This window comes from Hibiscus syriacus, unplaced genomic scaffold, assembly GCF_006381635.1.
Source record: "Hibiscus syriacus cultivar Baekdansim isolate YM2019G1 unplaced genomic scaffold, ASM638163v2 tig00004072_pilon, whole genome shotgun sequence".
Classification (NCBI taxonomy): Eukaryota; Viridiplantae; Streptophyta; class Magnoliopsida; order Malvales; family Malvaceae; genus Hibiscus; species Hibiscus syriacus.
The window spans coordinates 1781720-1900757 of record NW_024061998.1 but is presented as its reverse complement, the minus strand read 5'-3'; the positions used below and the strand labels follow the sequence as shown (position 1 = coordinate 1900757).

Genomic DNA, 119038 nt, shown 5'->3' with positions numbered 1-119038 from the left:
CATCATGAGCTTACACTACAAGCTCCAATCCCTCAAGAAAGGAGGTGACATCATGAGGACTTATCTCACAAGAGTGAAAGAGTTTACTGATGCCTTGAACTCATATGGAAGTCCAGTGTCAACATCTAAGCATGTGTCAAGTTTCCTCAAAGGCATGTCGAGGGAATATCAACCCTTTATTGTTGTTATATCCGCCATACGTGACAATCTGTCTCTTGATAGTATCTGCACGATGCTTGTTGATGCTGAAACTCAGCTTTACCAACCCGATTCCCTGCCTGTCAGTGCCAATCTTGCACAATGAAAAGGTGAGGGTAACTCTTATAAGAATCAAGAAAAACAACAGCCTCGATCTAATCATTCATCCTACATGCATGAATATCTCATGGCAGAGGCAGAACTCGACCCAGGGTTGGCACAACTATGTGGCAAGATTGGTCACCTTGTAAGCCAATGTTGGCACAGATTTGATGAGGATTTTTCTGGCATGTCGATTGATGATCATGTTGGTGGCCTTGAATCCTCAAAAGCGAATGTCTCTTAGTTCATTAAGGAGGATCTGCAATATGTGTACTTATTGGTTTATGTTGATGATATCATCATCACATGTCACTCTTTTTTAGAGTTGATGAAGTGGTTCGGTTGCTGAGTGATAAGTTTTCTTTAAAGGACTTGGGGCAGCTCTTGTACTTTCTAGGGATTAAGGTTAAATGATCCAAAGATCACCTAGCATTGTCACAGAAGAAGTTTATCATAGAACTCTTTGAGAAAGCTAATATGTTGGAAGCTACTGCAACACCAACTCCCATGGTAGTTGCTACCAAGCTACGTTGTGATAATGGAGAACTTATCATTGATGCTCACTTCTATCGTAGCATTGTTGGAGGATTGTTGTACGTATGTCACACGAAGCCTGACATTGCTTTCTGCGTCAACAAGGTCGCTCAGTTCATGCATGCTCCACGGCAGTCGCATATGGCTGCAGTCAAACGAATCTTACGATATTTGGTTGGCACGATGAATTTTGGCCTGGTGTTTACTGCTACTAGAAATGGTGTGAAGGTGGTTGCCTATGCTGATTGGGGTGGCAGTCTCGATGACAGGAGGTCAGTCTCCGGACATAGCGTGTTTGTTGGCAATAACTTGGTTGCCTGGAGCTCGAAGAAGCAAAAATCCGTGTCACGATCCACCATGGAGGCCGAGTACAAGAGTGTCGCTGACACAGCTGCAGATGTGGTGTGGGTTGGCGCTTTGGTGAGCGAGCTTGGTGTATGCCAAAAAGAGGAGTCAGTCATATGGTGTGATAACACCAGTGCTGTAGCTCTCAGCGTAAATCCTGTCTATCATGCCCACACCAAGCATGTTGACCTTGACATACATTTTGTGCGCGAGAAGGTTGCAGCCAAGCTAATGAGAGTCAATTACGTTCCTGTTGCTCACCAGATTGTTGATGGATTAACCAAGCCTTTGGCTCGAAATGCCTTTGAAGAATTTCGTGCTAAGTTGTGTGTGAAATTGTGCTAAGGAACAAGAGAGGAGAGAAAACAGGGAGAATGTTGAAGTATGTTGGTGGTACATGCTGATGGCTTACGTGAATGATAGTTTGAGCCTCAAGTGTAATTAGTTGTAGCTCTTAAAGATACAGCAGTTAATGTTGTTAGGTGGTTTTGGTTTCTATTTAAGCAGTTATAGTCAGTTAGTCAGTTGAGTTCTTTTAGTCTTGTTGCTATATAAGGCGTGTAAAGGTTGATGAATGAATAAGCAAAGTATTATCTTTTCTCAAACTGTTTCTGTAAAATACGAGAGTATACAGCTCTCTCAACAGTTTCTAGCCAGGCTGAAAGACAACGAAAACATCGAAGCGAAAGTACAAGAAAGCAGTCTTTTACTTGGTAAATCCTTGAAAGAAGCAAGTATGGAATCACCGAACTAAACCAGCTAAATCCGGAGCCGGAATCATCGAATCTACAGTTCATCGACGTGAAGTGCGTTCCTTTAGACACCGTTCGCTGTCGGATTTGCTACTTTTCCCTTGTTCGTCCGAATCTGGGATTAGTAACTCGGAAAAAAGAAGCATGGTTTGTGGTTTTTGTAAAATATTTATTTAATAAAACATCAAGAGACAATCACAAGAAACATAAAAACATGTTATGAACAACGTATGTGCTCATGTAGAACTATTTTTCTTCTCTTCCAACAAGACAGTGACTTATTAATCGTGAAAATACTTATGGACATCATTTTTAAGGATCCTGTATTGATTCATGTGTTCTGGAACTTCGATCGCGGAACACATGCTCGGTAAGAACCTGCGATTGTTATTGCCTGCTCGTCATTTCTTATGTTTCCAGCCGGTGATCGAGAACCAAAAACCGGGCCTCGGATGACAATTTATGCAATCCATTTCAACTTGTACATGGGATTTCTGATGTAAGGCTCTTCTTATGCCTTAACAAATGATTGTGGATCTAGGAAGGAAGCAAAACAACCTGCGAAGTGAATGGCTCAAAACAAAATGGTTAAGGGTGGTAAACGTAAAGGTGATTAGGTGGGCTGTTTAGTTGAGAGATGGAAGCGGAAGATGGTTGATATGGCTATGGTTATGGTTTATGAAACAAAGGGATGGTTGTGAGAATAGTATCTTAAAGAAGACTCAAAGAAGAACGAATGCTATATAGAGCAAAGACCCAGACTTTATATTGCTTCTTTAAGGGGTGGTATGAAGTACTTTGACCCACTAGTTATAAAGAACTAGGAACCAGAATTATTAAGGTGAAAATAGAAGGGGTTGACGCCACAAGTATAAATTATACTTGATAAGTCGATAAAAAGTCACCAGGACTTAAGGAATAGAATAATCTCACTTTAATTAATAAAAATGGTCTGATTACAAATGATGAATGCTTTCATATTTATAGGAAATGGAGAGACATGGCCGAATAATTACAAGGAGATTCGGCCAGCCTTGTGCCTTCCTAAAATGACATAATTTAATTCATAAATAACTTGAATAAATAGGTGCTGGTTTGGTTGAAGTGTAGGGGTATGTCTCATGGCCGAATAGCACTTGAAACCACCCTTCAAGTTGGCGCCAAATTGGAGGAGTAATGGTGTTTGGCCGAATGGATAGATGACCATTCATCTTGGCGCCTAAATGGAGTCATATGCAAGGCACATGGGGCTGATCACATGAAAAACACATGGCTTGGCCGAATAGGGAGAGAACTCTTCATCTTGGCGCCTAAATGATCCATATGCAAGGCACTTGGGGGCTGGTCATATGCAAGGCACATGGGTGTTCTAGGAAGCCTTGTGGTGTAGCCTTGTGCATGAAATGATGGTTGGTCATGCTCTCTCTCTTGGGCGTGCATGTGTCTCCTTCAAGCTAGCTTGAGTTGTGGAGCTAGCTAACAAACATGGGTTGTTTGTGAACAAGCTTCCTAACTAAGTCCTTATGAACTCCTCAACATTATGTTCAGCTACATTCAGCTACCTTTGACATCACTTTTGGTAACTCAGCTCCAAATAGTCCAACTAGATAAGTTTAGCTAGCCTTAAGCTCCTCCAGCTGAATCGAGCTTCCCTTAGTGTTCCATGAGCTGCCTTGTACTTTGTAAGCTGTTTGTGAGCTGCATATGACGTCCAAATCATTCACCAAGCTACCTCAACGTGCATCATACTCCAATATACCTACATGTGCAAGGAAACAAGGTAAGTCCATGATATTGAGCTAAGACGAGCTAAATACTTTGCTGTCATGTTTGATTATGGTAATGTGAGCTAAGTTTGAAGGCCATGAGCTAATTATATCATCTCATAATATGTGTAAGATTATGAATGAGGCTTAAGAGTTAATATGAATGCATATGAACTAACGAAATGCATTATAAGTATGATGCCTTGATGTATAAATAATAATCATGCTTAATATGTTTATAAAGCTATCCTAACATGCTTAACATGTTAAAATAACAATGTGCCAGATGTATTCATACTAAGTTATTCTTTAACTACATAACTAATATTTTTAGCATGATATGTATTATAATAACATATATTATAAGACTAGTATAAAGTAAATGCGATATAAGTATTTTCAAGAGTACTCCCTTTGTAGATGAAAACGTGCTTGCATCATCCCCTTTCTTTAGGGTGATTTGTCCTCAAATCGAGTTCATTCTATCCTTGCATAGCTTTACGTCTTTTTGCTAAAAGAAAGTATCCTTTAAACGTTTGTGTTCTTCCATTAGGTTCCCTTTCGTAAGATTTCCCTTTAGGCCTTTCTTTGGAATATGATTTATCAACAGGTACCCTTTGGGAGTGATATTTTTTTAAGGTTATCCCTTTTGGAAGTGACCTTTCACGTGGTTGGTCCTGCAAAGTGAGAAAAGGAGAGGTTTCAAATGAAGGGGTACTTACCTTTTGAAGATTAAGACCATTGGTGAAGAGTTGTGACTTTAAGTCCCAAACATCACCATTTTTTGTAAGAGATCCTTCATTTTCTAGCATTAAACCATCATGTTTCTCTATGAAGAAGTTTGGGTTCTTGTTTCGTTCCTCTTTATTCTTCGTTGGGGTTTTATCTTTGCGCCATGCTTGTACACTCTTTCGCATATGCAATTGATCTTGTTGTACTTCTTTAGGCGTTAAAGGCACCAAGGTTACCTTGCATCCATCATGCTTAAAAGTGTATTGATTGTGATAACAATCATGAATGGCCCTTTTGTCATACTGCCATGGTCTTCCAAATAATATGTGGCTAGCATGCATAGGGACAATGTCACAAAGCACCTCGTCCTTATACCTACCAACTGAAAAAGGAATTAGAACCTATTTGGTAACGTTTAACTCACCTCCTTCATTGAGCCATTGGAGTTTATATGGAGTAGGATGCTTTGACGTTGCGAATCCAAGTTTTTCAACCATAAGATTGCTGGCTACGTTTGTGCAACTTCCTCCATCGATGATCATTGTGCAAACCTTGTCCTTGACATGGCATCTTGTATGGAAAATATTGTTTCTTTGAATATCCTCTTGGGATGTTTGTGATTGTAGGCACCTTTTCGAAACAAGCATCTCACCATGATCTGCATTTTCTTCAGTTTCTTCGTCTTGCATTGTTTCAGGTTCCTCATCAAAAATAGGCTCGTCAGAATCCGATACAATATCTCCATTTTCAAGTACCATCATGGTATTTCGGTTGGGACATTGACTAACAACATGTCCTTTTCCAAAACACTTGAAACATTTGATAACTCTTGATCTCTCGAAAGTGATGGTTTGCTTTTCTTTACCATTGCTAGATTCGCCCATTTGTATAATTTTGGGTACCTCTTCACGATCCTTTGTTTGGACTGGAGTTTGCTTCCGGAAAGTAATAGGTTCTTGTTTCCATTTGGTGGCCGAATTTGGACTGCTCCTAGTGTAGGATTTCCTTTTAAGTTGTCTTTCAATTTTCATGGCCACATGTACCATCTTTTCAATCTCTACATGATGCTGAAGTTCAACAAGGTTAGCAATATCAAGATTTAGGCCAGATAAGAACCTTGTCATTGTTGCTTCTCTATCTTCATCCACATTGGCTCGGATCATGGCTATCTCCATTTCTTTGAAATAATCTTCAATGCTTTTGCTTCCTTGTTTCAAATTTTGTAGTTTATGATAAAGATCTCGGTGATAGTGAGTAGGCACGAACCTTTTCCTCATAATGGCTTTCATTTCTTCCCATGTAGTGATGAGGCATTCACCATTTCGTCTTCTTGAACTTACCAATTGGTTCCACCAAACTAAGGCATAGTCCACAAATTCCATAGCAGCAAGCCTGACCTTCTTTCGTTCCGTATAATTTTGACATTCGAAAATATGTTCTATTTTGATTACCCAGTCCAGATAGGCTTCAGGATCTGTTCGTCCTTGAAATAGAGGAATGGTCACTTTGATGTTGCTGAAGTTGTCATTCTGATTTCTATGAACATCTCTTCTTGTTACTGATGTTACTTCAGCCTCCTCTTCTTCTAATTCTTCTTCCATTCTAGGGGGATTTACTCTCCGGTTGCCTAAGGATGCTTCTAATTGATCCATACGATCTTGCAAAGGCTCCAATTCTAATTTCAGCAATCTTGCCATTTCATGCATAATAGCTTGGGTTTGCAAGTTAGGGGCTTCTCTTTATGGTGATCGTCCTGAACTCTGAGACATGGTTAGTAAATAAGAAAAGAATAAGATGTGTAAAAGACCTTACCAAAATATACTCTCACAAAGCCTCACGAGTCACTCCAAGAAAACTTGATGTCACTCAATCCGCTCGTGTTTGCATTCTAGGACTTTAATGGCTTTTACTTGTCCTCTTCTGATCTCACACACTCTCCAGCCTTTTTCCTCTCGATTCTCTTGTCTCAAGTTCTAGAGAACTTTACTCAAGATTATATCAAGTAAATTTTACTTGTTTAGCGTCGGCTGCAAAAGGGTTAGTAGGAAGGAAAAATAAATATAATAAAAGAGTGGCTTAGAAATAGAAAGAAAAGAACAAAAGGGGTTACTTAAACAAGTCACTTCACAACATTCTATCACCACAATCAATTTAAACGGCTTACTTGACTTGCTTGGTGATGAGAATTGTTGATGAGTGCTTCAACTTCTTTCTTTTCTTTTCTTTGCTTTTTCTTCGTTTGAGTGCTGGATTTTTCTTTCTTTTGAGTGCTTCACTTTCTTTTCTGATTTTTCTTTTTCTTTGACTTTGCACTTCACTTTTGCACTTCTTTTTGTATTTTTCTTTTTGTTGTTGTTGCACGTTGCTTTCTTCCACCAATAGCTCTGATTACCGCTTGATGTAAGGCTCTTCTTATGCCTTAACAAATGATTGTGGATCTAGGAAGGAAGCAAAACAACCTGCGAAGTGAATGGCTCAAAACAGAATGGTTAAGGGTGGTAAACGTAAAGGTGATTAGGTGGGCTGTTTAATTGAGAGATGGAAGCGGAAGATGGTTGATATGGCTATGGTTATGGTTTATGAAACAAAGGGATGGTTGTGAGGATAGTATCTTAAAGAAGACTCAAAGAAGAACCAATGCTATATAGAGCAAAGACCCAGACTTTATATTGCTTCTTTAAGGGGTGGTATGAAGTACTTTGACCCACTAGTTATAAAGAACTAGAAACCAGAAGTATCAAGGTGAAAATAGAAGGGGTTGACGCCACAAGTATAATTATACTTGATAAGTCGATAAAAAGTCACCAGGACTTAAGGAAAAGAATAATCTCACTTTGATTAATAAAAATGGTCTGATTACAAATAATGAATGCTTTCCTATTTATAGGAAATGGAGAGACATGGCCGAATAATTACAAGGAGATTCAGTCAGCCTTGTGCCTTCCTAAAATGACATAATTTAATTCATAAATAACTTGAATAAATAGGTGCTGGTTCGGTTGAAGTGTAGGGGTATGTCTCATGGCCGAATAGCACTTGAAACCCTTCAAGTTGGCGCCAAATTGGAGGAGTAATGGTGTTCGGCCGAATGGATAGATGACCATTCATCTTGGCGCCTAAATAGAGTCATATGTAAGGCACATGGGGCTGATCACATGCAAAACACATGGCTTGGCCGAATAGGGAGAGAACTCTTCATCTTGGCGCCTAAATGATCCATATGCAAGGCACTTGGGGGCTGGTCATATGCAAGGCACATGGGTGTTCTAGGAAGCTTTGTGGTGCAGCCTTGTGCATAGAATGATGGCTGGTCATGCTCTCTCTCTTGGGCGTACATGTGTCTCCTTCAAGCTAGCTTAAGTTGTGGAGCTAACTAGCAAACATGGGCTATTTGTGAACAAGCTTCCTAGCTAAGTCCTTGTGAACTCCTCAACATTATGTTCAGCTACATTAAGCTACCTTTGACATCACTTTTGGCAACTCAGCTCCAAATAGTTCAACTAGCTAAGTTTAGCTAGCCTTAAGCTCCTCCAGCTGAATCGAGCTTCACTTAGTGTTCCATGAGCTGCCTTGTACTTTGTAAGCTGTTTGTGAGCTGCATATGACGTCCAAATCATTCACCATGCTACCTCAACGTGCATCATACTCCAATGTACCTACATGTGCAAGGAAACAAGGTAAGTCCATGATATTGAGCTAAGACGAGCTAAATATCTTGCTGCCATGTTTGATTATGGTAATGTGAGCTAAGTTTGAAGGACATGAGCTAATTATATCATCTCATAATATGTGTAAGATTATGAATGAGGCTTAAGAGTTAATATGAATGCATATGAACTAACGAAATGCATTATAAGTATGCTGCCTTGATGTATAAATAATAATCATGCTTAATATGTCTATAAAGCTATCCTAACATGCTTAACATGTTAAAATAACAATGTGCCAGATGTATTCATACTAAGTTATTCTTTAACTACATAACTAATATTTTTAGCATGATATGTATTATAATAACATATATTATAAGACTAGTATAAAGTAAATGCGATATAAGGATTTTCAAGAGTACTCCCTTTATAGATGAAAACGTGCTTGCATCAATTTCCATGACCGACCACCTTGTGCTTGTAACTGGAACTTGGTGATCCTACGGTTCCCCTTGTGGCTATTGCAACATGAGCAGCAACCATGTTCTTCTATGGGAAAAACATGGTGTGTTTGAATGGATTTATACTGCATTTTGATCATTTACTTTTTAAAAAAGTTGGTATTCGAGGGTTTTAGGTTAAGAAAATGGTGGCCCCTCTGGTTTTGTTGATGGGATTTAAGATTACTTCGATTTTAGAGCATCTCTAACTTTAATAAAGTTGATTTTTTTTAAAATTTGTAATGACTATTAACGTGGAAGGCGTCAAAATCTTTAATTTATTTATCGATGTTTAATTTATTAATCACTAAATTTAAATTATATATTATCAAATTTTATTACAGGGATAATAATCTTTCAAAATTTTCACATGTGATATATATATCATAAAAATTGAGGGACTTTAATCAAACTTAAAAGTCAATCCTCTGGTTACTAAAAATTTTAAATTATTCAAATTTTATTTTATAACTTGACTCGAATTTAATATTTTTCGAGTTAAGTCAAATTTATAAAAGTACGAGTAAAGTCAACTTAAGTCAAATTTTTTCAAATTCAGTCGAGAAAAAAAATCAGTTTTCTCAAATAGAGTTTTATTAACCCTTAGCTGAAGCATGTTTAAGGTTTATTGTGGAGGAGTTAAAATCTTTTTATACCTGTTCGATACAGTAAATTATTTTCTTCTATTCACAGAGAAAAGAAATAAAAAGAGAGCAAATTGGAAAGGTAGTAGTATTGATCATGGAAATAGGGTAGGGGTGTTGGTGCCGATGATTCCTCTCCTGTGCTTTTGCTTTTTCATGAATTGCTCATTCTCTTGCCCCGTCTTGAAAGTGAAAGGTGCAGACATTGGATAAACAACCAACAACTAAACTTTTTCAAACGCATTGTATAAATTATAAAACAGTCACGTTAAAAAAATCAAATACCTGATTACACTAAAAAAATGAGCATTGCATATTATTCAATTCAATTCAAAACGATAAGATAATTTTATTTAATAAGTTTAAATAGTAATATTTATATTTAATGCAAAATGATTTAGGATTTCAAATTCTAAAAATGCTGTGTTAATCTAGATTCAAATATTATTTAAAAAAATACAAAAATCCGATCCCAAAATAGATTAAACAAATATATTATACAAAAAACTAAGAGAGACCATAGGACATGGGCCCTCATACATAGCATGAGCCAATCCCATGAAGAAACTGAAAGATGGTTTAAGTCGAGGAGTACAAGAATTTTAAATTTCTTTATCTTCCCGTTAAAAATAATATAAATATTTTTGCTTTCTGTTTGTCTAATGAATGGTTTACTTGTATAAGCCCCAAAACCCATGCGTTTTTTTTAATTATTCATACACATGGTATATTCTTTCCCTCTCTCTATCTTCCTTCGTACTGTGATGTTTATGGGATTTATTCGACAAGCTATTTCACATTGGGAAGGTGACAGCAATACCTTAGTTTCCGATTGGAGGCGAGCACATTTTTTAGGGCGACGTCGACTCTTGCACCTTCACGGAATATCAAGTCGTATAGCTGGCAGACAAACCTTGATAGTTCCTCTTCTTCATCCCCGAAACCCGTAGAAAGGTCCTCATCCTTCTCCATGTCACTATCCCAGTCACTCGCCGGACTCATAGGTTCGATCTCAACCTCCTCATCTTCGGCATCTTCCTCACCAATCTCGAACCTCCCATTTTCCATATCGTTATATTCTCCTGTTATATTAACTGAAACGTCATGGGACTCAGCTGCAGGGCATATAACAGCTTTGGCCCCAGAATCTAGAAAGGCCTTGATCAAATTTGCATTGGGACCGTAAGTTCCCGTGCTGATTATGATTCTATCCCTCCAAGCTCCAACCTAACATTTTTCAACCACGTATCAGCCCCAAGTAAACAAATTTTCGATGAGGAATCACAGTTCATTATCAATAGAGAACACAAATGAAATAATATAAACTTGTAAATGAAGACTCCCGGTTCTATCGAAAGGGAATGAAGTGAGGTCGTTGAATAGAACACCACCAATGACCCTAAGTTGACATGGACAACATCCCAAATGAATGTCATTTGGCTGAAAACCAATGCTATTTAATGCAGCAGATTTTAAAAAAAAATAATCCTCGCGATCTTAGCAACCCATTTTAATGCAAAGATTAGAGGCATTTTCCTCAAGTTAATCTTGTGTTTGGCAAGAGTACCTAGATCTGTAGAAGGTTAAGCAACTAAAAAAGGAAAATTATACTATCCTGTGGATGCAATATTGCCCTAACACAAGCAGCACAGAAGACAGAGACAGACACACGGTAGAGAATGATGGTCAAAACTCAAAAGATTTCTCCAGATAGATCTTCACAAGAGTAAAGAAAAGGGAAATAAAAATCAGCCAGAACATTCATCAGGTATCATGCGCTTTGATGCGTAAATCAGATGAGGGAGAGAAGTATACGCACCATCCAACGAACATCATCAGGTGTCATGTGCAAAGAAGGGACTGTACGGCGGAACATGTATGCCCCGATTTCAATATCATCTTCCATGACCTGTAAAATATGTCAAGAAAATCACAATAGAAGTTCATTAGATTTGATAAACACAGAACTAACAACAAAAGACACGGAGAGCGAATGTGAAATGAATGCACACTTGGGTTTGGCGCCCAATATATCTATGGCCAATGTTTCCGACTTCAAAGTATGGTTTACGGCGGATCAAATCAGTAATAGTTGTAATATTGGCGAAAGATGATACACACTTCCGACGCTGGCTCTGCAATACTGACAAATACTCAACTTAACGCTTTGCAGAAACTTATCAGCCAGTTCTCCAGGTTCAGCCACAACAAACACGTCATTTTGCCAACTGGAGAAAGAAGCATCAAGCAGGTTAGGAAGCGGCAAAAGCTAAACCCAAAAGTAATTACACATAAGCGAGGGTCTTTTCGACCTTAATACTGAGCCAACTGAGTCATTTTGAAGGGCCAAATGTATAATGCCCACTTGTGGTAGATTCTGTAACTTCTCATGCAATGCCGTACAGGTAAAGAAAGCTTCCTGGGAGCAGAAGGAGAAGTTGGGGGTGATGTAGCTGTCTTTGAAGACTGTAAACCATCCAAGCTTAAAGGTGGGACCGTGTCAATTCGGCCAAGCCTCTGCATGCCAGCATCAGCTCCGAATAGAAGGGGACTTGAAGGAAAACTTCCGGTAATCAGAGGAGAGGTAAATGGTGATGGAAATGTTGTTGCTGGTAATGTCTTTGAAAGTCCAGATATGTCATGCAAAAGATATAATCTAATTCCAGTTCGAGCACAAAATGACTCAAGTGCACGAGCATGCTGCACAATCCTTCCTGGATCGGGACTATGCAAAGCTTCAACAAGTAGTACATTTCGCCTCCAGCCTAATGAAGGGCTATTCTCATCTAGTACAGCTCAACACAATAAATTAAAAAGATTCAGCAGAGCACCCAGAACAATAGAATATATGAAAACTATTCAAAGCAAGGCATAATACCTGCATTTGGAACCTTTGCACTGGCAAAATTTTGAGATTTCAAATTCTCTGTCCACTTCTCATCATGTGAAAAGGGCAAAAGAAGTCTTTCGCATGCATTTTTCAAGGCCTGAGAATTGTTTTCAATGTAATCATTTACACAAGCTTCTAACTTCATCCAAACTGTAGGATCAGTCTCATCCAGCTCCATATCACAACGTTCGTCAACTGCAAGGGCAACCATAAAAAACTGAGGACTTCAAAGTTATTTAACTTTGGAGAAATTGCAAGTTAATGAATTCAAAGATGATTTTTCTTTTCTTTTTTTATATAAAAAACATGGTTGGATGAAGAAAGTGAAGGCGAGTGGAGACATTAACCATGGTTGCAAACTCCAAGCCTCATCAAGTAACCGAAAGGATATAATACCTGGATTAAACCGGAAATATTGAATCTCAGGAAGCATAGGTATTCATGTACTCAAAGCTTCCTCAGTTCGGTCCACCGAGCATGCACTCTCAATCAGCACTTGCCCAGTATCTAGATAATGCCAACCACCTTTTCGTGCCTACAACAGGAGATACTCATAAATCCATGGGAAGAAGTAATGGAATGAGAAGTTAACTAAAAAAATTAAAATCTCTTGATTTTTATTCTCCAACTAGTCAAAATATAAGAACCATTTAGAAGCATATTAAACTTGGAATGTCACAAAAAGCACCCAAGCAGTTTCCTGTTATTTTGCATGAATTTACAAAATGAGGATTTGCAATTAAAATAGTCTTGGTACTAGGAATGGTTTTACATCCAGTTGAAGCCAGAAATTACTTCTGTTGCAAAAATACAAAGTAGAGCGGTTACCTTTGTAGGTACGGAACCACAGCCAATTGAAACTATACAGTCAATTTTTGTATCAGGCCATAAAAGTTGTGCTTCTCTTATGGAAAAGATTGTTGGATTGTTTGCCACTATAGCACCATCTTGCCAGCGGTATACATCTACATAACAGGTAAGAAAAAATATAAAATAATACGAAGGCTAAGTTCAGACAGCAGAAGAAGCTCGTATAGCTTGCCATATATGGTGTTTACAACTTCCTATAAAAGCACTTCGTTTGTAGCCAACTTGAGCACCTGTAGTTGGAGAATCTACATTGGTAATTCCTAAACTTTCTGATATTGCAAGAGGCACCTCTGGCGTTCCCACAGGATACTGCACATTAAGAAATATATAAATGTACAAACAAACTCTTAGATCTGCCAAAATATTACTGAAATGGATTATAAATTAAAGTACAGATATCTAAGTGAGTAATATAATATATGAACCCAATTAAAGTTCATATTACATGATAGAACAAGGAATTCCCGACCACAAACCTGATAATTGCAGAATATAAATGGTTGAGCTGGCATTGCGCTCACCAAAGTCGACACAATGAAAACTTTAGGAATGTTTTTCACAGCAGATTCAATTAGTAGGTCCCCATCCTCATCAGCACACATTTCCTTTAGCAACCTTTCAAACTGATCTGCCTTAGATCTGCCAAAATATTACTGAAATGGATTATAAATTATACAGATCTAAGTGAGTAATATAATATGACCCATTAAGTTCATATTACATGATAGAACAAGAATTCCCCCCAACAAACCTGATAATTGCAGATATAATGGTTGAGCTGCATTGGCTCACCAAAGTCGACACAATGAAACTTTAGGAATGTTTTTCACAGCAGATTCAATTAGTAGGTCCCCATCCTCATCAGCACACATTTCCTTTAGCAACCTTTCAAACTGATCTGCACTGTGCTGCAATACTCTATGTTATATCATCTTTTCACAAGAGAAGGATGCTCCAAAAGGTAGAAAAAACAGGCTCATTTAAATTATCATGTCACTATAGCAACACACCTCTGAAAATGATAATAATAACAACAATATCATAAGCAGAATCGATTGCCAAGATTTATTAATTAAAGGCAATATATGGAATGAGCAACCCTTAATGTAAATTATAATAAATCCTCTAAAAACCCTGAAAATATATTGTAGAAACACAAAAAGTTCTCATTTGTTTGAGGTATACTTTCAACTAATTTCATGTCTCTTCCTGCATTCATAGACATACATTTTCAACTATGTTGCTCCGACCCCTCGTTTTTATTCAAGTACCCATGTCCGGCACATGAGTATGAAAACAAGATCCACCAAGGATCCTCCAAGTACATGGAAAAATATTTAAAAGAAAAAAAATCCGACCATGACCTTAATCTGACACTCGCATGCGAGTCCAATTAACATAATTTTCAAGGAAAAGATGAAAGCGACTCAGCAATATCAAAACCAGAAGCACAAATTTGCATAAAAGAGAAATTTATACTTTAGATCCATGTACAACAACTCTGAAGCTCTGTGAAGAACTTTTATAGAGCAGATCCAACTTCACTCTCCAAGTTGCAGCTTCATTTATCCTTTGGCACAGGTTCAGCAAAAACAAGTTTTCCTACGAAACAATTTAGAATTTGATAAACATATTGAAATCTAAATTAAGTGTTCTTAAATAGAATATTTATGCACTTATGCAGAGCATATTACTAACCAAGATTTTTGTAAATTTCTTCACATTGGTCCAAGGTCATCAACTTAATACCAAGGGACACAGCAAGCATGCCTCCAGTTGATGTCCCACAGATAAGGTCAAATAGCTCATGTATTCTCTTTCCAGTTCCCTTCTCAATTTCTTTAAGGATCTGTACAGTTGCAAGACCTTTCATGCCACCTCCATCCATTGAGAGTATTCGTAGGACTTGTTTTGGTATCTGTCTTCCTCTAATAGCACGTCTCAAGTATTCACTCTCTCCTACAAAATAACATAATTAAGGTACCAGAAAGAAGTTAAAAAACAAAATGGAAGAAACATACCAAGAATTGCCAAAGTTCGAGCTGCAGCTTTATTCACACGTGGTTCAGGTGTAACAGTCAGTCTCATGAGAAGCTCTTTCAAGCTTGCAGAGGTGACAAGAATGCGGCGATTCTCCAGACAGAAGGCCAAATTCCCGACAGCTAACAAAGAAAGCCTTTGCACCTGATTAAATATAAAGGTTTAATTATACATACTTTTGATATAAGAATAATTTTGATCAGGAAATTACCTCTGGGTTTCTATGGGAACAAAGTATTTTTAATGATCTCAAAACATCCTTGGTTAGCATCTTCTGAGCTACAGTATCAGATCCGATGGCCAATGTGACCACAACTTGTAGCACAGAAACCAATTCTACTGGGTCGGGGGACTTCAAAACAGTTTCAACGGGTTGCATGATGTCACATTTCAACAACTGCATTGCCACAGAAACATCTCCACCAAGAGTTGATAGAGCAGAGCAGGCTTGTTCAACCTGACACAAGATAAGAACTATAAAGATACTGCATAAAATGAATGTCTGATGCTATTAATAACATGAAAGTAATTCCAGTGTACCACATGTCGGTCGTCACTACTTATCATACTTATGAGCTGTCTCACTGCATTCTCATCTTTACCAACAACTACACGATTCCCCTCATCTTGCATTATTATCTTCACCAGGGCAGAGGCTAGCAAAGGGTGATGACAAGATGAAAAACGGAATATGAGAGAGAGAAAGGCACTCAGCTTGTATCTAGATGCACCAAAATAAGAACTATTCTCCATCTGTAATACAACACAAGAAGCAGTTTTAATCATAGATTTATCCATGCTCATGTGAAAGCAAGAGCATACAAACAGCTAATATGTGTAGGTAGTACCTCTATTTGCACATTCACCGATCTTATATTTTCATCAGCCACAATCCTGATATTTGCAAGGGACAAATGGCGTAGCTTGTGTAAAGGTAGGATTTCAGGAAGAAATTCAAGTGGATTACCAAATAACCTAAGAATTTCTAACTCAGCCATAGCCCTGCCATAAAAAAAACTGGAGAAAAACATTAGACTAAAGGAAACTATATCCCCACAAGCTTAAAGAAATAAGTTGATTGTCCATAAAGTGACCTGAAGTCTAGAAGAGGCCGGACAAGTTTGTTATGTTCCAATGATAGTTCCACCAGCCTGACGCACTGTCTAAGCTCAGCTGCTCATAAATTTGCAACAGAAATAAGGTGAAATTTGCAACAGAGGAAGCAACAGCCTAGACCTTACAAAATGATGAGAACAAATGTTTTCCTTATAATTTTTTTTTGGAAATGTTTTCCTTATATGAAAATTGCACTTTGATACGACAATAAAACTCTCAGGAGCATGATTTAGATGTAAAACAGGATTATTCTTACCAGGAACAGAAACAAGCATGTTGTTGTCAACCCTCAGTAAGGTTTTTAGTTCGCCAAGCTCAGGTGGTAACACAGAGAGCTTGTTGTCATCAAGATATAGTTTCTCCAGAACAGGCAATTGAGTTAGCTCAACGGGCAGTGTCTGTATCCGAAAGCACGCAACCAATGAGTGTCAAACTACAAAAGCAAAGAAAAAGAAACATGCCTAGTTTCTTCATAGATCTCAGTCCAAATTTTTTTTAATCTTCATCTAAAACTTTCATTTCTAGAACTTAGCATTGCTACCATTCATACTGATTTCTTCTTCGAGTTTCGCACACAAACTATTTTTCATACCGATGTCTTCTTCTCGTTAAAAAGAGATCAATTACAAGTTAAAATTAGCCAAGGTCCATACTAGAACTTCCTTGCAATCAATCGCTCCATATTTCCCAAAAAAATCATTTGACCAATAAAAACATAAGCAAAAAAGCAAACAAAAGATGAAGAAAAGGACGGAAAATACCGTTAAACCACAACCGCAAAGGCTAAGCAAAGTGATACTTCTCCAATGGACGCCGCAAGCAACCAGACCACTATCACCAGAAGGAACCAAATTCGACCGTAACAACCGAACCATAACTCCGACTCCATCACTCTGCTGACCCGACCCGGCCGCCTTAACCATCGTAACCGCCCGCAATGGCTCCCTCCTCTTCTCCACCTTCATCTCCACTCCAACTGAATTTTCATCCGCCTCTCTCAGTTCGACCGAAACCGTATCTTGCGGCACTGGAAGCACCACCATCAATTTAGATTGCAGCCTTATCGCCGCCTGATCCTCGTCATCCCCCGCTACCCAATCCAGATCGATCCTAAACCCTCGCTCTTTATGATTTTGCGGCGGTGACGATTCCGCGGCTGCATCGTTTAGATCTTCCGCGGATTGTTCGCATCCGTAGTTTAGAGATAAACGGAAGATCTCCGAGGGACGTTTCCATCCTAGTCCCCAAGACATTGTGATCGGACGGTCGAAATGCAACGAGGAGAGGACTCTGATCACGATCCGACGGATGGCACAACGCTTCACATTTGGATTTTCTTCACATAATATAAAATGGCGACCAACAACAACAATGAAGTTCGTTTCTAAGGGTTTAGATTTTTAGAGAGATTAAAGAACTTTGAAGAAATAATAATACAGTAAAAGGAAAATTTTGAAGCACCAGCTCTTCTCTTTCTTTGACACAATTTTCTTCGTCTATTCTATCCCCTTCGTCGGAATCGTTTTTAATGAAAGATAGCCCAACGATACGACGTCGCATGATTAGGCGGCTATGCACTCGGTCAACTGGAACGACGGCTTATAAACCATTTTTCATTTTTATGCGACGATTTTCCCGAACAATCACCCAATTAATCATTATTTTCCTGTAAATCACTGTTTAAATTTTATTTTTCGATCTAACACTGTTTGCAAGAAACGTGGCTCCTATACCGCGCCTTATGTTGATCTGACGCCACGTGGATAAGGAGCGTCTCCTGTAATGCGCCTTGTGAAACGTGTAAAAAATTTGTGTGTGAAAATAAAATTTTCTACGTTAAAATCTTTAAATATTCTTTTGCAAATTATTTTATAACATGATAAATTTTGATTTTTGCATGAAATTACACAATACGTATAATCTAATATAAAAAAACTTTGAGGGTAAGTATTTTAAAATATGAATAATTTTATAAAAGTTTTATACTTATTATTTCTTTTACAAAATGATGATGATAATAAATATTTTATAATTTAAAAAATTATAAATTTCATATATTTTTGAATTTATTGACTTTTAAAATTAATTGTTTAAAAATAAAAAAAAAATATTAAAATAAACTTTTAATTACAATTGACTTTTGCAATAAAAGTCACTCTACTTTTGATTTTTCTGTGTGCACGTGGGTAACTATATTCAACAGAAAAGAATTTAAAAAGAAATGAACTCATATACGGGAGAAAATGACGAGACAAAATAGTTTTTGTGAAGATTGAGCAAAAAATATCAACTCTTTGATCGAATGTTTATTCGTGGTACAATTGAGTTGATATTTAGACAACAGTTAGATAATTTTAACTTATTGACTTTGTACGATCGAATTTTCATTCGATTCATGTAGCTTTCCACACCTAAGACTGTTTAACAATCATAAACTTGACTTTAGGTCTTGAGAATAGAGTATTTTAAAATTAATTGTTTAAAAATATAAAAAATATAATAAACTTTTAATTACAATTGAGAGATCAAATGAATTATTATTCATTAATTATTATTTTTTAACAGCAGTTAATAATACTTATTTATTTTTAATAAAATTAAATTTTTATATTTTTTTATATTTTTTAAAATTAATATTATAAAGAATATTTTAAATAAAGAGGTTACATTCTATTTTTACTAAATTTTATTCACTTTTAATTCTTTTTTATTGCATTTTTATTTTTTTAAATAAATATAATTCATTTGATCTCTCTATTGTAATTAAAAGTTTATTTTAATATTTTTATATTTTAAAATAATTAATTTTAAAAGTTCATAAACATTATTAACTGTTGTTAAAAATAGTATCACATAAACAATAAATAGATAAAGTTGGTATTTTTACACAAATATCACCATAACATAAATTAATTAAATATTAAGCACCATTTTAAAAATATTTACAAAATTAACACTCGAGTTTTTTACACGATTAACAAGGAGCGTTGCAGGGGCGCGTCTTACCCCACGTGACGTAAGACGCGGTGTAAGGGGCACAGTTTCCTACAAAAAGGTGTTAGATCGAAAAATAAAGTCTTAACAGTGCCTCACAAGAAAATAATGATTAATTAGGTGATTTTTCGAGATAATCGCTGATTTCCGATGGTGATTGTTGGACAAGGTGATTACATCTTTAAAATGACATTTCATTAATAAATTCAAATCAGCATAATTGCTTTAAAATCTAAATTTATCTATTGAATGTAGAGGTAAATTATATTTTGTTATCATTGTTTTAAGTGTAAACTCAAAAAAATGTCACCAATTTTTAGAGTATTTTATTTTGATCATCAAATTTTTAAAATTTATATATATTTATTATATTTTTAATTCACTTTTAATAAGATTATTGATGTTATCTATCTAAAAGAAGTCAATGTGGCATGTTAATTTTATAATACTTCCAATCCGATTTAATAAAGAATCGAACTGATAATGTCACATTGATTAATCAAAATAAAACTCAATTAGATATCAGACAAATCAAATATTTATTGTCGCTCAAGCACAAATAGAGACTCATATGCAGACATTAAAATTTTGAGGTCATATCACAAACTTTGTATATTTAAAGGATCACTTAGGAAATTTTAACTAAATTATGTGGTTGGTGTCGATACTAAAATATAAGTATCGATATTGTATTGATTGTACCGATACTCATGGACATTATTGATACCAAATTAATATATTATGTCCCCTTTTCAAGTAAATTGATATCAATATCAAGATTTGAGTATCAATATTATTATGGCAATGTTGATACTCAATACCAGTATCGATACTAAAATAGTATAATATTTTCGAAGTTTTACTTATGATATTGATACTTTGATAAATGGTACCGATACATTATATTGATTTAAGGCTTAACTATACAAAATGTGTCCAATCTATGCTCGTTTTTTCAGTTTAGTGCCTAATGTTTATTTCGTTTCAGTTTGATGCCTAACATTTCATTTCATTACTCAAAATGGGTCAAGCCCTGACCGACCGTTAAGTTTGATCGTTAACCCATTAAAAATGCCACCTGACAAATTTTTTAATATTAAAAATGTTTTCTGAAAATAATAAATTAATTAAAATAGATTAATTGAAAAATTAAACCTAACAGTAATTCTACCCTAAAGTTCTGATGACTAAAAGCTCATTAACCCAAAAGTCTTAATATATATGCTTGAACCTAAACTAATCCTAAACCTACCCAGCCTCATCTCTTTCTTAAATCCCCTCTCTCTTCATTCTCGACCGACCCACGAAAATGCCAACGCTACTCGCCATGCTCTGGCGTCTTCGTCGAACGTCAATCACCGTTTGAAAAGGCCGAGATGGCTAGAACCTAAACCAAACAACTCTAAATGCCCCTCTCTTCTCCTACCATATAACACCCCCAACCCGTATCCAACCCGGATACGAGTCAGAGATATTACATTAACTTTTAAAACACAACTCATTACAAATAATAGCAAAATATTTGAACTTATATTACGAAAAATACAATAATATACATATGGTAATATAAGTTTACCAAAATATTAAGAGCATACACAACTTAAATCTTTAGTTACATGCCAACATCCATTTTCATAACAAAATGACCTACTGATTAAGTTGCTTCTGATATGATAGTTGCAGGAGTAATGTTGTCCAGCTGCTTAACCTCGATCGTCTACTTTATCGGATCCTACGTGTGAAACACTCACACGCTAAGTCATCGACTTAGTGAGGCAATATAATAATAATATCGATAAATATAAAGTAATTGTCAAAATAAGTTGGGTTGCAATGATAAGATGTATGTAAACAATGCAATAACCAGAACCATGTTTCTTACACATATACTTATCAAATTCACATTCATAAGTTCGCCTTAGTAAGTTCATTAGCCCATGGTACCATACAGAGAACCTAAGGTAGTGAGTATGTGAGGTTGTGCACTATGCTGTCACCACAGCTCATTAATTGCACCTAAGCGCCACGTAGAATTGCACCGGAGTGCCGCGTAGAATTGCCCGTAGTGCCATATAATATGTCCATAAGGACCACATATCATTCCTTAAGAATCATATACATATGCCAAGGATCAAGTATGTGTCTCACCAGACCTCACACATGTTCCAAAGAATACATATATGTCCCGAAAGACCACATATCATTCCTTAAGAATCATATACATATGCCAAGGATCAAGTATGTGTCTCACAAGACCTCACACATGTTCCAAAGAATACATATATGTCCCGAAGGACCACATAGACCCTCTACCCTTGGCATGCCAACTATACCTATAGTTCTCATTTACATAACATGGGCTTTCACAATTTATCTTATTTGTATCACATAGACATATTATTTTCATACCTTTATCACATAACTCATATAACTTTTTCTTGCATATTCATGTCCCATAATGCATATGGTATGGATTCATGTCATATATCATAATATGAAATACTATCATGTATCAAAATATTGAATCTAGACTTATCACAAGTCTAGAACTGAATAAAATACATATTCATGCTATGCATATGCACTCACCTAGATTTCTTTGTCTTTCCCTCGATTGATCCTACTTGTTGATGGTTCCGGAACTCGTTTAGGCTCGATATCTACATAGTAATTCATTGATACTTATCAGTATACTAATTAATATATTCTAAACTATCATTTCTTAGGCTAAAAGAAAAGCCATTTTCATCTTTTAATGGAGGTATGCATCGATGCACTACACCATGCATCGATGCATAAATCCTATTCGATGTTTGTATTTAATGGGGATGCATCGATGCACTCCTTATGCATCGATGCATAAATCCTATTCGATGTTTTCTTTTTAAATTAATACATCGATGCACTGCATGTGCATCGATGCACCTTAAACAATTTCTGGGATTTATCATCGATGCATCGGTGCACAATGAATGTGCATCGGTGCATAATGAATGTGTATCGGTGCACAATGAATGTGCATCGATGCACATTGCCCAGAATTGTCATTTTAGCACGAAAATCTCTTCTTAGTCTACTTAACACTTTATATTTCCCCTCTTTATATATCCTTAACTTGCATACTCTTACTTAAGCTAATTATTATCCATTCCATACTTTTGAAACTTAAAAATCCAATTCTCCATGTAGAATTTAAGAATTTAACCCAAATTCCAACATGTTCTAATTTGAATTCTAACACCTCATACTTCTTAGTTAGCTTTATGACAAGTCAAATTCCACTTCTAATTCTTATTAGGAACTCTAATCCAAGATTTCACTTTTCTACTTCCTTTATTTGATTCTTCATATTCTCTTCATCTTATGGTTTTAAGATAATCTAAGCTTTCCTTAAGCTTAGTTATCAACTAAGGATCAATAAGAAACCTTAAATTCATCAAGAATTTAATCAACAAGAAAACTCACCTTTAGCTTGGTCTCTCGATAGAGAAGAAGAAGTGAAGAAGAAGAGAAATCTGGAAACTTTTGTTCTCTTCATTTGCCTTCCACGTGGATTTAAATATCCTCATCTAATATTTAATTATTTCCTCTATTAAAAGACTCATTTACCCCTTTAGTTCCTCATTCTTTGTTAATTGATCCTACGCAAAACATTCCCATTAAATCTTTCAACTATTCAATTTATCTACTTTGGTCACTGAATTTTATAATTTCACAATTTGATCACTAACCCGGTATGGAGGATGTTACAAATCTCCCTCCCTTAAAAAAATTCGTCCTCGAATTTTTATTGTACGAACAGATGGGGATATTGAAGTCGCATATCTTCTTCACGTTCCCACGTAGCTTCTTCTACTTTGTGATTTCTCCAAAGAACCTTGACCAACGAAACTGTCTTACTTCTTAACTGTTTGACTTCAAAAGCCAATATTCTCACTGGTTCTTCTTCATATGTCAGATCCAATTGGACTTCTACTTGTTTTGGTGCAATGATGTGAGAGGGATCAGACCTATATCTTCGTAACATGGACACATGGAAGACATTATGGATCTTCTCCATTTCCGGTGGCAAGGATAACTGATATGCCACGAGTCCTATTCTCTTAACAACTTCATATGGCCCAATGAATCTAGGATTTAACTTTCCTTTCCGACCAAAACGTAATACTTTATTCCAAAGAGATACTTTAAGGAAAACTTTATCTCCAACCTCGAACTCAATCTCTTTTATTTTAAGATCATAATAGGACTTTTGCGATCAGAGGCCACTTTGAGGTTATGTTGAATTTCTCGAACTTTTTGTTCTACATCTTGAATTAAATCCGGACCAAGAACACTTCGATCTTTGAGTTCATACCAATTTAATGGAGTACGACATTTCCTCCCATATAATGCCTCATATGGGGCCATCTTTATACTAGACTGATAACTATTGTTGTAAGCGAACTCTTCCAGCGGTAAATACTTTTCTCATGATCCTTTGAATTCCATTACGCATGCTCTCAACATATCTTCCAATATCTGAATAGTTCTCTCTGATTGCCCGTAAGTCTGAGGATGAAAAGTCATACTAAAGTTTAAACGAGTCCCCAACGCTCCATGCAAAGATTTCCAGAATCTAGAAGTGAATCGAGGGTCTCGATCAGAGACTATGGAAACAGGCACTCCATGCAATCTAATAACTTCTCTAATATACAACTCTGCATATTTTTCCATAGAGAAATCTGTTCTAACCGGGAGAAAATGCGCTGACTTAGTTAATCGATCAACAATTACCCAGATTGATTCTCTTTTGTTTGGAGTCAATGGTAACCCCGAAACAAAATCCATCGTAACATTTTCCCATTTCCATTGAGGAATGACAAGCGGTTGCAATAATCCTGACGGAACTTGATGCTCAGCTTTGACTTGTTGACATATCAAACACTTAGACACAAATTCGGTGATGTTTCGTTTCATCCCTGGCCACCAAAATCGATCCTTCAAATCCATATACATCTTGGTTCCACCCGGGTGCATCGTTAACGGACTGCAATGAGCCTCTGTTAATATTTCTTTCTTCAAGTCGTCATTGTCGGGTATTACAATTCTTCATTTACAATATAGATTTCCATCTGACTTAACCTCCAAGTCTTTAATCTCTTTGCTCTTTACTTGCTCAATTCTTTTCAAACACGTTTCATCTTTACTTTGAAATTCTCCTATTCATTCCAACCATGCTTGTTTAAGTGTTAACTCTGCACAAAGACCACCGTCTCCCGTTAAAGATAATCTTGCGTCCACAGCTCGTAAAGCTGCAAACGTCATTCTACTCAAAGCATCTGCTACCACGTTAGCCTTTCCGGGATGATAGTCAATTATCACATCATAATCTTTTAAGAACTCTGCCCATCTACGTTGCCTCAAATTCAACTCTTTTTGAGTGATCAGGTACTTCAGACTTTTATGGTATGTATACAAGTAACATCTTTCTCCATACAGATAATGACGCCAAATCTTGAGAGCGAACACCACAGCAGCCATTTATAAATCATGGGTGGGGTAATTCTTTTCATGTGGTTTCAACTGCCTCGATGCATACGCTACCACCTTCCCTTCTTGCATTAATACACACCCCAACCCGTTATGGGATGCGTCACTGTATACTACAAAATTCTTGCCAGATTCCGGTTGAACCAATATAAGAGTTTCTATCAGAATTCTCTTTAAAGCTTCAAAACTTTCTTGACATTCAGAAGTCCAAACAAATGATACATTCTTTCTCACCATCTTTGTTAAAGGCAACACTATCATCGAAAAAATCTTAGCGAATCTTCGATAATAACTGGCAAGTCCAAGGAAACTCCGAACTTCAGATACATTCTTTGGAACTTCCAGTCCATTATAGCTTTAACCTTCTGAGGGTCCACTCTAATCCCAACTTCCGAGATCACATGCCCCAAGAAAATTTCTTCGTTTAGCCAGAATTCACATTTGGACAATTTCGCATAAAGATTTTTATCCCTGAGAATTTGCAAAACTAGCCTCAGATGTGTGATATGCTCTTCAATGGACTTCGAGTAAACCAGTATGTCATCAATAAAGACAACAACAAACTAGTCCAAATAGGGATGAAAAATCCTGTTCATGAGATCCATGAAAGCAGCTGGTGCATTCGTTACTTCGAATGGCATTACGATGAATTCATAATGACCATATCTCGTTCTGAAAGCCGTCTTCGGAATATCTTTCTCCTGAATCTTCAATTGATGATAACCCGAACGTAGATCGATCTTCGAAAATACTGAAGCTCCTTTTAGTTGATCAAACAAGTCATCAATGCGCGGAAGGGGATACTTGTTCTTGATGGTCACCTTATTAAGCTGTCGATAATCAATACAGAGACGCATTGATCCATCATTCTTCTTAAAAAAATAACGCCGGAGCTCCCCAAGGTAATACACTTGGTCGAATAAATCCCTTTCCTAACAACTCTTGCAATTGATTCTTTAACTCTTGCAATTCTTTCGGAGCCATCCAATAAGGTGCCATTGCAATTGGAGTGGTTCCTGGCATTACTTCAATTTGAAATTCTACCTCTCTATCTGGAGGTAATCCTGGCAACTCAGCCGGGAAAACTTCAGGGAATTCTTGAACTATTGGAATATCCTCTAGCCCTTTCTCTATCGCTCTTAAATATATCATATTTACAAGAAATCCTTGACATCCTTGTAGCAATAGCTTCTTAGCTGACATTACTGACATTACATTTGCTAAGAAATTAAACTTTTCACTGCTCACACTTATCTCTATTCCTCCTGGACTTTTCAGGGTTATCTTTTTCAATCTGTAATTAACATCTCCATAGTAACAGAACAACCAATCCATTTCCAGAATCACTTCAAACTCGTCAAAGGGTAATTCTATCAGATTAGCAGGGAATTCAATTCCCTGAACCTTTATGGGACACCCCTTACAGACTTTATTCACCCGAGCACTATGGCCTAAAGGAGTTGTTACTATAATCTCATTACTCATAGCTTCTAAGGGAATCCTCAATTCCTTTACTGACTTACTTGTAATATAAGAATAATTAGAACCCGGATCAATCAGTACCAATACTAATTTATCGTACAGCTGAAAAGTACCTGCTATAATATCAGGGTCATCACGGTCTTCACTTGTATTTTAGATGGTACACCCGTGCGGTTGACCGAACTTCAGGTTGAGCAGAGAATTCAGACGAGTTCCTTCCTCTGCCTCTTCCTCGTCCTCTTTGTGAGAAAGAACCAACTTTTTTAGATGGTGCAGGCTCACCAACCATCAATGTACAATCCCGGATAAAATGTCATCTCCGCATCGAAAACAAGTCCCAGCAGCCATCCGACAAGCCCCAGAATGGGTTTTCCCACAGTACTGACACTGTCTCGCTTGACTCAGAGTAGATCTCCCAACACCAGATCTCACTGATTGCGTATATCTAGGTCTTGCCTGACTTGCTCCCCTAGCTGACGATGCAACTGATTCTGATCTAGCTTGTGATCGAAATCCTGAGTCTCTTCCCCTTTTTGATGGTGCTGAGCTAGAAGAAGCACCCGTTCTCTTTGATGTTTGAACTCTAAAATCCCCAAATCTCTCATTCTGAGCTCTTTCAAGAGCCTTGGTACGATTGATCACCTCTTGGAACGAGGACAAATTTAATACTATCAGCATCTCTTTCAATCTAGGGTGCAAACCCTCCACAAACCATTCACAAGCCTCTTTTTCAGTAGGCACAAGCTCGGATGCAAACCTACTCATCTTGTTGAACTCACATTCATACTCATATACAGAGCGGTTCATCTGTTTCAAATTCAAAAACTCATGCTTCATCTGTCGAATAAATTGATCTCTAATGTACTTGTTTTTAAATTCATCTAAGAATAAAGACCAAGTTAATTGGTCACTGGGCATCCTTATGGTGACGTTCGTCCACCATATTCTCGCCTGACCCCTCAACAACGAGACAGCTCCATCTAACTTCTCCACTTCAGAACAGTGGAGACCATCCAACATGATTTTTAAATCATTTAACCAAAGATCTGCCGCAACCGGACCTTCTTCGGTTTCTCCCTTAAATTCGGGAGCTCCTAAACCTCTCAACTCTTTTGCTACATTCATCCTTTGAGTTGGTGGTGCAGGAGGTTAAAGACGCGTTAGAATAGCGTCTAACGTTCTGAAAAACATATCTTGATCTTGCACAGGCACTCCTTGAGATGCATGTTCTTCACCTTGCATGGCCAGGGCAGGTGAATTACTGCTTTCAGCAGGCCTATCTTCTCCCGCTTCACTTCGGGAGCTATTAGTCCGGACATCTAATAAGAATAAAACATATTGTTCTATTAGCAAACCACATACTCATACTATACCAGATCATAAGTTCTCACTATTTGTTGGCATGTATTCCATTTAAAGACTCTATAGACTCTGGTTTATGCCTATAATCGGCTAAACCATAGCTCTGATACCATTAAATGTAACACCCTCAACCTGTATCCAACCCGGATACGAGTCAGAGATATTACATTGACTTTTAAAACACAACTCATTACAAATAATAGAAAAATATTTGAACTTATATTACGAAAAATACAATAATATACATATGGTAATATAAGTTTACCAAAATATTCAGAGCATACACAACTTAACTCTTTAGTTACATGCCAACATCCATTTTCATAACAAAATGACCTACTAATTAAGTTGTTTCTGATCTGATAGTTGAAGGAGTAATGTTGTCCAGCTGCTTAACCTCGATCGTCTACTTTATCGGATCCTACGTGTGAAACACTTACACGCTAAGTCATCGACTTAGTGAGGCAATATAATAATAATCGATAATATAAATAATTGCCAAAATAGATGATGCAATGATAAGATGTATGTAAACATGCAATAACCAGAACCATGTTCTTACACATATACTTATCAAATTCACATTCATAAGTTCGCCTTAGTAAGTTCATTAGCCCATGGTACCATACAGAGAACCTAAGGTATGTGAGTATTGTGAGGTTGTGCACTATGCTGTCACCACAGCTCATATAATTGCACCTAAGCGCCACGTAGAATTGCACCGGAGTGCCGCGTTGAATTGCACCGTAGTGCCATATAATAATGTCCATAAGGACCACATATCATTCCTTAAGAATCATATACATATAACCAAGGATCAAGTTTGTGTCTCACCAGATCTCACACATGTTCCAAAGAATGCATATATGTCCCGAAAGACCACATATCATTCCTTAAGAATCATATACATATTCCAAGGATCAAGTATGTGTCTCACCAGACCTCACACACGTTCCAAAGAATACATATATGTCCCGAAGGACCACATAGACCCTCTACCCTTGGCATGCCAACTATACCTATAGTTCTCATTTACATAACATGGGCTTTCACAATTTATCTTATTTGTATCACATAGACATATTATTTTCATACCTTTATCACATAACTCATATAACTTTTTCTTGCATATTCATGTCCCATAATGCATATGGTATGGATTCATGTCATATATCATAATATGAAATACTATCATGTAACAAAATATTGAATCTAGACTTATCACAAGTCTAGAACTGAATAAAATACATATTCATGCTATGCATATGCACTCACCTAGATTTCTTTGTCTTTCCCTCGATTGATCCTACTTGTTGATGGTTCCGGAACTCGTTTAGGCTCGATATCTACGTAGTAATTCATTGATACTTATCAGTATACTAATTAATATATTCTAAACTATCATTTCTTAGGCTAAAAGAAAAGCCATTTTCATCTTTTAATGGAGGTATGCATCGATGCACTATACCATGCATCGATGCATAAATCCTATTCGATGTTTGTATTTAATGGGGATGCATCGATGCACTCCTTATTCATCGATGCATAAATCCTATTCGATGTTTTCTTTTTAAATTAATGTATCGATGCACTCCATGTGCATCGATGCACCTTAAACAATTTCTGGATTTATCATCGATGCATCGGTGTACAATGAATGTGCATCGGTGCACAATGAATGTACATCGGTGCACAATGAATATGCATCGATGCACATTGCCCAGAATTGTCATTTTAGCACAAAAATCTCTTATTAGTCTACTTAACACTTTATATTTCCCCTTTTTAATATATCCTTAACTTGCATACTCTTACTTAAACTAATTATTATCTATTCCATACTTTTGAAACTTAAAAATCCAATTCTCCGTATAGAATTTAAGAATCTAACCCAAATTCCAACATGTTCTAATTTGAATTCTAACACCTCATACTTCTTAGTTAGCTTTATGACAAGTCAAATTCCACTTCTAATTCTTATTAGGAACTCTAATCCAAGATTTCACTTTTCTACTTCCTTTATTTGATTCTTCATATTCTCCTCATCTTATGGTTTTAAGATAATCTAAGCTTTCCTTAAGCTTAGTTATCAACTAAGGATCAATAAGAAACCTTAAATTCATCAAGAATTTAATCAACAAGAAAACTCACCTTTAGCTTGGTCTCTCGATGGAGAAGAAGAAGTGAAGAAGAAGAGAAATCTGGAAACTTTGTTCTCTCATTTGCCTTCCACGTGGATTTAAATATCTCATCTAATATTAATTATTCCCTATTAAAAGACTCCTTTACCCCTTTAGTTCCTCCTTCTTTGTTAATTGATCCTACACAAAACATTCCCATTAAATCTTTCAACTATTCAATTTATCTACTTTGGTCACTGAATTTTATAATTTCACAATTTGATCACTAACCCGGTATGGAGGATGTTACATACCATACGGCGCCTCCTTTGATTTTCTCTTGAAACCCACTTCGGTTAAAAAGGCTCGAAAAACATAAATGAAAAGAGATGAAGTTGTTGGTAAACCCTTCAAACACCTTTCATTGATCCTTCACATGTGCTTGTCGATTTGTTCTTTGTGGTCTTATGTGGGAAACTGATGCAGGTTCTGTACTCTGCAAGTAAAGTCGAAGGAACTTCTATTACTGATGTCGATAACTGCACTGTATTAATTTTTTTAACCTGAAATGATGAGTAAAAGAGTGAGCTGTATAAAGCTCAGTGATACAGAACTACCAAATATGTTGAAGAACATATAAATAATGACAAGCATAAAATTTCCTTATTAATTCATGTATCTACAGATTTTCATGATGAGTTGAGATTCCATTGATATTTCTTCAGGTAACAAACAAGAATCTCATAGTTCAGAGGAAACGTTTAGAGATTAGGTTCAAGAGATTGAAAACAGATGTCTAGTGTGTTCCCATAAAACAAAAAATAGTTTAACAAAACAGCAGTAGTTTAATTCAGGAAACAAATTTTAAAATCAATGTAATACCATATACCCGAACACTCTGTATGAAATTCCCCAAAACATGCATCCATAAGGACTTACCCTAGACCCCTAGGATCTAGGAGTCCAATATGAATGACTAGAACAAAAAGGAATTACCAACTAGTTGAACGTCAGAGACTCTAGAATCCTACCCAACCAATACTCCACTATAAATTCGTTTAACAGTAACCAGTAATATCAGAGATAGGGATCCAGATATATTATATATCAGAAAACATAAATCAGATATTGGGTTTTTATTTAAAACACATAGTTACTCTCCAACTGTACACAAAATGAAAATCCCAGATTAAGCATCCATAAGGACTTACCCTAGACCCTAAGATCTTGGAGTCCAATATGGAAGATCATAACAGGCATCCATAAGGACTTACCCTAGACCCCTAGGACCTAGGAGTCCAATATGGAAGATCATAATAAAAAGAATGACCAGCTAGCTAAACATCATATTCTTCACACACTACCCAGACAGTACCCCAATAAAACAGTTTCAGATAACACCGATAAAATTAAGAGATCATAAATCAGACATTTTCCAGTAACAGTAATCTAGAGAATATATATCAGACAAATTAAAATTTTCATATCAGTAAAAAGAGAACTAAAGAAAATCAGTAATCAAAATCATGCTTTCAAAACTAGTTAAAACAAATAAATATAGCACACAAGGAACACACCAGATGGACCATATATTTTTCAGAGACACTTCATAGTCATTGGGAACAGAAAACATGAAACTTATGCAAATTGATCGAATTTCGGAACGATGTCCCTATTAAAAGGAACCGATTACTAACGGATCTAATTAGGCATTTAGAATTGATGTTTCATGACCATTCATGATTCAGGTGTATCAGGAAGGTATTCAAGAATTGATGTTTCATGACCATTCACGATTCAGGTGTATCAGGAAGGTATTCAAGAACCTTTATATCAGAGTTATTTAACATTCATAAATAATAGGAGTGATCCCATTATTCAGGCCATTAAGGGCATTTCGGACAGTTTGATTCCTTGAGAATTATTAACAATTTAACCCAAGAAAGGTCAATAGATGGTTTATAGTATTCAGAATTTATATTGAATTATCGACTTTAAGTCAAGTCAAATTAATCATTGCGATACTTGCTAATCATTGGGGCCGAAATACTTCACAGATATTCACTTCTTAATACTGTCTACACCAGTTAAATGAATCTCCCTTAGAATCAACATTGAATAGATCTTCAAAAGACGAACATGTATTTTGGTGGTGTTTAATTTATTTCTGAACTACAATAGTATCCAAAATAATCAACGTGCATGGGTCGAAATCTAAACTTTAAGGACGGTACGACACTTAGGTTTATTTTTGTCATTTCTAAGCACAAGGGTATTCCAGTTATTTTCTTCAATTCAGTTATATGCATCATTTCCAGTAATTTAGTCATCAAGTGTTTATTCCAGAATCAGAATTTCTAAGTCCTTTATCAAACAGATCAGGAACTTAAACAGATGGTCTAGGGATCATATTTCAATAGAAATTTCTATGTCATTTCTTATCGGTCTTTTAAATTTCCATAGCAGTTATTTGGGTCTTAACCGATTTATTATCATTATACTGAAAATCAATATGGATTCCAATTAATTGATACTTATTTAGCCCCCAAACATTTATTTATGCATCATGTAATACCCAAATATCATATCAGAGACTATACTGAAAAGATTTGAAAATTTAAGATTTATTTGAATAAGTGGTAAAAGATGAGAAAATGATTTGAAATAGTGTTTAGACTCATTTGTATCAATAGATAAATTAAGAGGACACTTTGGTCTTTTAATAGAGAGAAATAATTTAAAATATATTCTTATTAGGGATTTTAAATAGGAGAAAAAAGGAAAGTAAGGCATTTTCTATTCTTCTTCTTCTTTACGTGGGTAGTGCTCTCCTCTATGGTATAAGGTAAACTTCAAATAGTTAGTTATTCCTTTAAATTATGGGTTGCTTTGGTAACACTAAGTGATATGTAAGCTTAAGGAAGGATTAAAGAAGATTAAAACTAAGTGGTAGATGTTTTATATGAGATTTAAGGAAATGGATTTTTTGAATGATATGTTTATATGTGTTTTTATTGAGGTTTATTAGTAGAATTGACTTGTCAAAAGAATAAGAGTTTTAGAAGCATGAGATATGATTAAAAACATGTTAGAAAAATGATATGTTCTTGAGTTGAGATGTACAATGAAGATTAGATGTTAAAGGTGGCAAATAAGTAAAGTTAGTTGGGTTAAGTAAAAATGAGTTTAATGTATTGTTGGGTAAAAGTATAAGATTAGGAAAAACTAAATGAAAATCGAGCTGAAATGGTAAATGGGCAATGGTATCAATACTGATAAAACAATACCGATACTATATGTGTAAATAGGTAGAAATATGACGACCAATATCGGTACCGATGCAAGTGGTATCGATATTGATGAGGTATCGATATAAACAAGGGGAGACTATCCATATGGCCCATCTTTTAAAGGCATAAAGAGTTTTCCTTTAATATTTTAAAATAATATATTTATCAATGTGAATATTCAGTGAATGATATTAAAGAAAATGATGTATAGGTGAAATCTTTCTTAGTCTCTATTCGATTAATTGATTTCTCTTTCAAAGTAGTACTTGTTCTAAATGATATCATAATAAAACCTAGTATATGAATAAATGAATCGAGTAATTTTTTGATAGAAGCACTAATTTATTCAAAATAGGAAATATCTCAAATTATAATAAAGATTTACAATCACAATAATAAATTAAGCACATAATTAGGAAAATTTACTATAATCATTGAAACAAAACTAGTAACTTAAGATAACATAAGGACTATATAAGGAAAGATTAAATTTAACGAAGAAACTCGAACAACGATATATACAAACAAATCTGATCACATTGGCAAATGAACCATAAAAGGAGATCAAGCTATTGAAAACCACTGAAAAATCATAAATCAAATTCGAGCGACGTGAAAAGCTATCCATTAACACAAATCAGGTATCCAGATCCAATTCAAAGGTCCAAAGAAGAGAAGATCACAAGATATCAGATAAGCGCAATCTTGATCAGTCGTAGCGATATCAAATTAACCTTAGAAAAAATATAAATAAAACGGCCAAAGAACCGAAAATGCTAAAAAAACATAAGAAAATGTACCATAAAGGTAATGAAAACGTGCAACATGATACTTATTGAAAATTGAAAAACAAAAGAAAATAATATATGACATAGAAAAGAAAAAGAAAATAAAAATATCGACGGTCGAACCAATATTAAAGTTAGTGCGTCGCCGATCAACAAAGATGAAAAAGAAAAGAGATGACGACACACGAATTGAATCGAGATAAATATTGTTTAGATGAGAGACCTCAATAAACATAATAAACATAAACATAATAATAATAATAATAATAATAATAATAATAATAATAATAATAATAATAATAGACTGATATATAGATCTGAAAATAAGATAATTATATCCATAATTAGTAAAAGTCAATATAAAAGTTCTCAAGAACTTACAGTTGGTGTAAGAAATTAAATTTTAGAATTTATATGTCCAAATCATTATTTTTATGCCTTTTATAACCTCTTCCGTTTATATATAAATAATATTCATGTTAGCATGAACCAATTTACCTCAGCGGTTAAAGAAATCGTTATTCCTAAAGGTCATGGGTTCGAGTACCAGCAACTACAGCAGAGTGATTGAACGTTCATTGTCAAATGGTTGAGATTATTTAGAACATATACAACTTTGTAATCACCTTAGCTTAATCAAAAATAATATTCATGTTTTAATGTTATATTTTAAAATTAAAAAAATCAAACTTAATATCTATAATCAAAGAATTTTTTAACCTTCCTATACCGGAGAGGAAAAAATTGAAATAGAAGAACCAATATTAACTAGGAAATAGAAAATTAAACATTTCAATTATTTATGATTTCATAGTAACCCAAATTAACTAAAACTTAATTAGGGAAAATGACCACAAATAATAAACAAAAACTAAACACTTAACTTATAACATGTTTTGTCATGTTTGCATTGATTTCTTATCTTTATTTTTTTTAGATGTTAAAAAGGAGGAAAAAAAATAAAAATGATACAAAAACAATAAGGGAAATACTTGTACTTCAATTGTCATTGATAACAACACAGTCTGACGGTAATCGACGACGAGAGATTTTGAGCGAATTTTATAGTTAAATTGATATTTTATCTCAAATTTAATTTAAATTAACATTTTATCTAAAGTCTAAGGTTCAAACAAAAATTAATCATTTTAACATGTCACGTTATCAAAGTAAGAGGGTTAACAACTTAATGAACAAAATATAATAATTCGGTAACATAAATGTCCGAAATATAATATTTTTCTAACATTGATAATTAAAAATAGATAAAATTGAAACAGATGTGATCAAATTTATAGTTTACCCTAAATGTAGATATCTCAATTATGATATATATATATATATATATATATATATATATATATATATGAATATATATTATAGGATTAGGTTCAAATCAAACTTTATAAAATTAATAAGTTTTATATTAATTTATAACAATTAGATTTAAATAAATAAATAAATAGTTATATTTAATTAATATTTATAAACCATAAATAAATATTTATTTAACTCTCAGTAAAATAATTTCTTTAACTCAGAGTAAAATAATATTTTTTCCTTTTAAGGTTAAGATTTAAGATTTAGGGTTTTGAATTTAGATTTGAGATTTTGAGATTTAGGGTAAAAATGATATTGTTTTACCGTGAGTTAAATAAATATTTGTTTATGAGTTATAAATTTTAATCAAATTTAAGACATTTATTTATTTAAATCTAATAATTATAAATTAGTGCTAAACTTATTAATTTTACATAATAAAACTCATCCCTATATGTGTGTGTGAATTTATCTCATGAATTAAATTATTTTAGTGATTAATGAAATGATTATTATTCATAGAAGTTATAGGTTCGAACATCAGTAATTATAAGAATACATCATAATTTATTAAACATTTTACCACTCAACCAATCGTCCTTATTAAATAAAATTATTATTTTTATTTTATATAAATTTTTCACTCATAAATAATGAGTGTTCACAAATTTAATTTATTTTAAAACTTTAAAAATAAACCAAAAGAAGATAGGACAATTATCACGAGCCAATAGATTCAATCCATACACCTAAACCTATGTTTATCACCTTCAGTCTGCACATTGCTCAATCCGTACCCTTGAACTTTGGTGGAGCTATTTTCAACGAGATTAAATTATGTCAAATTAAAATAAAAAAAAATTAATTTAATTTTCAATTTAAAGGTATCACCGAGCAGAAATCATTGTCTCACTTTGAGTAGGTTCGAGTCCCGATACTTGCCTTCAATATAATATCTCTACTTAATAAATAAAAAGACACCATGCAAGACTAAACTCGAGTTAAAAAGAGTCTGGGCGGCAATAGGCATAAAACCTTTTGCCCAAATGCCCATCTTCAACATTGTATTATTTCAATGAGAGACATACACAAAGGCCAAGACCTGAAGCTGAAGCTGGCCTGCAACTAGAATCTCAACAATCATAGAAAGCAACATCAAGGGGTAGTTGACATTGGGTACCGAGTAACATCGACGACAAGATTTGGTTACAATAATAAGACACGTGTAGTTCGAACGAAAGAACACATTATCAGCAGGGAAGGGTTTGTTACGAGATCCAACCATGGCCCGTAAGATGAGCATGGAAGATACTCGAAAAAAGACATACGACTCTATGTCAAACATAGGATGAAATTCAGCCTAAAAAAATCAACAAAAGTCATATATAAATGATATGATATAGCACGGTCTCAAATTGCTTGCAACTGAAATTGGAACAACAATGTTACCAATGCCCTATAATTATAAAGTATGCTCAGTAGGAAGTATAATTATGCTTATGATATCGATACCGACTCATAAATCCAGCTTCTCGGCGGATGCTTTGAATGTTGCTCTTAAATCTGCCTTTACTCCATCATCAGAAAATATGAAATCAATAGCATTTTCAGCAAGCTGAAACATTTCGGTCTTTCCGAGACCTGGGGAAAGCAGCAGCAGCAGGGTAAATCATCAATGAGCACATAAACAAATTATTTGCCGTATACCCTTCATACATGCAAGTTAAATATTCCACTTACTGAATGCAGAGGACGCAAGACCGTACTCTCTGGAAAGACTGGTGGAGAAAACCCCAGAATCGTCTGTGCAGAGAGCCAAAGGATGTTTTGCCTTGTATAGATCAACTGCAATACCGTTTCACACAGTAGATTCGTCTAAATGAGAGAACGAAACAAAAAAAGCAAAACATGCTCGAAAACTTTGAGAATAGCAGATTACATATACTTGCAAAGTATCTACTAAAAGAGTTGAAACAGAAGCATATAAGCCTGACCGAAATGATGAATATCTATTGAAGAAATCGTTTCCGTCCTGATATTGGATGTCAAACAAATCTCAACCTGGAAAAGGTTTTTACGAAACGAAAGAGGAGATCTTAGGTCGCTAAACATTCTAAAACCAAAAAAAAAAGTCGGCCTACAATAAATCAACCAATGTACCAAGTGATATATCACACTCAAAGCAATCTATTAAGTAAATGGTTTTGAAATTCGGGTATCAACATATGTACTAAGTGATAAACATCTTACGGGGATTTTCACTGATTTCAACTTTCTCCAGTTTTCCTTGTCGAAGCAACAAGCATGACCGATCCTATGTGGAAGAAAGTCTATCATTGCTTTGATTTCCTCTTGGTTAGGTACCTACAAGCACTAAGATATGAAAGTAAACTAGTAGGTGTTATTTCAAATACTATAAAGCAAGCTAGTACTATGAAAGTTTCAAGAAGTAGGAACGAACGCGCACCTCTCCGCAGTGAAGAGTGATATAGAGACCCTGCTCCGTAGCAAACTTTAACGCAGGCAAGAACGTATCCCTACATCAGATGCTAATAAAATTTAAAATACACAATCATGGGTAAACTAGTACAGAATTAACAGTATTCATGACCGACTATTTAGCGGCAACAAGAAGAAAGTGTTTGCGTATGAATACCAACTGCCAACAATTGGGTTTCCGGAGAGATCAATGCCGACTACCCCTAAATCCCTCATTTCCAGTGCAAGCTTAACCTAAGAAAATAAGATATAGTTATATTTATAGAACAAATAACAAACTTTCCAAAAACTGCAATCTTAACTTACGGTTTCCATGGCAGCTTCGGTGCTCTCACGTCGGTCGATGCTGAGAAGAAACCTTACATATATCTTCTTTCGAGCAGTTCCATTAACTGTATCGGTCTTCAATCCAGTAGGTGAATAATCAACATCGACTGAACTGACAGCTCTTAAACCCTCCATCACGGCATCCATATACGATCGTTTGCTCATTCCTATAGAATCATTTCTCTGCACAACGTTTCCATGATTTCATTAGCTCAAAAACAAACTACATCCCATGAATCAAAAACAGTTAATCAAAGTACCTTAGGAGTTGTTCTAAGCTCGAGGTATACAACATTCTCGGAAGCAAAATCCTCAATGACCTGTATGTCCAAATAGCAACAAAGTATGAGAGGATTCACAACACAATGAACTACGCTAAAAGATACGTTCAAGTGGAAAGCTTCATTACTTCTCTCGTAATCCTTGTAATGGTCGAGTGATCGGTAGTGAGAATGTGGATGAGGTCAAACAGCTTGAACACTTCATGTAGTGTACGGTCATCTGAACCGAAAGAAAAAACATATAGGAATGTTCCCAAATACCAATCTTTTAACACACGCACACACTAAAATCAAACCCCATTTTCCGAATTGTGTAAAAGGATTAATTGAATCGATAAACAACTCAACCCCAAACCACACTCAAGTAGCTAAACTCACTCTTATCGACTCGAATTTCGATCTATGATGCCGAAGAACAACGAGTTCGAGTTCTAGATAATAAAATAGAGGACTAAATCATTAAGAAAAGGAAGAGGAAGAAACATATATATACCTTTCATTATAACATTCTCCACATCTGAGAAAACAATGACACCCTTTTCACCCAAAGCTCTAGCAAGTTCACTGTCAAGAAGACAACAAAACATCTAATTCAGCTTTCAGAATTCAGAATAACAAAGACAAGTTGAAAACCTTAAAAAATAAAGAGAGGGAAAAAAGGGTTGTAAGCTCACAATAGAGTAGAGTTCCTAACTGAACCATTGAGGTGAGCATGAAGTTCAACCTTTGGCATCGAAACGCACCACTCCATGTGTTTTCTCTGTTCATATTTTTTTGCTGGATTTTTCCTTTAGATTTAGCTAAAGAGTTCACCTTTACGGAGTTGGGTGCTGGGTTTTTCAACAGGGGATACGTTTCGGGATGTGATAGATTGAGTATTTTTGGGTACTTTTTTAAGCTTCCTATCAGACAAGATGGTCAAAGAACAGGACAAAAACACAAGCCGACAAAGAAAGGACATAGAATTTTCTGCAATGGGCCCCAAGAGACAGGAACCTACGATTTGTTGGGCTTTCAGTGTCTGAAATCCGATATTAAGATCCAAATTTCCTGGTTGGAAGAGACTGGCTGGATGCAAGTCATGCAGCCATTCCGCATATATGATATATCCGATTTGTTTTTCTTGGTCGGATACTGTGGATTTATTCGGATTTAAAGGTTAAAATTATTAGTTATTACGAATTTAGAGAAGATGAAAATATATATTTTTGGATATTCATTATTTGAATTCGACATCAGACTAGAAAATAAAAAATATATTTGCTTCCAAGAGCATTTTAACCTTGATCATCCATAATGTTAGTGGTGTTGTGTCTTTCCTCTCTAAAAGGGTCACTAACTTCCTAAAGATAGTTAATATATTAGAATGATTAAACCATCATAACCTACACGAAGCGTATAAAAAATTTATTCCTCTTAACATTATTACGTCACGTATGATATCGTGTGGAAAAAAATAAATATGGATATATTTTCATCTAGTAAGGGGACGCTCTCTCTTTTTTCTATCACTTTCTCTTGCTCCGATTAATGAAAGATCCTTTGAGACAAAATCAAACTAACTAGTGATTCTTCGTCCACATCAAAAAAGGTGAATCATCAATTGTCGGACAACCTCTATATTTCTCATCATCTAAACCAACGTAAACCACCACCTCATATGCTGTTCATCAACCTTCGATGTATAATGAGAATGGACTAACTTGCACTCGAAAGAATAAGTCATGATGTAAAACCCAAACATGCAACCTCACCGGGGCCGTGGCTGGGGCGGCGTGAACTGCGCGACCGCGCAGGGCCCCAAAAAATGGGGCCCCAAAAAAGTAAATATATAGTGGCGTTTTTCCAATAAACGCCACTATAGATGGACCTATTGCGACGTTTTTTTCAAAAAAACGCCACTATTATTGCGGCTTTATTGATAAAACGCCATTATAGATGGATCAATCGCGGTGTTTGTCAAGAAAATGCCACTATTGTTGCCCCGATATCGAATATATCTAAAAAATATGGATCCCTTTATAAAAATTTGTACAAGCCCCGAAAACCCTACCACGGCCCTAAACCTCACCCTCGTATTTTGAGTTGGAAGCAAAATCAGTTAGCGCAAAGAAAAAAATACTACTCTCAAACTCGGGATGATCATTTAGAAAGCCGAAAGCAAGGTGCTATTTGAACAAGGTAAGAGTCATCGAAAGACGTGGATAAAAACATGCAAGTACCTTCATGAGGAGAGAATGAGTAAAGAAAGTCGTTTTAAGGAGGGCGAGATAAACACAAACAATTCTAATCTCACCCGAAGGAGTGCGAGATGAGCACATATAATCTTAATCCAACTAAGAGGAGTGTGAGATGAATACGTACAACTTCAGTAACACGTCAAAGAAATGTAAGATGAGATATATAATCTCAATCACACATCGATGAGTTCTCATATAAAGCTTTATAGTTAATATAACAAATTATCATTATGAGCATGTTGTAATCGTATGTAAATAAAATAGTAGTATCAATGTTTTAATATTAAAGGTTAAGGTGGACCATTTGATCGCAGGGTTGAGATCCCTTAGTTATGCAAATTTAATATGATAGGTCGAACATCAGTAACTGTAGCATTCATGCTATAGATCAAAGGAGATTCGTAGTTTAATGTTTAATTTAAAAAAAAAAAACTAATCATACTGGCTCATGATATGCTGACTTTGTAGTTTAATGTTTAATTTCAAAAATGTTTTAGTTAGGTTAATGTTAAAAAGAAAAAAAAATCAATTAATAAATTTTAAGTAGTTCGGTTCGGTCGATTAATCGAATTGACTAACTGAACATCACTAAAAATCGTATTTCTAGTTGAATGAAAATATATCTTTGTAGTTTAATGTTTATTTCAAAATGTTTTAGTTAGGTTAATGTTAAAAAGAAAAAAAATCAATTAATAAATTTTAAGTAGTCGGTTCGGTCGATTAATCGAATTGACTAACTGAACATCACTAAAAATCGTATTTCTAGTTGAATGAAAATATATTTTCATCAGATAAAAAATAAAGGTCAATAATATGAGTGGTTTCTTATATTTTTTGTCTATTCGATTTTAGTTATCTATTTTAAAAATATTTATTTTTAGTCACTTTTATTTTCTATCCGTCTTGGTCACTGAACCATTAATTGTCATCACTTGGTTGACGTGATACGTTAATAAAATTTATTAAATTTTAATTAAACCCCTTAATTGTTTATAGAATATAAATGTAACCTTAAATTTTACATAAAAAATAATATAAATCATAAACTTTATATAAAATATTAATTTAATTATTGAATTAGTGAAAATTCACATTATTGACCATCATCACTTATCATCTTCTTCGATCACCGTTAATTGCCACCACCAATCAACCATGAGCCCAAAATTTCTACTTCATTCCTCCTCGTGTCAAAATTAATTTTACTGCCCCCCCCCTTCTTGTTGATATTAAGTTTAATTACTCACAATGTAGATTTCCCTATATCCCTCCATTTTGTTTACCTCGCCCTTGTGCGTATAAGTTAATTACTCTTCCCCCTCACCCCTCCAAATAATCACTAGGTTCCTCGAATATTTGAAACTTCTTAATTATTTCATTTTTAAAATTCTTATTAATATATTACAAAAACGCTATACCAACAACCAATTGGTCTAGTAGGATAAAACACTAGATTCTTTAAGTAAGGTCAAGAGTTCGAAGTTTGACATTTGCGTATGAAGCAAACTGGGTTAGGAGGATCGCCCCCATAATGGGCCTCTGCAACACCCGGTCTGAATTAGTCGATCAATATATCGCTAATACCAATGATTAATAAAAAAACGCTATGACAAAATATACCGTCAAACGTAAGAATTTATATCAAAATTTGCATATTTAAAAAGTTATATTAAAATTTAAGGGGTACGGAATTATATTATTAATGAAAAATATAAAGAAAACATCTAAATTATATGACAATTTAAAATTTTTATGGCGTGATTGCACCTCGTAACACTCCCCTCGATCCATCCTTGTACGGACACAATCAACTGTCTCGGATTTTTACATTGGCATGCTCTGCAATGAAATTCTTGTACCAAGTTGCAGAAAACTTGGGTGTTCTCGCCAGTGTCTTCAAATCAACATGGTGAAGTCCGAATCTTCTTGTGAACCCAAATTCCCATTCGAAATTGTCTAGCAAAGACCAAGCAAAATAGCCCCTAACATCTGCTCCTTTCCTGAATGGCAGACACAAACTGATCAGTTAACAGGCAAGAAACATAAGCAATTAATGTAATGATTAGTTTCTTTCTCATTTGCTTTTTTCCCCCACCTGATTGCTGTTGATAGAGAATCCAAGTATCCAGCCATGTATTTGGCTCGTCTGGTGTCTTGTAAGGAATCTTCAATGGTGGAATTTGGTTTGGTCACCTCACCATATCCTAAAATCAAGCATGATACATGTATGAGTGTCCCCAAAAAAAAGCTATTAGATTGAACTTTGAGGGACAATTTTGTCTCATCATACCATTTTCTGTGATGATCATTGGGATGTTGTTGTATCTCTTTTTAAGATAGGTTATGATCTTTTCCATTCCTCTAGGGTAAACATGTAGCCATTCCACATCAGTCTGCATAGCAAAAAGATTTAGCTTCTGGGATCAAGTTGTTATACAAGTATGTCACGACCGACCGACCGACCGACCGACCGGGAGCCTTCAGTTCCCTAGGCTGCATCATAGTGTATTGGTCGGTCGTGATGTTTCAACAGGCGAAAGAATAAGATAACATACAGGTTCTCCTATTGGGATGCCGTTTTTCTGTGAATTTTGTCTCCATAACCCTTCAGTCCTTGAGGTTCCTGTCCCCGGTTCACACACGGAGAACATACAATCCTGGACATAATAGCTTGTATAATGGTTAATTCCGATGAAATCCACTCCTTTCTTCAGCATTTCCTTCTCGGTTTTCGAAAATTCTGGTAAAGTAGACCCTAAAATGCTTTGCATTACAGGAGGATATCTACCAAAAACAACAGGGTCTAAGAACCAATCAATAGTGAAGGATTGAGCTCTTTGTGCTGCTAGCTTGTCAGCTATGGAGTTGCTGATGGGTTCAAACCATGCCCCGTTGACAACAATTCCAATGCTTCCACCTTGCTTGGCCTAAAACAATTCATCATTTAAGAAAAAATAAATAAAATGCAAGTCTACATTTAAGCATTTAAGCAAATGGTGCATTTAGAGTTTTTTTAGTGCCATTTGATATACCTGGTATTTGGATCTGTAAATATTAACAGCTGCTGCATGGGATAAGATAATGTTTTGAGCTGCTATGAAAGGCTCATTCTCTGAATCACCATCGGTACAATTTCCAAATGGAAACGAGCATCGCGAAGGCGGGAAAGTCCCTACTCGATACCCGAACTTGACCTGAAAATTGGGTTCATTGAAAGTGATCCAATACTTCACCCTGTCTCCAAATGACTGGAAGCACAAATCTGCAAAATATGCAAAATCCAGTCTGCAAAAATGAAAGTTAAGGGAAAAAAAACATTAGAGAGAATACAAGTTACCATTTCATTTAAAAAAAAAAGGAAAATAGATTATTTACTGTGATTCAGGACTCAGCCAACTTCCATATCTGTCCTCCATCTCTTGGGGAAGATCAATATGATTCAAAGTTACAAATGGTTGAATCCCTGTAGAAAATGGCCAAATCTGCAGTTATTTATGCATTGTTTTTGAAGAAAATTTCATTCATGAAATGCAAATATATGTAAATATACCTTTAAGCATGAGAGCATTGATTAGCTTGTTGTAGAAATGGATGCCTGCTAAGTTGACATTGCCAAACCTTCCCTCTGATATGAAATTGGAGATAATGATTAGATATCAGAATATTTGATTAAACATCAATGGTGTGTTTCAAAGGGCTTACTGGGTAAAATTCTTGCCCAGGAAATAGAGAAACGATAGCTGTCGACTCCAAGTGAGGCCATTAGATCAATGTCTTCCTATATATCAAATGAACAACTCTAAGTCACCTTCTAATTCTCTCTCACATTTTCTGAGAATAAACAAGATACTCGTGATATTTTTTGTGAGTTCCTTTTTTGTTATAGTATATATATATATATATATATATATTCAAATTATTTTGTTAGTCCTTTTACAATGCATAAATTGCAGATTTAGTTCTTGTACTCTAAGTTGATCACTATTGTTTCATGTAATTTTCAAATTTTCGAATTCTGTTCCTACACAAGTAGTAATCATTAAAATTGTTAGGTTAAATTATGTTATTTGCTCATGTACTATACGTAAGTCATAAATTTTATACTTTCTAATTTGATCATTTTTAATCACGGTAATTTATTTCTATTGTTCATGCATCTTTTAATTCGAAAGAATATGGCAACATAAAAGCTTTGGGATCAATTTAGAATGAGAGTCATAGTTTGGGGATGAAACTGAAAAATTTAAAAGTTTTAAGACTAATTTAGAATTAGAGTCATAATTTGAGAATGAAATTAGAATATTTAAAAGTTTAAGGATCAATTTAGCACAAGTCATAGTTTAGGAATTAAATTAGAATATTTAAAAGTTTAAGGACTAATTTAAAATGAAGGTTACAGTTTGGGGACATATGAAATTAGTCATAGCTTAAGGATGAAATTAGAAGAATCAAAAGTTCAAAGATCAATTTAGAATAAGTCATAGTTTGAGGATGTATGGTGCAATTAATTCATATGTCCCCAAACTATAACCTTCATTTTAAATTGATCCTTAAACTTTTGAATATTCTAATTTAATTCCTAAACTATGACTCTTATTATAAATTAGTCATTAAACTTTTGAACATTCTAATTATCCCTAAATTATGACATTCATTCCTCATGCTCGAACCTGAAACCTTAAGGAATAATAACAATTCTTTTACCATCGAAGTCGCTTGGTTCTTGCTCAGAAGAAATCACTTTAAATGTATAAAATTACTTATCAATTTATTGATGATGTATCTGCATATAATTTAAATGTATAAAGTACAAAAGTAAGCTTACCAAATAGCGATGATAATGATCCAACGCTATGTCTCCATTGCTTCCATCGACGACGTTTCCTGCAATACATTCCCTCTTTTTTTTTGTTAAACGTGGAAAACATCATTTTCAATAGACAAGAGAAAGCTTCAAATCCAATGTTGAATGCCGGTGAAGAAAGCTAAGAAATCACCTGGCTTATGGGTATAAACATCCCAGTTGTTCAATCCTTTGCCATCACTCAAGTAACCACCTTCATACTGCCAGAAATATAAGAAAAAAGTCTACATATACAACCAGAAATGGACCGAGGAGTCTCACCAGGACAATTCTCTCTTGAAAATTTTAAATTTTTATATGATTTAAATATTTTCTATTAATAATTTATTTTTATTTCTATTTTTAAAATTTTATAAATTTTCCTACTTAAATTTTATAAGTTTATTATTGACATAAAATTATGTGTTCGTTATACAATTTTATATATGTATGAACTAAGTGACCTCAGTGGTTAAACATATGATTGTTATCCTTGGAGGTCTTAAATTCGAACATGATATTTATAGGAATATTTGAGCGTTAATTATTAAAGAGACTTTCAAATTTATATTACCTTATAATCATTTTTAAGGGCGGACCTCTGTTGGGGTCCAAAGGGCCATGCCCCTATAAATTTTTTTATGTTCGATAGATTAGTATTTTAGTTTATTTAAAAATATGTATTCGAATTAAAAATATAAAAATTTATTAAATATTTAATTAAGTAGGGGCCGGATTAAAGAAGGATAATTCAATATTCTCAAATTTTTTCAATAATAATTTAGATTATTGTAAATTTAAATATTAAACAGATTAAATATAGTCTTCTTAAATAAGTTTAATATTTCTGTATTTGCTAATATTTAATCTTGATCCGTCCCGATCACTTTGACTAATAAAGAACTATATACATATATATCGAATAGGATAAAGAGATTGAAAGAATGGTGAGAAAGCAAACCTGGTAAGCAGCAGAGGCTGTCCCGAAGAGAAAATTTGGAGGAAACGGAGATGGGTTATTACCAAAGCTTTGTTTCAGAGTCAGCAGCTCCGATGAAATTGGAAGAGGCATTAACACGAGCATATGGAAGGCAAGGTAACCAATGCAAAGCAAAGAAAACTCCATGGCTTTGTAATATACCCAATTTGCCGGTGCTTCAGCGAATAAGCCATCACCAAATCTCAATGCTTATATAGAAGGATTATTGTAAGAATTGATAAGATTTGGATGCAATGAATGGTGTCTGGCAGTTGCTTTCTTGCTTGCATGCCAACCTTGACCCTTGACAATAATATTATATTATAATATTGGAGTTCTTTGTAAACCCCCCTTGGGTATATTTTTACGGGATTTGACCAAAGTCTGATTCAAAAAGAAGGAAGAAGTATGTTTATGGTGAAATTTTGATTTGTCACTCTAATATGTTATTATTTAAAATTTAATCCATCTACTCTATTTTTATAATAATTGAGTCATTCTGCTATTATAATATCATTAGTTAATCTAGATATTGAATTTAGACTCCACAAACATGCATATTTATATACGAATGTGATTCTGAACAGTAAACTTTAACACTTAACTTTTAATTTCTAAATCTTAAATCGTCATCTCTAAATCCTTATAAAACAAAGGGTAAACTACATTAATGGTCACTAGAATTTGAGTAAGTTTTTTCTTTCCTCACTGAATTTTCAAAAGTTATAAATTGGTCACTAAGATTATTGATTTGTAACAAAATGGTCACTCGACGTTAATCTTTGTTAACCTCAGTAACAGAAAGGTGAGTTGGACTGTTGACTGCCCCCTAGAGAACCATTAGAGTCCTTGTGTGATGATTCGGTCACTTTAGTAACTTTACGTTGATGAAGAAGCATCTTCGACAGAGGCGGATGCACTAAGTCCCATAGAGGTCATGTGCATCCCATTATTTTGGGAAATTAGTTAAATCTAGTATAATGTTATAAGAAAAAAAGAAAAAAAATTGCATACTCATTATTTATAAGAAAAATACTAAATTTTTTGACTCCGTTATTAAATTTTTGGATGCGCCACTGATTTTCGAACACCAATAGAGTTCACGACTTAGCAAAAGATCGTGACAGTGGAGAGAAACCATCGGCAAAATTCAAACCAGAGGAGACGAAAGTAGAAGAAAAGAAAGCAGAGGAAAGCCAAAGGAAGATGCACCCAAAGCTGGAGAGAAATCAAACCCACCCCCAAGCGGAGACTAGAAAATCTAAGGGCATAACTATCGCTGCCAATCAATAGTCGTCGCCTCCGATGACAACTCCTCTACTGTAAGAAGTGAAGAACTCTCCATTAACACATAAAGAATAGCAAAAATCAATGAAGGTAGCAGCAAAAACCAAAATTGAAACGAGTAAAAGCACTCAACTTGTCATTAATGAGTTATAACCTCGACCACTATCCAGTGACCATACCTGCACCGCCTTTGTTCTCGTAGACCGTATCCTATTTTTATACGTCCTTGTTAAAGCAAAACAAACCAACAAAGAACCATCTTGGTAGCAGTAAAAGGTTGCAATTTTTTCATTAGTGCAAATCTCTCCATACTGTTTTTATTTATGTTTCTCACCCTAAAATCTAAAGTTTAAGTTGTTTACAAAGACATGTAAAAGAATTCGGTCTAAAGTCTCTCACTCTACGTTGCATAAGTCACTCACTCTACGTTGCATAAGTCACTCACTTTTATCCCTGTTCGGAACTAGGCGTGTCTTTTATTTTTATCGGAATAGATACCATGTCCCATTCATGCAATTCAAATCTTTGTCTTTGCTTAATTACTGTCTTCTAACAAAATGAGGCACTCATTTAATCCTCCGTGTAAGCTCATCACTTTGTTGCTGTTGTAGAAAACATGGTTTAAAACACCTTCAATTTAAATTTTAACAAGCCAACAAAGAACCAGCTTTTCTCCTTAATGCCAAATTAGTTATCGTACTCACAGCATGTCCCTTTAATGGCTTTTAAAGACCCTCGAATGAATTGTATTTGGGTAAAAATCGTAACCTGTTAAGTGTTGTTGGCTTGGTTTTAGAAGGCGTCAATGAGTTAATTGATTCAAGGTAATTAAGGAGTGTGTTAAACGGACCAGCCACAGAGAGTAAATAAGTGAGGTTTATATATTTCGGTGTCGGAGTTGAGGTCAATATAAATAGATCAATGCGACTAGGTTTTTCCCCATATGTGAAAGAAGAGCAAATGAACAATGCAAAAGAAATAAGTCATGAGAAACTGCAATTTTTTTCCTGTACTTACCCCCATAAATTTTGTTTTGCTTCGGTAAACACCCTTAAACGTAGTTCTCGAAAAGGAGTGGTGAAATTGTAATAAGGTCGGCGCAAAGGCGGTCGTGTAAAGGAGTGGTGAAGATTTGACTAAAGGGTTATCTTAGAAAATCTTTTTTTTAATTAAAAATAACTCAAAGAGTCGACCAAAGTATCTCCAATATAATCAAAAGGAGCCAAATCAGCTATAATTTTTGCTGCTACCTTCATTATTTTTTTGCTCTTCTTAATGCACTAATGGAGGGTTCTCCACTTCTGATAGCGGAGTTGTCTTCGGAGGCAGCAGCTCTGGAGTGGCAGCGGTAGTTATTCCCTCAGACTTACTAGTCCCGTCGAGGGTGGGTTTGGTTTCTCTCCAGTTGTGGGGGAATCTTCCTTTGGCTTTCCTCTTCTCCTTTCTTTTCCTCTACTTTAGCCTCCTCTAATTTAGATTTTTCAGGTGGTTTATGCTCCACTATGACGATCTTCTGCTCAGCCAAGGACTCTGCCGGTGTCGAAGGTGCTTCTTCATCAACATAAAGTTGCCAAAGTGACTGAATTGTCAAACAAAGATTCTAACAGTTATTCGACGTGGCGGTCAATGGTATAGTTAAACATTTAACAGTCAAACTCAGCTTTCCTTTATAAAGGTTAACGGTGGTTAACCGCGAGTGACAATTTTATTACAAATTAATATATTAGTGACCAATTTGTAACTTTTAAAAGTTCAGTGGAAAAACAAAAACTCAGTCAAACTTTAGTGACTGTTTGTTAGTTTACTCTAAAACAAATAATATCAAAATATAACATTGTTTATAAAATATTTCTCTAACATCAACAAATCAGATACTAGTTTTAATTACTACGGTTAGGGATAAGTCGAGGTAGACTAATAGGTCAATCGTCTTCTAAACATTTTAAATTTTTATATAATTTAAATATTTTTTTAATATTTTTTATTAATATTATATTTTCGTTCTCTATAAAATTTTATACTTTTACTTCAACATTTAATAGATTTATCTCTAACGTAAAATATTATATCCACCTATGATTATAATTAAAATCATTACATGGAGTTTTCTTTAAAAACATAGTTTCCAACTCGGTGGACTCGTAATTTTGGCCTATGGTTACTGAGTCACACGATGAGAAGGCACCATTCAGTCCTATCCATTTCCAAAAACTCCAAATAAAAAGGGGACAATTGAAAACGATAGAAACCGAACTGATGAGAGATTTCTAAAGGACTTTTTTCTGAAGATATTTGTTTATGTAAGGATTATTGGACGAATGAAGTAGAGTTTTATTTAGGGTAAACATATATTTTAGTATTTAAATTTTGCTTAAATATAATTTTATAATTGTTTTATTCTATTTAATCGAGGTTTTGAATTTTCTTTTTTAATTTAAATTGACATTTGAATTTATTTTCTCGGTTTAAATCAATATTTGATTTTTTTGTTTAATTAAATAGTTGAAGTTGGTTTCTCGGTACCAATATCTAAATTTCAGATGACATGAATGAATCTGAATTTCTAATAATCAAATTTGAATAGATAAATCAATTTCATGTATTTAATTAAATAAAAAAATTGAATATCAAAATTGAATCTTAAAATTAAACTTAAATATTAAAATTGTAGATTTGCCATTTTATTTAATTGATTGAGATGAGGGTATATTTTTTTTATAAATTAGGGTAAATATAAGGTGATTTTACCTAAAAATAGCCAAAAATATAAAACTACTGAAATAACACACTTTAACTAATATTTATCGAAATGTTACTCCTTGGTATAGCGTGGCACGAAGGCATGTATTGTAGGACACGCTTTACACACATGACATCCGACTCAATAAATGTGTGCTATGTAGAAAACGCCTTATGTTGATGTGACAGTCCACGTAAAATACGTGTTACGTAGAACACACCTTTACATTTTACTTGAAAATAATAATTTAAAAAAATATACCATTAAATGTATAATTAAAACATATAATATTCAATTAAAAAACATAACATTAAACTTTAAAACTAAACATAAAAAATATAATATTCAATTAAAGATAAGATAAGATAAGAACATAACATTAAAACATAATATAAAACCATAAAAACTACATAACATTAAACATAAATATAAAAACATAACATTAAAACATAATATTCAATTAAAAAACATAACATTAAACATAAAAACTAAATACGAAAAAAACATAATATTTAATTAAAAATATAATATAAAAACTAATGATGTCTTCTTCGTGAATGCGTTTCAGAGGGCGGTAGTTGTCTATTTCGAATAGGATTTTTTCGTATAGATTGTTATTCCTCTTTAGTCTCATCATCTTCATAGGCATTAGCTTCATCTTATTGGGTTGGAGCTGATGTTGAAGGACCTTCATGGAATAATAAATGTGAAAGTGTATGATGAACAATCCCACTACTTGTTGAGAACTGTGAAAATAGTAAAAAGAATAACAACGGTGGTTGGGCTGCATACGGTGTTAGTGTTGGTGGAGGAGCACCACCCGTCAGATATGATGTATATAAAGCAAAAGCCAGGTCCATAGGCGTATAATATCCTTCGGAGAGCTTTGAATGTAAATTGACAGACTCAGAATATAATCATGTGGGCTCAACATGTAAACCAGAAGGCTTGGCCTGTAAATCGGTGGGCTTGGGATGTAAATTAGAAGGATGGTGGATATTGTGCTATTTCCGATGGCACTGTTGAAGACTCGTCTACGATTAGTCGGGGGACGATGATATTGTAGTAGTGGATATTTTTCCTAATAAACTCGCCTCGTACGCCATCAAAAAGTATTAATGACATCCGTTTTCATTGAACCATGAAATATATTTAGATGACACCGTGAAATGAATTTTAGAAATATAATGACAAATGAGAAGGTGTTCATATTAGTGCCTTCACATCGTTATCCTCTCACTATGCTTCTCCCTCTAATCAACATCATGTTTGCCTTGTCTGTCAAGTTTATGCATATTATTGAGATTTGTAAGTGTTTTCGGAAGAAACTGTGTGAAACCAAATTGACAAAACACACAATCACTCAGATGTCACTCAACAGTAGCATAACAGATAAAAGGCAAAATCACAAGCCATATGTCCAATGGACCCATCAAATCAAGTGGGATGCCAGCCCTCATTTCTTCATTCATATAGGGCATCCATTAGAACTGAAAAAATATATTTATTATCAAAATTTAAATAAAATTCTAATTATAACAATAATGAAATAAAAAACTTAATAATTAAATGCATACATTTGAACCTAATTTTTGCTCGATTAATAACTTGTTATCTTGTAATTTATTAGGGATATCATAATGGTTTTTTATTGATGTGACCACCTATTTAATATAAAAAATATTTTAATTAATTATACAATAATAAATTAAATATTGAAATTATCTTAGTAAGAAATAGAAGACAAATGATTTTTTTACGATTGGACATAAAAAGTCATACGATACCACATTTAAGATTTGAGAAGAACGAGACAGTGACCAATACCATTTTAGGTATATATCGCTACTTGACACATAACATGCACTAGGTTGTGAGATTTTTCGGGCATCAAGATCCTTCCTATGAGTCGTAAAATATATGTCCAAGCAAATGCTTTTGCCTCCTCATCAAAATAATTTTCGTCCAACTATAAAAAATTATCTTGAAGCAATGTCAACTAGGTTCAACCACCGTTGGACGAATTCAGTGACTTTCTTTGATGTTGCACGCACAAACCATGCCAATTATCCACCGCCACACCAATAAGAACACGTCCATCTACCAGAAGTCTTAGCTGCATTGAAACATCCTCTAGAGTAATGGTGCACTCCTTATATGTAAGATGGAATGTGTGTGTCTCTATATGTACCCAAATCTAGCATCAGTTAAATAACTTCAAATACGAGTCAGTTTGGGCATCTTAGTGTTATGGATAAACACTTCCATTATACGATCATTTTCCAAATTGATAAAAAAAATTAATATATTAAAACTTAAAATATTCAATAAAATATAAAAAATTAACTAAACATAATTAAATATTTTTTTACCATATTCACAATATGAGTTGAAGTGTGATTTTCATCCAATCGCAGCATGCCTTTCATTTTTTAAATGCACACATTTTAAAAAAATTAATAACTAAAATTAAGTAAAAAATTTAAATACATTTATTAGAAGAATAAAAAAACTTATACCTTGAACTTCAAACCAAATGTTCTGAACCTAGTAGAAAGAAATTAGAGATAAGAGAAAGTAGATGATATGATTTTTGTTTGGTGTGATTAGATAGAGGGAATTAGGGTTTATATAGGGCGTTGGGGGAGTAGGAAGGCGAGGAAGGGAGAAAGAAAAGTGGGGAACGACGACGAGAAAAAACTGCAAATACACATTTTGTAGGAAGCATTTTTTCCAGGTCAACATAAAGCACAATCCCCAGGATACGCTTTCCAGGTGGTAGGCCATATCAGCATAAGTCGCACCTTGTAAAAAGCACATTTGCTGAGGGGGATTAACACGTAGGCAAAGTACGTCCTGCAAAATGTGCCTTATTGTCACTCTGTACGAAAGGGTGACATTCCAATAAATATTGGTCAAAGAGTGTTATTTCGATTATTTTATGTTTTTGGTGATTTTTTTTGGTAAAAATCATAAATATAAGGTAGTATCTATTTAAAAACTCTTAATTCTTTGACAATGAATGCTCATATTTTCGGCATACACAATTGAATGCTCATATTTTCGGCATATGCAATTCTCGAATCCAAAATCTTAAGAGATAACAATAAATTCGATAATAGTAAGATCGCTTAATTTGTAAAAATAATGATATAGTTTATAGTAATGTTATTCGAAAAAAAGCATTTGACTTTGACAATTAAAATAGTCAATTATTATCAAGTAACAACATTTGTGTAAAATAAAATTTTACGTCGATATTTAAGTTTGATTTAATTGCGTAACTTTTAAATTTTACATTTATATAAAAAAATCTGTATATGTAAAATTTTAAGGTGCACGACTTTAATATTTTTAGATTAATTAGTTTAATGATGAGAATTAAATTTTTAAAATTAAATATATTTTATTTTACTTTTTTTACTAGGTCAAGAATACATAACTAATCCACTTTTATTATATAAAGCAACACAAACATATTAAGCATAATAGTGTCACGAAACATTTAGCAAAATTTACACGGAAGATCATAATTTGAGCTTAACTTGTAGGTTAATTGCTACCTCTTAGCACATGTACATAAAACATATCACAAATCTTATCTTAATCACATATGTAGCTAATTTTTCACAACAAAAATTCATAATTAATTCATATCAAAGGTGTTGTCTCGCACAAAGACAATTTATTAACATAATGAATATGCCTTATTAATGTGGTTTGCATATACGGATCATATATAGAGTATTTGAATAGTTTCGTACCAGTATCAAAATATTTACTCAAACATCATTAAAATCATAAAGGGTAAACTACGCATTTAGTACCTAAACTATCAGTTTTAGTATTTAAACTTTTAATTTTTTTAAAAACCATACATAACATTTAGTACCTAAACTTTTAATTTTTTTTTCAAAATTTAATGTTAAATTTTGAATGAGTATTAAAATGAAATAAAAACTCAATTTTAGGAATGATTTTTAAAAAAATTAAAAATTTAAAGTGTACATAAATCCACGTGTATAATAATATTATCATCATAAGCAATGATTAGAAAAAATATTGTTCTTCTTAAAAGTTTTAAGTTCAGGCAACTATATGATTGTGCATGTTGGGGATGTCTAAGGTACGACAACATTAATATACAACCAAGGAAAGATACTATTTTTCTACCGGAAATTAGGTGGTGGAATTAATATTTCCGGTTAAAAAATAATGTTTTAGGCAGCGCTTTACAAGAAATGTTAAAAAAATATTAACATTTATGGTAAGGTATTTCTATAGTCGTATATTAAGACTGTCGTACAGTAAAACTACCTGTGCATGTTAGATATATATGTATGGTAAATTATAAAAAAAATTAAAAATAAATATTATCTTCTAATTATCTAAATTGAAATTTTTTTATATATTCTAAACTAACCTAATTATATTTTGATTATATTTAGAGATTAGATTCTCACTCTAGCTTGTAAGATCATTTTAGGGATTTAGATGTCTCAAGATATATCTTTAATTATTGATGTGATATATAGTCATCCAATAAAATATACTATTTATTAAAATAATATATCAATAAAAAATATAAAAATATTAGTTTAATAAATAAACAAGAAAAATAGTTTTAAACAATTAAGTATTAAAAAACCCTCTATGAATTTGTCTGTTTTTGCGGACATGGCTGCCTAATTCCCTAACTTTGATTCGACATTGGGTTAAACCTTTGCCCCTGGGTGAACCCTGACTAACTTCGGCTTAGTGTGTAATTTATCGGGATGATTATAATCTGTTTAGAATCTTTTTTAATGATTGACAATTTAAATCAACAAATATAATTATTTAAATTCATAACTTTTAGGGATAACAACATTTTACCATTTGATGGATTCAAAATCGCCGAGCCATTTCAAAATTTTTAAACATATTCCGTTGAATGATTTACACCTGCTAATGCTTTGAATCGAAAGAAACTAGTTTCAGGTTGTTAACCTTGTTAATTGAAGATCGAATCAGGTATAAATAAGTAAAACAAAAAGCAAAGAACGTGGAGCTTGCCATCTACTACTTACTGTGATTCACCATCGATGATCAGTTGATTCGCCTTTTTAATACAAATGTTGATTAAAGTAATAAATTTGTAACGTTCACATAGCATCTCAAGTGGTGACCTACATGTTAACACGGATTGATGGTAGGGTGGAACGATTGTATTTAAATTTTTTATATATTTTATATATTATTTTTTATTAAAAATTTATTTTTATTTTTTAAAATATTATAAATTCGTCTTTTAACATAAAATTTTACGTTATCCTTATATTGTATTTCATTCTATTTCTTAATTTTTTTTAAGAATTATTTTATTTTGTAAATATGTTATAAAATTTAAATTATTTATTGATGTTGTATATAAGATAAATCGTATCGTGTAAATATACAAATAATCCCCGACTATAAGGTGTTGCTTTCGTTGAGTCTTCTGATTTTTTAAAAAGAGAAAATAACCTCAGTGACCAAAAATCTCAGATAATATACGATTTTGACCAACTTTTTTTGGATTTGCGAAAATGACCAACAAAATCGCAATGCGATCTCTACTATCGCAAATTCGCGTTGCGATAGTTGAAAATCGCGTTGCGATAGTCTACAGTCGCGTTGCGATTTTCCATTTTGCGTTGCGATAGTCTACGCGGACGTGTCGAAGACACGTATTACCATTACCATTACCATTACCATTACCATTACCACGACCACGACCACGACCACGACCACGACCACGACCACGACCACGACCACGACCACGACCCGACCCGACCCGACCCGACCCGACCCGAGACGAGACGGACGGCGGCGGCGGCGCGCGAGAGTCCCCCTTGTTCTCTATCACTCAACAAGGAAGTGGGAAAGCCAAGCCTTAAATACCATTCCCAATAGTGTTTCCAATACTATGTGGGATTTGAGCATTACCAACACTTGTTCCCAATACTATGTGGGATTGAGCCTTAAATAGTGATATTATTTTTGAATGTTTTGCTTAAAATTGCAATAATCGCGATTGATTGTAGATTGACTTTTAATTATGACATATTTAATCGTATAATACTAATGTAATTGGTTGTTGATTCAGTTGTTTTAAGGTGCATGATTGTTAATTGTTTCCTGAATAATCACATTGTATTGGAAACAAGTGTTGGTAATGCTCAATCCCACATTGTATTGGAAACACTATTGGGAATGGTATTTAAGGCTTGGCTTTCCCACTTCCTTGTTGAGTGATAGAGAACAAGGGGGACTCTCGCGCACCGTCGCCGCCGTCCGTCTCGGGTCGTGATCGTGGTCGTGGTCGTGGTAGTACGTGTCTTCGACACGTCCGCGCGTATATTATCTTTTTAGAGAAAATTCTTAAGAAACAAAATCTTTTTTTTTTCAACGAATTTGGAAAATCGCAACGACAACTGTAGACTATCGCAACGCGAAATGGAAAATCGCAACGCGATTTTCAACTATCGCAACGCGAAATGGAAAATCGCAACGCGAAATGCAACGCGAATTTGCGATGATGGAGATCGCGTTGCGATTTCAACTATCGCAACACGAAATGGAAAATCGCAACGCGATCTCCAACTATCGCAACGCGAAATGGGCTTCTATAATTAGATGATTACTTTGTAACTTTTAATAGTCGGGAGACTCAACAAAGCAACGACATTTTTGTGCTTTACCCTACATTATACAAGAAAAGATCGTGAAGTTCAAGATTCAACACCTTTGTTTTAGGAAGATTGCACTAAAAGGGTGCAAAGATCATAAATACTTGTTGCTTAGAACATCAATAAATCAAAGGCATCCAAATATTCATCTGATTGGGCTTCTATTATCTTTTATGTCAGTTCACCAGAATCTCGAAATCCTTCACCTTTCTCAATGCTTTGTCTGCTCAAAAGCATACATGGTCATTAGAAAATCAATCAGGCAGGCCAATTCCAGTGTTTCCCGCAGGAAGTACTTGTTTTGAATCTTTATACTGCTATTTTGATGACCCAAAGGGCTAACTGCAAAGCTACTCGGATGAGTTTTTGTCTCAAAATTCAAGACAAATTTGTCCTTTGGGGAATCAAATTGAGTAAAGAGACACAGAGAGCATATACCTGTGAATAAAGGAAGGTTCCAAGGATTGCAATGGCGGCTACAACAGCATTAATAGGCTGAACAGGCGTGTGGAAGATGACGATAGACGAGACAATAACCAAGATCCTCTCCATCGTGTTCCCGACGCTAAATGTCAATGGAGAAATTTGATCCAGAGACATGTATGAAACCTGATTATATAAGTGAGGCGGCTACAACAGCATAATAGGCTGAACAGGCGTGGGAAGATGACGATAGACGAGACAATAACCAAGATCCTCTCCATCGTGTTCCCGACGCTAAATGTCAATGGAGAAATTTGATCCAGAGACATGTATGAAACCTGATTATATAAGTGATAGAACACACTCTGAGCTACCACCCACCTGCAAAGAAATTGATAGCCACACAATTGTTTTTAAGCAACATATTGAAGGACAAAAGCATGGTTAGGAGTAGCAGTCGACTGCAAACCGTACTTTTTCAAAAGCAATGCTAAACACGACTAGAAAGAACGATTACATGAAAGCTAGTGGCGATTACCAGACGAAATTGGGTCCAATTTGTGAGACTGCATTTTGCCAGCCAATACCCCAAAGCTGAGGACCCTCAACAGCTACTGCAAAAGGTGTATGATGAGTGTTCTGAATTGATAATATTTGCTCGTTAATTTATTGATCTTATGAATTTATTGTTGCTGATTTGGTTGTGTTATGTTTATTTTCGTGCATGGTCTTATTTTACAGAATTAATAGTAAAAATGACGCATTCTGCATTTATTATTATTATTTGGTCACGGTTGGAGACATAGTCACGACTCTGGGCATGACACGGTCTGACGTGACAGTTTTTAGAAGGTCCAGTCAGCAACAGTTTTATAGAAGATCTAGTCAGCGTCTTCTGAAAGGTGAACATGCAAAGATATCTTAAGAGATTTATTTTTAAATTTTAAAGTTTGAATTTAGAAAACACTTGAAATTATCTTTAGGATTATTTTAATTTTTATTTTTATCTCTAGGATTTTAGAGGCTATAAATACATTCTTGGGGTAAGCCTAAATACACAACTCAGAATTAACTATTCTTATTTTTTCTTGTTTTATAAAGTTATTTCTTTTTTTTTTGCAAGTTTTCATTTTCATTTTCATTTTATTTTAAGTTTTATTTTTAAACATGTTAAGTATGACTTTTGTCATGATTAGCTAATTTTCTTATAAGCCAAGAGCTTAAGTGATGACTCAATTCTAACGTAAGAATTGAAAATCGCTTGAATAAATTCGGAATATCTCTCTTAATCTTTGCATTTATTTTCAAAATCAAAATAGTTTTCAAAATCAAAGATTGACTTTGGTCAAGATGGTGTTGTGATTAAATGTGTAGGAGGAAGGATCGACTTATTGAAAGCACATTCGACTTCTTAGGAACACACTTGGTGAGATTGCCTTGTCAAGAGAGAATTGAGATCAAATTAGTAACAAAGTAACCGACGTGAATCCCAAAGAGAAAATCTAATTCGATGATCCGAAAGAAATTGAGTTAAAGTGAGGCTTAAGGTTGTTTTTACTGTATTTATTTTCCACTTTACAATCTATATTTTCTTTAATTTTACTTTAAATTGATTTCTCTTATTTAATCCTTTTAATCAAAACCCCTTTTTCTTTACTACATATCGTCTGGTTTAAGCAATTCAAACAGATATTTAGGAATTTTCAAGTCCCTAACATTGACAAACAAACATACTAGTTCATCCCACTGACTGTTTTCACATTCATCCCTTTCTTTGAGAATATGTTGCGAAACACCGAATGCTAAGTTTGATATTATCGCTCCCATGAAGCCTATATAACATCAACAATGGCAAACTCAGTATTTGAACATCTGAGGCACAAATTAGAGGTTGATCATGTTGTTTTTCTTTTTGTTTTTACTAGTCATGTTGAAATTGAGCTCGGTAAAAACAGAAAGTGCACAACCAACAATGATCGGCAGGAGCGACAAGTAAACCGGCCATGGAAATACTTCGCCTAGTAAAAATATCGAAACCAAAACACTGAATGCATTAAAGTTGGAAAACTTAAAAGTAAAATATAAATCAATAAATAATCTCCACCTTTACCCTTAGATACACCTCAAAGTTCACAATTTATCGTAACTTTTCCAACAAAAAGCATTTCAAAATTGGAAGTGTACTACCTTCTTGCCAAAATCTCGAAATGAAGCTCGTTGTTCGGCTTTCTCCAAATTTTTCTTTCCCTCTTTCACTAGATGCTTCTCCAACTTGCACTAATAAAACAAGTGTAGATTGAATTACCAATACAACCAAGAGCTTAAAATGAGTAAGGAAATGAACTTATGATGCTAGAAACGAGATTGAATCAATAGATTAAGATCACATGTCAAAACTCCTTCAAAATCCTCAATCTTGCTCTACACCATCTTTTATGGAGACGTGGTCTTTAAGTGGAAGCTCTATGAATTATTGAGCTAAATCTAACTTAAATTCAAAATCTCAACAATGAAGGCCAAGTTATCAACTTTAAGCTATGAAGCTTAGTTATGGAAGAGGAGGGGAAGGGGGAGGAGGAAAGGATAGAGAGGAATATAAAAAGGGTGCCCAGCTTTAACCTAAATTTTTCCTTGGTGACATAAGTTAAAATCAATGAAATTTAGTCTTAACATCGCCCCATGATCTAATTATTCATATGGCCATTCTTCATTTAAGGCTAAAAAAATTATCCTTCCGTTGCATCATAGGTAAATCAACCTCCAAGGTGTCATCCCTCCACCGATGCGCTGTTGTACTAGAGCCCTCTTCACAATCCAAATTAAAGGAAGGATGATAAGGAATAGTTCTACACTCCTATATTTTCCCATTAGCTCTTGGGCTTTAAAAAGGATAGGAAAGACATAAAACAAATGCTTACTACACCCTATACAAGGGATTTAAATAGCGGTTCGCTATCACCATAACATCAGTTACATAACCATAGTAATACAATTTTAATTTTTTTGAGGATGGACACAAACTACACATAAATTAATAATATAAATTTTTTAATGTGGTAGACACAAATAAAATTTCAAGAGTCATAAACCACTCATTTTTGTACTTTATAGACATTTTGAGTTTGTAATATAGTGGCATGTACCTTTTTGTATTCTGATTTTCTTTCCATGTATGTGGTTTTTTTATAATTGAATAAGATGAAGCTTTGGATTTTAGGAATTAAATTGATATGATAATGAGATGTTAAAAGTTAATTACCTAAAATTAAGACTAAATTTAAAAAAATTAAAGTTGAGGGTTCATTCCTCTAGTTCTTAAGCCAAGTGATCATTTCAGAACGTTTTATAATTTAGAGACTGAAACAAGGATCCCTATAATCAAATGATTATTTGCGTAGTTTACCCTTATTATTATTAAATTATTACTATCTTCTCTCGTATTAGGGGGGCAAAAAGGAAAAGAGGGAAAACGAAGAGTACCAGACTCATATTTGTAGCACACTAGAACAGCTTCTGTTTCTATTTCGATGCTGGCAATAAAAACCCTAATTTAATCCTCATCGATTCACGATGGGCCGCAACCCCTAATACTTGACCATTTCGGCTCTTTCTCTGATACATGTATGGAATCAGAGAAACATCGCACTTACCTGAAAAAACCTAGAAATTTCTCAATTCCCTCACCTCAACCAATAGCCACAGTAGCAATAACAGCATGGCCGTATCCAATGAACTAGCGCAAAAGCAACTGCCCTCCATATCGGAACGGTTTAAAGCTTTATTAAAGCAACGGGAAGATGAACTCAGGGTTTACGGCGGTGTTGCAGATGAAGATGTGGGGGAAACGCTAACTACGAAGGATATTGTTCAGCTTTACGAGATTTTGTTATCGGAACTAACTTTTAATTCGAAGCCGATAATTAATGATCTTACGATCATTGCCGGTGAACAGCGAGAGCACGGGGAAGGCATTGCCGATGCTATTTGCGCACGGATAATTGAGGTTTGTTAAAAACTAGGTTTTCCGTTGCAATTGCCAAGTCATTTGAACATAATTAATTTGAAATGCATTGCTTTCAGGTTCCAGTAGAGCAGAAACTTCCTTCTTTATATCTATTAGATAGCATTGTGAAAAACATTGGCCGAGACTACGTTAGGCATTTCTCTTCCCTTTTGCCAGAGGTGAGTCTATGGCAATATTTTTGATGAACTTCATTACTATTAGCTTGATATTCATTATCTTTATTTGGTTAATTATTTTGGTTTTCATTTCTTTAGGTTTTTTGTGAGGCATACAGGCAAGTTAATCCTAACTTGCATCCTGCAATGCGGCATTTATTTGGCACTTGGTCTACAGTGTTTCCGCCTTATGTCCTTGGTAAAATCGGGATGGAGTTGCAATTTTCTCAATCGGCAAACCAGCAATCATCTACTGTAACTTCCTTGCAGTCTTCCAAATCTCCTCGTCCAATACATGGCATACATGTTAATCCTAAGTACTTGCGGCAGTTTGAACAGCAGTCAGGTGCAGATATTGTAAGCGATGCTAAACTCTGTTATTTGTATCCTCTGTTTTATTAGCTTGCACATTGCTCTATTCTGTAGTTGTATGCACATGCACTGTTTAGGATATAACTGCAAATCATGTTTTCTTTTGAAAATTTCTTTGAATTAGATGCTGCTAGCAGTTATAGATCCTATTGACATAATTTCTTTTGGTACTTGAGGAAAGTGATAACTTAAATCTGAATTTGATATTGATCACTTGGGATAGGCTGGAATGAGGGTAGAGTTGTCAGGATGTTAAGGACACTTGATATGTTAAGATTTTGTTGTGTTAAGTTATTTGCTGAGAATTAGTTGGAACATTGTTATGAGATGAGAGCTTAACATGGGCCTGCAGCAAGTGAAAATATGGCTTGTTTTATCTTCTGTTCATTGAGTGAGCAGCATGATACCAGGTTTTTTAGTTCTAGAACTTAAAGAGAAGAACAATCTATAAGTGCAATTACTTTAAGAAACTTGCAAATCTAAAATCCAATTCTATTGGAACAACTGGGCTATTAACTTACTATTCTGTTTTGAGGGAATGCGGTGTTTGTTGTCTTTTCAACTGTGCTTTTATGGTTTTGGTGATTAAATTTCCTTTTCCCTCCTATTCCTTTCCAATTTTGTGTTGAGCTTTGTGCTTCTTTTTCTTGTTAAATTTTGTTTAGAATGACTTTATTTTGACACAAATCTTTTGCCTTTTTGCTGTTGATTAAGATGGTTAGCTTCGACTGATAAACATATTGGGAAATCTTTTTAAATCATATGTTTTCCCTTTCATTGTATATGCATCTATATTATGGCTTGCTTGCTTTGCACAGAATAGCATCTGAAGTGTGAAATGTTCTTAATCATTGCAGAATACTCAGCATGTAAGAGGCATGTCTGCTGGTCAAAAATTGTATGCTCAAAAACAAACCATTGGATACGATGAATTTGATTTTGATCATACTCCGTTTCCATCCTCACATGTTGGTGTGCAAAGATTGAGCTCAACTGGAAATGTTGGGCGTACTTCTGTTACAATTGGGGCAAACAAGCCACAACATTTTTCAGTTTCCAAAGTTTCAGGACCCTTGTCACAATCAACGATTGAATCTGATAGACTTTTATCATCAGAAGTTGATGATCTGCCATCAGATGATTCTCCCAGAAGGTTTTCTGAGATAGCCTCTCCATCTCGACCTGGCTTTGATTTTGGACGTGGAAGAGGGACCGTTAGAGACGAGGAAACAAGGGAATGGCAGAAGAAGAACTTTCGAGGCGATTACCATAATTCTTCCGAAAGTTCTTTGAATTCATACAAGCTTAATAATGGAAATGAGCGTCAAACACTCAGGGCTTTAATAGATGCATATGGTAATGATAGAGGACAAGGAATGTCTAACAGCAAGGCTGTACAGGTTGAACGGCTGGATGCAAATGGATTGGGCAATAAGGTGGCTCCAAGATCATGGCAGAATACTGAAGAAGAAGAGTTTGATTGGGAAGATATGAGCCCAACATTAGCAGATCGAAGGAACAATGAATTTTCAGTGTCATCTGTTCCAACTTTTGGAAGTATTCGAGCAAGACCTGCCGGATTAGAATCTAGGAGCAGTCACACCCTTGTTGATGATTCTTCAGCAATTCCTGAAGATGTTGTTCCTTCCTTGAGTGTATGCATGTTCAACTTTTATCTGTTTCCTTTGTTGTTCAGGCATCCTTGTTTTTAAATTTTAATACAACTGAAGATATATGTACTTGGAAAAGCTTGCTTCCACTCCCTCTCTTTTTTCTACTAATGTAGACTGGTGGCTATTTCTAGTTTTCATCAGTTGATATTTTCTATCACCTACCTCTAAATTAGTTTTTTGTAGGTGACGCAAATCAAGAGGATTTGTGTCCTGGTGCAGCCTGTTCAGCTTTCCATGCTTTTCATTTCTGTTGTTCTGTCCATTCTGGATTTCTGGAAACCATTTCCTTTTATAAATTTATAGATTGTGGTGTCTTTCTTATGTATTTGACACTTGTGTAGTTGTTGGTTATATTCTTTCTTACATTTACACGTTTTAATATGTTTTCTGCAGTCTGGTCGTGGATTAAATCAGACTCAACGTTCTTGTTATCCTCAGGATGCTTGGAGTTCTTCGTACCCTTTTCCCCAGTCATCACATCACCTTCATGCCAAAGGAAGAGGAAGGGATTTCCAAATACCCTTTTCAGCTAGTGGTATATCCTCCTTAGATGATGACAAAATTGTCTCTCCTATTGAGAAATTACCTGAGGGTGGTTCACAATTTGTAAAGCCTCCAGCTTTTGTGCCAAGATCTGCTTCTTCTAGCCTTGACGCTGTTACTGTTGGAGCCCAGCCAGCCATTTTACCAACTACAACTGGGGTATGGCCTCCAGTAAATGTTAATAAATCTCAACCACCAACCGTGCGCTCTAACTATTCACTGCAGCAGCATGGTAGGAATCACTTTGATTCACTGAATCCTGTCATGAATCCAGGTCAAAAAAAATATCCATATATGCCTGAACAGTTTGATAGTTTTGAAAGCAAGGATCAGAGCTTGACAGCGGCGCCACAATTGCCTGGACAACGTCCTGCATTGCAACAGCGGATGCGGAACTCGTTGCATGGAACTTCTTTGCAGCCACACTTTCCTCATGAGGTTCGTGATGGTTTCCTTTCATCAGCACCTGGACCTTTCCCACCTCGATTATTGGCACCATCCTTGAATCATGGATATGCTCCTCAAATGCATGGTGGTATGGTCCCATCTAACCCAATACCTGTTGGACGGCCTCCTTTATTGATCCCAAATATGCCCACTGGCTCATTACATTTCCGGGGGGGAGCCATGCCATCTCACCCTCCTGGTCCTCCAGCTTCTCAAATGATGCCTGCCAGCCAAAATGCAGGTCCACTGCTTCCTAACCAACCTCAGGGTGGTGCATTTTCTGGTTTGATTGGTTCCCTCATGGCTCAAGGTTTGATTTCATTGGCGAAATCAACTCCTATACAGGTATATATTTAGATGAGGTTCTTCTGTGGGATTGTATTTCAATGAGATTGTATCTCAATGAAGCAACTTATTTTGTAGGATTCTTTGGGACTTGAGTTTGATGCAGAACTCCACAAGATGCGACATGAATCTGCTATAAGTGCTTTATATGCTGATCTTCCAAGGCAGTGCACAACATGTGGCCTTCGGTTCAAGTCCCAAGAGGAACATAGTAGTCATATGGATTGGCATGTAACAAGAAATCGGATGTCTAAGAACCATAAGCAGAAACATTCCCGGAGGTGGTTTGTGAGTGCAAACATGTGGCTTAGTGGTGCGGACACTTTGGGAACTGGTACAGTTCCTGGGTTTTTACCCGCCGAGGACATAGTAGAAAAGAAGGATGACGAAGAATTGGCAGTTCCTGCTGATGAAGATCAGAGTACATGTGCATTATGTGGTGAGCCTTTTGATGATTTTTATAGTGATGAAACAGAGGAGTGGATGTATAGGGGGGCTGTCTACATGAATGCACCCAATGGATCAATTGAAGGCATTGATAGGTCACAGTTAGGTCCCATAGTGCATGCTAAATGCAGGTCAGAAACTAGTGTGGCTCCCCCTGAAGATCTTGTAGGGTATGATGGGGTATGTATTTTTATTTTTACCTCTAAATTGCATTGCCATATTAGTTTTCCTTGTTGCCAATATCATCTTTTATTAGACTATTTCTGTTATTTCATCATATTCAATTCCATTTCTAGTTGAAGCTGAAATGCGATTTTTGTGTAGATCATGGAAAGAAAATATGTTGTGGAATTGAATACTGATAATTTTTAGAAGTGAAGTTGGATGATATGCTCTTCTCATTTATATATTTTGGCATTAAATTATGGGAGATAAGTTTCATCTGGCTTGTTTGTTTTCAGGAATACAGAAATTTACCAAGATTATAACTGCTTTGGAGTGTTTCTGGTTTCCTGCAACTATAGACATGTTTTGATGATTCTTATTTCCTTGCTTTTTTAAATGCTGAGGGGGTGTCGTGCAAGACTGGTTCTGCAAATATATATATTTTGTTCTGTCTTATATTTTTCTTCTCGTTACTTGCAGGGAGATTCTGAGGACAGTAGTCAAAGAAAAAGATTGCGGACTTAATCTTATTAGATCGGCGTCTAAGCTTTTATGTCACTTCGTTTGAGTTTCACCTTAGTGGTATGCTCTTTCTAAGTTTTATGTTAGTTCTGGTGGTTGCAGCAGCTTGGCTACGTGCCAAAACCATGTACATGTATAGTTGATCTTGTACTATGCACATTATCTTGCAGCAAAAGGGTTACAGATTCGATCGGAGCCTTAGTTTTGTTGCACTCTCCTTGTTTCTCTTATCGTCTTGACGACAGTAGTCACAGCTAGCATCTTGAAAATGTTGTATGGGGAAGTATTGCTTTGTTTGTTTACTGTGCCATTTCGAGTTTCGACCCCTGTATGTAGTTCCCGAACTTGCTGCGAACGAATTCACGATATTTAACTTATGCGTCCGAGTTTTCTTTGTTCTTTTTTCCTGTATTTTGATATTCTGCAGGGTCACATGGAAAGCTTCAATTGCTGATGCTGTTAGAAAGGCTCTTTTGATTGAATCAGCGACAGAACACCGACTGATTAGACTCCTTTTGGTTGTGGGATTTGGTTAGTTTTGTTTCCAAAATAATGGATATTGAATTGTTGAAATTATCTTCATTTATATCAGTTCATGTTTCTAGTGGGCCTCAATTAAAAAATTGGCCTTGTTTTGTTCTTTTTATGGTTTGCATTTTATGTTTGAACAAACCGATTTATTCACGTCAGGCTACAACGCGCTAAAATGATCGTAAAATACAAAGGTTTGAACAAATAGAAAAAAAAATATCAAAAGCGTAACTTTTTAAAGGATATTACGGGTTAAAATATGTCATAATGTAATATTCTTGGTTGTAATCAAAATTAATCATTTGCATAGCATTTTAGGTTGGATAAAATAATATTTTAAAATATTTGTCGGCAAATTATTCTTAAATTAAATTGTTACAAATTAAGTTTAGATTAGACTATCACATAACCAACTAATTCATCAAGATTCTTCCAATCCCTTTGTTTTAAATTCCTCGCTACCTTAAGTACTCCAAAATACCTCCCTGACATCTTAATGTGTGTTAAGCTTTAATCAAAATAATAATAACAATAATAATGTGTGTTAAGCTCACAATATTCCTCCTGCAACTTGTTAGGATTCTTAATTTAAGAATTTATCATTTAGATTGCATTCTTGTGTTTATGGGTTTATTATTTAAAACAATTGATTTTTTAATCTTATAAATTTATATTAAAATATTTATTTTCCTTACTTTGTGTTATTTAAGAATATTAATCCTCGATGATAAAGTATTATGAACTCTATAAATATGTAATGTCCGATGATCATACTTGGTAAACAATAAAATATAACCCACAAAAAATATCCTTGGAAGAATTTAAAGTGAAAATAGCTTCGATTCATGCGAATACGTGGTACGATTGATTTGAATCATGCTAGTGCGTTCCTAATATAAAAGTGACATTGTTATTCACTTTGGGTCATCTAAACATGAAAATTTTAATGGAGAACTGGACAATATTAGAATATCAAAGTCGATTTGTGCGACTATCAAATTGGGTAGACATATTCATTGAAGGCCATAATCCTGATATTCGGTGTCCTACCAAAACCATATAAATATTTTTCAATTGAATCATTGATGATCTCAAGACAGCATCCTTATGAGGAAAACATATGAAACAAGGAACAATGCCCTACATTAACAACAAAAATACTTTTCGTCCCCCCTTTCTACATACATACATACATACATACATACATACATTAGCTTTATATATAAAAGGGTTTGTCTCTATTCATATCAATCATCGAGTTTTTTTTCCCAAATTAATCTTTAAATGATTTATTTTGTCCACGTTAGTTTTAATTTTTTAAAATATATTTTTATTAATTAAGAATAATAACTTGTAAGAAAGTTAGAAGTTGAAATTGGAGATACCAATACAACAAGATAAAACTATGATTCTTTTGTAAAATATATTGATGTTCTTCGTCCTAGCCTTTTAGTTTTGTAAAAGTGAAAATTTTGTATTTTCAAGATCCTTCCATCATGGTTATTTTCTCTACTGTTTCACTTCCTGTGAAAATTGACTCCGACTATTTCTAATACCACCGGTTGCTGAAAACTCTATGTTATTGTTTCATTCATTATTCGATTATGCCATTTTAATTAGTTGATACATTAGTTTATTAATCGAAAAGTGTACTTTGCTTCTAAGCGAAGTTATCTTACATCAAAATCTATCGAATGATCCCAATGATAAAAGAAAATGTTATTCTCTTTAAAATTCCGAGTTTGACCAATTGCGTCTGTAAGGTGTATATATTGTCAATTGATTAAAATTTTTTTGAGCAGATAACACCTTATAATCACTCGCGAACTATTAAAAAACTATCTACACTAACGTGAAGTAATTTGTTTCTAATCTCTCTTTATAAATGAATATATTTACATTTATTATTTTATGGGTAACTATATCATTGACCACTAAACTATTTAGCCCTTTTATCATCGATTTTTTTAATTTTGTCAATCAAACCACCAAACTATTTAGCCCTGTCACTTTTATCATCGATTTTTCAATTTTGTCAATCAGATCACTAAACTATTTAAAAGATGTCAATCAAACCACTTGTCGTTAATATTTAACGTAGCAATGACATGGAAGTTAACAAGATTGGTATAATTATACATTTGTTAGTAAATATTTATACATTCGATCAATTTGATCCTAACTTTAATGTCATTCAACCAATTAGACGGTGACACATAGAAAAATCATTGTTAAACCTAACTCTTTAGCTAGAATAGAAAAATCATTGGTAAAGCACATGCGATCCATGTCAAGAAGCTGGTCTTTTTTAGAAGAGGAAAAGGAAAATATCAAAAAGCAAAGGAGAGAAATATGGAAGGCAGATTATTTTTAGTATATCAAACGATATTATAAAGGTCACTATTTACAAGTAAAATAGAGGGGACAGAATAGTAAAAAGGTTGGTAATTCCTAAAAGAATGACAGCAGTCATAAAATAACGAGTATACTTAATACTCGATAAATTAATAATATTTTTAAAATAATGATTTTTATCATAAATTAATAATTTTAATAAATTAATAAGATAATAATTTTTCTGAATATTAAATTTCTTCGATAGTACAAATGAATAAGTCTGTAAAATTACCAATATAACTAGGACAACTTAATAAATTATGATTATATTGTTGTTTGCTTCTTCTTAAAATCTAAATCAAATTGTATTTCATCTCTAACTTTCCTTACTGCATCCAAAAATTTTGATGTTGCGTTCTTAAAATTTAATTAGTCACATTGTACATAAACATCATTCAATTAGTCAATATAATTTATACGTTTTATTCGTGAAGAATAATGTAGGTTCACTTGATCATAAAAAATCTATTTAAATTAATAAATTATTAATTTCTCAATTAATTAATAACTCTTTGAATTAATAAAATTATGTGGTCCCGACATGATTAATTTTCAGAGGTTTTACTGTATTTATAACTAGCTATATTTCTCAACAGTCGTACACATCTACATTTTTCCTACGATTACAAAGGATTATATTACTTCTTTATATTACCACTTTAAGGGGCTAAATTAAAAATTTTAGAAGTGGATAAGGCCTAATAAAAGTTTTTAAACAAATTTAAGGAATTAAAGGAATTTTTTTCTAAAAAAAAGTTAAGAGCAACAATGAGATTTTTAAAACTTTTGGTGGGAATAGTTAAAGTATTAAAAAAATTAAGAATTTATAAAATTTTGGGAGGGATTAATTAAGTTTTTTATTTTAATTTTGAGGGGTTAAAAATAAATTTTCCAAAATTATGGGGGCATTTCCCCTCTCCTAGGCCAAACTGCGCCCATCCTTGTCTGCACATTTATGTTGAGGCTTTCTCATTGCTCTTTGCTTCTCCTTTGAAATCCTATCCACTAATATTGCTACATCTAGAAGTGGTCCTTAAGTCCTTTTCATAAGAAATGATAAATTATGTTTAAATTTATTATTTATTTCTTTTTATAATTTTATAAGGGTAAATTATACGAATGACCACCCAATTATAGGCTTGGAGTTATGACCATTTTCAAAATTAAATCACTTAATTATTTAATTGGTTTTAATATAGCTACATGCTGTTAACATTTAACGATAATGCTTATGAGGCAGTTAACAAAATTGGTATAACAATGATGCATGCCACCTCTTGATTGGATAGAAAATAAATCAACGAGAATTTACATTTGGAGAGGTTTGAACCTAGGTCTCTTGGCTAGAACAAAAGTAGTTTTTAAAAATGATATATAATCATTTAATTTATTAATGACACAAAATTATATATAGTGTTAATCTTGGATGTGGTTAGTATTGGGAGACGATGGCAGCGTCTTTATCTCCACGGCCGCTGATATTAACGACAACCTTGGTCCCATGTGGAAGAGTAGGGCATAGTTTCTCTAGGAAAGCCAATGCATGTGACGCCTCTAGCGCCGGGAATATTCCTTCCAATCGGCATAGCCGTCGATATGCTGCACATATTCATCTCTTCTTAATTATCCTTCAATTTTAAACAACAACAAGAAGAAAACACTTTGTGGCAGCTTACCGTCGACAGCTTCTTTGTCGGTGGCAGTATGAAACTCGGCTCGACCAGTTTCTTTTAAAAAGCTCACCTCCGGTCCAACCCCTGGATACTCCAGCCTGCTCGTCATTTGCATCAGTTAATTTGGCATTAAATTTGGTGTTTTGATTCTGAAAATGGAACAATATATATTTCACATGGAAGTAAAGGACGTACCCTACACCAATGGAATGGGGACCCAGAATTTGTCCTTCATCATCTTGTAAAAGATAACTCATAGCTCCATGATACACCCCCACATCTCCCCTTGCTAAAGTCGCAGCATGTTTGCCACTATCTAGCCCAAACCCACCGGCCTCCACCCCTATCAACCTTACATCTTCGTCCTTTATGAACTCATGAAATAAACCTAAAGCATTGGACCCACTCCCTATGCAAGCCACCAGCACATCTGGCTTCCCACCCCATTTCTCCATGGCCTGCCTTCTCGTTTCCTTTCCGATGACCGATTGAAATTCACGCACCATGCTCGGACACGGATGAGGCCCTACAGCCGTTCCCGTCAGATAATAGCTCGTTTCTAGTTCCCCAACCCACGCTCTAATGGCTTCCGAACTCGCGTCTTTGAATGTTCCATGATCAACAGGTTCAACTCTAGCACCGAGAAGCTTCATCAATTGGACATTGGAGGCTTGTTTTTCCATATCAGTAGCCCCCATGAAGATGGTACAGTCTAGTGAAAGCTTTGCACATGCTGCGGCTGTCGCAACTCCATGCTGGCCAGCCCCGGTGGCTGTCACTATGGTTTTCCGGCCCATCCGTTTAGCAATCATCGCCTGCGCTATGGCGTTGTTTATTTTGTGAGCACCGCCGTGGTTTAGATCCTCTCTCTTTAGATAAATCTCCGGTCCTTCGCCGTGGCTGTTCTTGTTGTAGTGATCCGTCAACCGCTGAGCAAAGTATAACGGCGTCTCTCTTCCGACGTAGTCCCTTAATGCTGTTGCCAGATCCTCCTGCAACAAACATGCACGATCTTTAAGTTTGAAAACATGTTAAATCACAGTTACTGTGATTCAAATATTCAACATCAAACATAAATTAACCTGAAACCCAGAATCATGCAAAACCAAGTTGAACTCAGCTTCAAGTTTGCCTAAACAAGTTATAAGTGTCTCGGGCACATATTTTCCCCCAAACTTTCCAAATTTCCCAGGAATATTTTTAACAACCTCTTTCTTATCAACGGTTCCAACAGATGAAAGAGGGTTGTTTATGGTCAGAACGGGCAGTGTTTGAGGGATCATCGGCAGGGAAACAACGGAAGTAGTGCCTGCTTTCGTGTCAACAGTGGGATGCTTAGTGGTGGAACCGGAAATTAATTGATGGTTGAAGGAAAGAGCGTTTCTACTGAAAGCCATTGTCTTTGTTTCTTAAAGGTAAGTTTCAGTGCTGCAAATAGGGATGATCTTTTAGTGTGAAAGAGTGATGGGTATTTATAGAATCGGAAGGGAAGGTTGTTGATGAATACACTTTAGTATCTTGTGGACGCCAATGCGACAATATCAACATATCTTATCATAAAGGATAGAAGAGTCAAAATGATGTTTTATAATATCAACATAGTTTATTTTTGTAAGCGGGATAAATTTTCATTTGATTTTTGAATTTAGATATTTTCTCAAGACAATTTTAGATAGGTTTTATTGAGTTTTTTTCATATTAATCTTTAAATTTATACACTCCATCTAGGTTAATCTTTAGATTTTATATATCTAATTGGTTAAAATTGAAAATTATAATAAGTAAATTACTTAAATAACCACCCAACTATGGGGTTGGTAAATGATCACCATTTTTAAATTTAAGCCCAACACAGTATGACCATTGAACTATTTAAGTGGTATCATTTAAGCCACATGTCATTAAAATCTAACGATGAGATGATGTGACAATTAACATAAATTTATATAATTATACATTTGATCCTCAATACTTGTATAATATATTAATGTTGGTTAGGAGTCAGTAGATAGTCATGACACGTGTCAGTAGTGTCATGTGTCACCACTTAATTGGAGGAAGTTTTTTTTATTAATTTTAATTTATTTAATTAAATTTATTTTTATCTAATCATAGAGTAACATGTGTCACCTTTAATTGGAAAGAAAATAAATAAATGATAACTTGAAATTAGGGGGGGGGGTTAAACTTGGGTTCTTTAAGGGATGGAAATGAGGTGCCCAAACCATTGAGCTAATTGCTTCATTTGGTTTAATAATTACACCAACATTTATTTATCTCATAATATTATTAGTGATATAAAAATAAAGAAATAAAAATATTTAAATGATATTTAACTATCAATATTTTATATTTTTAAAACAAATCAGAATAAGTTTATTATCTTATTTTTAAAACCAAATTCGATATTTTTTTATATTTTAAACAAAATTTCTGGAAAAAGCCTATAATATAAAAATAAAAATATTTTTTATAAATTTAAACTAAATAAATTTTTATAATTTTAAATAATTGAATTTAATGTAAGATTTAAAATTAAAAAGAAAAAATGTTTAATTTTAAATCTTTTTTTTTTGAAAGAATTTCATTTTTGCTTGCGTCATATATTTTTGGATTAAGTCAAAATTGTTTTAGGTTTTTCCTTTTTTCCTCCGTCTTTGTTTTCATTTCTCTCGATTGTGATGAAAACTTCAGCGCTCGATTTTAATCCTCCCTTGTTTTTACATGCTTATGATGTACCTGGATGTCTTCTTATTTCTCACCAGCTCCTTAGTATCGAATATTATAGCATTTGGAGCAGATCCATAAATATTATCTTGCTTGCCAAAAACAAATTAGGTTTTATCAATGATAATTGCACGAAGGAGAATTTTGACAAGATCTTACATCTGAAGTAGGAGAGGTTAGAGGTGTAATGCAATCGTTTTATCTTGGCTTTTCAACACAGTGAGGAAAGAACTCTCAATTGGTATCGTTTTCGCCTCTAGTGCTGCTTTGGTGTGGCAAGATTTGAACGAGAGGTTTGATATTGTAGATGCATCCCGCACGTTTTTCTCCATCGTGAAATAGCCGTATTGATGCAAGGTGATTCCACTATATCTGCCTATTTCACTCGCCTTAAACTTTGGGACTAGTATGGAGCTTTGGTACTGTTTTCTTCTTGTGGTTGTGAATTCTCGCAGAGAAATTCTCTCCATTAAGCACAACAAAGGCTTTTTCAGTTTCTCATGGGTCTCAATGAAGCATACTATGTCGTTCAAAATCAGATCCTATAATAATATGTGTAGGTAATATAACATATATTAATCCCTCTCATATAGTATGTATAAATATTAATATCTATTCTAATAAAATAAAATTAAAGAAAACAACGAGACATATATATATAAACTTACCTATAATAATATGTATACGTAATATAACATATATTAATCCCTCTCATATAGTATGTATAAATATTAATCTCTACACTAATAAAATTAAATTAAAGAAAATAACTAAAAATATAAAATCTCGGCCAAAATTACGGACACAAATGAGTATCTATACTTGAATTTATATAAATCTGAATTAAGGTCAATTTATTAAATTGAAAACTTTTTGTATCCGACCTTTTCAGTTTTTAGAAAAGTAATGATTTTTTTTAAATTTTTTTTAAATTTTCACATATTTTTATTTTTTTTTCTTGAAATCATGTTTTCTTAATGATTTTCTGTTTTTAAGAAAAAAAATTCCATTTTTAATACCAAACGTAGTTTTATTTATTTTTTTGAATAATTTGAGGTAATTACAAGACAATATCTATTCAAAATTTTTAATTAATTGTTGACAATGCACACACAAAATACACACTTTACAAATATAACAGTTTAAATTTAAAATTTCTAATAAAAACAACATCCTTATCCTTGGAAACTTAAAAAATGTAAATATAGATTTGTGTGTTGTGTGTTTAAAATTTGTACTTCACATTTTAAGGGTAAATTATGCATTTAGTACCTAAACTATTAATTTAGTCTATTTTAGTATCTAAATTTTTAATTTTTCAAAATCATATCTAAGTTTAGTTTTTTTTTTCATTTTAGTACCTTATTCAAAATTTAATGTTAATTTTTGAAAAAAAAATAAAACTTTAGTTGCTAAAACGAACTAAACTAATAGTTTAGGTACTAAGCATGTTACTTTTTCAACGGTGATGTACTAAAATAAAATAAAATAAAAACTAAACTTTAGGTATGATTTAAAAAAAATAAAAGTTTAAATACTTTATACACTAAAATGATAGTTTAAGCACTAAATATGTAATTTATCCTTTTCAATTTGTTTTTCTTTTCTTAAAAAACGTCATCTTCCATGTGGTACCGTCCCACGTTCACTGTGTTGAGGCTTGTAAAGATTAAATAAAACATGTGTTAATTAGGAATGGAATTTTCAAATATTTGGGCACGAAGCCAGCTATTCTAATTGTTAGATATATTGTTGTTATTTTAGAGGTTTTAGGTTTGATCAATAATCAGTGGCGGAACTTGGTCTTTCTTGTGTTCTGTCACGGCCAGCAACTACAGAATATAAATATATGGTTGTAGTTAATATTTCAGGTATGCAAATCGAATAATCAATTAATTACATGTACATATTTCATTATTTTAATATTAATATAAAATTAAATATCTAAATAAAAATAATTTAATATAATTACTATTTTACAAATAAAATTTAAATTAAAAATAAGAATTGAAATTTTCAAATATCTGGCTGTAGCTAATATTTCAACTCAAATCAGATCCATAAATCCTTGTAATTAGCGGACCAAATGGCAAATATACGGATGGCAATTTTTTTTTTTTTAAAAAATAATATCTATTTTTTCTTCTTTCGGAACGAATCGAATATTAGAAGTTGGGTATTTTTGAACCCTTTACATTAACTAATACGAGATAATTGACTTTGGTGCAATCAAAATACACAAGAAACATTTTACAAAAAAAAAAAAACATAAGAAACACGTGACACAACTTGCTTGCAATTAGTCATCCGATGTGAACATTGTAAGGGAGATGGGCCGCATTTGAGGGTTGCCGGTTCCATACCAAATTGTCACGTCTCAGTCTCAATTGTTATGGCTCAGCTTTGTCCCATTAAATCACGTTGGCAAAGAAAAGATTATAACAACTATTTGTATACATGTTGAATCAAAATTAATTTAACTGGTTGATCCCACCAAATAAAAGTCACATTTTTATCATTAATTTAATGTATTTTAAATTTAAAAATATTATATTATATTATTATTATTTTTTAAATAGTCTAATGTAATTATAAGATAATATTTATAGATAACCTTTCTAAGTTAATGACAACACACATTCTGTAAACGCAATTATTCGAACTCGAAATCTCTAAAGAGAACAACACTTCTTTTTATCACTAATGTCACTCATTGAATTCTATCACCTTTTTATTATTAACTCAATGTATTTTACATTTAAACATAATATTATAAGGTAAAGTATACAAATTACCCCCGGCTATAGGGTACTGCTTTGTTGAATCTCCCGACTATAGAAAGTTACAAAATAGTCCCTCAGTTATATGATATTGCTTTGTTGAGTCTCCTAACTATTAAAAGTTACAAAATGGTCATTCAACTATTCATATGTTTCAATTTTTTCATTTTTATTAAAAAATTACAACAGTCTGAGCTGGACATTAACATGTTGATTGAGATGACAAAATTACAAACGTTAGATATGTCATTTTTATGCTTGTATGTTGGTGACATACTCATTGTTAAAAGTAACAATGAAATGGTAAAATGTATCAAATACATGTTAAATCTAAGATTTGACATTAAAGATATGGGATTGGTTGATACAATTTTGGGCATCCAAATTAAAAGATCAGCTGAAGACCTTAAACTAACTCAGTCACGCTATGTGGACAAGATTCTTGAGAAATTTAACAAGGATAATTCTAGTGGATCAGTATGTTGCCCCCGCATATAGATACCATACTGGATCAGTACTACCAGTTGACACAACAGGTCGAGTCGAATGATTAATGGAGACAAAGGCAGTTGAAGGATTCACAAATCCTTGTGAACTTTTAACTGAATCTAAACCACCATATGCTTGCATTGGATAGTACCATGGAACCCCCTGATAAAAAGATACTGGACTAAGCATCATAAAATGAGGATTAAAATAATAGAATCCATGAGGAGAAGAAAAAGATGCACTCGTCGAGGGAAAAGGACCACTCATTGCATGCGTGAATGCATGAGCATTTGAAGGTAACTGTCGGTTTCCTGTAGAAACATGAGATGTACTCCACTCTTCACTGCTTCGATTGTCAATGAAAACACCTGTAAAATTCCTATCAAATCGATGATAGCATTTTTGCACCTTATGACCATATTTGCCACAGAGCTGACATTTAAGACGATTTGAATTCTCAAACCGACCTCGACCATGCCCACGATAACTATCACTAGGTTGACCTCGCATAGCACCATCTTGCTTTGTAGTAACAATGGTCTCAGAAAGCTCAGATTCATTCACCTTAGTATCACTTGTAGACCTAGAAACCAAGTTGGTTGAAATTCCTTCAGTGAGAAACGTCGTATGTCGTGATTCACAATCAAACAACATTTCAGTGAGCATATCTAAGTACAAACAATCTCGAGAAGCAATTGCAATAACAGATTCAAATTCCATGGATAGACTGGCAAGGATTACACTGACTTTCTCATGTTCAGTGATCAGACTGCTTGTAGCACATAACATATCACATATGGACTTGATCTTGGCAAGAAATTCATTAACCATCTGACCATCTTTGCGTTGAGAGTGAAGACTATGTCGAAGACACGACACCTTGGCACTTGATCGAGCACCAAACAATCGTGAAATAGTAGTCCAAATAGAATTATCAGAAGTGAGTTCGGTAAGATTCGGTAAGACTTTAGTGCTGACAATAGTAAGCAACCATGATGCTAACAACTTATTTTGTTGCTGATAAAGGTTGAACGTCTGATTGTCCTCAACATGATCAGACTCTGTCGTTGTAACCGCCACAGGAGGCCCACCTTTATCCGAAATGAACCGAAGCAAGCCATAACCATCAATAATGAGAGATACATGATGCTTCCATAGTAAATAGGTATTCTCAGAAAGCTTGACCACATCTTGTTTGGGAATATGCTGAACTGAGGAAATCTCCATCGTACACAACCACATGCAGCAGTAGACTAGAAAAGATTAAGTTCCCAATCCTAGTGACTGATACCATGTTAAAGTATCAAAATAACTCAGTAACCAATGAAAAAGAAACCAAGTATGCATTCTTTCATTCATTTGTAAATCCATGTATTTACAGTAACAGCTCAAGCCTCATTTATACACAAAGAAGAGAATGAAATATAAACTGCGGGAAAATACGTTAAAGGAGAGAGAGTTTGTTAAATCCAAACAACTCTAACTACCTCACGTACTTCACACATGCACACTTGTATTAGATACATGCATACAAGATACATCCATACATCATACACTAACATCATTGAGGGATTGAAAATAGGAATAGTACAAATGTACCATTGTCATTGATTGACTTGCGCTTGTACAAGCATGTATCTTTAACACATATCAAGTGTGTTTTTTTTAAACAAAGTTCACCTTTTTTATATCTATTTCGTCTTTCCCTCTTTCAATATAGGACATAACTTCCCAAAATTATAACTGATGTAGTGTTACTTCATATAAAAATGTTATTTTTTTTAGTAATGTATGCTTTTTATTTAAGGAAAATAGACCTACAAGATCACCTTATGTCTCATTAAAAACTTCTTCAAATAAAAGGGGAAAAAGCACATAATGATGATCAATGTTACAGAATAATCACCTATAAAGATAAAATCTCACAGCAACCGACGATAACAAAACACATTACAAAATACTTTAATTCCCTGATAAACCATTCAACCTTACAAAAGAACAAAAAGACTTAGCACGCTGTATTGTTTATCGACACCCTTCAATATTCACTCCTCTAAATATTTAGAATGTAACAATCAACCTACTAATATGAAGATTGCTCATTTAGATTACTTATCGTGTCTCACTAGGGATTAGATTGCTTATTGTAGGTCCAAAATTTATAATCTGAATATGAGAAAATAGAGATGAACATCTTAATAATCCGATAAAATATGCTTACTCATTTAGGATTAGATTGTTGGGATAAAAGAAATGAGTTGATTCCAAGTGAGATAAGGTTAAGGATGATGTTGGAGATATGTTAAGGTTATTGGATGCTGGTCAGTTGTGTTTGGGCCGAAGAGAGAGAGTGTTGGGTGGCCGGGTGGCAATTCCGGGTAAAGGTTGGGGGATCTGAGTTGTAGGTGATTAGGCCGCTTGTGGGTGTTAGTTTTAATGGGCTTTGATAGGATAGGTGCTAGTTTTCAGCTTGTTGGGCTTCTTGGTTGGCCTGAACAAGGTTTAATTTGGGTCGAACATATACGGGTGATGACAATATTTATATACATTATATTAAATTTATATCAGTATACTATGTTTAATATATCAAATTTAGAAATAAAAATTGATATATAAATACTTTATAGTAGCTTTTTCGTTTTTATGATGTTATTCGATTTGACGAGATTAATCTATATTTAAATCGTTAAACAAATAGGTGGAATTAAACACCCCTAATTCACAAAAGAAAAAGAACAATTGATATGGACGTGATTTTAATTTAAAAATTAATTAAGGATTGTAAGGAAAAATATTATGGTAAACTACACTAATGACCATTTAATTGGAATAACTCTATTTTGATCACCTATCTTTTAATTTTCTCAATTATATTATTTAAATGATGTTAATCAAATATATATTTTTAAATATGAAAAGGAAAAAAAACCAAATTTAATTTAAAAACATAAAAAATTAATTTTTTTGTTTTAAATCGTACATTAACTATATTTTAAAATATATATGAAATGTATTAAATTATAAACTAATGATTAAATTTGTTTCCATGATTTAGGTGTTTCCTTACTCCAAAGTTGTCTTAAGTTCAAGTTCTCCTTTTAGCAGTTTTATTTCCATTTTTCTGGCATTACCTATACTATGAAATATATAGTATATGCTCTAACCATGCTCTAAATATAAGAGTTGGCTAAGTGGTACAAGTGCGTAGATCTTCTCTTTAAGGTTCAAGTTTGATTCCCCTTAATCACTTCTTATTTTAATTTATTTTTCTTTATTTAGATTACAACACATATCATCATTTGATTGGAGGGAAAATTTATTAAATTAAAATTAATAAAAAGATCTTCCAACTAAGTCGTGAAATGTGTCACTATCTAATTGGATGATTAAATCTATTGAATTAATTTAAAATTAAGACTAATTTGATAGAATATGTAACTAATGAGGACTAAATATATCATTATATTAAACCTTTTTAACTATCACATTAGCTATTCCATCAAATGTTAACGGCAGATGGATTGATTGACATCATTGAAATAGTTAAGTGATTTGATTGACTAAATTAAAAGATCAGTGGTCAAAATAGAATATACCTATAGTTATGTGATCATGGTTGTAGTTTACCTGATAATATTCAAGTTGTAATTTAGGTATACATAATTTTCGATTTTGAACTTAAATGCTACAAATTGATAATACTTCACATTTTAGTTGTATTGAATAATAATGTGTGGTTTAGTTGAGAGCTCTAGTGGGCTTTAGAGAAATTTATTAAATGTCATAAGTTAAGAGTTATACGGATTCATGAAATCAAGCCATTAACATAAGGTATTATCAGGGATAAAACTAAAATGAGTAAGAGGAATAGAGTTGTCTAACTTCAAAGTTAATAAAGATTTAGGGGTATAAATGAATAAAGTGTTCGATGAACAGTTTGTAATATGTTCGTATAATGTTTGTTTATATTCGTTTATTAAACTAAATAAACGAATATGAACATAACTTTTATGTTCAATTAATAAACGAATGATCACAGACAAAAGTGTAAGTGGTTTTTTATGTTTACAAACAAGCTCATTTAACAACTTGTTTATAAGCTCACTTGTTGACTCATATTGTATAAGTTCGTTTACCCGGTTCTCATTTCCCTTTTATTCTTTTATATTTTAAATATTGATGAATGTAAGGACTAAATTGAATATAAGATTAACTTTAGAGTTCAAACTGGAAAATTTAAGAAACTTAAGGGTTAATGGTTTAATTTCATCATTTTCTGACCATATAAATGATCATTTTAACAAAAGCTAAACGAATATGTTCATGAACGTCAGATGAGCATGTCTGACAACGCTAAATTAACTGATTACACCTCTAAAAATAAACAAATGAACACAAAAATGATATTAAAAAATTAAACGAACATAAACACGAACTGAACATAAACACTATAAAAAATAAACAAATAAGCATTACTTTATTTGTTTAAGTCAGATTCATTTACATTCATATAATGATCTAACTAGTATTTAATCTTAAAATTTAAAAGATAAGCTTTAATTTAACAAATATTTAAACATAAATCAAAACTATTATTAGATAAAAATATTGAAAAGGGTCGACATGTCCCCTCTCATTCATATGTAATTTTATCATTGGATATTGTATTCAAATAGGGTCATGCGAATCTAAAATATTCAAATAGGTAAAATTATAGAAATGGAAGACTTGCTTTCAACGTATGCATAAATAGTTATTTTACTCTTATTCTTTTTAGAGTATTTTATTTATAAATATTTCATTTTTATAAAAAAAATATATATTACTAATGTGTCATTTTCACATGTATTTAATTATTAATATGATAAATGATATATCATCAAAAGTAATGATGTGATATGTGTTATGTTATTATGATATATGTTATGTCAGTTAAAATAATAATATAATATATGTCACATCAATAATTGAACATATAAAAATATCACGTCAGTAATATATATAACTAATAAACTAACGGTTTTTATATAAAATGTTTTAATCAAATATTAAACCATGGAATTAAAATATTTAAAAAAAATAAAAAGTAAATCGATAATTTATATAGAAGTTTAAGATAACTTTGTCATTATATCAAGAATTAAACCTTATATTTACGCCACACCTACTTCTATACAGTAGTTGAAGAAGCAAGTGTACTATCTTGGCTTATAAACATGACCATGTCTACCAACTCAATGTCATGAATAACTAATTCCTGCAATACTTTCTCTGATAATCGGTAATTCATATACGTACTCGTTAACTTTGTCCGACATGTTAAGAAAATTACAGGCAGCTCTTCATTATACAAAATAAATAAATAACAAATAATGGCTGCTGCAGACTGCAGTAATCAGTTTGTATTTATTACAATTTTCTCCATTATCGTTCCTGCAGACAGCGGCAGTCATCGGCTCCATGGCCATCTACTAGCTGGTACAGTTGTCTAGGGTCTCTACTGTACGACATCGTATTAACTGAGCTTTCGCTGCACTATATAGCAGAAAGCTAAGTTTTCCTTTCTTTAGTGCAAATTCTGAAGTTAACTATATTATTTTACAATATTCTTTTTAGGGTTAATTACATGGTTAATCACTTATCTTTTAGTTTTGTACACTTTTGGTCACTGATTTCAAAATTCATAGGATATGATCACTTACGTTTTTATTTAAACAATATTTGGTCACCACATGTTTGGAGCCGTTAGACCAATAATGTTTTTTTTTTCTGAGTTGGCACTGGTTTGCTAGTTGGATTAAGTTTTTTAATAAAATAATAAAATGATATAAATGTGGAATTGAAATACCTTTTCACTTTTCTTCAAATCCCTAGCAGCCTCAAAATCCCTAATAAGAAGAAGACACAGCGATGAAGAAAGACGAAGAAAGACGAAGAAAAAGAAGATGGAAGCAAGTAATGTTGTGCCCATGTGTCGTTGTGGAGTGCGAGCTAAAATCTTCATTGCTTAGACTGATGAGAACCCAGATAGGAGGTTATATGGGTGTAACAATTATGGGAATGGGAGCAGGTTTATTCTCGATTTTTCGCTTGGTATAATGCTCCTATCACATCTCGTTCAAAAGTGGTTATTGTTGGACTCTTGAAGAAATTGAAGAAAAACGAGAGGGCAAGAATGTTTGAACGAATTTGTTGGTTATGTTTATTGGTTTTGTGCGTGATTGTTGTGTGGGTTATGAAGTAATGTGTCTAATGTTTGAAAGATTTTATGTGGTATTTTTTGTGTGATGGTGGAGATAGTACTTGATTTAGGGTTTAAGGTATATTCCTTCATTTTGTGTGGTGGTGGTGAGGATATTTCTTGATTTAGGGCTTAAGGTATGATTCAAGGAACACTAACTTGTAATACATCTTTTTTATCAAACGTGAAAATGAAATTTTTAAGTTTTTCAAATAAAAAATATTTCCAAATCCAAAATTTCAATTAGTTTATATTAACTTGTAAATTTGGAAAATAAAGCAATGGAAATTAGGCAAACCTCAAAGTTTAATCTAAAATTTGTATTGCATTAAAACTACAAAATAATGAATTATAAAATAAAGAAATGGATAAACCAACAAATGAGTTCTAAAACAATAACCTAAAATTTGTATTGCATTAAAATTGAAATATATGTCTCATATGTCAAGTTTCAAGCTGATAAATCATATAATCAACTAAAAATAACAACCTTTGTAATGTTAAAATCTGCCCAAAGTTGTTAAAGTTTAATCACAAAAAGGTAGGTAATACCTATGCAAAGAAAATTACAGACATAATCATTTTGGTTCACAAAAAATATTCATATATTGAGGTCATTCACAAAATAAGTTTTGTGCAACTTCAATCCGTAGTAGAAGCTTGCGATTCTTGAGTTGCAGGTGAAGGGTTACAGACAGTTGATTGTTGGCTGAGAGTCACATTTGGCATCATCCATTTAACAATAGTCGATGGAGGAAGAGAATGTATCCTTGGAGGTATTTTCTGCCTTTAAGGTTGATGCTTAGTAGATGATGAAGGTTGATGTTGGCCAAATGGAGGTTGATAATGTTGGTGGCTTTTAACCGTGGGTCTTATAATTGGTTGGTTTGCACCAACTTCTCCTTGACAAATCCTTCGGTTGTGTCTTTGCTTACCACATTTGGTGCGATTTCCATGGTACCCGCTCTTACTCAATTTGGGATTAACAACTTCATCAGTTTCCTTTCTCCTTTTTTTGTTGGCCTTCCTGGTGGCCTCTTTAAAACAAGTGGAAATATTAATTTCATGACAGTTACTGTTTTCCATTGAAAAAGACCTATTTAAAAATCAAAATAGAAAGTATAAAATAAAGTGAAAAAAACAACACAAATAAAAAAAAAATAAAGAATTAGATTGAATTAGGGGTGATATCTTTCACGGGATTAATCATGTCATAGTATATAGCAACTTGGGTGCTCTTTTTGTAGCACTCATTAACATAAATTTCTGGTCTTTCATTATTATGTAAAAACAAATGTTGCATGGACACAAGGGATACCAGTCAGGTCTCATTTTCTGCATGAACATGAATGCTGACTAAGGTATACAATATGATGGTGACCATGACCAACTTGAACTTGAAACCTAAGTCCACCAGTATGTGTTGGCCAACATTTGAACAAAATACAGAACAATAAAAAATAAAAGTAATTCAAAATTACATTTCCATCCAAGTAGTATGTTACCATCCAAGCAAACATTTCAACTTTAAGAAAACATTAGGTTACCATCCAAGCAAACAGAAGTAATAAGTTACCAATAGTTCAAACAAAATCATACTTGGATGCTTGTTTATGATGTCAATTTTTTTTTGAATTTTACCACACAGAGGCTATGGGAACTTTTCAGCTTCCTTATTCTTAGTGACAATTTTTTTATAAGTTTTTTTCCGAATGATCTCCATCATAGTTAAAATAGAGTTGTCTCTAGGCTTCGAAATTGAATGCAAAATAAATAAAATCATGTTAGTTACTAATTGATTAAAAAAAATAACTACATTATTAAATATAAAGTTTACCTTGTTGAAAGACTCACAAAGGTTATTAAGGAGCATATCACACTTGCTCATTGTTGAAAAGTGTGATATAGACCATTGGGTTGGGTCCTTCTCCTTAACCCAATAATAGGCATCAACAGACAAAACTTTTAATTAAGTCATTGCATCTTCATACTCTTACAAATATATAGCTGGAGTGGCCTTTCATACAACATCTTTAAGAGCTTTCCCTTTATAAATGGCCTTGAAATTGCTATACACGTGTCTCACGCATTTTTTGCCTCTGCATTGCAAATATTTCTTGATTGCTTCAACAGTCCCTACATTACAAACAAAAATCAAAATTAGTGAATAAAATCATAATAAATGATACGTTAAACGATGAAACTTGGATGGGGTTACCTTTTGTTTGTCAGACATAAAACAAATGTTATATGAGTCATCAATCTCCAAGTCATTTTTTAGCATGTCCAAAAACCAAAACCAAGATCCAGAGTTTTCACTCTCCACTGTAGAGTATGCTATAAGATATATTTGATCATTTGCATCAATACCCACTGTTGCCAACAAATACCCATGAAAATAACCCTTTAAAAAGCACCCGTCAAGGCTGATTATCTTTCTACAGCCTGCTTTGAAACCATCTTTGCAAGTTTGTAGACAAACATATATCCTTTCGAATAATCTACATTCTAGATGACAAATTGTAGTTGTTCCAAGATTTGTATTTCTCAACTCATGCAAATAATCATAAATATTTTCATATTGTGCTCTGTAGTTGCCTTCAATTATATCAATTGCCTCAATCTTAGCCCTTCCACAAGTTGTCAGTGATACATTTGAAATAAGTTCTTCCATGACATCCCATTTTAGTGATCTTACAACATAGTTAGGATCGACCATAAATTTTTCTATGTAATACTTGGCCATCCAAGAAGCTGTTATATTCTTATTTTTCATGACCTTAGAATAATTATGAGAGTCAACTAAAGTTTTTATTTTCCAAGTTTGGTTTATACTTCTTTTAGGGTTTATTGGGCTGGCCACAATTTCCACGGATAATCAAGCCTACAAACTGCCTGAAGTCTTTTGCCATCATTTTTTAAGCTTTACGGGAACCCTATTGACCCTTCCATATTGTCTAATGGCTTCCTTGATGATAATCCAATTAGAAAAGATTAAAACCTTACTAAATTTAGGGTTGGCTATGTCAATTTCTATATTAAACTCATAGAACCTAGGATTATCTAGGTCAGACTCATGATCAGTATGAAGTTCATCAGATTTCTCAGTATTTGATCTGGCTCAGGATTCATGCTCACGTCATCAGGTATGAAACCATCCATTTTTCGTTGCACACTTATTCATATATTCTCAGACTCCATATCCCCTTCATCAAACCCTAATTTCATCATCACTAACCTCAAATTGTTCTACATCTACATCTTCATCTTTTACTTCTACTTCTTCCTCAATTAGATCTTCAACTTTTACTTTTCCTTGACTTGCATTTCTTTTCTTCTATCTTTATTTTCCAAAGCATCATTTTTTTCAATTAGATAAATATGAATGCACCTATTACTAGGCAAACTGTTGACCATTTTCACACAATCAGAATCCATTCACAATGGCCTAAGAGAAGTTGTAGTTAAAGCACCACCTGGTAATTGCCAATACACTTCAAAAGGACTAGCCAACTTTAACTTATCCACCATATCATATACATCAAACATAGAGAATCTCAACGCATCAAGAAGATCATAATATGCAATAGAAGTATATGCGTATTCTACTATATGTGAAAAATGAAAATTCCCACTGTAATGAATTACACTAGAATCAGGATTTACAAAGATCATGTTATTGTGTTAGTTGGATGCAAAATCTTCTAACCCTACTTACTACTTTATACATTAGTTTTAAACTATACCAAAGCATACAAACAAAAAGAAATCAACATGGAATACAAACTACAATGATACTTTAGATACAATATACCATACAAACAAAACAAATAAAATATGGACCATATGTAAGAAGAAAGCCAATCAGAATATACCTTACAACAACTTTATTAAATAAGCAATAAAAATCAGTATAGACCACCTTAGCAAACTCGTATGTACCAAGAAAATAGTTTAATAAACAATCCATATTCTCGAAAAAAAGTTAAAAAAAGAGACATTAACAAAACATTACAAAACAGTATGGACCACATGTGAAAAAAAACACAAAACAATAATCTATTGTAAAAACCCTAAAAATTATCGAAGAAAACAAAAGCATAACCCATATCAAAGAAAACAAAACAAAAGCATAACCCTTCACCCATACTCCATTGCATTATCCACTTTTCACGAAGCCGCTTTTTAATCATTTCGTCGAACCCACAAAATAAACCCTAATTGTGTCAAGAACATAAAACACCCACAAGAAACCCTAAAGTTGAGAACTTTTGAACCCAAATAACTCTCCCATATCCCTTGATAACTTTCGATTTTTCCCAGAGAAAATGAATCCACGAAAAACCCTGAAAGAACTCAAATGAATCTCTAAGAAAATAAACTCAAAATGAAATACCGAAAAGGTTTTCCCAAATCCCACACTTTTTAGAATAAACAAGTTATTACCTTGCCATTCACTTTAATTAGTTTAAGGGAGTCAAAAATGGGTCAAACATTGACTTCATTTTTTTAATCCACATGGAAATGACATGTTTTTTTATTTTACTTAATTATCGTACCAGGTCATTATTCCGTTAATGGTTAATGGCTGTTAAACTTGAAATGACTAAATATTTAACTTTCGAAAGTGTAAGTGGCCAAATCTTGTTTAAATAAAAACGTAAGTGACCATATGGTATGAATTTTGAAATTAGTGACCATATCCTATAAATTTTGAAATTAGTGACCAAAAGTGTACAAAACTAAAAGATAAGTGGCTAACCATGTAGTTAACCATTTTTTAATAGTATGAGTGATTATAGGCTTCGTATATCTTAAAAATCTTTTTTATTCATTGATAATATACATCTATCTTGCAAATGTAGTTGGCTGTTCGCACCTAATTTTTTTTTAAAGAAAATAATATATATATATATATATATATATATATATATATATATATATATATATTATAGATATATATATATATATAATATATATATAATATATATATGTAAAAGAGATTTTAGATATATATGTGTAAAAGAGATTTTAGTAATTTGGGTGATGTAAACCATAGAAAAATCATAACTAAAATCATCTGAACAATAGAAAGAATGGTAAAGTACACAAATGGTCCCTCAACAATACTGCATTGTTTTGTTAAATATGTTAAGTCTTTTAATTATTACAAGTTATAAAATGATCATCTAACTATTTATATGTGCCAAACTCGGTTTTTTTCATTAAAAATTTGGCGACCGTCTGAGTTTGACGTTAACATGTTGACCATGATATGATAAAATTTGGTCTCATAAATGTTTCAGATACATTTTGTAGATTGACTCTTCATTTACATTATGTTGTTGAGTCAGTGCTTGAAACATTATACTGTTGAGTCAGTGCTCGAAAGCAACGGTGGTGCCAATAGTCATCACTAAAATATGATTTTATCATTCTCAGTCAATAAGTTAATGTTCAACTTAGATGGTTGTCAATTTGTTTTTATAAAAAAAAACAATTTTAAAACATATGAATAATCGAGTGATCATTCTATAATTTTTAATAGTCAAGAGACTAAAAAAAACCCATCAAGAATAGAGTAATTGCATAAGAGAGGTGAAATTCAAGTTCTATTGCCACTAAATCAATAGTTTTTTTTAATAAACACTAAGTTAATAGTTGGTTGGCTTTAAACGAGCTTTATGACGCGGTAAAAGTACAATAGCAATGGCTCGGAATTCAGCACCACCATGAACGCATGAATGAATTAAACATGGAAATGAGATGGAAGCAAGAAATAGTATTTCTAGGATGAGATTGATTTCTTCAGCTATATATTCTCCTTTCATTTCCCTTTTGACCATTTTTTCTTCTTTTTCTATTCTTGGTAAAACTAATGAACTATAGTTGTTGGAAATAATTATGGTGGTTTTTAGAATTTATTTAGGAGTTTGGATAATGTGATTGGTTAAGTCGTGGACAGTTAAGGGCACCTTCTGTAAAGTAGCCGGCAACGGCTGGTGATTTTGCTCCATTTATTTTACAATTATAAGATTAAATTATAAAAAAATAAAAGTATAAGAATTAAGATGTTTTTTTATAAAAAAAATTGTCATTTTAAGTAAAACATCAAGTTTAAGGAAATTAATCATATTGTTGTCTGGACCAAATTGTATAAATATTACAAGCACGTAAAATAACAATCTTTTAGAAAGTTTAAAGTAATATTCTGTGTTTAAAGTGATGTGTTTTCGGTTTTAACTATCATCAACACTTTGGGGTCGGTGGCAGCTCTCGACAAGTTTGATTTGGTTACAAATTTGTTTTGTACCACATAGACTAAACTGAAAGGAAATTAAAAATACAAGGACTAAAATGAAATTTTAGTATTGTCACTGTTTGAGATTTACACATTTCCACTGGTCGAAGATCCATTGTCATTTGTCGTAGTTTCATCTCAGAAAACATCATTTTAATTTTTAAATTTAAAATTTAGGCTTTCATCGGTATTTTTAAATCTTTGACTTCGTTCCTTCTTAACTTGTGGCATTTAAAATCTTAATTTTTCTAGACAAAGATATATCATTATTTATAAAGATTTGATAGTTGTAATTCTATTACAATTTTTTGAAAATTTCATTTTAGTCTCTATAATTTATCTTCCTTTCAATTAAAAAATTAAAAATGTAAGCACTAAAAGGAATCAAAATCAATAATTTTAAAAAGTTGTCATTGCGTCTAACAATGTTCTAAATAAAAATAATGAAGTCAAATATTTAAAATTATTAATAAATACGAAAATATTAAAATTAAAATACCATTTTAAACTTTATTGATTTTTTTATTTCGTTCCTGCTATTTTAACTTTCTACCCTTATAGATCAAACATCAACATACCTTCCTTAACCTCAAAGTTTCATATAAACTTTTCAAGAAATTTCATTTTAATCATTATACTTTTAGTTGCTGATAAGTTTTGTAATATTCACCCTATTTTCTAGAATTCCATTTTTAAACCCCACATTTAACCTCTTTTCTAGGATAAGAAGTTATATTATTGTTATTATAATTTACTTGTCAGAATAGTAATACCAGCAGAAACAGTAATGACCATGACCCAGCTTCAGATCACTTCTTCTCTGAAGAAAAAGTGTATCAACTAATTTCAACTATTTTTGGTCGAAAAACTCATGTGGGTACAAGTTTTTGAACAAAAGGTAAAAAAACATATTATAAATATGGCGAACAACATTTATTTAACACTCCCTGTGCTCGATTGTTTTCGTATATGCTGCTACAATATTAATGTGACATCCATCTATTCGAATTTTATCATTTCTTAACTGTTATATTTTGTTTCAACTTTTATATATTTTTTATTGAAGAGGATAAAACCCCAAACACTCTGATGAACTAAACCATAGCTCAGTTTAAATCTAAAATTAATAGTAAGATAACCATAAATTATATCACATCAAATATGATATGGTATCCAAGCGTTAGATTAATGATTTGGGAAAACTATATCTATGACCATCTAATAAAATATCAAAATTCTCAAGGAATAGAGCAGATTAGATTTTACTATTTTTTTTTATATATTTTAGAGTGGTTACAAGGTTTATATATGTTGAGAATATTTTCTTAATTATTGATAGCGCACACATCGCACATACATAACTACTCGAATATGTGACATTCTCTTTTACTATTGAAGTCGATTGATGGGTTCATAATTATATAAATATATTATTATAGTAAAATAGACAAAAAAATGAAAATCCTTAAATCAAAATAAGTAAATAGTAAAATAATTCCAAATATTAATCCATAACACAAAAAACACACACAAAGGGCAACGGCTAAGCTGTTCATTAAATTAAAAAGCTACCAAAAACACACATTAAAAGCATAATTTAACAAATATTTGTTAATGTAGAAGAAAAAGGGTCCAAACTAATGCTTAAACAATAAAACATGAAACGAAAACAAATTAGAACAGTTTTAATAGTATAAGGTTCTTCACTCTTACAATAAAGCTCCTAGCCTCAGACTTAGCCCCTATGGTCACAAAACGGTGAAGTTAAAGTCAATTCCCGAACCTATTAACACAAAAGGTGCGCTCTTGACTTCTTTGATGTCCCTTTCGATATGATCTGCGGTTAAGCATTATTGCACATTACTGCAGTTCTGATCCTTTCGACCGTGCATTTAATCAGACTGTTGACGGTCGCCACTGATCCGAGAGAAAGCTTCGCTGTCGGAACTGAATCGACTAAAATCTGGAAGGCAACGGTGAGGAGAGAACCGCCAGAGCCGATTTCAAGAATTCCTCCTCCGTTGTGGCCTGGACCGTCTGGGAGAATCGCGAAACCGGATGGCAATAGCGCGGCATAATCCGGGTCCCCGCCGCTTAGGACAACGTTCATCGCGAGGATATCGACTGGGGCATAAATTACAAAGGACCCTGTTGCATCTGTGCAGCTCTCTTGAAGTATCAGCATGTTGCTTTGGCTTGAGTTTGCACTCTGCATATTTTGAATGTTGACTTAAGAAAATTTTATAATTTCGTCCTAATATAAAATTCCATGAACTTACATTTACACGCAGTAAGGAGACACAATTGCCTGGATCACGACCATTTGCTATGTGAGCCATTTCTTGAACTAGGCCACCATTTGATAGTATATCCCACTGGAAATTCAAGTTAAAGCTGCAAATTAGCATAATATTCCGACAGAAAAACATCAATATACATGATTGAATTCTCCATTGGAAGCTTAATGTACCTCACTTCGAAAGTTCTCGTCCCTTAGGAAATTGAATACCCTTTTCGGTGGAACCGGGATCCAGAAGGAAGTTGCAGCACTAAGCACAATACCAGGAGGCCTGCCTGGATCATCCATACTCTTTCGGGTCATAACACGAACGTCGTCAGAACCTGTTGCCGATAGAGTTGTCCAAGCATGGGATGTAGAAGCACCGACGCCTGTACAAAAGCTAGTCACCATCCTCTCTGCCAACTTCAACATACTCTTCCTCCCTTCCATGCTTGTTATAACTGCACAAGATCAGTAAGAATCCGCAAATGGCAACACCAGTGACACATGAATAAGTTGCTAAATATTGATTTACCGCATAGATCTCCTGCTGGAATGTTACTGGCCATTGAACTCGCAAGACGCTCGCACTGTCGATCTAATGTCGCAACCCAACGTTTCGCTCCAAAAGCTAGACTGGAGTTAACTACCAATCTGTATAAGTTGTGGACAGCTCTATCATCAACTTCTACATGCTCAACCCATATAACCTGAAGTACCACAAAAAAATGTGATGATATAGATACACACACACATGCATATGAGTTGAAATATAGAGTAACTTGCCTTAGAGTATCCATTTGGCAATTCTTGGATCAAACAACCTGATGGTCTTCTTCTACATTTTGACACCGAATTCGAGCGAAAATTATCCAAGGAAACATCAACGACGGCCCAAGTTCCATCGATATGCTGCTTACAGTACCTCACGAAGTAATTTTCCCTGGTTGGAACAAGTGGTGAAGGGACTTGAAACTCAGCCGTCATCTGGAAAAAATGCAAAATATCAGGCATGTTTTCAAAAACTTAAGGCCGAATCGAAAATCGAAGTGCTCATTACCACTTGCAAAGCTCCATTATAGTTTCCTGCTACACCAGTTGATAAAACTTCTAAAGTCATAGCCCTTGAAACAATGCCGCAAAACACACTTGACCATTGGTTCTGAAAATCAATAACTTCAATTAGTAATTGTGAATCTAAAAGTTTATATAATGGTCCCAAATTTGGAAAGAAAATCGTACCACGTCCATGAGAATCTCAACCAGGTTTGACATGATTCATAATGACAACTGCAGATTCCCTTGAAGCTTCATACCTCAACCCCAAAGGTTTTGGTCCAGTTCCCCTAGGGAAAGTTCTTATGTATTCATCTTGGTTCAACACATCTTTAGAATTATCCCCAGGAACCCACAAAGGTTCACCAGATTGAGCCAATTGGATTAGTTCCTCCATTGCAGCAACAGCAAGCTCAACGATCATAGGCTTATCCGCTTCTGTAGGCACAGTGACAGACCTTAGAAGATCACCAGTACTGCGATCCATTTCACCAACGAATCCTGATTGTGTCCCGAAATTGCTAGCGCCAAGATCTACGGAGCGTGATTGTAAGTGAGAAGAAAGGTGAGGGAAGGAAGATAAAGGCTTGCCAACATGTTTAGCAGCTATTCCAGATATCCTATCAATCTGTAATAGAACAACACAAAATAAACAATAATAATAAAAGAAAGAAAAGAAAAGAAATAGAGTAACTTGATGATAATACACAAGGAACGTGTGTAACATTTTTTTCAGTCACCTCTTCCTTTAACCGAGCATTTTCGATTCTCAAATGCTGCTCATCAAATGACATCTCACCAAGTGCAGCTTGGCCTCCACAGCTGGGGCAGGTAGCATTGCTGAGAGCTTCCTTGTACCTATTGTTCTCGGCACGGAGCTTTTCATTCTCAGCTTTCAATATAGCATTTTCATGGCGTTCATGCTGAGCCTGTTAATCAAGTTAAAATCCAGCAGTTAATCTAGGATAGTGAAATCTTACCACATAGACATGGATATTTACCTTCATTTGGGTGCGCTTGTTTTGGAACCAAAACTTGACTTGTAGTGGCTCTAACCCTAGCTCGCGGCTAAGCTCCTTCCTTTGCTTATCATCAGGGTGAGGACATTCCTTAAAGAATCTGAGCAACAAAGTATAAAAAAATCTGGAATAATTAATTTTCCAAAGATGAACAATGTCAGATATTGTACGTATAGTCATAACGTTTTTCAAAGTCATCGCCACATCCACAACATAAACACATAATTGTTAATAGAAAATAAATCATGTTATAACATTCACAACATCCGCAACCGTAACTGCATTTTAGTACTATACTACTATGATTGTATAAGAAAAAGAAAAGAAAAGGCTTACGCTTCCATCTCCTGGATTTGACGCTGTGTATGGCGATGATAACGCTTCTTCTTGGGGCGTTGGTTAGGATCATCTTGATCATCACCGGAAGGAGCATCCATAGTTTCAGTACCGGATTTGATCTCATAATCATCATCCCTTATATTCCCCATTAGTTCACTCTCGGTGGTCTTATGAACCATGTCTAACATATGGGAACTCTCGAATAAGCTGGGGCTAAACATGCTAACGAAAAATGCTAAAAAAAACGTCGACGCCTATGGGGTTTCTGGGCTCTACCAAGACAACATAACTCAAGCCAAGTAAAAGGAATAACAAAGCGAAGAAGAAAAAGAAAACAACAAAAGGCTAGCTAGTACAAAGAGAGCCGATGCTAGAGTATAATCACTTCTTTTGTACGCTCCTATAAACAAAACGAAAGGAAAGGTTTGTTGGGAAAGATTAATGAAAAGGGAGGGTTTTTAAGAGTTTGGGGCCAGTGAGAAAATCCCAGTGGTATAGAGAAAAGGAAGCAAGGTGTAGAGAGGATGTGGCAGCTAAAGGGAGTTAATTGGGAGCTCATCGAGAGGGTGTAGTAATGGCATATATGGTGGGTGGGAGCTTTAATGCCTAGTGATATTGAAAAACAAAATTATAGAAAGAGAAAAGGGCATCTTCTCCTTCCCTTCGTTTAAAAATTTACTTGGCAAGCTTTTAATAGGTTTTCACCCTCGATTCAATATCATAGATTTCTTTTGTTCTTCTAATAATCATGCATATATTACATTATATTAATTCACTAGAGATTGTTTTAACGTTGAGGTTTCAAATCCTAATATTCCAAATGAAATAAATTGGTGATTGTACCAATAAGTGATTGTTCGATATGTGTGTTAATTAACTACCCACTCTCGAATTATAGCTTCTTTTGAAGGAATGAAATAGTTTTTAGAGTAAACTATATTAAATAATATTAAATTATAGTTTGTATTAATTGAATTATAAATCGATACCATTGTGCCGTTAAACTTTACTCTTGCATATAATTGTATCATTGAGTTGTTAAGTGATAAATGAAGCGTTGAGATGGATAATAGTTTCCCTCGATGTAATGATATGGCCAAAACCATATTATTTTGGTGTGGATATATTAATCTTTAAAATGATGTTATTTCCTATAGTTAATAAAATATTCACACTTCACTCATCTTTCATTTCCTCAATTGGTTTTTCTTGAAGTTCACTCAAAATCAACTAAAATTCATTTAAAACTTTGACGTGTTAATACCATAATATCATTCGGTGGTTGTTTAATGAGGTTAATTTTGAGATATTTTATTCGTCTTTCCAAAATAATACTTCTCATCTTTAGAATTTTTGAACAAACATCCCAAAACCTTCCAATTAGAGAAAATTCCAAACCTAAAAAATGATAGATATTTTTTATTTAATTTTTAAAATTTTAAAGATATTTAAAAAAAATAAAACTAACAAGTAGTAAAGGACGAATAGACAAGTTAATCAATGTTTAGAGCGAATATAAGAGAATGATGATTTTTTATGACGACTAAACATGAATGAGAAAAATCTTTAATTTTAATAAAAAAAATGATAAGATGAAATAAAAAATAATGAACTTTTAACTTTCGTGTTAGTATCATGTCAACACCAAATTATTATATATTCTAGATGTTAATAGATTAACGATCAAGTAATTTAATTATATGCAAAATTGAAATTTAAGTACTATTTAGAGTAACAGCAATAGATATAGGAGAATGACAATTTTTTATGATTACTAAAGATGAATAAAAAATTTAAAACTTCAATAAAAGAGGTAATTAGGTGGAATAAAAATAATAACTTTTTACTTTCACGTTAGTATAATGTCAGTATTAAATTATTATATAATCTGGATGTTAATAAATTAAGGACATAATGATATAATTAAAATTTAATACTATAATCGTATTAGTTTATAATTTAATGATAAATTTAATATAAAAAACGAAAACTATTTTTTTTGTTACAGAAAACTATATTTTTTTACAAAAAGAAAACGAAAATTATGTAGTAGCCCGCGTAATTTACCCAATATTTTAGCGTTGGGTTTTCATCTCAAACCTCGGGTGGCATTACTGAGTCTGAAGAAATCAGGCCGTTTCTGCATCTGCAGATTTCAGAAGCATCTTATATATCATGCCGTCACATGCATGCATCCATTACATAATCATGTCTACCAAAACCTATGGTGAAAATCTCATAATTTTCAAACAAAATTCAGTGTCTCTTTCTTACAAATATATGTATACAATATAATCATATCCGGTCGGTATATGAATTAATTCGACCGGTCTGTTTTATGTTCTTATTTTTGCACTACATTAATTATCGACAATGAAAGGATATTGAGCAAGGCGAAAGCAACAGCTCAAAAAACATTATAATGCAATGTCATTTTCCCTTTTGATATTTCAAGTTTTTAACTATTTATATTTTACTTTTCCTAAAAATATCAAATAATTCTTTTTTTTATGAGACATTAACTTTAAAGTGATTCAATAAAGAGAATAACCATATTCCATATACAATTAAACATAATGGAGTTTGTACGAAGGTTATTTCGTTTTGATGTTGGTCATCATTCTTAATGGAATGTTTTAATTTTCTTCATATTTTTAGGTTTATCATTTACTTTTATATGAGTATTTTGTTGACTATTGTCTCCAAAATAATCTATTTTTTCTGATGCGTTGTAATTTTGATTCATTCCATTATTAATAAAATCTAGTTGTCATTGTTAAAAAAGAGTAATTTTATTGTTTTATTTAAACACAAATTAATAATCATTTAATTAATTTGGTTTAGTGGAATGAGACAATAAATTCCTTAAGCAGAGTCAAGGGTTTAAATTTAGTCGTTTACGAATGGAGCAAATTAAGTCGAAGGATTGTCCAATATTGGACTTCTGTAGTATTTGATTTGAATTTGTCGATTAATAAATCAGATATCACTTGTTGTACCTAAAAATGTGTCACTATGATTTCATTTGTAGCGCTTGTAAATGGATCTTTGACCAAGGAATTTATCCCAACTCGTGGTCTGCAACAAGGTGATCCGTTATCTCTATTTTTTTTTTTTTGACTCAAGGATTATCTGCTTTATTTCATAAAACAAAGTGTAATGGAAATATCAAGGAATTTACACAGAAAGGACCTCGGGTCTCTCATTTGCTACTTACTGATGATAGTTTGGTGTTTCTAAAATACTTAAAATCAGAAGCTCAGCAAATCAGAGATATCCTAAATTTATACACTACCTCATCCGATCAATGAATCAAACTAAACTAACGAAGTATGTTATTTACTTTAGCTCGGTGACCTTACCAAAGCATCGCGCTTTCATTACAAATATAGTGGGTATTCAAGAAGTTGATTCTTGTACATCATTTGGGATTAACTTTACATATAGGCAAGAATAAAACATTAGCATTTGGATACTTACGTGACATAGTGTTGACACGAGTAACAGGGTGGAAAAAAGGCTCTTGTCTTATGACGATAGCGGAGAGCTCCCAAATATATCCCAAAATAATACAATTCAAGTATTTTAAAATAGAGTTACGACTTGAATACATGAAGGCCTAGGAATAGTACATGCCCTCTAATAAAAGACTCAAGACGTACTTTGTTGCTTTGAACAGTCTGGAATGTCAGTTGTGCGATAAATTCCTCGACGCTTCTCTTAAAAACTTGAGCATGGAAACAATTTCTAAACGCTGAGCTCAGAAGCTTAGTTCCACACTAATAACTAAACTATACTACATGCGTTCACTACATGGTCATGATAGCAAGTAAAGACATAAGCATGCAAGTATACTAAACACACATGTTGAGGTAGGCGTCATGGTGCAGTCAAAGGGTTTGTTGTATCTTAGGACACACACCCCTCTAGCTTACCTAGGGTGAGATCTAAAATTTTTGTATCGGAAATGTACATCCGACCGACCTACTCATTGTGAGTACAAAGGGCATCTATGACCAGCCTGCGACTGAAGTGTCTTGGCACTAGCTGAGATATATCTGGATATTTCTATCAAATAAGATGATCGTCGTACTACTAGAGTAACCTGAGTGTCTTTGTTGTTTCTTAGGCGTCATATAAAGGCTATTTTGTGCCATTTTAATTCATGTCGTTTCTAGCTGCAGCTGCATTCATGAATTATTATCACTTATAGTTTCATTTAACGAAGTTTTGGTGCTATTAGACCTCTTCCCAAACTCTTTGATCAAATTGGATTTCTTACCTAATTCAAGATAATGATATCAATACTAAGCCTTTTAGTATCAATACTAACCATTGAGTATCGGCACTCACTCTTGGTATCGATACCAAAACTAGCTACTAGAATTTGAGAAAGCCAAACAGTATCGATATTCTTATTTGAAGTATATGTACTCATGTATTAGGGTATTGATACCATCCAGAGTATCGATACCAAAATTAGGTTCTATATTTTGGAACATTAAACTGGTATCGATACCCTTACTTAGGGTATCAATACCCCAGGTTTGTATAGTATCGATACTACTATGAGTACCGATACCAAAACTAGCTACAAGAATCTATAATCTGAAGATGGTACCAATACCTTGTCCCTGGGTATCGATACCCAATTAACATTATCAATACCCTACGAATAGGGTGTCCATATCTCCATCCAAAAACCCTTTGTTTTAGGTTATCTGATGAACAATAATGTTACCGTTCATCTAGTGTCAATACCCAAACCCAAAAATGCTATATTTTGAGCATGAAAATGATACCCAACTTCTATCATAAACCTCAATAAGGGTCTCAAACATTATATAAGTCTTATGTAAGATCAAAAGGGTTATAATAGGTCAATTTTCATGATGTATGACATTAGAAACTGAAATAAACCATTAATGCTCTTACATGCTTCATGTTCTCATGCAAGCTAACTAAGAAAATCTTGATATATAGGAGATATAAATATGTTACCTTGATACTAGGATATTGAAAAGCATTCTCAACTTAACCAAGAACCCATTTCTCTTTGCCTTTGGGTATAGGTTTCTCTAACTCTATTCACCAATCATAGATAAAGAAAATGAATTACTAACTCATTTAGAAACTTCTAATAAAGTTAAGAACACTTCCTAAAGCTTGAATCTACAAAAAAATGAGCTTGAAACATATAGGTTTCTAAACCTCACTAAACTCACACTTATGGTTGCTATGGTCAAAGATGATATTGTGGGCTTAAAAGAAAGCTTAAGATAAAGAGATTAACACTCTTAACTTGAGATTTCTGAGTTAGACTAACAAGGCTCAAAACGATTACCTTTTGTTGAGACAAAAAATGAGAGAGGTTAAAGAAAAAGGAGACAAAATAATAAAGAAAAAAGATAAGTGCCCAATTGTGACCTCACCAACAACTAAAATGAATCAACCTTTCAAATTCTTAAGGGTATAATTACCTTATTGGTTCTTTTTCCTTTGTTACAATATCAAAAACATCATTTTTATATAATTATTTGGGCTCAATCCAAGCCCAAACCTACACAAATTTGGGTCAAGTCTTTTTACAAGGTTAATGGGTTATTCAAGACACTCTTGGTTTAGCCCAAAACTACTAACTTGGGATTCGGTGCGTTACAACTCTTCCCTCCTAATAAGAATTGTGTCCTTGAAATTTACTTGTATAGAAGAGATGTGGATACTAAAATTGCATATCTTCTATGGTTTTTCATGTCGCCTCCTCGACACCTTGGTTTCTCCATAAAACCTTTACTAAAGCTATCTTCTTGTTCCTTATCTCCTTTACATCTTTCAATAAAATCCTTATCGGTTCTTCTTCATAGGTCATATCTTGACTCACTTCGATCTACTCTAAAGGTATGACGTGAGAAGGAATGGAAAAATATCTTCTGAGCATGAACACGTGGAACATATTATGAATACGCTCCAACTCTAGGGGTAAGGCTAACTGGTAAGCTACAAGTCCAACCCTTTCAAGTACCTCACAACATCCTATGAAATGTGTACTCAACTTTCCCTTACGCCTAAACCTAAACACTTTTTTCCTTAGGGATACATTGAGGAACTCCTTATCACATACCTCAAACTCGATATCCTTGCGCTTCAAGTTCGCATACAATCCTCGTCTATCAAAAGCTTCTCTCAAACGATCATGAATCAACTTAAACTTTTTTTTATTGTTTTGACCAAATTAAGACCATCTATCTTTCCCTCACTGAGTTTTGTCCAACACAATGGAGTCCTACACTTACGTTCATACAATACATCATAGGAAGCCATATGAATGCTAGATTGATAATTATTGTTGTAGGCAAACTCTACTAATAGCAAGTGGTCCTCCTAACTACCCTTAAGGTCTATGATGGTACACAAAAGCATATTTTCTAAGATCTTCATGACACACTTAGACTAGTGGTTTATCTGATGTTAGAAAGTGATGCTAAAATATAAGGATTCATGAAGCGTCTTCCAAAATTGAAAAGTGAAACATGGATCTCTATCGGATATGATCAAAGTTAGTGCCCTATGTAACTTCATTATCTCATGGATGCATAGATGAGCTAAACTCTCTAAGATGTAGTCTATCTGAACTGGGAGAAAATGATATAACTTTGTCAATCGGTCTACTATAAACCACAGTGCGTCATGCCTCTGTCTAGTCATTAGTACCTCAATCATGAAATCCATCGTTACCCTATCTCATTTCCAATGATGTATCTGGATAAGTTGGAGTAACCCTGAAGGAACATGGAATTCTGACTTAATCTGATGACACACTAAGCACCTAAAGATAAACTCAGATACTTCACTTTTCATACCCGACTACCAATACAACTATAGTAGTTCTTGGTACATCTTGTTACTGTTTGGGTGAACTGAGAGTGGATTATAATATGTCCCATGAAGGATTTTACTACGTAACTGATTATTTGGGGGTACGCATAACCGACCCATAAAGAATAACATATCTATATCTCTCAACTCAGAACTTGGTGCCTCGTCTCGATTGACTTGTTTCATGCAAGCCCTGAAACAATTTTCATAACTCTATAACCTTTTTAACTTCACTTACTAACTCTAGTTCCACTCGTAACTTTGCCAATAAACTACCATCTCTAGACAAGCTCAAACGCTCAAACAAAGCCTGTAATTCCGATATCAATTTTCTATTCAAAGCATCTGCAACTACATTTGCCTTATTAGGGTGGTATTCAATCACACAATCATACTTCTTTAATGATTCGACCCACCTATGATGTCTCAAGTTTAACTCATTTTATGCGAGTAAATACTTAAAGTTCTTGTGATCGGTAAAGATATGGTATTTTTCACCAAACAAGTAGTGCCTCTAGATCTTTAATATGAAGACTAGTGCAGAAGCTCTAAGTCATAGGTAGGATAGTTATGCTCATGTGGCTTGAGCTGATAGGACACATAAGCCACTACCTTTCTAACCCATTTAACGATGCATCACTGAACATGGTGAACTTCTTACCTGATTCAGGTTGGGTCAAAATTAGGGCTTGAATTAAGATGACATTCAATTGGTCAAAATTCTTCTATTAATTCTTATCCCACACGAAGGAATCTCCATTCTGAAGTAATTTGGTTATCGATATAGTTATAATTGAGAAACCTTTAACGAACCGACAATAGTACCCGATAAGTCCTAAGAAATTGCACATCTCTAACACATTCTTAGGTGGCTCTCATTTAACTATGACTTAAATCTTTTGAGGGTCAACTCGAATACTGTATACTACTATGACATGACCTAAAAATGAAACTTCTGACAATCAAAACTCACACTTCCAAAACTTGGCGCACAATTGGCACTCCTAAAATGTTTACAAGACGATATAGAGGTGTTGATCGTGTTCTTCTTCTGATCATGAGTACACAAAGATGTCTTCTATGAAGACCACCACGAATTGATCTAAGTATGGATTGAAGACTCGATTCATCATGTCCATAAATGTCACTGGGCATTCGTGAGTCCAAACAATATTACGAGCAACTTATAGTGACCATACCACATTTGAAAAGTCATCTTTGCTACATCGACATCCTTAACCTTTAACTGGTAGTATCCTAATCTTATATGGATCTTGGAGAACACATATTCTCCCCAAATTTAGTCAAAGAGATAATTTATCCTAGGTAGAATATGATGATTCTTGATGGTAAACTTGTTTAACTATCGATAGTCGATGCGCAACCTCATTGACCTTTCGTTATTCTTGACGAAGAGAACTGACACTCCTTACGGGGAGATTATTGGTATGATAAAACCTTTTTTGTTTAATTTTTGGATTTGGATTTTTAACTCCTTCAGCTCTGTCACTATCATGTTGTAGGAAGAAATAAACACTAGAGCGGACCCTGGTAGCACTTTAATGCCAAACTCTAACTCTTAGTCGAGTGGCAACCCTGGCAATTCTTCTAGGAATATGTCAGGGAAATATCATACGATATGGATATCCTTGAGTGTTCAGAATAAAATTTGGGTATCCACTACGTGAGCCATAAAGGCCTCACAAACTCAGTTGATCATCTTCTGAGCCCTTACAACCGAAACAATCTTTGAACACCTAAACATTTCACTAGTCATTATTACACTGTTGTCATCCATCTAAGCTTGAGTTGTCTGGCTTTGTATCTCAAACTGGCCAATTTCTTAAATAAATAGTTCATTCCAAAAATCATATTGGATTCTCTAAATAGAAACTTTATTAAGTTGACTAGAAAAATCTGATATTAAATCTCTACTGGACATCGATGATGAACCTTATTGATAAAGACGTATAATCCTTGTAAACTAGACAGTCGAACTCCTATCTCTAAATCCTTAACTGAAATGTTTCTCTCTCGAACATGCTTAGAATAAATATAAGAGGGTGTGGATCCTAGATTTACTAAAATGATAACTGAAACAAAGAACATTATAAAGGTACTCATATCACATCTATATCATTACAGTCCTTTTGAGCCCTGATTGTATATTGTTCCGAGGCTATCCTCGACTCAGACCTGACAATCGATCTAGCTATATTCTGACTGAACTATCTTGATGTAGTACCCCCATCTTTCAAGGGCCTCTGATCCCTTTAAACTGATGGTGCATACATCTAAGTCAACGAAGGAGCTACACTCTACGCCTTAGGGTAGTTTCTAATAAAATGGTCCAACGAGATGCAACTAAAACATTACATGGTCTACGTTGACACACTCTAGGGTACCTTATCCCATAAGACGAGTAAACTGGATGGGATAAGGTCCTCACCAAATCACTGGCGCTAACCCTATAGGTAGATGATAAGGGTTTTATATAGAGCTCAGATCTACGCCGCAGTTTGCACTCTGCCCTGGCCTCCTAGATTGGTCTGATGGGGTCCTCCACAAACTTTGTGAATCCTTGGCCCTCTTGGACGAATTTCGTGAATATCTCATCGACTTTGTAACCCTTTGTCTTTGCCTTATTATACCACTTGATACTCTAGCTCTCATGTTTTGAACCATCTCAATTATCTTTGCCTGACGAGTCAACTCTACAAAAAGATTCTAAGAGTGTCAACGACTAAATATGTGAGGATGTCGAGGTGTAGGCCTTCCTTAAATTTCTTATAACGGTGGTCCTCAGTTGAAACCAACTGCAGCGCATATCGGCTTAGACAATGAACTCTAGTTTGTACTTAAACATTGATCAATCCCCTTGGGTTAAGTGCAAAAATAGATTAATCAAGTCGTCGGTGTGAGCCTCTCCTATGTGCTCTTATCGAAACTTTGACAAAAGATATTATTAAGTCGACCTCTCATGCTCCAAAGTTATCTCAATAGTCTCCCACAGTTCTATGGTATCACCATTCGATAGGGGGTAACGTACTCAGCTTACCTTTAAGGGTAAGATACAACTAATGAAATATACGGAGGGTTTCCCTCAATCACTGATCTATATTGATGAGATTGTCATCCCTTTAACCAAATAAATCTATAGGCTTGTTGTATCTATAGAGACTCTCAATTGGAGATTCTTGAGGTGCTACAGTAGGCAAAACTGATAACAGTGGTAGGGCAGGTAGAACGACTGTGGTCTTAGGGATGACACGAACAATGTGTATGAGTGCTAAGGTAAGATTTTTTAAGAAGGACACCTCGTCAACCCTCACATATCTAGGAATCTCAAACTTTGAATCAATGACTTATCGCTAGTGTCGTTAACTAAGAATCTCGAACTATCAGCCATAGATTTTTTTCAAATTCGAAAAAGAATACGGGGATTATTATCGTCATTCCAGATATAAAGTACTTTTGACACTCTAGATTTGTATACATAAATAAAAATTTACTAATTCTAACCGAGATGTCATAGGAACGATTGAACTCGATGCTCTGATACCATTAAATATAATACCATAATATGATCTAACCTGAAGATTATTCGAATAAAGTATTACACGAGACCATCTATAACGCCCTAAATTCTGGGTTAATAGTTTTCTTCTAACCCTATATGAGCTTTGGATAAATCTTTTAACTTGCAGTAAGCCTTAACCTAAGTTTGAGTGAAATTGGGCTTAGATTGAACCCAATAATGGATAAAATGATATTTTAGAATGGTGATCAAAGCTTGAAGGACCAAGGAAATAATTATATCATTTTTTTAAAAAGATGAATACTATTAATGAATGGTGATTTCACGTTCTACCTCATATTTTTCTCCCCATTCACTCTGTCTTCTTATTCTTTATTATCTCTCATTTTTCTCTCAACTTAGGAAGAATAAATGTGACAACTTGGTGGCCTTGCAACCTTAGTTTACAATCCTAAAAGTAAGATTCATAACCTACATCTCTAAAGCTTCAAATCAAACCCTCAATCTCTTCATTTCTTCTTGGTAGCTAAATTTGAGTTTAGTGGGGTTTTAGAAATTTAGAGAAATCAACTCAGTTTTAAAAGGATTTAAGCCTTAAGAAATGTTATAAACCTTTTTCTAAGCTTCCCAAGAGTGTTAGTAACACTTATGTTGATTTCTTGCATGGTGAGAGATGTTGGAGAAAGATCCAAAGCTAGAGGAAATGATAAGCTTACTCTTGGTTGAACCTTGGTTGTTTTTAGCAGTTTAGACATTTAAGGTAACTTACTCCTAATTCAACTCTACTACATGTAGGTCACTAAATGAGTTGTTAGCTTGTATGAGTTATGAAGTATGTTAATTGTAGATTTCATAGTTTGAGTGTTTTCAGCATGTTTAAGGACTTATTATGCCATCTATTATCATACATAACACTAAGAACTTTTGGATCCTTAGTATGACATTTGGGAGTGTTGGAGAGGCATTTTCGTGCCCAAAATATGGTATTTTTTGGCATGAGTATCGATAATAGAAGAATAGTATCGATATTGTTCTTCATACATTAAAAATAGTTTTTAGGCTAGAAGTATCGATACTCATACAATGGGTATCGATATTGTAGGCTCGGTATTGATACCAAAATTTACTTAGCTGATTCCAATAGCCATTTTTGGTATCGGTACCAAGGGTAGAGTATTGATACTATCGATACTTAGGTATTTTTCAAAACATCAAAGTCAAATTTGATACCGATACTCAAGAAAGTATCGGTAACACATACCAGAAGTATTGATACTCCAACTAGAGTATCAATACTAACCATTTGTTATCAGTCTTAAATAACTCAGTGGTATCGATACCCATAAGCTAGTATCGATACCCATAGACTAGTATCGATACTGAGGGCTTTATATCGGTACCTACGAACAGTTTTGGGTAAGGAACCCAAGAGTATTAAGGGGAAAATTGAGGGACCTAACTATGCCAAAATACCATGAAATAAAACCACAAGTGAGAACAGTAATAACTCAAAACATTTAGAAAAAATAACAGTTAGGATGACATAAAATTTTCCTTGTTTGGCTCTCGGGACACAGTCAGGAAACTCGAGTTACTCTAGCAAATACGATCGTACAGTTCAAATATTCATTCAGTGCCAAGGCTTTTCAGTTGCCGACTGAGCATAGATGCCCTAAGACTCGACGGAGTAAGTTGGCGGGTGTATATTCTAGTGCATCTTCGTATCTTACCCAAATACACAAGGTATCCTAGAAATGCTAGAGGGGTGTGTGAGCTTCGAGATGCAGAACCCCCAACCGCACCATAATGCCTACCTAAGCATGTTAAATTAATATTTTCATGTCTTTATACATGTGCCTTAATATACACATTTAATGAATACATGTAGTATAGTACAATTATCAGTGAGGAACTAAGCTCGTGAGCTTAAGAGGCCGTTCGATGAGTGTTATTATCACCAAATATTTCAACATAGCCGAGACATCATAGTGTGTCTTGATTTATTTAGATGTCATGTACTATTGTAGACCTTTGTATTCAAATGTAACTCTATTTTAGGTTTTGATCTCAGTGTATTTATTCTGGATGATTTGGGAGGTCCCCATATTTTGTAAACTTGAATTATGATGTTTTATTTTATTTTATTTGGGATGAATTTTATTAAATATTTTACATACATTTTAAAAGAAATTTTTGGGTTAGCCATTTCGGTGGTCCCATGTGACATCGTAATCCATTGATCTTCGGGTCGGATTGGATTAGGTTATGGTTAGAGTTTAGGAATTAAGGGATAGGGAAGGATGATGAGATGATGGTAGCCCCACACCGACATCCACAACCATTGCCATTGAAGGCACCGACAGTTGATAAGACCCCATCCGCCAGTATTGGCTTGGATGGACGACCAAGTCCGAAATAAAATAAAATTAATCAAGCTTACCTTAACGGATTGGTTGCGCGAACAACATCTAGTATTTGATCTAATTATAATTAAAATTAAGATTATAAAAAATAATTTAATTGATATTGTATTTTAAATAAATTACATTTAGATTTTCAACTAATTTATAATTATACATTAAGTACTTTATAATTTTAACGTTTTATAAATTAATTTAGTGGTCCTCGTCGAGCGTTATATATATATATTGAAAATGCCAACTAGAAATTCGATGCCAAATTTAAGGTTGAAATGGACTAAAAAAAATAAGGGGCCAATGAATTACCGATGACCAAATTCAGGAGACAAACTATGCGTTAACCCTAAATTAAAGTCTTAGAAAATTAAACGTTAACTAATGTTTCATAATTTCATTTGAGACATATATGCGGGATTTAAATATAAAATATAACCCATATGAGCATTATAAATGTATAGGACTCGTGCTATTAACAACTACAATTCTAGTTACGTGGTCTTGGTCTTTAATTTGGTTGGTATGATTAATATAATAATATTGAAAAAGACATGAATTTGAATGTATATAAACACACATTACTCTTTCATTTCTGTATATACTAATATTTATATAATTTAAATATTATATTAAAAATTATTACCGTAGTTAGTAACGGAGCTAAAAGTATGATATGAGTCATACCTCTAATATCTTCGGTTGAATTGTATTTTAATTTTTTTAGTTTTAAAATAAGAAGACTAAATTTTTAGGAAATTAAACTAGTAAAATGAATTTAGCAGTTAAAGAAGGTATTATTCTTCCAATAGATTTTAGGTTTAAATAATGAGTATGTAGGATGTGTATACATTTATTGTCAATTGATTGAGAAATATCTAAAAGATATTACCTTATAATCACCTAGGTTAATAAAAAAAAGCTTTTAGGAAAATTATGTCAAATTTTATATAAGTAACAGTATAAATACAATTACAGTACGTGGACGTTTATATTATATTATAAATATGTATGTATAAATGTGTAAGTAGGTTGAGAAAGAACCTAAATACTAATTGCGGCTCAAACGTCAATATCTTAGAAAATTGCAAAAATAAAAAATAGTTAGTTTAGTCTTAGTGGGGGATGTGACATTTATCATTTATGAGCGTAGGCTTATGCATTTATGGTTCCCACTCAATTTTTTGTTCTTCCTTCTTTATATATTTATATATATATATTTGTGATCATAAGCAAACCAAGTGAAACCAAGTGGAAAAGGCAACTACAAGTCTACAAACTTATGACGGAGCAATGGAATTGTTACTCATTTTGTATGCTTTAACAAGAAGGGACAACCCTTGTTTTCCATACTATATAGCGATGCCAAAAGGATCAAAATCAAAACTCTTCGCTTTATTGGGGCTTGGGTCGAGAAATAAAGGAAAAATGAAGGGTCCGGGAACGTGAAAGAGAGAGTGGTCAGTGCCAGCTGTTTGGTGAGCAATAATGAATTGAAGGGAGGAACATAAAAGAAAAAAACTGACCGAGTTTTTGAATGACGATACTACCCTACCCTGAAATTTCCATTTATTAAAGGTCACTTTGGCTAAGAGCCTTGGACCCGTAATCAGATAATCAATGTCATCACAATCTGACTTCCACAAGGATAAGGATTAACGAAAACCATTCACGTCCTCTGTTGAAGTTAGAAAGAAGTTAGTTGTTTCGGTTAGTTTGTTAGTATAGCAGTTATTTAGTTGGTTTTTTTTGTGAACTGATGAACCTGTGTATATACATGTACATCAGCTTTGTAAAAGGTGGTACAAAAAAATTGAAAGCAATATAAAATTTTCAATCTTCTCTTATTTTCAACATACGTCGGGCGCGTTGTTGGTGTCGCATCAGCTGATCGACCACGAGAATTGTAGTATTTGGAGCCGGTCCATTCGAATTGCTCTTCTTGCGAAGAACAAATTGGGGTTCGTTGATGGAGATTGCCCGAAGGAAAGCTATGAGGCGTCCTTTCATTCGCAGTGGGAGCGCTGCAATGCCATTGTTCTATCGTGGATCTTGAACACGGTCAGCAAGGAACTCTCTGTTGGGATCGTATTTGTTTCGAGTGCTGCGCTTGTTTGGCAAGATCTTCGCGAGCGTTTTGATACAGTTGATAGCACGAGGGTGTTTTGTCTGCATCAGGAGATTGCCACTTCAACGCAGGGGGAGCTCACAGTTTCGGCTTACTTTACCAAGCTCAAATTATTATGGGATGAATACAGTTCCTTGCTCCTTGTGTGCGTGTGCAGAATCTCAATAGGTGCTCAGGCATGTTGCCCAAAAAAATTTATTTCAATTTCTCATGGGTCTCCACGAGTCCTACTCAACTATTCGGAGTCAGATTTTGCTTATGAAACCTCTTCCGAGTGCAACTCAGGCATACTCTATGATTCTTCAAGAAGAGTCACAGAGGTCACATCTTTCTAATTCTTCCACTTTGGTTCCTTTTGTGGAGTCTACTGCTTTCTATACGAATGCTTCAGATCGTTGCAAGTTTAATGGTACATGTGATTATTGCAAAAAGCAAGGACATAAGAAGGAGATCTGTTATCGGTTAATTGGATTTCCTGTGGATTTTAAATTCACTAAGCAGAAGAGTTCCCAAGCCATGTCTGCTAATTCAAAGATTTCTGGTGATCGTGCTTCTGAGCAGATTTCTACTTCAACTCTGTCTGATTCTGCTTCAGTGGTTCCTGGGTTGACTCGTGAACAATATGATCAGTTACTGGCTTTTCTTAAGGCACCTGCAGTCGATTCAGCTGCACACTTTGCAGGTAGTGTTTCTAGTTGTGTACCTTGCTCAGATGATGCTCTAACATAGATTATGGATACAGGAGCAACATACCATTTTTGTCTAGTTTAGAGAGTTTGGAAAATCCTTCTGTATGCTCATCCTCTAACCAATCCGTTTCCTTACCTAATGGCAAGATTGTTCAAGCCACACATTCTGGCACTGTTACTTTAAATCCTATCAAACCTTAACAAATGTTTTGTTTGTACCTCAGTTTAAGCATAATCTCTTTTATATTTCAAAACTTACACGTGATCATCATTGCTCAACTGTTTTTTACCCTGATTTTTGTGTTATTCAGAACCTCTCAAGTGGAAGGACGATGGGGATTGGTAAGGAGCACTAGGGTTTCTATTTTTTGAAGTCAGTCAAGCCAAGCTCTTGTATTTTCCCTACACAAAGTAATATGTTATAGCCTCTGAGTTACCTTATGTTGTTCATAATAAGTCTACTATTTTAAATACCACTTCTTCATCATCTGTCAATGATACTTGTCTGTGGCATTCTTGGTTGGGACATGATTCTCTATCAAAATTGAATAAAATACTTTTTTACATAATGTCCAGTTTGATCCTGATTCATTGCATAAATGCCATCTATGTCCTCTTGCAAAATAAACTCGGTTGCCTTTTCCCACTAGTCATTCTAGGTCTCTTCATCCTTTTATTATTCTTCATATGGATATTTGGGGTGCGTATCGAATTCCTACACATGTTGGGCAACATTATTTTTTAACGATTGTTGACGATTTTAGTCGCATGACCTGGGTATACTTGCTTAAACTTAAGAGTGAAACATTGTCTATGGTTAAAACCTTATTTGCTTTTATCAAGAATCATTTCTCCGCCACTGTTAAGTTCGTTAGGAGTGACAATGGGGCAGAGTTCATTGGGGATGAATGTTCTAGTTTTTTTACTTCTCTTGGGGTTACTCATCAACATTCTTGTGCCCGTACTCCACAACAGAATGACGTTGCTGAAAGGAATCATAGGCATCTTTTAGAAATAGCTTGAGGTCTTCGTTTTCAATCTCGTGTTCCAATCAAATTTTGGGGGACGTGTCTTGACAACCTGCTACTTGATTAATAAGTTACCTTCTAGTGTCCTAGACTGGAAATCACTATTTGAAATGCTTTATAACAAACCTCCAAACTTGTCTCATTTAAAAATCTTTAGTTGCCTATGTTATGCTACATATACAAATTGTTCATATAAATTTTCTCCTCGGGCTATACCTTCTATGCACATGGGTTATTCCTCAGTTCAAAAGGGTTATATTCTTTTCAGTTTGGTTTCTATAAAGTTTTTTTTGTAAATAGGGATGTTGTTTTTCGGGAAGATTTTTTTTCTTTTCATCATACTGTTGATTCTCCTTTTTATGTGTTCCCTCTTCATTCTCAAGAACTTGATTAAGATTTCTTGTCTCTTGAAACCTTTATACCTTCCTCTGTTGATCCTTCTAATGATACTATTAGCCCTTTACTCAGCCCCATACCTAATTATTCGGTTTCTCCTGTTTCCTCTAGTCATTCTGGTTCTAAGAATTCTGAGAATGTTCTTGGTGTTTCTAGTGATACATTGGCAGCAAGAATATCTGCATGGTCTGTTTCTTTACCTATTGTTTCACTTTCTCCTGAACACCCTATTATTATATAGTCTTATCGGGCTGTTAAACCACCATCTTGGCTTCATGACTACGTATGTAACCAGGATTCTTACCAATCACCTCACATTTCAAGTTTGACTCCCATTTCTAATTCAATTTCTTATTCTCATTTACCTAGTTCTACAAAATCTTTTATTTCTGCTACCTCGTTACTTGTTGAGCCAACTTCCTTCAAAGAAGTTTGTAAATCCGAAAAGTGGGTTGTTGCTATGAAGTAGGAGATTTGAGCACTTGAATTAAACAACATTTGGTTTATTGTTCCTTTGCCCCATGGTAAGGTTCCCATATGTTGTAAATAGGTGTACAAAATCAAGTACAAGGCATCAGGAGAGGTGGAAAGATTTAAGGCTAGGTTAGTAGCCAAGGGTTTCAAAGAGAGGGTGTGTATTATGTAGATGCTTTCTCTCTGGTAGCTAAAATCACTATTGTAAGATTGATTTTGGCTTTGGCAGCCATGTTTAATTGACCTTTATGGCAAATGGATGTTTATAACGCTTTTCTACAGAGTGATTTATATGAAGAGGTTTATATGCAACTTCCAGAGGGCTTTTGTAGTCAGGGGGAGAACTTGTTGAGCAGACTACAAAAGTCATTGTATGGACTAAAACAAGCTTCTAGACAGGAATTTGAAGTTGTCAGAGGCTTGTTGCAAGATATTAGTAAAGTAAACATGATTATTCAATGTTTACCAAACAACAAGGAACCAAGATCGTGGTGATGCTGGTATATGTGGACGATTTGCTTATCACAGGGAATGATGGTGCGTGATTGGTGAGTTAAAACAACTTTTACATCAGCATTTTAAGATGAAGGATTTAGGGGAGATGAATTTTTTTTGAGATTAGAAATTTTGAGGTCCAAGGAAGGTATAATAATCAATTAAAGGAAGTATGCCCTTAAATTAATAAGGGGCATAGGCTTGGATGGAGCTAAGATAGCTTCAATACCTCTGGAACAAAACACTTAGATGACATTTGTTGAATTCGACTCAAGTTTAGCAGAAAAAATCGAAGATAAAATTCTAGAGGATAAGACTATTTTTCATAGACTTGTAGGGAAACTTATATATATGTCCAATACAAGACCAGACATAGCCTACCCAGTTCAATGTCTGAGTCAATTTATGCATCAACCAAAACGATCCCATATGGAAGGTGTTTTGCGGGTTGTGAGGTATTTGAAAAAAAATCCAGGTCAGGGGATTCTATTGTCATCTTTGAACAATTGTGAACTTGTTGCATATACTGATTCTGATTGGGCAACCCACCCAATGACAAGGAGGTCAGTCACTGTATTTTTTGTTTTGCTGGGGTGTTCATTTGTTTCTTGGAAGGTAAAAAAGCAAGGATTTGTAATACTCCAAACACCGGGTCAGTGATTAAAGTGTAAGAATTTAATATTTTGTGGTTTAATTTAAATAAATTAAAAAGTACAAGGACTAATTTTGGGATTAGTGTCTAGGACCTATTAGCAAAGATGGAAGAGGAGAAGGGCATTATGGTCTTTTTGTAGGAAATGAATTTAAAATTCATTTCCAAGGATATTTAAGTATGTGGGACTTGAAAAAAGGGGAAAAGAAAAATATGGAAGCATTTATCTTCTCTTCTTCTTCTCTTCCTCGTAACTTCATCTCCAAGGTAAGTTAGGTTTCAAGTTGATTGTTTCTTTATTTTGTGAGTTTGTTTTGAAGCTTGAAGTGGTATATAAGCTTAAGGAAAGCTTAAGGATAAATAAAACTAATATTTTGGTGAATTAATGATAAATTGGTGAAATGGGTTTTTAAGTGATTTGATGAAATTGATGAGTATTTGGATTTCTAATGATATATTTGACTTGTCAATGGTCTAATTAAGAAGTTAGAAGTATTAGAAAGGGATTAAAAACATGTTTGAATATTTGGTGTGATTTTTAGTTCTAAGTGTTCTATTGAGAAATTTAGATGTTATAAGGGGAATTATGGAGGTAAGTTAACTAGGATAAGTGATAATAAGTTTGAGGGTATAAATGGAGGTAAAAGCTTAAGATTTAGGTGAAGTGTGGGAAAATTTTGAAGTAGAATAGGTAAAATATGGGTTTGGGTATCGTACTGGAAGAACAATACCAATATTATAGGGTTAAATTGAAAGAAATGGTATGAAACAGATGAACAATATCAATATTGATTGAAGTAGTATTAATTCTGAAGTGGGGTATCGATACCAAAGGTAAGGTATCGATACTGTAAATAGAGATGAAATTCCAGAATGCCAAAATGGTATTGATACTGAAGTGGGTATCGGTACCATAGAAGAGAAGTATCAGTACTGTATAGGAGGGGTACCGATACTATTCAGCCTGAAATGTTGAATTAGGTGTTTCATTTTGTTTATGTAAGTGCAAATTGGTTATTCGATAATGGAAAGTTGGTATTGATCTTAGATATATTGATGTGTAGATTGGGAACGACAGCGTACTAATCGAAGCGATATAGCAAAGAGACAGAACGAAAGTTAAAAAGGATTTTGTTTAGGATTTACGTGAGGCAAAGGTGAGTGCAACTCATTTGTTTTATATTAGATTTGAGGACGACTTGCGATAAGCCAACCTCAAAGTTTTCGATCAATAACTGTTTATTTATTTTATTTTATGCAATATCTTATTTTGTTTTATATAAAGTGTATTTTCAAAGTATTGTTTTGATTTTATATGTATATGGTTATATTTTATATGAACATGTTCTATGTTAAAATGTGCTAAGAGAAAATGTTCTATATGAAAGTGTCATATGTAAATGTACTCTATGTGAATAAGACACACTTTGAATAATGAAATAAGAAATAATCATATGGTTAAGCCCAAGGTATATGTAGAGAATTAGAGGTATAGTTGGCATGCCAAGAGTCGAGGGTTTTACGCGGTCCTTCAGGACAATTCTACGTGGTACTTCAGGACAATTCTACATGGTCCTTCAGGACAAATTCTACGCGGTCCTTTAGGACAAATTCTATGCGGTCCTTCGGGACAAATTCTACATGGCACTTCGGTCCAAATTATATGAGCAGTGGTGATTGTATTAGTGCACAACCTCAATGTACTCAGATACCTAAAGTTCTCAGTAATATGTGTTGGGTTATTTAAAACAAATGATATAAATTGAATAATATGTAAAAGTATACATTCTTTTCATGAAATGTAAATTGAGTTCAGTATGAAATGTTTTCTATGAGATGAATCAACAAATATTTTACAATGTTTGGTTATACTCGTATTTACCTCACTAAGTCAGCTACTTAGCGTGTGATTGTTTCACACGTAGGTTCAAAGAAATCCAAGGGTGACAACGAGTCGTTTTCACTATCAAATAAATTTATCCTTAATCTCATTAAAAATAAATATAATAGTATAAAGAGAGTAAGGGTCGATCCACAGGGACTAAGGAAGATGCTGAAACGATTGTTCTTGATCTCTGATATAGGCGAAAAATGCAAATAAAGTGAAAAGGGGTTTGTTGAGAAATTGAATAAGAAAATAATGATTCAAAGGAAGATAAAGAATTGAAGAAAGTAAAATTAAAAAACAATATAATGAAATTAGCCTTAGGCTTTCGCGTACCTCAAATTCCAATCGATCATTGAATATGATTTTTCCTCCAATTAAATGTCGGTTTGAGTCCGCAAGGTTCAATCCTTGTAGCTCATTTTCCTCTTTGGTGATTGAATTTCCCAAATCGATTTTAGGAATCACAATCCTTTTACAGATTAACTTTGACTATCGTTGTTAACTCAAAACAGTTTAAAAGCGCTTGAAAAAAACCAGACTCGAATTATGCTTTCTCTATGAAAGTCGAACTCGATCCCAATTTCCCTTAGTGTACCATTAGCTAAGTGTGTTCAAGGGAATTCAAATCAATTGATTCTATAATCCCAACGATAAACCATAACATCATCTAAGCCAAAATCTATTTTTGAAATGAAAGCGTTTTGATTTTAAGAAAGACTATCCGCCAATCTAGTTTCCAGAAAATTGAGAATTCAACCCGAGAGGGTATGAGGTGCTTTTCGATTCTCACGATTCAAAATCGAGTCATCGCTTTAGCCTTTGGCTATGGAAAACTTAGCTAAGTATGATAGAAATCATACTTATCATTTTAAAAATAAAACCTAAAAGAAAATGAAAACTTAAAAAGAAAAGAAAAGAAAGAACTTTATAAAACTAGAAGTAAGAAGAGAATTGAAATCTGAGTTGTGAGTTTTGACTTACCCCAAGAGGGTATTTATAGCCTCTAAAAACCTAGAGATAAACAAAGAAATTAAAATAAAAATAATCCTAAAGATAATTCCAAATGTTTTCTAAATTCAAATTTTAAAAATTAAAAACAAGTCTCCTTACGCAACTATGCTATTCCATCTTCCAGAAGGCGCTGGCTAGATCTTCTAGAAAACTGCCGCTGACTGGACCTTCAAGAAATTGCCACATCAGACCGTGTCATGCCCAGATTCGTGCCCATGTCTCCAGCCGTGACATAATAAAAAAATACATAATGCACCTGTTTTACTATTAAATCTGTAAAGTAAGACCTTGCACGAAAATAAACATAATACAACCAAATTAGCATCAATAAATTCATAAGATCTAAGAATTAACGAGAAAATATTATCGATTCAGAACACTTATCAGAGGGATAAAGCTAGGAGATGACAACATACTCCCGAAGAGGATCATATCAGAACAGTTTGAATGTAAGTTTCTTATTTTTGTATTTTTGTTGACATATATTATAAAGTTTTAAATTGTAATGCTCTGATCCGTTTTGTAAATACACTACTTGAAGTTTATATATATATATATATATAGTATTTATTTTATTGTAAATTGTGAGTTTGTAATATTTACCTTTCTTGTGAGGGTTTCACAACAGAAATCAAAATAAGAGTTTTAAATTTTAATTGATTTTAAAAGAGTCAAAGTTTTGAAAAATCAATATGACACTTCGGGTTCGTATCCGGGTCGAATATGGATTGGGGTGTTACAGAAACAGTTGCTAGGTCTTCGGCTGAAGCGGAGTACAAGAGCCTAGCAGCAACTTCAGCTGAAATAACTTGGATACATAGACTAATTGCTGAGCTCAGGGTGGAGTTGACCAAGCCTGCAACAATATATTGTGACAGCAAAACAACCCTTCAAATTGTAGTTAATCCAGTCTTCCATGAACGGACTAAACATATTGAAATCGATTGTCACTTTGTGAGGGGAAAAAATACAAAGTGGCCTGATCAAGACAGTATATTCCAACAAAAGAACAACAAGCTCACATTTTTACAAAACAGTTAAGGGTTTCTCACCATGAACACTTGTTGTCCAAGTTGGGGGTAAAAGATGTTTTTTACCCACCAACTTGAGGGGGAGTGTTGAAATTAGAAAGAAGTTAGTTAGTTGTTTCGGTTAGTTTGTAAGTATAGCAGTTATTTAGTTGGTTATTTTGTGAACGGATGAACCTGTGTGTATATATGTACATCGGCTTTGTAAATGGTGTTACAGAAAAATTCAAGGCAATAGAAAATTTTCAATCTTCTCTTATTTTCAACAATCCTCAAACTTTAGGAATATTTAATTTTTATCACCAATATCTTTTGATTGTCTAACGGGATTCGGGATCGTCTGTTAATCCGAAGCTTAGTTCGATTGATATAATTTCCTAAACTATAATAATATCATTTATTTCGTAGCATGGTTTGTGTTTCTTAAAAACTTGCAAGTGAAAGATGTACCAAAAAAATTGCAAGTGAAGAAAATAATTCAAATAAGTTTAAAATAAAATAGATCACTACAAAAGAATAGATTTGACTCGAGTCAATCTTCTATACATCAATAGACATGGTAAAATAATAATTCATTATAAACTTAGAGATTATAAAACGTAAAAATAAATGTAATTCCTTTGTACCTCATAGTATTATATATGTCTGAACACCCGGTCTATCACAAATCTCTTCTAGAATCCTTACAAAATTTATATGTAATCTAGACTTTAAAAATCTCATAGATGTAATCCTTTTTATGATCTCACATTTATCTAAAATAATTATCTCTCAGTTTTAACTGTTAAAATTGAATTTATTTTCTCTAAAATAAATTCTTACATAGATTTTAATACATACTCTAATAAATTTGGTCCCTGAAAATTATTACAAATAAATTATATCTAAATAAACGTAATCGCTAAATAATCTTCAATCCTAAAATTATAATAAATTAAACTCAATTATAAATTAAAATTGAAACAATATAAAAAAAATGTCTCTAATATTTGACTAAATAGTTACTTTGGCCATATTCTTTTCTTTGGGATCATTTTGGCCCTAACATTGTATTTTGGGGTAAAAGATCATTCCGTAGTTGAAAATTATTAGTTAACAAATGATTAACACTCCAAAATTAATCTTTTACCCTAAAATAAAACGTTGAGGAGTCAAAATGCTTCAAAGTGAGATTAAAAAAAAATAACGAGTTAGTCAAACGTTAGGAATATTTTTTGATAGTCTTAATACAAAAACAAGTGTCTGAACTTTGCTTCAAAATACGTTTTAATGCCTAAAGAATTTTTTGTTAAAATTAGGTGACTAACGTTTTCATCATAACACTTTTAGGTACCTGGACTGGAACATCCGTTAAATTTGGCCGTTAAGTGACACGTGTAAAATCTTGGTAATTTTGAGAATTTATTTTAAAATTTTTAAAAATAAAAAATATATTTTATTTAAAAAAAAACCCAAATCCCTGCCTAGGCATCCCCCTTCCCTCTTTACACTTTCCCCCTTCCATGGTTTCTGGTCGGCCAACCATAACCGTCACCGCCATCTTCATTAGCACCGGCATCGACTCCCGATCAAACCTTTGTTCACCTTTTACCATAAGTTGCCACCATTTTTCGTGGAGAATCATTCAAAAGTTCGTCGAATTTTAAACCATAGTCGTTGTTTTGTGTCGATTTCGGCCAATCCCGATATCCATATGTCACGCTGTCACCACCAGTCGAACCATCATAAAATTCCGCTCAAAACCCATTCTTGTTGTCGCTCCTTTTAAGCGTTCAATCTTGGAGATTAAAATTTTAAAGGTGTAGGGATTTGGATGTTGGGGATTTTTTTAGAGATTTAGGGGATTTAGGTGACGGTAAGGTCAATGGTTGATCGATGGGTGGCCAGCGACAAGTGGGTGATTGTTTGACGATGACGATGGTGGCCGGAGACGGTCGACGATGGTTGATAAAGGGGTTGAAATGATGATTTTAGTTTTTTAGGAATTTTTATAATTTCATTAAAAGTTTCAGTTTCTTTTGTAAATAAATTAAGTTTTTTTTCATTAAAAATAATATTTGTATCATTAAAAAATTTAAAAATATTACGGTAGACACCTAAAAGTGTAACTGAGAAAACGTTAGACATCAATTTTTAGCAAAAAATTCTTTATGCACCAAATCGTTTTTCGAGGTAAAGTTTAGAAACTTATTTTTGTATGAAGCCTTTTTGATATTATACCATTAAAATTTGAGTCAATATATAATAGGATAAAATACACAAATGGTCATCGACTATAAGGCACTATTTTGTTGAGTCAACAAATAATTAAAAGTTACAAATTGATCATTTGAATATTCATATGTTTCAAACTCTTCCTTTTTCGTTAAGAAATTGGTGGTCGTCTGAGCTAAACGTTAATTTGTTGACTGAATATGATAAAATTTGATCCCAAAATCGTTTTAGACGTATAATTGTTTAAGATTTCGAGATAAAATTTTATTATATCACAACTAACATGTTAATGTCCAGCTCAAATTGTCGTCAATTTTTCAACGA

The 119038-nt window shown here is 33.8% G+C and overlaps 4 protein-coding genes and 3 pseudogenes across 7 annotated transcripts; 1 reads left to right on the top strand and 6 right to left on the bottom strand.

Moving 5' to 3' along the window:
• Positions 1-9849: 9849 nt before the first annotated feature.
• Positions 9850-17584, bottom strand: LOC120189479 (annotated as a pseudogene).
• An 18804-nt stretch (positions 17585-36388) lies between these two features.
• On the bottom strand, positions 36389-38988 carry LOC120188784 (N6-mAMP deaminase-like). The gene is made up of 11 exons (XM_039192184.1): positions 38809-38988; positions 38628-38698; positions 38263-38354; positions 38114-38173; positions 37833-38036; positions 37684-37760; positions 37495-37564; positions 37278-37391; positions 37022-37088; positions 36768-36872; positions 36389-36668 (listed from the first exon to the last, which is right to left on the bottom strand). Exons 1-11 carry the CDS (start codon positions 38883-38885, stop codon positions 36544-36546), a joined length of 1062 nt encoding a protein of 353 aa, XP_039048115.1. The 5' UTR covers positions 38886-38988; the 3' UTR covers positions 36389-36543.
• Positions 38989-42136: 3148 nt separating this feature from the next.
• LOC120188773 (beta-glucosidase 46-like) lies at positions 42137-46391 on the bottom strand. The gene is made up of 11 exons (XM_039192177.1): positions 46179-46391; positions 45372-45438; positions 45200-45258; positions 44077-44152; positions 43925-43999; positions 43750-43837; positions 43407-43659; positions 42930-43301; positions 42665-42767; positions 42470-42578; positions 42137-42374 (listed from the first exon to the last, which is right to left on the bottom strand). Exons 1-11 carry the CDS (start codon positions 46341-46343, stop codon positions 42182-42184), a joined length of 1560 nt encoding a protein of 519 aa, XP_039048108.1. The 5' UTR covers positions 46344-46391; the 3' UTR covers positions 42137-42181.
• Positions 46392-57222: 10831 nt separating this feature from the next.
• On the bottom strand, positions 57223-60526 carry LOC120190078 (annotated as a pseudogene).
• Positions 60527-60832: 306 nt separating this feature from the next.
• On the top strand, positions 60833-81545 carry LOC120189445 (polyadenylation and cleavage factor homolog 4-like). Of its 4 annotated transcripts, none has more exons than XR_005522521.1 (8): positions 60833-61359; positions 61437-61538; positions 61635-61892; positions 62765-63562; positions 63974-64290; positions 64393-64915; positions 64994-65741; positions 81533-81545. XR_005522521.1 is itself a non-coding variant. In XM_039192734.1 (7 exons), exons 1-7 carry the CDS (start codon positions 61072-61074, stop codon positions 66050-66052), a joined length of 2982 nt encoding a protein of 993 aa, XP_039048665.1. In that variant the 5' UTR covers positions 60833-61071; the 3' UTR covers positions 66053-66450. The 4 variants fall into 4 exon arrangements, 2 of the variants coding, with proteins under 2 accessions (XP_039048665.1, XP_039048672.1); XR_005522519.1 differs by lacking the exon at positions 81533-81545 and adding exons at positions 66008-66109; positions 66220-66450 and having other exon boundaries at positions 63974-64915; positions 64994-65542; XM_039192734.1 differs by lacking the exon at positions 81533-81545 and adding an exon at positions 66008-66450 and having other exon boundaries at positions 63974-64915; positions 64994-65542.
• LOC120189468 (tryptophan synthase beta chain 1-like) lies at positions 70378-72083 on the bottom strand. The gene is made up of 4 exons (XM_039192750.1): positions 71733-72083; positions 70846-71642; positions 70654-70748; positions 70378-70576 (listed from the first exon to the last, which is right to left on the bottom strand). Exons 1-4 carry the CDS (start codon positions 72045-72047, stop codon positions 70410-70412), a joined length of 1374 nt encoding a protein of 457 aa, XP_039048681.1. The 5' UTR covers positions 72048-72083; the 3' UTR covers positions 70378-70409.
• A 9389-nt stretch (positions 81546-90934) lies between the features above and the next one.
• On the bottom strand, positions 90935-94176 carry LOC120188764 (annotated as a pseudogene).
• Between the last annotated feature and the right edge of the window lie 24862 nt (positions 94177-119038).

Bases quoted from the DNA above. Each gene is read 5' to 3' on its own strand.
- LOC120188784 (XM_039192184.1), bottom strand. From the start codon at position 38,885: ATGGAGTGGTGCGTTTCGATGCCAAAGGTTGAACTTCATGCTCACCTC. The intron at 37,761-37,832 runs GTAAGTTAAGAT...TTATTTTCTTAG, and splicing joins CCGAAGCTGCCATGGAAACC to GTTAAGCTTGCACTGGAAAT. The intron at 36,669-36,767 runs GTAAGTGGAATA...TGCTTTCCCCAG, and splicing joins TCTTGCGTCCTCTGCATTCA to GTCTCGGAAAGACCGAAATG.
- LOC120188773 (XM_039192177.1), bottom strand. From the start codon at position 46,343: ATGGAGTTTTCTTTGCTTTGCATTGGTTACCTTGCCTTCCATATGCTC. The intron at 45,439-46,178 runs GTTTGCTTTCTC...TATTTCTGGCAG, and splicing joins CAGCCTCTGCTGCTTACCAG to TATGAAGGTGGTTACTTGAG. The intron at 42,375-42,469 runs GTGGGGGAAAAA...TCTGCCATTCAG, and splicing joins TCTCTATCAACAGCAATCAG to GAAAGGAGCAGATGTTAGGG.
- LOC120189445 (XM_039192734.1), top strand. From the start codon at position 61,072: ATGGCCGTATCCAATGAACTAGCGCAAAAGCAACTGCCCTCCATATCG. The intron at 61,539-61,634 runs GTGAGTCTATGG...TCATTTCTTTAG, and splicing joins TCTCTTCCCTTTTGCCAGAG to GTTTTTTGTGAGGCATACAG. The intron at 65,543-66,007 runs GTATGTATTTTT...CGTTACTTGCAG, and splicing joins ATCTTGTAGGGTATGATGGG to GGAGATTCTGAGGACAGTAG.
- LOC120189468 (XM_039192750.1), bottom strand. From the start codon at position 72,047: ATGGCTTTCAGTAGAAACGCTCTTTCCTTCAACCATCAATTAATTTCC. The intron at 70,749-70,845 runs GTACGTCCTTTA...AATGACGAGCAG, and splicing joins CCCCATTCCATTGGTGTAGG to GCTGGAGTATCCAGGGGTTG. The intron at 70,577-70,653 runs GTAAGCTGCCAC...GAATATGTGCAG, and splicing joins CGACAAAGAAGCTGTCGACG to CATATCGACGGCTATGCCGA.